This window comes from Trichosurus vulpecula, chromosome 8 (genome assembly GCF_011100635.1).
Source record: "Trichosurus vulpecula isolate mTriVul1 chromosome 8, mTriVul1.pri, whole genome shotgun sequence".
Lineage (NCBI taxonomy): Eukaryota > Metazoa > Chordata > Mammalia > Diprotodontia > Phalangeridae > Trichosurus > Trichosurus vulpecula.
Genome location: NC_050580.1, coordinates 157,784,899 through 157,929,077, shown reverse-complemented (window position 1 = coordinate 157,929,077; position 144,179 = coordinate 157,784,899). Strand labels below are relative to the sequence as shown.

At 38.7% G+C, this 144,179-nt stretch overlaps 1 protein-coding gene across 1 annotated transcript; it reads right to left on the bottom strand.

Moving 5' to 3' along the window:
* Positions 1-23,125: 23,125 nt before the first annotated feature.
* Positions 23,126-136,283, bottom strand: LOC118829652 (cytochrome b-c1 complex subunit Rieske, mitochondrial-like). The gene is made up of 3 exons (XM_036736585.1): positions 136,167-136,283; positions 134,890-135,084; positions 23,126-23,877 (listed from the first exon to the last, which is right to left on the bottom strand). The coding sequence occupies exons 1-3, from the start codon at positions 136,281-136,283 to the stop codon at positions 23,134-23,136; spliced, it is 1,056 nt and encodes a 351-aa protein (XP_036592480.1). The 3' UTR covers positions 23,126-23,133.
* Between the last annotated feature and the right edge of the window lie 7,896 nt (positions 136,284-144,179).

The window sequence follows — 144,179 nt, the reverse complement described above, 5'->3', positions numbered from 1 at the left end:
TATCATTATTTAAAATGCTTCCACAATACTCATGTTGTGAAAGACTATATTTTGCTCCTTCCTATCCTATCCCCCTTTGTTCAATTTTCTCCCTTGTCCCTGTCCCTTTTCAAAAGTGTTTGCTTTTGATTACCTCCTCCCGCTGTCTGCCCTCCCTTCTATTGTCCCCCCTGTTATCTCCTTCCTCCTTCTTTCCTGTGGGGTAAGATACCCAATTGAGTGTGTATGTTATTCCCTCCTCAGGTCAAATCTGATTAGAGCAAGATTCACTCATTCCTCCTCACCTGCCCCCCTCTTCCCTTCCTACAGAACTGCTTTTTCTTGCCACCTTCATGTGAGATAATTTACCCCACTCTATCTCTCCCTTTCTCCCTCTCTCAATATGCTCCTCTCTCATCCCTTAATTTGATTTTAGTTTTTAGATATCATCCCTTCATATTCAACTTACCCTGTGCCCTCTGTCTATATCTATATCTATCTATATGTATGTATGTATATTCCCTTCAGCTACCCTAATACTGAGGTCTCATGAATTATACACATCATCTTTCCATGTAGGAAGGTAAACAAAACAGTTCAACTTTAGTAACCCTTATGATTTCTCTTTCTTAATTACCTTTTCATGCTTTTCTTGTTTCTTGTGTTTGAAAGTCAAATTTTCTATTCAGCTCTGGTCTTTTCACTGAGAAAGCTTGAAAGTCCACTATTTTATTGAAAATCTACATTTTGCCTTGGAGCATGTTACTCAGTTTTGCTGGATAGGTGATTCTTGGTTTTAATCCTAGCTCCATTGACCTCTGGAATATCATATTCCAAGCTTTTTGGTCCCTTAATGTAGAAGCTGCTAGATCTTGTATTATCCTGATTGTGTTTCCACAACACTCAAATTGTTTCTTTCTGGCTGCTTGCAGTATTTTCTCCTTGATCTGGGAGCTCTGGAATTTGGTGACAATGTTCCTAGGAGTTTTCTTTTTGGGATCTTTTTGAGGAGGTGATCAGTGGATTCCTTCAATTTCTATTTTACCCTCTGGCTCTAGAATATCAGGACAATTCTCCTTGATAATTTCTTGAAAGATGATATCTAGGCTCTTTTTTTGATCATAGCTTTCAGGTAGTCCTATAATTTTTAAATTATCTCTCCTGGATCTATTTTTCAGGTCAGTGGTTTTTCCAATGAGATAGTTCACATTGTCTTTCATTTTTTTCATTCCTTTGGTTTGTTTTATAATATCTTGATTTTGCATAAAGTCACTAGCTTCCACTTGCTCCATTCTAATTTTTAAGGTAGCATTTTCTTCAGTGGTCTTTTCGACCTCCTTTTCCACTTGGCTAATTTTGCCTTTCAAGGCATTTTTCTCCTCATTGGCTTTTTGGAGCTCTTTTTGCCATTTGAGTTAATCTATCTTTTAAGGTCTTATTTTTTTCAGTATTTTTTTGGGTCTCCTTTAGCAAGTCATTGACTTGTTTTTCATGGTTTTCTTGCATCATTCTCATTTCTCACCCCAATTTTTCCTCTACTTCTCTAATTTGCTTTTCCAACTCCTTTTTGAGATCTTCCATGGACTGAGACCAGTTCATGTTTTTCTTGGAGGCTTTTGATGTAGGCTCTTTGACTTTGTTGACTTCTTCTGGCTGTATATTTTGGTCTTCTTTGTCACCAAAGCAAGATTCCAAAGTCTGAGTCTGAATCTGAGTCCATTTTCACTGCCTGGCCATATTCCCAGCCAACTATTTGACGCTTGAGTTTTTCAGCAGGGCATGACTGCTTGTAGAGTATAGAGTACTTTGTCCCAAGCTTGAGGGGCTGCACTGTTTTTTTTCAGAGCTTTTTCTACACAGCAAGCTGTGCCATACCAGTGCTCCTCCTCCCCCAAGAACCACCAACCTAGACTGCGACTCAGATCTGAGCAGGCTCTGCACTCCCGCTTGGATCCGCCACTTAATTCCTCCTACCAGGTAGGCCTGGGGCCGGAAGTAACTGCAGCTGTAGTTCTGCAGCTGCACCTCCCCCACTGCCCCTGGGGTGGTAGCCAAACCTTGAACTCTGTCCCCCACAGCTTCTCCCACTAACCTTCTCTGTTGTCTTTGGTGTTTGTGGGTTGAGAAGTCTGGTACTGCCACAGCTCACTGATTCAGGGTGCTAAGGTCTGTTCTGCCTGGCTCCCGATCTGGTTGGTCAGGCACAGCCCACACTGGGCTTTGCTCCGCTTCCAGCTCCGTGTGATAGACCTTACCCAGGGACCATCCAGGCTGTCCTGGGCTGGAGCCCTGCTTCCCTCTGCTGTTTCATGGGTTCTGCGGTTCTAGAATTTTTTCAGAGCCATTTTTACAGGTGTTTGGAGGGTCCTAGGGGAGATCTTCAGGCACGTCCCTACTTTCCAGCCCCATCTTGGCTCCACCCCTCGATACTTTCCACTTTCAAAGTTCATTGTTCATTTACTACACCAGATCTACTGAGACTTTCTCAGTTCTGATTCCTCTTGACCTCTCTGCACTATTGGGTTCTGTTGATCAGTATCTCCTACTTGAGTATCTCTCATCCTTTGGCTTCTCTGACACCATACCTCAGTTTTCCTACAACTTGTCTAGCAGCTATTCCAACTGGCTCTACTCCAGTTGTTCTCAAATAGTGTGCCACAACCCACTAATATGTCCTGAATTTTGCTATATATGCTACAAAATTTTGCTCCCTATATATCCATTTTAAAACTTACAAAATTAATAAACCACCCATTTGGTTTCCACCATAATTTAGCTCCTTTTGTCTTTACATGTTATGAACCATCAGAGCCAAAAACAAAAGACAATTTACTGCCTAATCTTCCCAGAATGGTATCACAGCATCTCTATGCAAGGAAGCACAAATTCACCATCTCAGATGCAAGACTTGAGGAAGAAAGAAGGAAGAGTATGTAAGGAAGGAGAAGCAGAGGAATCTAGAGACTTGAGTAATGGATCTGGAAGCCCAATGGCCCCAGAATCCTTCTTTGTTGGATACCTAAATGGTCACAGTGCCAAAATTCCTCATAAAAAGAATATTGTGCCTTGGGGGAAAAAAGTTGGAGAATCACTGCTCTTATTTTTTCTCCCAGCAGTAAAACAGGCCATTCCCCAAGTATTAGTCCTCAAGGCTCCTTCTTAACAGTCTAGCAGGAGGGGAGGTGGCATATCATTCAGCGGGCATGGCTTGGGAATAGTAAATTGACACAGGAATACATCTGTTGTCAATTTCACCCTGAAGGAACTGTGAACATAGGCTTTCTAAAGAAGACCCAGCAGCAGGAAATTGTTGGTGATTATGAAACTAGTTAGTCATTCTATAAGAGAGTGTGGATCCAAGTGTTATGAGAACAAAAAAGAAAGGCAAAAAAGCTTTCCCCAAAAATGCTGATGTAATTGATGTGGTCCTAGAGATTCCTGGATACCAGGGATGCCTCCCATCCTATGACTCCATAGTTCAACTAGAGACTCTGAAAATACATTTTTTTTCCAATAGAAATATATATATATGTATATATATACATACATACACATATATGTATACACATACACACACACACATATATATATGTGTGTGTGTGTATATATATATATATATATATATATATATATGTAGTAGGGGAGGGGTGTCATTGCTTGTCTATCCAAGGTTGCACAGAAAGTTGGCATATAGCCTAGGAGCATGGATATCCCACCAATGAGAAAGCATTGACTCCTAACTCATTCAAAGCACAGCTCAGATGATGCTGGAGAATGAAAACAGGGGAAGGGCACAAAGGGGAAAACAGAATTCCATTGGTATTAAACAAAAAGAAATAAAATAAGAAATAATTCATTCACTCAAACCCCTGTTCATTGGCTTCTACTCCATCTCAATCCTCAGTATTCTGCCTTAAAAGGTCATTTTTCATCTATTAATCACACAAGCCCCTACTTGAGCCTCTCCCACAAAATTAGCTTCTATTACTGGATTTATTTTTGTATGTATTTTGTATATGCTTATGTAGTGGAGGCTGAACTAGACTTTAGGGGCCATGCCATGGAGCAGGCTCAGAGTGGCCATTTCTGGCTTTGTTTGACATGGGAACTTTGAGACCTTCTTCTAGACATATATAACTCAGAACTTTCTGATTAAGTCTCTTGTTTAGCTGGATAACCAGAAGAGATAGTGACTCAGTAGGTGTTTAAAAGAAAGCAATGAAAATCAAGTAGGTACCAAGTATAAGACATACTAAGACTCATAAGACATACTAGCAGAGTGACAGAATAACAACTTAAAATTGTTGTTAACAAGATGTAAGGGAGCAAATACTTAAACCTCATCTGAACATAAAGTAGTTTATAGGAGTATTATTTAAAGATTTAATATTTCATCTTGTCTCTGTATTGTCTTAGTATGATAAAATACCCAAGTTTGAGCCAATTCTTGGCAGTGGCCATACTCTTTAAGAATCACAGAATCGTAAAATTTGGGAATTAGAAGGGACCTCAGTGGTCTAGTTCAACCCATGCATTAAAAGAATCCCTATAACATACATGGCAAGTAGTCACCCAGCTTCCATTTGAGTTGTATGGGATATTCAGGGAGAGCTAGCACCTCAGGTATGAGGACTTGCTGATCCCTTTTCAGGGCTGCTCATCCACTTTTGGTGTCAACTCTCACCTATGGTTCCACAAAACTCTAGCATATTCGGCAGCCATACCCTGGTAAACCATCCCCACAGACAGGCTAAACCAGGTTGAGGGCAATTGATGGGCCTCAAACCCATTGGGGAGAGGGAGATGTCTACCCCAAGCATGTGAAGACTTTCCCTGGTGGGATGGGAGGATGAGAATAATTTGTCCCAATGGTCATAAAGGTGGCTGAAGCAGGGCTGTGGAGCATTTAGAGTTTGGTCAGACATTGAAGAAGCCAACAACAACCACTGCACCCTGGGCCATCATGAGCCATTCTGATTTTTGTCCTGCTATTGGACTTCAATGACTCTGAAAGCCAGAGTGAGGGCGGAGACTTTGTGCACTCACTTAAGTCCAATTCACATGCCAGTCAAGACATCTCCCTGTGACATCATTGAACCTCTTTAAAAGGAAGGCAAACAACAAAAAAATATATCTACCAATAGATAATAAGCTTCTTGCTTATGAGGGTTATTTCATTTTTATCTCTGTGTCACCAACACCTGTTTATTATAGATAGGTGATCCTAGGCAAGTTACATCAACTCTCTTGGCCTCAGTCTTCCTGTATAATGCTCTATTTATTCCATCACTTAGCTGCCTGTACATCTCTCACATCTGACCCTCTCTCCATCACACAATCACCACCTTAGTCAAAGCCCTCATTATATCTCTTCTGGTCTATTGGCAATGGCTAACTAATTTATTTCCACTCCTCAAGTCCAATCCATTGACCAAAATGATTTTCACTAAGTACAGATCCAAACATGTCACTTTCTTTATCAAACTCTAATGACTATATATTTATTCTATGATCGAATATAAACTCATCTATTTGGCTGTAAAAACCCTTCTCAACGTGGCCTTAATTTATCTTTCCAGACTTATTATCTATGATTTCTCCTTCCATTATTCTACAGTCTCAATGAACAGGTCTTCTCTCTTTTCCTCACACAAAGTATTCCATCTTCAGTCTCTGTGCCTATGCACTGGCCATCTCCCATATCTGAAATGCATTCCTTCCTTACCTCTACTTTACAGGATGCATCACTTCCTTCCAAGTACACCTAAAGCACCATCATTTCAATGAAATCTTTCACGATCTCCCAACTATTACTGCCTTCTTCTTTAGCTACCTCGAGTTTATTTTGTATTTATTCAGGATACAGAATTGGGGGAGGGTTGTCTCTTCAATATAATACAAGCTAGAGAGCAGAAAGAGTTTTATTCTGTGCATCATGACCTCATAAATCTCACATGCTTGACACATTTTAAGTGCTTAATAAATACTAATTATTGATTGATAGATACATCAATCTATTGATAGATACAGGGTACAAGCAATATCTTTACATAATCGAAGAATTGCTTAACCTCAAAGCTGGAAGGGACCTGAGAGGTTGCACATTCCAAATCATATCTATGTGAGAAAACTCTCTACAATACCCCTAATAAGTGCTTATCTAGCCTTTGTATAAAGACCTGAAGTCAGGGGAGACCTAACAGAACCCAAGGCAACTCATCCCACAGTCCCATAGCACTAATTGTTAGAAAGTTCTTCTTTACAATGCTACTGCATCCAGACAAAGAACTATGGAGTCTGAATGCAGATCAAATCATACTATTTTCTCTCTCTTTTTTTTCTCTGTCATGGTTTTTCCCTTTTGTTCTGATTCTTCTTTCAGAACATGACTAATGTGGAAATATGTTTAATATGATTGTACATACATAGCCTATATCAGATTGCATGCCAACTTGGGGAGAGGGGAGGAAAGGGAAGAGAGGAAATTTGGACCTCAAAATCTCATAAAAGTGAATGTTGAAAACTAAAAATAAATTTAAAAAAAGAAAGTTCTTCTTTACACCGAAGTCAATGATCAGCATTTATGACAATGAGCTAAAATGTGCTAGGGTTACAAAGAAAGGCAAAAACAGACCCTGATGTCAAAGAGCTCAAAATCTAATGGAGAAGATGACATACAAACATGTATTATTCAATGGCTCTACAGGACCAAGCAGAACAAGTGATCTCTCTTTTTATGACATCACCTCAAGTATTTGAACACAGCTCTCTAACTCCACTATATCCTCCACTCCCATCAATTCTTCTCTTTCCAGGCTAAAAAACTCCATCTCCTTCAACTAATGTTCAAGTAGCCTGATCTCAAAGTTGTTCACCATCATGGAGAAATTCCTAAACTCATCAGTGTCCTCTTGAAATATACTGCCCCAAAATTAATATAGTATTTCAGATGTGTTCTGACTAGAAAGGACTCCAATCCTTTGGTATATATCTTCCATTCTACATGACCTTTTATAAAATTAAGGATGAGTAGCTGAACAATCCCACCTGCCAATTCTTTTGGTACCCTAAGATGTCATTCATCAGGACTTGGTAACAAGTTTATCAGGATCAGCCAGATCAGGGCTGTCCAAAATACAGCCCGTGGGCTCCGCAGTGCCATTTTATGGGTCCTGCCTGTGGGTTTTAATTTTCATGAGTGAAAAAATAAAATAATAATCTGCATGAATGCATATTAGATTTTTTAATGCCATCACTAATAAATAATCTCGTTGATGTTAATTTTCTTTGGTGTTTTTACGCAGTATTACAGATGGAACATAACACTTGGAATTTTCAATCGACCTGTGGGATGCGTTCCATCTGTATGATGCAGACTAGTCAGTATGCATCTACCTTTATACTGTTGTGTTGTCACTTTGTTGTTCTGTGTTTATCTCTGCATTTCATGCCTTTGCCTGTTGTATTGATGACGCTCATTCCCCCACTTTCTATTAGCATACTATATTTTCTATTCTGGGTTGCTCCCCTCGAATAATTATTTTATTTTAATGCAGCCCTAAGATAACCTAAGGTTGGACAGCCCTGATCTAGATAATATCTTACTAATATTTTATAACAACTCTCCATTAATAATTTTGGTTCCACCCTTTCCAGTTCTAAGATCATTTTTGTTGGCAGGAGAAAAAAAAGTAAAATACAAATTAATCAGATTTGTCTTCTCTCATTGAATCTCATCACCCCATTTACCTAAAGCATAATCCCATCCCTTTTTGATCCTCTTGTTTCCCTCAAAATATATTTTAAAATGGTGTTCATTTATCAGCATTCCTCATCACCCTGAGCTCATTCTGACCTGTGGCACTTTTCAAACTATTTTTTAACAGGATTGTGACATGTCTTCATGTTGGTTCCCTCTTATCTGTCCTTGCTTCCATTTTTTCTCTAAATATCTTTTTTTTAATCAACTAAGTTGGTGGGTAGTTCCCAGCCCATTGACATGGTCTTCATAGTCTGTGTAGATAAATCCCTTTTTCTCTCCTCATCAAAAATTTTTCTTTGTATTCTCAGCATTTCATTTTTTGAGAACAAGATAAGAATTAAAGAGCTTGGCCTTCTCTCTGTAGAATTTCAGGCCATCAGATCCCTTTCTGTCCTCATTCTAAAACTTTTGAAATTTGCTTTTGTAAAAATATACAGCATATTTCAGATTATTCTTAGCTTTCTTCTCTTACATCACAAATTCTAAGATGGAGCATTCACTTCTCCACAAGGTCATCATTTTCCACCCAGCAACCAGCTCCTGCTTATTAATCAGAATCAGATTGGGAATAGAAATTCACTTCACTGATTCTTCCTCCTTTGGAAGGATGAAATTATCAGTAAGATAAGTCAGGAAAATATCATTTGCCCTGTTTTTAATAGTCTCCATAAATGTCTGAGAATTAAAGCCGTTTCATAGCTTTATCATGCCCATACCCAGCTTGTGATTTCTTCCTTGAATTCTTCTATTTCCTCCTCTCCAGATAGTTTCTAGTGTACACCAATAACAACATCATTTGTGTTCCTGCCTCCCCATTTTGTGAGGATGACTCCATTTGTGAGGATGGATCTGTCCCCAACACCTTAACCTTAGAAGTGTTGACTTTCCACCAACCATTTCCAGAACACTAGAATCTCTTACCCTCAACGTAAGGTTTGCTGCCTAGTATAGGGATAGGGTCAAGGGATGAGCAGAAAGACATAGGCAAATCTAATTCCGCTCGCCAAGCGCAACAATCACAAACTCAAACATTAGAACTTGAAGGAACATCAAGGTAAAAGAATACAAACCTCATTTTAAAATTCCACAAGGATAAAGATGTTAAGTGATTTGCTAAGATCACACAACTAATTGGTGAGAGAGCCAGAACCAGAATACCAATTCCTCAATTTCTCATCCCATGTACTTTCCATTATTCTATTAGGTCTTCCTTAAAGGAACAGTGGAGATCATTGAATGCAAAAGAGCACGTGAGAACTTATGTGAGAGAAAAATAATAAGATCCGAGACATAGAGGTCATCTCACCCAACTACCTTATTTTCAAAGAAAAAATTCACTTAAATGAATAATTCAAATGAAGACTTTTAAATGAGGCCCATATAGGTGGAATACCTACATAAGATTGTGCAGGCAGTAAGTAGCAGAGCTGGGTTTTGAATTTAAGTCCTCTGACTCCAAGCAACCCCTCATTTTAGTGATAAGAAAACCAAGCCTCAGGGAGATGAAGCAAGTTGTCCAGCTTGCTACAGTGGAACACTGGCTTTCGAGTCAGAAGAACTGGGTTCTAATCCTATGTTTGATGCATATAACCTTATGCAAGTTACTTAGTTTTCCTGTGCCTCAGTTCCCTCATCTGCAAAATCAGAGGACTGAAAAAGGTTGTCTCAAGTCAGATTTCTGATTACCAATGTGGTAACTGGCAGAGCCAGAGGTCAGTGAGAAGAGCGCCTACTGGGTGAGATTCCCACATCTGAAAGTAGCTGTTAGAGCACCTCTAAAATGACTATCACTACACCTGTTTCCAATATACCAGGGTAAGGTGAAGGCAGAAGCTGACCCAGTATTTGCTTCCTGAGCAGAAGAAAAATGTGGTACAAGTTTGGCTAGTGTTTATAGGGTGATTTAGTAGAGCATTTGAAATGAACAAATAGTTTTTTTTTTTCTCTTACTATAGGGAAGTCCACATTTCCCTTTGCTCCTAGAATATGAGAGCTTCAAGTACCTTTGGAGCCAATGAGGTTTGGGAATGGGGGATTTTGTAGTATGGAGCATTGGAAACATATGTTTTCATCACCTTTGCTGAGCAGATGCAGTACCCAGCCCATCTGCAGCTGTTTTAAGCAAGGAACTGCAAGCTCATATTTTGGATATTATCTCAGGGTATACTCTTTGACCTTCCTTGAAACTGGATTCTATCCAGCATTCACGCAATGTTCTGAAAAGAGCTGGTACCCCAGTGATTTTGCAACTGATTATCACTGAAGAGCAGTTCCAGCAGATTTCAAGTAATTATTTTAATTCCCAGTGACTAATATACGGAATTTTTCCTTCTAAGTGTTCTCTCCAGGAAATGGAGTAAATTGTTGATGTGAATACTAGTACCCCACTTCATGACCTGCCCATGACCTCAAATCCTCTGACACTCAGAGGAAGAGCAGGGACCCACAGTATGTACCACACCAGGCACTATCAGTGTTTTTAAACCTCCCAGGTTTCCATATGTTAGTAGTCATTTTCATTTATTCAATCCTGTGCATGCCTAACATATGCGAGGCACTGTGTGTATGCTAGGTGCTGTGGAAAATACTAAGATGAAGAAGACACAGTCCCCACCCTCAGACTGCCTTCTAATCTCATTTACACATTGGTCAGAGCAGAGTTTGTTGATTTCCTTCATACCAATGACAAAACAAACAGGACCCCTGACATTTCCGAGTCACCATCAGCCAAAAAAGGGCCAAAATTTTCATTCTGATCCTATTCATCATTTTCCCCACAGACTTAGCTCTGATTAGTCGTTAGATGATCCATGAGACTAATGGACACAGACTCCAATCTTGCTCTAGGTAGGTCATTAAGCAGAGGAATTCAATCTAGATAAGTTCATTTAGATTATACTCATAGACTTCCCCTGTTGGAAAAGATTTCAGCAGCCAAATAGTACAACCCATATATGATCAAGAATTCTCCATGATGACATGACTAAGGAGTGGTCATCCATCCAATGTCTGAAGATCTCCAATGAGAGGGAACTTGCCACCTCATGAGACAATCCATTCCAAGTGTTGATAGTTTTCCTTGTTAGGTTTGAAAGGGATAGTCATAACATTTTCCCTTATCAATCAAGAATCGACAGGTGTTTGTTATTCACTTGCCAGCTGTGTGACCTTTGTCTATCTCAGTTTCCTCTTCTGTAAAATGGGGATAATAATAGCACCTACCTCTCCCTGCCACTGTAGAGATAAAATCTGTTAACATTGCTAAAGTGCTTTGCAAACTTCAGAGCACTATGTACCGTTAACTATTATTTAGAGCTTTCTTTGAGCCCAGAAGATTGAATACTGATTGTAATTTTAAAAAGCTCCAACTTGTCTCCATGACAATTGACAGGGCCTATAGGGTCATGACAATAACTTTCATTTAGAGAATGCTTTACATTTTGCATTTTGCCCTCTTTGCAATAAGACTATGAAACAGTTGGTGAAAGTAACATTATGCCCACTTTACAGATGAGAACATTCAGGCTTAGAGAGGTTAAGGGGTTTAAGCTCAGTTTTCTGACTCGCCCAATGGTCTTTCTATCCCACTGCACATAGTCTTTTTTTTTTCCAATATCCTTGCTCCAGTGATTTGGAGTATCTCATGAGGCCACCTCTAAAAGCAAAAAGGATCAGAAAGCATTTAATAAGTGCATTACTTCTTCCTTCAATGTCTCTCCTAGAAGATCTTGGAAGGAAAAGAAGAAAGGAACAGAAGCTTGACCAAGTGGATCATAGAATCTCAGAGGTTCCTGGGATCCTAGAGGGACCTTCAAAGTTATCTGGTCTTACCCCACTCATTTTACAGATAAGGAAACAGTGGCTCAATCAGGTTAAATGACTTGCCCCAAGTCACAAGGTGAGTAAGGGGAAGGGCCCAAGCCTGTAGACTCCAAACCCATCTCTCTTCCCTTGGAATCACCCTTTGATACCTGAAGAGGAATTTTGTCTACAACATCAATGACGGGTGTTCATCCCACCTCCCCTTGATGGGGAACTCACTATGCGACCGAGGCAACCCATTCTGCTTTTGACCAATCAGGCAGAGGCAGCACCATGTAAGAAGATATATAGAGGAAGAAAAAGAGGGGCAGGAAGACAAATCACCTAAGTCCTAGCTGGGCTCAGGAAATAGTGACTAACCAGAAGCCAATGCAGAGCATACTAAGTGTGAAAGCTGCCTTTAAATCATCCAACAGCCATCTTGGCTCCTTTGTTAGACAGATGGAAAGGAGATCAGCAAAGATAATATGAAGGACAATGACCATACGCTAGGGAAAGAGAGCTAAGAAAAGCAGGAGCTGAAAAATCTTTCTGTAGGCTCCACCTGGAACTCCTTAAACAAATTCCTTAAGGTGTCAGCCAGAAACATTTAAATACATTATGGGCCTGTTCACAAAACAGACGAGGAAATTTAAACAACTATGAAGCACTGAGGTTTTAAATGATCATCATTTTACAAGAATAATGTGTTTCTTTTTATAAATACTCTCTCTCTCCCCTCCCCCTTAGTCAGCTTTAAATTATTTTCTATCCCATATACAGCTGGCATGACACATGCACCTCATAGTCTCCTAAGGTAGCAAAAAGTGAGGAGACAGTGTGGGGACAATGTGGAAAGAGCCATGGATTTGAACTCGGAGAGCCACAGTTGAAATCCTGGCCCTGCAATTTATTATCTGTGAGACTTCTGTTAGAGTGGGAATTCCTTTTCAAGCATAGGTTCAAATAAATGGCTGCTGGAGCCCTCTGAGCAAACCATTAACCTTTCTGGGCCTTTGTTTTCTCATCTGTAAAGTGAAGGGGTTGGACCACATCACCTCTGAGGTCCCTTCAAACTCCAGATGTATGATCTCATTAAAATTTCAAAATTGGGTTCTTTTTTCCTGATATAACACTCAAGATAAGCAACTTGGTAAAGTGGATAGAAACCTGACAGGACGAGGGGGTGAGGTTTGAAAGGGGAGCTAGAGGACAAGGGTTCAAATCCCACCTTGGACACTATGAAGCTGTACAACTCTATGAAGCTGTACAACTCTGGATAAGTCACATGACCTCTCTAGTCCCCCATTTGCTCATCTGTAAAGTGGGGATAGTTATAGTGTAGCTATCATGTGTACATGACAATCATATGATCATCATGGGACTCGAATTTGAGAATGTATACAAAATGTTCGCAAACCTTTAAGCACTATATAAATGGTTGTTGTGATGCTGGGTGGTAGTGGTTGTTGGCTGTTGTTATATTGGCTTGTGAGTTCCCCAGAGGGACCGTCACCCCTCAGTGACCCAGGCAACTTTCTGATATCATAAACTGCCAAATGGTTGCAGATCTGCATTGATACAAGTCCTTTACTTACTGGGAGTTTCCTAGACCAATGAAGTCAGAGGTCCAAATCAGAACAAGGTCACACTTACACTGTAGAAACTCATGGCAAAGATCCCGTTTCCTCAACCATGAGTTGATTGAGAAAAATCAAAATTTAATCAGGTTGGAGCTCAAGTGGAAAAATAGATATATGACTTCCTAAGGGACACAAAATCACTGGATACAGCATTTCTGAATCAGATACAGACAGAAAGGGAGAGGCAGAGGGAGGGATGGGGAGAGAGACAGAGAGGAAGGAAAAGAGAGGGGTAAGGGGTAAAAAGGGGAGAGAGGAGGGGAGGGAGAAGAGGAGGGAGGAGAGAGAGAGGAGAGATAGGGGAGAGGAAGAAGGATAGAGGAGAAAGAAGGGGGAAAGAGGGAGAAAGAAAGAGAGAGAGAGAGAGAAAGAAGAAGGGAGGAGAGGGGGAAGAGGGAGAAAGGAGAGATGAGGGAGAAGGAGAGAGGGGAGAGACAGGCAGAGATAGAGGGAGAGGGAAAGAAAAGGGAGAAAATGGAGAGAAGATAAGTAATAAGTTTGAAGAAACAAGGAGGAAGCTTATTTGAGAAACAAAATTTAAATACAAGGAAGCTGGAAAAAAAATAGGAGAGAAGAAAAGATGGAATAAGGAAGGGCCCAGAAGCCTCTTTGACTTTCAGTGGCTCGGTTCAGGAAAGGAAAACTAGCTGTGGGAAATTTCTTTGGGGCCTCAGGAGTGGGAAGTTTTGCCTAGGTTTCAGAATTATACAGACAATAAATAGTTTAAATCTTGCAATGAGGTAGGGAATCTGGAAAACACGTGCACGCGCGCACACACACACACACACACACACACACACACACACACACAGATACCTTATTTCTACAGTGATCAACACAGGACTTTCCAATCTTAGACACCGGTGGAAGAGGCTGTTCTGAGTTATATGGGCATGTATGCATGTATCCATGCATACATACAAGTATGTATTGCATATTTATATATATATGCATGTGTATGCTTACATATATTTACCAAAATGCAGTGTTTTCATATATACACAGACATTTACAATCTTTAATTTATCCTACTACTCTAGTGCATTGTAAAAAAAAAGACTGATTGAAAATCTGCCTTTGGCACATACTGGCTGTGTAACTATGGAGAAATCCCTTAACCTCCCTATGTCCCAGGCAATTTTCTGAGACTATAAGTAACAGGCATTGGTAGAGTCTCCTACATCAATAAAATTTCAGATCTGGTTTCCTCCTAATCTGCCCCCTCCACCCTCCCCACCCCACCCCCTGCCAAAAAAAAAACCACCTTGTTTAGCTACCATCCAATTTGTTTCTTTCCTTTTTCCTTCCTTTCACTAAGAACCCCATGAAACTTGATCTTCATCTGTTATCTTCAAATCCTATCAACCAAATTCTTGTTGAGCATCTATCTATAAGCCAGGCACAGCAGAATTATCTAATGAGATTACTGATAATCTAACTGGAAAGATATGATAAACACATGAAAATTAATAACACAAGATTGTTTGTAGTTAGACTCAAAGTGAGTGGCATTGATTAAATACCACAAGTGTTCAAAAGATAAAATAGGTATCTCCACATTCCATTCTTAGCTCCCTGCAATCCAGCTTTCACTGTTAACATCATACTGAAAAGTGTTCTTTCATGTCATATTCAAAGGTTTTCCTCAAGGCTCCTTCTTGACTTCCCTGTGGACCTTCTACTCTTTTTTGAAAAGTTCTCCTGCTTTTCTTAGGCACAGATGTGGTTCTACCTCTCTAGTTTCCCTTTCTGTCTCTTTCGCCAGATCCTTATAATCTGTATTTGCCAAAATTGTGTTTATCACAAAAGACTCTGCCTCTTAGGCCCAATGAATTTCTCTTCCAATGTGCATTTTCTGTTTCTACTGCCACATCTTTGTAGACGGTTCCCAAATACATATGTCTAGCCTTTGCCTTTCTACCTGAATATCTGTGCCATAAATCTAGCTGCTTATAGACCACTTGCCCTTGGAGGCATCAATATAATCCTGAACCTCAAAATCATAACCACCATCATCAATGACAAATATTTATTTTTGTTCATTTCATTAAATATTTCCCAATTATGTGTAAAAAATTAACAACATCTTTTTTAATTTTAATTTTTTTAAATTTTGCCTAGCAAATTCTCTTTCTCCCTGCACACACCCCCTCCTTGAAAAGGCAAGCAATTTGACATCAATTATACAAGATGTCATGCAAAACATATTTCCATATTAGCCATGATGCAAAAAAAAAAACACAAACAAAACAATAAAATAAAGTTTTTTTTTTTTAAATGCTCCAATCTGCATTCAGAGTTCATCAGTTCTCTCTCTGAAGGTGGATAGTATTTTTCATCACAGGTCCTTTGGAATTGTCTTGGGTCGTTGTCTTGATCAGAGTAGGTAAATCTTTGACGTTTGATCAGCAATACAGTATTGCTGTTACTATGCACAATGTGCACTTTTTCACAAAGGGCCTTTCTCACAACAACTTTATGAGGCAGGAGGCTTTTTTTTTTCTTTTTCACTCAATTTTGTCTTTTGTTTTCACCTGGCTTTGCCACCACTCTGATTTGATTCCTCAATGCAATAAACAGTGCTACGAGGTGAATAAAGCAGGAAAGAGGACAAGAGCCTGTGACTTGGTGGCCTGAGACTATTGGGCTTGGATTCCCTGGCTCTGCTCACAGCCAGAAAAGTTCATTTTTACAAAAAAGAAGAAAGAAAATTTTTAAAAAACCACTAAACTTTATGGTTAAAAAACCAAAAACAACATAAGTCTACATCTTTTGCTTATAAGATCAGTTTTCTTTCCATTATTTTCATACCACCCACTTGTATCCTCTGTGCTAGTCAAAGCAATACTTTTATTGTTCTAGGGCAGGGGTGGGGAACCTTTGGCCTTAAGGCCGCATGTGGCCTTCAAGGTCCTTAAGTGGGGCCTTTTTTACTGAATCCAAATTTTATAGAACAAATCCTTCAGTCAAAAGTTAATTTCATCTTAAATGGCCACTATATCTCAGGCAGTGGGGGAGGGATCATGAGAGAGAAGTGGAGGAAGAAAAACACAGAGACATGAAACTGTATGATGTCTGGAGCGCCATAAAAAGTCTAAACTGAGTGGAGATGAATTGTTGCCCTTAGAAGAGGCAAATGGGGTTGGAAAGATAGAGATGGGCCAGATCTCTAAGGGACAGTGAGAACAGAGGAGTTTAAATTTAAGTTATGAAATGAGGATCCATTGAAGGTTTCTGAGTCAGTACAAAACCACAAAAGTGGAGTTTAAAGAAGACTAAAATGTCTGCGGTATATAGGATAGTTTGGTGAATGTCAAGACTGGAGTCACAGAGGTCAACTAAGAAGCATGAAGGGCTTTACTATGGTGTTAGTAACAGAAAGGAATAAATATGAAATATTTCTTAGGGAAAAGTGTCAGGACTCGGCGCCTGGATGTTACTTTGTTTAATAAATAGTGGTATTTGAACACATGGAGGAAAGGGGAGCCTTCAGGACTGTGAGAATCATCTTACACTTGACAAAAACAAGGAAATGAGGAGTAGAAGAGGGCTCATATAAGGACACTTTTCGTTCAGTTTCACCGAATGTGTTTAAGTTGGATATATTGTCCTTCAAGGGGAAATGTCCAATATGTCTTCTCCTTCCTTTATACTTCCCACCTCTCTTTGGCAGAGCTCTGGTGCATAGTAGGCACTTATTATTTGACCAGTGACTAATCTGTTGATGAACAGAGGGCACTGGCTTGAACTAGAATGGAGAAGGGAAAAGAAAAGGACTTTCTTCTAATGGAAGTGGAAAGATTAGTCAAATCTCTTTATAATCAATAACATTAAGGTTGTTTTTTTTCCATGTCAAAGCAAATAATGAGACAATATAACTTGGCAAGTGATATGAACCTCCGATTCATTGATATAGGAAATTGCCAGATAAGGAAACTACCTCTAGCAACACAAGTCAGCATCTTCTCTGAAACCTTCTTAGAGAGTTGCCTAGAGCACTGAGTCTTCATATGACCTATCCAGGGTCAAGCCAGGATGTCAGGGATAGGATTTGAACCTAGAATCTCCTGACTCTCAGGCCAGCACTCTACCTACTATATAACATGATGCCTCTCAAAATATCTATGTAGTTTTTGTACTTTAAATGTACTAGAGGAGACACTATGAAAGAGAGGATCTCCTAGATAAGTTTAAAGAGAAAGTATATGGACTAAAAATTCAACCTTTGTATTCAGCCCATAGTCTTCAGTGGGAATGGCAATAAAAATTTATCCAGGCATTGAAAATATTTTAGGGGTGGGGGTGGGGTGAGGGTGGGGAGGAAGCTTCCACTTGAGGGCTTTCCTGGGTTTAACGGTATTCTACCATTAGAATTACAGATTGGTGAATATTCCCCACAGAAAGAACTTTGATAACAAAAAGACTCCAAGTTAGCAGTAAAATGGAAACTCCTTAATTAACCATATTTCACCATAATCTGTCATTAGAATTCCAAATTGGTAAATATTCCCCACAGAATGAACTTTGATAACAAAAGGACTCCAAGTTAGCAGTAAAATGGAAACTCCTTAGTTAACTTCTGCAAAGTGGGACCAGAGACAGAATCCAGAGAGCTACTAGCTAGAAGCAAGGAGAGGGGAAACTATGACATCACACCAGGCCAAGCTAAGGAGGGCTGGGCACATCATTCGGCCAAGCAGACACCTTGGAGAGACTCCAGCCAAATGTGGCTAAATCCATCAAAATAAAGAATATGGGGAATGGAAGAGCCAGCTAATGGGCACCTGCCTGACCTTCTGCAGAAAGAGGCCGCCAGCATTCACCAGTAATGATCCCGAAATCCATCCCCATCTTAGGGGGCCAGCGGCTATCTTTCTTCTCATTTCCAAAGCTGCGTCCCTAAACTACTTTTCTAAAAAGATGTTTATGTCAGACAGACAGAAGTGCCACCTCTTTGGAGAAATCTTGGGGTTATTTAGAAGAAGGGTCTGGATAAATGCCTCTTCTTTAAAAAAAGAAATGAAGAAGGCGGCAACTGGTAATGAACGGCAAAAGCCCCAGAATAGATTACTTTATAGAATAACATAACTCAATTATTTTCAGAAGGAAGAAAGGGAAAATCCATTTCTCCCTACATTTAATTTTCTCACTCTCTTTTCTTTATCCTTCCCAAATCTCTGTCCCTGTATCTGGAATGTGATCCTGACGTGCACTCCCCATGCACTGCCAAAAAGGACTCCATTCACTGAATCCTGCCAAGACACTTAATCCAACCCCCACCCTTATTAAAAACTTGAGCAGCAAGAGAGAGAGAAAGAGAGACAGGGAATGGAGTAGGAGGGGTGGGGAGGGACTCCTGCTGATGCCTCAAATACTTTAGTCAAAATTTGGCCAAGTGCACAAATTGCTCTTTGCTGCTACAACCCGCACCCTCTAGGAAAAGCCCGGCTGCATGGAATCCCACTGGACCCAACACGCTGAAACACAAACTGAAGTCCATGTCAGTTCCCCACCCCGGGTCAGGGACCAGAGCCAAGGAAATACACTCAGACTGCCAACAGCGCAAACAGAGCGCGCTCAGACTGAAGCATCTCCAGATTGGGGGATGACAATAACTTCTTCACATGGTTTAAAATCAGCCACAGATCAGATGTCCTGCAATAAAATGTCTGTCTGTGTAGCTTTAAAACAAATCTAGTAAATGTTAGCAATGTGCTGTGTGTGTGTGTGTGTGTGTGTGTGTGTGTTTTAAGGCCATCTGTTTACATTTAGGGTCTCCATACCACTGGCTGAAAAGGCAAGGAAAGGGAGGGGGATTGCTGGAGGAGAAGGACAGCATTCCTTTGCCCTCCCTTTTCTCTTTCCCCACCTGCTTCTCAGTTAGGGAAGAGAGCACATCACGCCAGGGAAAGGGAGGAAGTGATAGCCCTTGGACAAAAGCCAGAAGTAGAAGGGCAGGTGTTTCAGAAGCTGCCTGGGATATGCAGCATTCCTCATTGATACACTCCCTGGGCCTCACCTGCATGGGAGCTGCCAACTTTTGTAATGTACAATGATACCTTGATTAACCAATCTTCAGAAAACAAAGCTCCCTTTAAAACTATATGCTTTTTTTTCTTCCCTTCCCCCCACCAGAAATTGCTACCTTTAGATACAAATAGTTGTGTGTATGTGTGTGTATCTGTGTATGTATGTGTAAAATTAGTCTATACATACTTTAATTCCATAAATTAAATATATATATATATATACACACATATGTATGTGTGAGTATATGCATATATGCACATGTACTTGGGGTGAGGGGGGATGGGGAAGAGGGAGCAGTATGGAACAAGTTCTATTCTCTGCTTCTTTTATCACTCATTCTAGTCTAAGGCTGACTCTGTGACTGTGTTTTGAATATAGTGTTCCTGAGGGCAGCTACAAGAACCATTCGTCTGAGGTAGAGAAAGTGTCACCTACATTTCAGTGACCAGACCACGCCCCACAAGATGGAAGCCCATGGCCCATATAAGGGCTGAGAGAACTTCCCCTGGAAAGGAAGGAAAGTGCCCCCAATGAAGCAAGGCAGTGACACATCCACACTGAGACCAAATCCCTGTTATCTTTGCTTCTTGTAATAATAAACTTTCCCTAAGGAAAGAAAGAGAGAGAGAGACAGAGAGACAGAGACAAACAGAGACAGACAAACACAGAGGGAGAGACAGAGAGAGACAGAGACAGAGATACATCAGTATTCACTCTCTTCATTACCTGGATTCCTATTATGTCTTCATGGGGGAATCAAATTCATTTTTCTACATCTACTAATAAAACAAAGATATGGGTCTTAAAGACCAGGATCCTATGTAGACTGTAAATATTCTGGTCCAATTTCCCTGCAGAACATCTTCTCCAGATTCAGCTCAAGCAAAGGGCAAGCATTGAAGCCAGGGAAACTATTAAAACAGAATAGGGCACAAGGCCTAGATAAAGTAGGAAGGGTGACAACTTCTCTGAACACCAGCAAAAGTTAGATGGGCAGCAAAATAACTCGTCTGAAATACCTTTCAGCCCAGGGATTTCAGTCTGGCCAAAGGAATTCACTGCCAGGACCAGAGGTTGATATGTGCTGGCAAGAGTAAAAACCCTGAAGAGTACCAGGTACCCGCTTGGTTCACAGAGGAAGCGAATAAAGCAAAGAGTATGAATTGGCGAGCTGGAGGATGCCTGGTCTGGAAGAGTTTACTGGGTTAAGTGAAAAAGGAGTTACTCTGTGGCTAGGATTCTGCAAATACTAACACCTCCCTCCAAATACACATGCACTTTATCCTTCGGGTCAGAAAGCAGGTAATTCCCATGATTTTACAACTTCTGCTAAAGCTTGGTTAGTCAAGAAAAAAGTTCGTCATAACCACATCTTAATCCCCTTCACACCCGCAAATGTAAAGCACAGACAGGGAGGTGCCTGAAGTAGGAATCTCTTCAGCCCTCTCCTTCTTACAGCCCTACTCTAAGCCACTGGCTTCACACCACATAAACCAGTAACACCTAGAGGCCCAAGAACTACAAGTCAACAATGGCCACACCCTACAAATAGCCCTGGGCACAGATAATGGTGATGGATTAAACAGGTGGAAGATCTAATAAACTTCTTATTTTTAGAATCAAAAAAAAAAAAAAAGGCCAGTTCTCAAAGATTTTTTCCCCTCCATTTCACTCAGTTGTTGGGGAAAAGAAATCCTGTTCCAAATATGGTAGAGTGCCTTTACAAGGCTGGTTGGAGGAGCCAGGATTAACACTCACCCACCCTTACAAGCAGGCTAGCCATGTCCTATCAGGCTTTTGATGCTTGAAGTTAGACTTCAGGAAACATTTTTTGACTTGAGGCATATATCCAAATTAGTGTAACATTGAGCAGTATTGTTACAACGGGGTTCAGTTGGACAAATACTGAGTAGCAGATGAATGCATAAAAGATGTTTAGATTTGGAAAAGGTTTGATGCTGGATTCATTTTCATATCAACTTGATGGTCATATAAAATCAGAGTACCAGTATGGCTTTTTTGTTTAGATTTGTTTGGGATCCTAGAGATTGTCTAGTGTAATGGCATCAGAGATGTAGAGCTGGAAGGAATCTCAGAAATGATCTGGGTGAACCCCCTCGTTTTACAGATAAGGAAACTGAGGCCTATAGAGGAACGAGTGACTTGCCCCAGTGCACACAAGGTACAAGTGACAGAGCTCAAATTCAGGAGCAGACTACTTTCTTTCTCTCATTTTACAGGTAAAGCCAAAGCCCAGAGAGGTCAAGTGACTTGCTCATGTCCATGCAGCTAACACATGGCATCTATCACAGATCTTCTGTGTTCGTGGTCCAAACCAAAAGGCTGTTAACTAGATATTATAAACCACAATGGCATCAAACATCTTTGGCAGATCCTCTTTTTTGCTGTACGTGGAATAAACAGAAAGTAATTTTGTTTCCACCATCTTTTTTTTTTACTGCAAGGTCTATTTTTATCTCACTGAAGAGTTCTTTTGTTTCGATTTTAACGTTCTGTCATTGATTTTTGTTTTAAGGTGTGGAAGGGAATAAAGAGGACGGGGAATCAAATCATGTTAGAGTTAGAAGGGATCTTAGGGGGGTAGTGCAATCCTTCATTTCCCTGGGTGAAGACACCTAGACCTAGAGTAATTAAGTGATCTGTTCAAAGTTACAGAGCCAAGTCTCTAAGACTTGGGTCTTGTCTTCTTTCCCATATATCGCAATGAAGGGAAAGCATCACTGAGTGACAGGACAAAAGGATCCCCACCAGGGGCACGCTGCTTTAAACTGGAAGTTCCAACAAGAAATATTAAGCAGACACCAACGTCACCCTGTGTCAGATGCTGGACAGCCTAACTCTGGGATATTTTTAGGAATGAGTAATTACAGCCAAAATTAGGGTGAGGATGGAACTCAGCTTAAACTAATGAAGCTCAAGTTAATGTACCCTTTCATTTCTGGCACTAACTCACATATTTTTCCAGTTTATGAAATTATAATGCTAGAAATACATCACTCCAGCTGTACCGTGCAAGGATACACTATAATGTGTTAGAATTAAATAGAGATTTAATTATCATGCTGCTCATGCTTCTTAAATAACAGGATGTCAGCACTTTCATAAACCTATTTGCATTAGGTTAAATTAATGGACTATAAACTTTTGCTCCTGCTTTATATGCACCATACAAAGCCCTGTCTCTCCTTCCTTCTCACAGTCTTACCAGAGAGCAGCCACATAGGAGTTCCCACCTTCCTCTTTCTATATACCATCTCTCTGCTTCTAGCAAAGCCTTTACTTCTTCAGCTACTGCTGCCATCCTGTTCCCAACACAGACAGATACAGAGTTTTAACTTTCACATTAAAAAAAAATAAGCCATCAGTGAGTATTTTTCCCTATCTCTGATCTATTTGTCTAATTCATTAGTCTGTGACTCAGGTGTGCATGTATCACTATCATGTATATTGATTGGTACATGAAAGGAAGGAGACAAAATGAGTAACATGTTTGAAAACAAAGGAGACCAAGGTTTGGGCAAGAAGCTTAAATCTAGTTGCTAGAGAAGGCCACCAAAAAAAAATGGTGTGGGCAAAACAAACAGCCCCTGTGCTTCGATGACCAGTTCTATGCAGACAATTCCCAAATCTATAATTCCAGCCCAATTATCTCTCTCTCTCTCTAGCCTATAGGACTATATCTCTTTTTTTTCCACAGGGTTTAATAATGGCTTTATTAAAAGCAAACACTTGAAAGTATTCAGTATTTAATTCAGATCAATGTGTTTCAATACATTATCAGAAATATTTAAATCTCTCACACTAACCAATTTGAAGTATATTAGAATGTTTCTCAAGAACTCTTCTGAATTTACATGAAACAAATCTGTAGGGATCCTGTGACTTGAGTTCAGTACTTTAACCAACTATGACTAGATCATCACTGGTGAATTCATACGCTGGAACCTCAAGGTTGAGTGGAGCAGGCCCTTTTCTGATTCTGCCAGATGCATCATAGTGTGACCCATGACAAGGACAGTAATAACAGTAATAACCAAAATCACCTGCATTTGCAATGGGTACACTACCAAGATGGGTGCAGACACCTATCAGTATGACCCATTCCGGCTTCTTTACGCGGTCTAAATCATGTTGTGGGTCTCTCAACTGTGACAAATCCACGGTGGATTCTTGATCTATTTCCTTCTGGGTTCTATGATGTACAAACAGAGGCTTTCCTCTCCATTTCAAAGCTATGTTCTTGCCTTCAGGAATATCTGACAGCTTGATTTGAATTTTTGACATGGCCAACACATCAGCAGAAGCACTCATGCTGGAGACAAACTGGGAGACGGCATTCTTGGCAGCATATGCAACACCTACAGTTGTAGTTGCAGTTATCAAATAGGAGAAGGCTTTTCTACTTTCACTGCTATCTTTTGAGGATTTTTTGCTATCTAACACATCTGCTCGACGATAGGCAGAGAAGTCAGGAACTTTGATGTCTGTATGGGAGTATCGAACAGAAGCAGGAGAGAAGAGGCTGACTCTGGTGACAAGCTGCCAGTGGGCAGCCTGCCCGGCCAGAGAATCCTGCCACAGGAGGGACCGCTTTACATCCAACACGGGAGGCTCCAGGGCGGGCACCACCAAGTCCTTGGCCTGGTATTCAAAACCTCCAATAATCTGGTTCTAATTTACCTTCTCAGGTGGCTAGTATGGTATTCAGAGTGCTGGGCTTGAAGTCAAGACCTGAGCTCAAACCCTGACTCAGGTGCTTACTTAGGTCTGTGACCTTGGGCAAGTCACTTAACTGCTATCTGCCTCAGTTTACTCATATGTAAAATGGCAATATAGCAGCACCTACATCCCAAGGCTACTGTTGTAAGGATAAAATGAGATAATATGTGTAAAGTGCTTCGCAAACCTTAAAGTGCTACATAAATGGCAAGCTTTGTTACCATCATCACCATTTCACATTCCTCTCTTTAGGTACTCTAGATTCTAGTCAAAATGAGGAATTGGTCTAGATGACATCTGAGGCCCCATTTAGCTCTAAATCTACTATTCTATGACCAGAATTAGGAGCAGTTTCCCAGTTTCATTCTTCATTCTCTCCGCTCCCTTCACACCAGCCCCTGTGCCAGGAACATATTCCCCTTTCATCTTTCCCTGTTAAAATCGTCTTTCAAGGCCTAACTGCAGTGCCACGTCCTCAATGAAGCCTTCTCTGATTGCTCAGCTTAAAGTGATCGCTTCTTCCTCAAACATTCCTAGGACATGTTTTCTAACTCTTTTTTTTTTTTTACTCTTCTCACATTCTAGCGTATATCACGCTATTCCTGTATTTCATCCCTTCTCGATCTGTCTGCCCCTCTCCTGTAGCACAAAGTATTTGGACTTTGATCACTAATGGAGACAGGGAAAAGATACGTTTCAGGGTAAAGTACTGAGACAAGGCAACCAGAGACAGGTCTCACCGGAAAGGTTAAGGATGTAGAGACCAAAAGAAGGGAGGTGTCTTTTAGCCATTGGAAATACAAAGTGAAGGCTTCAAGGTTAAAGACAGAAAGAAGAGAAAGTATGCAAGGAAATAAGGGTGAAGCATCACTCTATATGATGGCTTGGCCCCTGCCTATAGCCCTGCTCTATAAAAAATGAGCTAGCCATGGTGAGAATTAGTTGGAGGTCTCTGCTGATAAAAATATGGCAGATAGAAATTGACTGGCCCTAGCTAGATTTTAGTCTGTACAAGGTCCTGAACAGATGCTGAGGATGAAGAATATGAAGAAGTCAAGTTTTAGGTCCAGATTTCCTGAGTCTTCACCTGGTTGTGAGGTACAGGACACTGAATTACATATCAGGCAGACTTTGTATTGTATTGGCTATCTCTCTTTGCTGAATCATAGGAGGATCAGACCTGGAGATCGAAGCCAGCTAAACTATGCCTTTCCTCTAACTCCTGCGTTAGAAGCAACCTTTTTACTGTCTGGGGACTGCCTGATCTAAAAGTTGCATTCTCATAGCTGCAAGGTGGACATTTTATTACACATTGTTTATTGCTTTTATTGTTGCTATATGGGGAGTAAGACACTGTGTAGAGTTTAATACATTCTATCTGTTTTTCTGTAGGGAGGGATTCATTACACCATGGTCATGTGACTAGAGCTCAGTTAAATACTGCAGGTTCAGTTAAGAAGTAGCATTAGGCCAGTGAGATGAGGGCTCACAGACTTATTCTGAATGGGTAAGTTCACATTAAGCGTATCCCAAGACTGACAAATCTTTGAGGCTGCTCAGAGAGAAGTCATTCATTCTGTGAGAACCATATAGAACTTGGCACTTTGCCAAAACTTCTGCTCAGTGGCTTCATGGAAAATTTAACCTCTGGGATGAGTGTGGGACTCCCAGGTCCTAATCCTTTCTGTTGAATAGGATCAGGCTAGTGGCTAGCTAAGCCACTTGGTGGTTCAGTGTTTCATATGAGTTTGTGGAATTGTGTAGATCAGATGAGGATTCTTAATGATTCTTAATGACAGAGAATCTAGTTCTGGATATAACTTTGAAGTATCCCTATGAAAAATGTGTGACCTCCCAAAGGGAGGACTTTTGCAGAAACACACTCATTTGGATCTATAAATTCTTGTATGTTGGGGACAAAATAAATATTCCTATTTATACCATATGTAAATGTGTGTGTGGAAAGACAATATATATAAAAAGTTTGTATTTCTATCTATTGTTTGGGCTCTGTTGTTTCAGTGTGAATTAAAATAATAATAGTTTCTCTTTTGGCCAGAAACCCTGATGGTCTTCCCCTCCCAGTTTGATATTTATTTATTTACTTCCTTAACTCATTCATTCATTCATTTATTGGATTAAAGGGGCCATCCTTTGGCTCACTTCTTAAACAGCCCTAATCACTGAATGGGTGCTGCCTTTGGAAAGATCTTGGCTTAAAAAGGCTAATGTCTCCCACTACATCCTGGGCCATCTCCAGTCATCCTGATCTATATCTGGCCACTGGACCCAGATGGCTCCAGAGGAGAAAGTGAGGCTGGTGACTTTGCACAGCCCTCCCTGACTTAAATCCAATTCACTTACAAGTCACGGCATCATCTCTCTGATGTCATGGTCCTCTTTGAGAACAAAGGACAAATCACGACAAAAGACTAGAAGTGAAACTGCCACTTACAGAATTGGTTCCACTATTGACCAGCAGGGAAGCTTTGAGATGCCCTACTTCTTCTTATGTTTTTGGTTTTTGTTTATTTTATTTTGAATTTATGCTTCTAACCTGGGTCAGTTTACCTCTCCTTAGGCAGCTGGATGTTCCCTCTTTTCCTCCTTACCCTCTTTCCCCAGAGCCCCCCACATTAGTAACGGATTTATTGTAGACACCCAATCAGCTTAGCTGCACTAAGGGCTGTCCTTAGCTCAATGCAGTTCAGAAGTCCCCTGCTTTTCTTAGCCTTCCTCAAAACAGGTGCAGACATGAGACATCACACCCAGCTTTTCACCTTATATTTTGAGGTAGAAAAAGGAAATAAGAAAATTCTCATTACATGCTCTTATGTGCCCAGTATGGCATTCATTAGCCATTTTTTGAGGGGGATGATGGACGTGGGGAATCATCAATATATTTAAAGAAGTGGCAAATGAAATCAATAAACCATGGTCAGTAGTCTTTAAAAGACTATATAGAGTAGTTGAGGTAACACAGACCTCAAAGGGTCAAGACTGTTTCTTGCAGGAGAATTGTAGGAATAAGATGCAGACAACAAAATTACATTGGAGAATGTGTTAAGTGCTTTGATAGTGTAACATATTCAAGAATTGTCAAACTTAGAACAGTACATTGCACATAGTAGGCACTTACTGAATGTTTATCAATTGACTGATCAAGTAATATAACAAGAACTGGTCCCCATACACACACTTCATTCCCCTAATGAAATTTGTATTTGGGGGAAGGAAAAAAATAATGCAGGTGATTTCTGAAAATCATATGGTTATAGACTAGACTAAGAATAGATGATGAGTCCAAAAAAGTAAGAAAAGATTGCAAGTATGCTTATTTTAAACTGTATCATGACACGGGTGCTTACTCTTAAATACTTTGACCTTTGTGTATATAGTACCATCTTCATTTATTTATGGAATATCACTTCTTAAACATGTTATAATGGGAATTCCTTTCATGTGGGCATTGGACTAGATGGTCACTGAAGTTTCTTCTAAATTTCAGTTTCTGTGATGCTGTATACTATGTGCAAGATAACTCTCTTAATACCATAAGTTACAGATTCATTCCCAATGAGCATGAGTGCATAGAGTTTACATACTGAGAATTCCCAATACTGAAGAAATCACAGATCCATATTACCCTCTCCTTACTTAAAAAAAGTTCAAGCAAGTATATTACAACCTGCTTAAACTCTTCATATTATTCTTATTTCACTCAATGCTCTCTGGATGAACTACAATTTCAATTTTTGTGAAATCACAGCATTTGATGATTCACATCAATTAATCAATACACATTTATTAAGCACCTGCTATATGCTGGGCATTGTGGTAAGCTCCAAGTATACAGAAAGAGGCAAAAGACAGTCCTTGTCCTCAAGGACTATCTAATGGGAGATTCACATGTGGCAAATGGTCTAAAGAAGATTATCAAGGACTACATAGCCAGAAAAGCTGGAAGTGGAGGTGGGGGGAAGTTGGGGGAGCTGCTGATGGACCAGAGACAAGATATAACCATGGACAGCTCAAATGTTGCACTGGGATCATCAAAATATTAATCCAATCAGAGGACAGCCTGAAGTGCATTAGATAAATCCACCATGGAGGATGTTTATAAAGAGAATGAAGAGGGGATGGGTGTGATCTGAACTGTTGGAGGGAAGGACAATCATTGATGAGACCATGGAACCATCCAAATAAAGAGGCTTGAAGCACTCTACCAGAGGCAGGAGCATCTTCAATATAAACACCACATAAACAGATAATCTGAACTTTCGTTGCTGTTGTTCAGAATTCTCAGTCATATCTGGTTCTTCATAAACCCATTTGGGGTTTTCTTGGCAAAGGTATTGGAGTGATTTGCTGTTTCCTTGTTCACCTTATTTTACGGATAAGGAGACTGAGGCAAACAGGGCCGAGCGATTCGCCCAGGGTCTCACACTAAGTGCCTGAGGCCAGATTTAAACTCAGGAAGATGAGTCTCTCTGACTCCATTTCTGGCATCCTATCTACCGCACCACTCCACTACTCTTAACACTTGGTATGTTTCTGCCACCCACCAAGATGCTTGAAGGGCTTCCTCTAACTCATGACTTCATGAAAGCTGGGCAGAAGAAACATTTAGAATTTGCTGTATTTGACATATTTTCTGAATGTTCCTTTTATAATCTAAAAACAGGTAAACTCTTAGCAAGCAGGTGGGATGCCGTTTAATTGAAATTGCCCAGATTAGCACAGCAGTATATGAAGGTGGACACACACACACACACACACATATCCAAACTGGGTTACAGCTTGGCTCAGCCACATATTTCACCATGGATACCAAAATAACCCCACAAAATCAAGTCCAAGGCACCTTTCACACATTTCAGCATTCTTTCTAACCTACCACATACGGAACAAAAAGCATACCATCAAGAGTTTACAGCAGTGTATCCCTTAAGGAGCTTATGATCTTGTTGGGAAAGTCATGACTAACACAGATAGAATTGGAGAAATGAGAATTTAGTGACAAGAGTCACTAAATGCAACAGGACATGAAGAAATGTACTTCTGTCAATTTATCCCCTGACAAAATTCTCCCCATTTCGCCTTTTGGACTGCTCTTGCCATTTCTCCTGACATCAAGACTAAATTCGCCTCTTTACAACTTCTACCCACTGCTCCTAATTCTGCCCTTTGGGGACAAGCCAAGAATTCTACTCCCCCTTCTATCTGACAGCCCTTTCAATATTCAAAAATAGCTCTTCTGTCCTCCTGCCTAATTTTCTCTTCTATAATTCCTTCAGTTGAGCTTTGTAGGACATGACCTTAAGGACTGTGATCATCCTGGTTTCCCTCCACTAGATGTTCTCCTGTTTATTCATTCCAAAAAAAATCATTTCAAAATAAATATGAGATGTAGAGTTAGAAGGAGCCATATGAGCCTTTTAGTCTAAGGGCTTTTAACCTTATTTGTGTCAGGAATACTTTTAAGCAGTCTCGTGAGAGCCATGGACCACTTCCCAGAATTCAATCAGTCATTTTTCAGTTGTGTCTGACTCTTTGCGACCCCATTTGGGGTTTTCTTGGCAAAGATACTGCACTGGTTTGCCATTTCCTCCTCCAGTTCCTTTTACAGATGAGGAAACTGAGGCAAACAGGATGAAGTGACTTGCCCACGGTCACATAACTATTCTTGCCATGAGACCTCAGGGAAATATACAATATGATCACCATTTCTCCTAAGAACTTAAGGTTATTTCACCTCCTCTATACCGGTCTCTGGTAAGGACATTTAAAGCTGTCTTTTACTTCCTAACAATGGAGGCAGGGAGTCCTAGTACCAGAAGAGTCCCAGTGCACCCAAACAGCAAGGGAGCCCAGCCCAGAAGGGGAGTACGGCCCAGAGCGCGAGCACAGCCAGGAATATAATAACATGAAAGTTGCAACGATTCTGCTTTCTGGCCATGATGTATCTTACGTTCATCGAAAGCAAAGTTCCTCCCCTGTCATCTCTATCCAGACAATGCCCTAGGGAGAAGAGTAAAGGCAGAATGTCTCCCATTCTTTGGTTAGAAGGGGAAAAGAATGTGACTATCCCCTCGCTTGTACTCTCATCTCCCCTACCTCCTTCCTTCATATAGAAACAGGTCTCAGTGTTGGAACTGGATGGTACCTTCTTCTGGAGCTGATCTTTAAACATCTTAGCAGGTTCTGCGATATAGAATTCTTGTTATGTTCTAAATTCCTTCTGTGCTTAGACCCTTAGGCTTGAAGTCAGGAAACCTGAGTTTTCATCCTGGTTAGCTGTGTGACCAACCCCGGGCACGTCACTTGCCTGCTTTGAGCCTCAGTCTCCTCACCTGAACAATGAGGACAATGCAGGTGCTACCAAGTTCACAGGGTCATTGTGAGAAAGCCTCAAGACACTCTATAAATGTCAGCTATATTTTACCCACTTGAGTTTACTTATCGACTCAGCTATCAAACATAAGCATGTGAGACTGTAAACAAAGTATGACTGCTCCCTAAAAAGACTACAAGCTCTTTACAGGTAGCAAACACATCCTTTGTCTGCTTTCCTTTTAGCTCCAAGCAAAGCAGAGGGACTTTGTGGATGCTTGTCCAATGCATGTCATTGAAAAGTGCGTTGGACTTAGGAAGGAAGAGGTTATCTACCCTCAGAGAAACAGAGAACAAATAAGTATAGCACAGTTTTACGTAGGTGCGTGTGTATGTATGTATCTATATATGAGTGTGATTATAAATATCTAAGTATATGCATGTGTATGTAAGTGTGTGCATGTATGTGTATATGTATGTAGATATCTATATATGAGTGGGATTGTAGATATCTAAGTATACGTATGTGTATGTAAGTGGCTGCGTGTGTGTGCATATGTACGTATATATCTATATATGAGTGTGATAATAGATATCTAAGCATATGTATGTGTATATAAGTGTGTGCATGTATGTATATATGCATGTAGATATCTATATATGAGTGGGATTGTAGATATCTAAGCATATGTATGTGTATATAAGTGTGTGCATGTATGCATATATGTATATAAATATATGTGTGATTATAGATATCTAAGTATACGTATGTGTATGTGTGCATGTATGTGCATATGTACGTATATCTCTATATATGAGTGTGATTATAGATATCTAAGTATATGCATGTGTATGTGTGTGCATGTATGTGCCTATGCACATATATCTCCATATATGAGTGTGATTATAGATATCTAAGTATATGCATGTGTACGTGCATGTATGTGCCTATGTACGTATATATCTATATATGAGTGTGATTATAGATATCTAAGCATATGTATGTGTACATAAGTGTGTGCATGTATGTATATATGTATGTACATAAATATGAGTGTGATTATAGATATCTAAGTATATGTGTGTATAAGTGTGTGCATGTATATATGCATATATACATATATGTGTACATATCTATATGAGTATGATTATAGATATGTAAGTATATGTGTATGTGTGCGTATGTATGTATATATCTCTGTGTATATATGTATGCATGTGTGCGTGTATATATATATGTGTATATATATGCATGTTTGTATAAATATATCTGTGCTTAATTGTAGCCTTTTGGGGGGGTAAGGAAGAAGGGAGGAAAGAACAAAGTAAAAAGTACACAGCAGAGAATAAAGGAAAACTTACAAGGATGCGAAGAAGAGATGCACAGCTCTGGAGCCAATGCATAGTATTTATTATATAGGTTTTCTTGAAATGGAAATTTATTGCTGTCTATTTGGAATCCTCTCTTATATTCTGCTGTGCACATGGCAATGCTTTTTTTCCCCTTTTTTATTTTTTGTTCAAGTTTACAATATGTCTCTTTTCTTTTCTTATTGTACATTTAACTTCAAAATTTAATAAAAAAAGAAAGAGAGAAAAGCACCCTGGATTTGGAAGAAATCAAAGGAGCAACATTTGAATGCTGGCTCTGTCACTTAGTTGAGCAAATTATTTAAGTTCTGTGGGCCTCAGTTCCCTCATCTATAAAACAGGCCCTCCAAAGTCACTTTCTCCTCTAAAATATGCCCTCTTTCTGAAGAGATAGGTTTCACTTGTCCCGGGCCACAGAGCTTGTTAGTGTTGTGTAGGGATAAGGGATAGGGACTGGATACCTGTGAAACCATTGCTATAGAGAGCTCCCAGGTAAGGAAAGTCCCTTTATCATACAAGCTGGTGCCTTCTCTGAAACTTATCATCTTAGAGCAGGGGTTCTTCATCATTTTGATATCATGGATCCCTTTAAGAGTTTGATAAAGCCTATGGACCCCTTATCAGAATAATATTTTTAAACATACAAAATACATAGAATTACAAAGGAAATCAATTATATTCACATTAAGACGTAATTTTTCTTGCAAGTCTTTCCATGTTTTTTTAAATCATTGAGCTCATCATTTCTTACACCACAGTAGTATTTTATCACAATCATATATCACATGTTCAGCCATTCCCCAAATGACAGGAATCCTTGCAGTTTCCAGTTCTTTGCTACCACAAAGGGATCTGCTATAAACATTTTGGAACATCCAGATTCTTTTCCTTTTTTTCCCTAATCATCTTTGGAAATAGACCTGGGTCTATGTTCCTGGGTCAAAGAGTGTCCAGGGGTGGGGAACCTGCAGCCTCGAGGTCACATGTGATCCTCTAGGTTCTCAAGTCCTGAAATCAATCCAATCTAGGTCCTGAATCCAAACTTCACTGAACAAATCCCCTTAATAAAAGGATTTGTTCTGTAAACCTTGGGCTCAGTCAAAAGGCCACAACTATACTATAGTCAGTTTAATAAGAAGTTATACATACATTCTATGTTATGGAAATGCTTGTTTTATTCCATGCATTAAAAATAAAATAAATTTAAAAAATACTTGGCTCAGGAAAAAAAATGTATTTTTTTTCCCATCTAAGTTCAAAGACTCCTAAAATACAGGGGTAGGGAACCTTCAGCCTCAAGGCTACATGTGGCCTTCTAGGCCCTCAAGTGTGGCCCATTGACTGAATCCAAACTTCACAGAACAAATCACCTTAATAAAAGGATTTGTTCTGCTCAGGCAAAAGGCTGCACTCAAGGACCTAGAAGGCGATATGTCACTTCCAGGCTGCAGGTTCCCCACAGTCCTAAGAAGCAGGGATATGAAGAAATACAAAAGCCAGTCAGTCCCTGCTTTCAAAAGGCTCAGAGTCTATGGTTCCTGGGTTAAGGACATCTGTCCTAGGGAGTTTCCTAAACACTCAGAGGTTTAGTTGACTCATCCTAGGTCACATAACCAGTGTATGTCAAAGGTGGTACTTGAACTCAGGTCCTCCTGACTCAGAGGCTAGCTGTTTAGCCATTATAGCACACTGCTTCTGTGAAGAAGCCCCACCTCAACATGTGCTCACAAGACTCAGCCCAGAGCCCTAGTCTCTCAACTGAGCTGGCTTCCATTCTTCAGTCCCAAATTAGAAATATCATTCTCTTCCAATTCCCTTAAGAACCGCTGCAGCTACTGGGGTTTTTCCAAGGTTTCCCTGTTCTCCCAGCTTCACATTTCTCATGTTATTTCAAAAAGCTGTACATCTGTGCTCTTTTTCAACATTTGGTCACAGATTAACACAATCAAAAAAATGTAAGTTTCTCAGAAGCAAGAGTCGTACTGTAGCCCCTGATATTGGTGTGCTCAATGCATGTTAGTTTGCCCTATTCTCCGTTAACTGCATCTTAACCTCCCTGCTTCCCTCTCTTCTCCAAAGATACCATAAAAGGAGAAATCAGAGCAGCAGAGAAATTCACTATGGGGCAGATCAGCATATTAATTTGTAAGGGCTTGCATACCCTTAGCATTACTTCACAGGCAAGATTCTAGGACTCTGGACTGAGGAATTGCATACATCTCATGGATTGTTACAGCTGGAAATGGTCTCAGATTATACTCCAACATCTTAATTTTTTAAAATGATGAAAATTAAGCAGCAATGTGATTTAATGGATAGGGCACTGGATTTGGAATCTGTAAGACCTAGGTTCAAATCCCATCTCAGAAACTTACTGAGCTGTGTGACCCTGAACTTGACCTCTCTGTGTCTTGATTTCTTGGTTTCTTCATTAGTAAAACGAGAGAGTTGGCCTACATGGCCTCTTCCCAGCTTTAAATCTATGATCTTACGATCTGATGCTCAGAAAAGAGAGTATAACTTGCTGAGTGTCATAGAGGAAGATCGTCACAGATGCAGGACAAGAAGGTCTTTGTCTGAGAAAATTAATAGCTCAACATTAAATTCACTGTCTGACACATGAAGGTGACTTTATCCACAGCTCCACTGAAAAATCTTAGTTTTAACAAGCTCTCTTGAGGGCCCCAATAAATATGCCTAGTTACATAACTCTGAGTCCACATCTGGAATGCTTTCCTCTTTATCTCTATCCAGCATCTTTCAAAGCCTCGCTCAGGCTCCACCTCCAATATAAAGAAAGTTTTTCCTGATCCTCCAACTTCTTTTTCAACATTACATTGCATTATTTTGCATGTGGTTTGTACTTATGTAACACTTACCTTGTCCCTGCTAATGTGAGGTTCCCAGAAAAGTTCCCTCAGGGTCAAAGCTTTCTGTGGGTCAGCATTCACTCAAAACCATAGCTCGTGAGTCCCCATCAATGTATTTATTTTTACAATCCAATGAGACAACACACTTGTTCAAAGCAAAGGAGATTTTTCATAAAATAGAATGACGAAAAAGTGACTAGAAAAGTTCCTGCAAGCATACGGGAAATATAGGCTACCAAACCACCAATAGGGAAGAAGCAAATACAGAGAACACATGTAACCACAGAACACACATGGAGTTCACACACAATAATAACAGTTGGCATTTATGTAGATCTTCAGGGTTTACAAAGAGCTTTATAAATATTACATTATTTTATCTTCACCTTGGAGATCAATGCTATTTTTAATCACCATTTTACAGATGAGAAAATCTGTACAGCTGAGAGAGGAAGAATAACTTGCCCAGGGTCACACATCTAGTAAGTTTCTGAGATCCAATTTTAACTCGGTTGCCTTGATCACCAGTCCAGTGCTCTGTGTCACCTAGCAGACTAAAGATGTGGGCAGAGAACATGCATGAAGAGGTACATGCCCTCCACCCATGTAGTTAGGTCACACATGGAAGACAACATGGAGAATACATATGAAGACACCTGGGGCAATTCATCCTCTGATGCTACAGAGCTGTCAATCTGTTTACACCACTGGGCTCTTTTCTGTAAGGACTACCTATCACATTACAGGGCCTCTGCTGGGCATCTCTCCTGGTCTTATGGTCATACTAAAATACTAGAAAACTTGTCTTTAACAAGGGGAGGCTGATGCTTTTTTTAGTATATGACTAAGACTATAGGCCTCCATAGTCAGTCCAAAGGCCAAGAAAAGCAAGTAGAATGCCTCAAACTAAGATTACATCTATTCTTTTGACTCCTTTGCCTTGTGTGGACTTAAGTCCCTTGTTCCCATTCAATTATCTCCCTTGGAGTTAGAAAACTTCTCTTAACACTAAATCTCTAATCATGAACCTATGGGTTTAAAATCCTTTTTGAGGACTCTGCCTTAATCTACCAGTGTATATGAGTAGGAATTTGGAGACTTGTAATGGTAATTAGAGTGGGACTTTTTTTTACTGTTTTCCCTTTCGGAGCACTGAGGTAATCAAGTGCCTGTGATGAGTCTGGCCTCTGTTTTTTTGATTAAGAAATAAGAAAGCCTAGTTCACATAGGTTTGAGTCATATGATTATGATTCCCTTTGACCCTGAACAGGGCATATAAACTCATAGATTAGCGTTTTGTTTGGTGCTCTCACTCACTGGAAAAGTGTCCTGTGATTTGACCAGAGGAAACTGTTAAGGAGCCCACTGGCTTTGAAAACCCAGATGTTAGCGCCTTTCTCTCTGGTAACTATGTAATTCTTTGGTCAGACAGCTAGAGGCCTGTCTGTTGATAACAGACAGGTGTGTTTGCTCTATTTATATTGTCTCTATTTGTAATTTCTGTTTGTATTTGCTCTGAAGTTCAGGGTGCTGGCTTTTCACCCTGAACTAAGTGAATGATATATGATTAAAGTGAGATTGTTAACCCCTTAAAGTTGCTTTCCTTAGAAAAGCAAATCAAAGAACCTGTGCTAGCAGCCTTCCTGTGTGCTGGTGTTGTTGGTCTTACACAACCACAGTAGCTGCAAGCAGCATTGTTGTTACAGGACTTGAGCTTCAATGTCAAATTCCTCCCTGATCTGTGAATTAATAAAAATTAGGTCAGGGTAGGGAACCTGAGGCCTTGAGGCTGCATGTGGCCCTCTAGGTACTCAAGAGCGGCCCTTCGAATCTAAACTGATTTGTTCTGTGAAGTTTGGATTCGGTCAAAGGGCTGCACTTCAGGACCTAGAGGGCCACATGTGGCCTCAAGGCTGCAGGTCCCCCACCCCTGAGCTATGTGATAATGTCATGGGTTCAATTCCTGCTTTTATTAGGTCTATCTATCAGGAAGAGATGACTCCGGAGGAGAGAGTGAGGCTGACAACTTTGCACAGCTCTGCCTCACTTAAATCCAATTCACTTAAAAGTTGAGACATCACCCTCCAAACAACAATCTATCAGGAACATAATTACTGATCTTTTGGTACTATACTCTGGGTAACCCAAATCTCCTTTTTCTAGTATGATAGTTTTCAAACTTTATGGTATCAGGACCCTTCTATATTCTTAAAAAATTACTGAGGATCACCAAATTGCTTTTATTTGTATGGGTTACATCTATTTGTATTTAACTGTATTTGAAATTTAAATGTCTCAGTATTATTACAAAATTAGTTTTGATTTCATGAACCTTCTGAAAAAGTCTCAAAGAACCCCAAGGGCTCCTGGACTCCACTTCGAGAGCCTCCAGTCTAGAACATCTGCTTGTCTATGTATATGCTATCTACCTAAAAGAATGTAAGAACTTCGAGGGCTATACGCTGAACAGAAACTTCAAGTGTTGGGTTCAACGCACATCAGACAACAAAAGGAAAGTTAACTGGTTTATATATTTCAACAGAAGCCATGTTAATTTATCCTACAAATACAAATTATTGACTACCATTGGCAAATGGATCCTGTAAAAATACCTGAAGTGATTCTTCTTCATTGTCATCATTATCTCCTCAGAATTGAAGATGAAGACTATGGTTCATTATTCCCCCCCACAAACTGCATAGCTACATATCATAGAATGTTAAATCTGGAAGGAACATCAGAGATCATTCAGTCTAACCCAGGGGTGGAGAACCTGCAGCCTGGAGGCCACGTGTGGCCCTCTAGGTCATCAAGTGCAGCCCTTTGACTGAATCCAAACTTCAAAGGACAAATCTCCTTAACAAAAGGATTTGTTCTGTAAAACTTGGACTCAGTCAAAGGACCGAGAGGGCCACATGTGGCCTCCAGGCCACAGGTTCCCCACCACTGGCCTAACCCCTTCTATGTACTGAAGAAATTACTTTAAGGTAATGAAATAACTTTCCCAAGGCCTTACAATTAATTTCTATTCAATTAGACTTGATTCAACAATCCCTCATTAAGAACCAATAATGTGGCAGGCACTAGGAAACAACAATCATAACCACAAAATTAATAATAATAAGTGACTTTATATATTATTTTCCTCGTAAAAATCCTTGGAGGCAGATAGTATTATTACCCCCTTATAAATGAGAGAATTGAAGTTCAGAGAGGTTAAACGAACTTGCCCGTGGTCATACAGGTAGAAAGCATTTGAAGTGGGATTTGAGCCCATCTTCTCTACTCATGCAGTACTCCAACACCTTCACCCAAATACCAGAAACCAAAACAGCCTTTGCCTTCAAGGAGTTAATATTTGGAGGGGGTACAAAGTACTACTTGAAGTTAATGACTTGAAACTAGAACACAGATATTCCAACTCCCTATTCAGTTCCACCAGACTGTTGTTGTTCAGTCATTTCACTCATGTCTGTCTGACTCTTCATGAAAGCTTTTGGGGGTTTTCTTAGCAAAGATACTGGAGTGCTTTGTCACTTCCTTCTTCAGTTCATTTTACCTATAAGGAAACTGAGGCAAACAGGGTTAAGTGACTTGTCCAGGGTCACACAACCAATAAGTATCTGCGGCACATTTGAATTCAGGAAGATGAGTCTCCCTGATACAGGTGCAGGGCTCGATCCACTGTGCCACCTAGCTGCCCTTGCAATTCCCAAACAATAGGCTGAGAGACCCTTGGCTGGGGCACAGTGCAGTGGAGGAAGGTTTTTGCCAAAGGTTCAGGAATCCATGTGTGCACCAAACGTTATTATTTTCATCTTTCTTTGGCACGAAATATGTGGTGTCAATAATGAGCCCCTCAACCAAGGTAGGCCTGGATTAGACAGCCTTTTATGAAAGTTAATCATGAGCAACTCCCAGATCTGACATCAAAAGAGTAAGACAGCAGATCATGCTTTGAAATGATAATTCTTTAAAATGAACTTTCATACAAGAGCACCTGGCTGACTTCTGGACATAGACTGGTTCTGAGCTTCCCCTAGGAATCCTATACAACTGAAAGGCTCCTCAAGCTTTCTCTCATCACAGATGTTTATAAGAGTGGATTTTTACTTATTTGTTTGTCCTCGTTGCATTGAGATACAAATACTGAAACAAACGAGATGTGGAATCAGGTCCAAGGTTGACTGACACCTTCACCACTTCAACCAAATTTCCAGTTTCTGAAATCCACAAAACAGCATTAGGCATCTAATTAAATAACCCCATGTAGCAAGAAATGCAAGCATATTATCTGTACAGTGGAAATACACATGCATGCATACAGACACAGACACAGACACAGACACACACACAGACACAGACACACACACACACCCTTTTGCATTGCTATGTTTCAGATGCACATAAGGGGTTGTCCCAATGAATACGAAATCTTTTAACAGCATCACTGAACTCATAGTAGCCCGTTGTCATCATGGCTCCTTACTCTGTCATTTCTCACTGTGTAACTACTATGAGGTAAGGGAGGGGTGGGTGGTCCAAAAGATTTATGGTAAAAAAGAATGTTATCTTTCTTGCAGAGGCTGGAGAATCACTGCCTTTCCTCTTCAATGACCAGGTTACCCGCTGCCTTGATTTAAGCTACCTTTTCTCCCCCTTCTCTGCAGTGAAATCTATTTCCTTTCTATAAGCCTCTATCTAGTCACAGAGCTGTCAGGGACCTTAGAAAACACGGAGTCTAACTGTACTGAGGTACAGCAAGGTTAAATGACTTGCTAAGGGCCCTACAACTAGTAAATAGCTAGTAATTAGCAATATTTGAATCCAGGTGTTCTTAATTATAAGTCATCTATCCACCATACAAAGCATCCCACTTTGTAGCAATACTTCTTAGCAGAAATAAATTAATCATTGCAGGATTCATAAAACGAGGCTTCTCTACATTAATAATAGAGTAGAATTTACTGGATTTTAAAAAATATTATCTATGAAGTGGTTTCAAACTTGCTAATGGATAAGTAGGAAGATTTTGCTCCTAAAATTTTGGATGGCATCCTGCTTCAAGTACTGCACTCTCATTATGCCAGCCCCCTTTGGTTAATGTCAGAGGTCTTGGAAGATACATTAACTCCCTTAGGTAATTAGGGTGCTATTTACTTCCCCAAAATGGAATTCTTCCAACTGCTCAGTGGAACAAATTCCAGATGTATTGGGCTAGAGTCCTGTGGGACTCTACTTTACCAATGGGTTAAAACTTTAGGCGTTCCTGAGAAATTACTAGATTTTTTTGCACATTGATAGCTATATCAGGACATTACTCTATTTCTGAATCCATTTTTCTCTTCCAGAATTTGAATCTTCAACCCATGGCAGTACATTTGCTCTCAAGCACACTCAAGGACCTAACAGACCCTAAACCAGTGTACCTGTCTGTTGGTAGAAGACTTTATTGCAATGGCTCCACTGTGCTCTGGAGGAGGAATGAGAAGCTATTTCTACATATAGCTGAAATGTTTCATTGCCATTTTTGGTAACTCATTTTTTAATTCTTGAGAGAATCTGTCACAAAGTCTAATGACACAACTTAACAGACACACAGATAATAAGATATTTCTATGAAAAATCATAGGTTTAACTTCAGATACTTCCTAGCTATGTGACCCTGGGCAAGTCACTTAACCCTGTTTGCCTCTGTTCCCTCCTCCGTAAAAATGGAGATAATATTTGCACCTACTTCTCAGGGCTGTGGGGAGAATCAAAAGTGAGATAAAAATTGTCCAGTGCTTAGCACAATGCCTGGCACATGGTAAGTGCCACATAAATGCAAGCTATTAATATTGTCTAGTAAAGCTGCCTCATTTTGGAATTGAGGAAATGAACCCAAATATATAAATCAACTTCCCCAAGGTCAAAAAGACAGTAAATAGCATTGCTGGGATTCAAAATCACACCCTCCTCTCACTCCAAATCCAGAGCACTTTCTAATACACCATTTGTTGCTGTTCATTCATTTCAGTCATGTCCAACACTTCATGACTCCATCTGGAGTTTTCTTGGCAGAGATACTGGAGTGGTTTGCCATTTCCTTCTCCAGCTCATTTTACAGATAAGGAAACTGAGATAAACAGAGTTAAGTGACTTGCCTAGGGTCACACAACTAATAAATGTGTAAGGCCATATTTGACCTTAGGAAGATGAGTCTTCCTGACTCCATGCCTGATGCTGTCTCTACTGTGCCACCTTCTAATACACCATACTGTTTCCAAACTTGTTTTACTTTTTTTACATCAATAAAGAGAGATAATTTTCATGAAAGTATGAAAATTCCAGGGACACAACCCTTATTTGGTTTGGACGGTTTCCCATCTTGCTCAGGAGAGATAAACTGGGCTGAAAATTATATTCTTTCTCCTGGAAATGTTGATGAAACACCATTAAAAGAGAAGGAACAATTTATAGAAGGAAAAATGAGAATTTTCAAAGAGTGTAAATTATGAATCACTAGATTCAGCTTTTGATAGAATATGCGAAATGATCCTGTTTTGAAATATCTTAAGTCTCTTTTGTAATGTAACTCTAAGAGGGATCTCTCTTTTGAAACAGAGCACCAGAAAAAGCAAACTAGCTTAGAAATATGATCTGGGATCAAAGGTAACAGCAAGCCGACAAAATAAGCATCTATTGCGTCTTTTTTCAAAGCTGGTCACTGAAGATACAAAGATGAAAAACGACTTAGTTCCTTCCCTGCTAACAAATCTAACGAGGAGATCATATATTTGCACAATTAATAATACAAGTTATTAATAAAAGGGTTTAGGAGACCTCAGAGTGGCAAGAGAGATTTTGAGAAGAATCAGGGGCAAACTTCATGGAAAAAGAAGACATAAATTGGCCTTTGGAGGAAGTGAAAAATTTCAACATTTTGGAATAATGGTAAGAGAGAGAGAAAGTTGCAGATAAGAATGAGACAAATGCATAGATGCAGTTAAGGACAAGATGAAAAAGGGAGTGGGGTCCCAAATATGAAACATCTATTTAAGGAAAAGCAACTATATGTCTCAATTTTACTATGATTGATTACAAAATCAGACGTCTAGGCTAAATATTAAAAATCATGCACCACACCTCACGTAAGTGTAAAATGCACCAATTTTAATCTTTGGACATCCAAATGTTTGATCTCCAAAGAATTAAAACTGAGAATGATTGAAAGGGCAATGGAGAGGCACTAGAATCTAATTATTCTTGATTGTGATGTGTTAAAACAATAGTTTCCATTTCCAAAGCTGCTTTCAAGAGATCAAGGGTGTACATGACTGGCAAAGAAGTTAAGTTGTATCAGTTCAATAAAGTTTTCCCAGGTTTCTCTTAAACCTTTTCATTTGTCATTTCCTACATGTGGGAATTTGATTTGCTTGAGTCTATATTTGTCACAGGAGTTTTGTTTTTGATTTTCTTTTTTTTTCAATGTGGAGAGGGGCATGGGAGGATACAAAATAAATTCTTGTTGGTTTTTTAAAATAAAATCAAAGGCTGGCTGGGCACAAAATGAGAATGAAGGATGACAGATAGACAGAAATAAGTTTTACATTCATGAAATAAAGCACTTGAGGTGCCGGTTATTACCTGAACAGGGAACTCCTCAACAATATACCCAATGTTGACCTTCACTAAATGGAAGGACACTATTCAGGAATACACATAAGCAAGTGTACTCAGATCCCAAATATACATACAAACATACAGGCTGTTCCATTTTGGGATAGTTCTCATTATTATCAGGGCTAAATCTGTTTTTCTGCATCTCTACTCCTCCCTCAGGATCTATTGCTGGAAGGAAGAATGCAGCTTCAATTCCATTTTCTTTCTATCAATGTCTAAATTGTGTGAAATTCATATAATTTCTATGTGAATTTATAGAAACCAATCATAAAGAGAGCCTCAAAATATTATGAGTCTGAAGACCCAATTTCAAATACCAGCTCTGTTACTCTCCCTGTGTGACCTTAGACAAGTCACCTTATCTCTCTAGGTCTCATTTTCTTCATATATAAAATAGTGGAACAAGAAAGGTCTAAACTAGAGCCTTTGAACACACACTCTCTCTCTCCTGCCCTTCCTCTTCCAAACCTATAATCTTTGCTTTATTAATATGTGAATCATTCAAATGTTGCAGCTGGGAGTAAGGTTCTGCAATTCAAATAAATGATCTATGACCACAAAATTTTTTAAAACTATTACCCTAAGACCTTAGCTTATTAAACAGGCTGGGGAAGTTTCAATGTGGAGGATACAATAAAGTATAGCAATTCTCACTTTATTTCCCGCATCTAGTGGACTGAAATGCGAAACCTCAAACCATGATAATTTGGATTCTCCATGGTTAGGTTTGAGGATTTTGTATGAAATGTGTTTCTTAAGAGCCAGCCCACTACAGCTCAGCCCCCTGGGAAGAGGCAATCAACTTAAATGGGAAGCAACAGTTTCCAGCATCTGCTTTTGTGCTTGTTTTACTTTACAAATCCCAGGTCTTCAGGAAACCCCCTCCAGATGTTTGAGGAACCTTCAAATCAGTGACTTGTTGCTTAATGACAAACAGCCAGAAACTATAAAGACTACCTGGAGGCTACACACCAATTTAGAGGCTGCTGGTGTCAGCTGCCTGCCATGAGGCTATCATCAGAAATTAGCTTGTCACAAGCTAATGCAAGCGATCCTGATTCTTCATTCCTGCTTTTCAAGTCTGTTTAATGAATTACGAAGGATCTCAGGGTTAAGCACTGCATAAAAAGCCTGTCTTGAGGAAATACTGGGTGTAAAAGCATACATTATTCTGCTCTAGTTGTGAGTAAGCTACCTTGAGCACAGGAACAAAGGGTAGGCAGATGTGGAGGGAGCAACACAAACAGACAGGGAAACACATTTTGATGTGTAATCTAATGGATCTGTGATCTAATCAGTGTGGACATTACCTCCAACCAACATGGCAACTGATCCATGCCTGCTGCAACTGTATAACTCTTGTCCAGTATTCCCATGCATTCACCACAGTGGATTCACCCAATAAAGAAAATCTTTCTTTCTTTCTCTTGGCACCTCCTCCCTCCCATACCAATGGAACACACAGATGGTCCAATGATTACGCCTCACTCTTACCACATGCTCAGGTTATCACCTTTTTAGGTCATATATTTCTGTAATTGAATTCTTTATTCTAGCTCTTCTTCTAAATTTGTTTATGTAACATAGCCTGTTCAATATAAGTGACGTGGCGGTGACTTGGAGTTCCTAAAAACTAGGCCAAAACAAGAACACAAACTCTTACAGGTGTCACTATGGGGGAAAGGCTTTGAGCTCAGTTGCAGCAACAGAATGGGTCTATTTTCTGAGGACCAGACAAAATGGCTCATCACAAAGAGGCTGACCACATGACCAATTCTTTATGGCAACCCACAAAACAGAGAAAAGTATATAACGGCCTTCAGTCCTCTCTGGCTTCCTTCCACTTCTTTAGTATTGGGAGAAAAGAGGGCAAAATATGGCAGAAAATGTTTAAGTTCAGAGATGTTTTTGTTGTTGTTTTGCAGTCATGTCCAAGTCTTTGTGACCCCATTTGGGATTTTCTTGGCAGAGACACTGGTTTGCCATATTTTTCCTCCAGCTCCCTTTACAGATGACAAAACTGAGGCAAACAGGGTTAAGTGATTTGCACAGGGTCACAAAGCTATCAAGTGTCTGAGGCCAAATTTGAATCCAGGTCTTCGTGACTCCAGGCCTATTGCTATATCCACTGAACCACATAGCTGCTCTTCACAGTTTTTACATAAGTTATAAACTGTAATTAAGTATTAATATTCAAAACATGAAGTCTTTTTCCAAGAGAAAGGTAAAGAAAAGAGAATCAGTATTCATTAAGTGTCTAATCAGTGGCACAATGGACAGAGTGCTGGGCCTGAAGTCAGTTAAAATCTGGCCTCAGCCACTTCCTAGCTGTATATCCCTGGGCAAGTTGCTTAACACAGTTTGCCTCAGTTTCCTCATCTATAAAAGAAGGAAATGGCAAACCACTCCAGTATCTTTACCAAGAAAATCCCAAATGGGGTCACAAAAAGTCAGATATGACTGAAACAACTGAACAACATGTACTATGCACTGTAGTAAGTGCCTTGCAAATAATTATCTTGTTGGAAAATGCTAGCCACATCCAGAGAAAGAATTTGGGAGTCTGTATGCAGATGGAAGCATACTATTTGCTCTCCTTCTCTTTTGCTGTTTTGTTTTGCTTCCTCTTTCTCGTGGTTCCTCTCATTAGTTCTCATTCTTCTTCACATCATGACTAATGTCAAAATATGCTTAATATGAATTATAAGCAAAGCCTATATCAGATTGCACTCCATCTTGGGGAAGAAGGTGGAGAGGGGAGAAAATTTAAAACTCAAAATCTCATGGAAGTGAATGTGGAAAACTAAAAATAAATTAATTACTAAAAATCAAATACTACCTTATTTGATCCTTGTAACAACCCTGAGGATGGTACTGTTATCATCCTCACTTTACAGTTGAGAAAACCAAGGCAGACAAAAAATATATCATCTACTGCAAGTCACTCAGCTACTGTGAGGCTACATTTGAACTCTGGTCTTCCTGGCTCCAAGCCCAGCACTCTATCCATTTTATCTCCTAGATGCCCAGATCTAAGGACCATACAATTAGAAAAACTGAGTCATATCAATCTTGACATTTGAATGTCCTTTAGAAAAAAAAATAAGTGCCCTTTTTTAATGTTGAAAAGTTTTATTTTCCATGGCATATAGGTAACCTAGAGTGGACAGTAAAAGAGAGAAAATGCAGTTTTCTGGCCATCTGTAGGATACACAAATGCTTTTCCCTGAGTTTGATCCTAAGTAATTATTCTTGAATATAAGAGCTGACCACCACCTACCTCCCATCAAAAGATGCACAAAAGAGGTACATAGATCTTGCTTCCCTAATGTAACCCTAAAGGAAGGAAACAGAATAAAACCTCCCTTATCAGTTCAAATGTACTTCACAGATAGGTAGGCAGTTACAGAAAAACTGGCTTGGTAAGAGTCATCTACCATGACAATTACAGAAATAGCATGGAATAAACAAGAGATAGAAAAGTTCATAGTAGGTAAAATGGATAATTTTGGTTACATAAAATTAATTATTTTTTGTACGAACAAAACCAATGTAGCTAAAATGAAAAGAAAAGCAGGAAATTGGTGGGGAAGGGCAGACCTTTACAGCAAGTTTCTCTAATAAAGGTTTCATTTAAAGATAGATAGTGATCTGAGTCAAATTCACAAGAGCAATAGCCAATTACCAATGGAAAAAATGTTCCAGGGATATGAATATATGTATATACATGCATTAAACATGTGTGTAAACATATATAATGATATATTCAGTGTTCAATGGAAGAAATCAAAGCTATTAAGATTTTTAAAAAATGCTACGAGTCACTAATAATTGGAAATATTGAAATTAAAAGAACTTGAGGTACCACCTCATACCTATGAGATTTGCTAAGATGAAAAAAAAAGGCAAGTAACGAATGCTGGATGGGTTACAGGAAAGCAGGTACACTAACACACTGTTGATGGCACTGTGAACTAGTTCAACTATTCTGGAAAGCAATCTGGAACAATGCCCAAAGAGTATTCAACTGTGCATACCCTGTGACCAAACAAGAAAGAGAAAAATGACTCATATACACAAAAATATCTACAGCCTCCATTTTGTGGTGGCAAAGAATCAGAAATTGAGGGGATACCCATCAATTGGGAAATGGTTGAACAAAGTATGGAATATAATTCTGATGGAACACTATCATGCTGTAAGCAATAATGAAAGCAATGGTTTCAGAAAAACCTAGGAAGACTTGCATGAAATGATGCAAAGTGAAGCGAGCAGAGCCAGGAGAACAATCTACATAGTAACAGCAATATTGTAAAGATAATGAACTTTGAAAGGCTCAGTAAGTCTAATCAACACCATGACCAATCACAGCTTCAAAGAATAATGAAATATACTATCCACCTCCAGACAGATAACTAATAAACTTGGAATACAAAATGAAGTATATTTTCTCTTTTCTTCCTTTTTTGGATAAGGCTAATATAAGAATTTGTTTTGCATAGCTATACATATTTGTAATGGGTTTTGTTTTTCTTCTCCTTTCAATAAGTGGGAGAAGAAGAGGAAAGACAGAATTCAGAACTAAAAATAAAACTGAAATAAAAAAATAATGTGGTACAGAATGAAATGAGCAGAACCGGGAGAATAATTGATACAATAACAAAAATAGTGTAAGAAAAAATAGATTGGAAACATTTAAAAACTCTCATCAATGTAATGATAAATCCCAACTTGAAAATCATTGAAGCATTTAAATTAATTTAAACAAAGAAGAAAACAAAAAGAGGTTCTAAAGGAAACAGAAAAGCAGGGCAGCTTTGAAAGTAACATCTAGAATTTAATACATATCTTTAAGAAATTAAACTATATATAATAAAGATTCACAGATTTATGCAAAATCATCTTTTTCTGATCCACTGTGTATGTGGAAATTCTACATATTTCATGTTTTTTTAAGTGTAGAATAAAAAATTTCTAGCCTAAAAATAAAAAGAAATAGCAAAGTATTAGAGAGAGAATGTATGCATAGAGGGAGTAGCTCTGGACTAGGAACAAGGAAACCTAAGTTCTGGTCCAAGTTCTGACACTAGAGATTCAGAAGATAAAGGTAGTTTGGGGAAATGGACAGCTGGCTAAGATGATCATGTCTGACAATGGGATTTGAATTTCTGGAATCTAGCTCAAAATGTAGGAATGATGGGCTCTTAGCCAGGGATAGAGAGCACTAAAGGCTGATAAAAACATATTTGCCTGGAGTTGTGTGAATCTAATCAAGGGGGCTTTAAACTGAAAGGGGAAAAGGGGAGGGTGGAAATTCCCCACAAAGACCTGCCAAGTCTGATAGCATAAACAATGGCAGGTATAACATAGGATGAAGAATGTCAGGAGAAAGAATGGGTAATTTGTGGGAGATGATAGTCATGAAGACAGCAGCCATGAATAAAACCTCAGGACTCAGATTTTTATATACAAATGTACAAAGCATAGTTAATAGACAGTGTGACCTAGAGCTCCAAATGCAAGAGGACAAATACAACCTCAGACATCAAAAGCTGAAACTTGTGATGAATACTAAGGACAACCAAATATGGTTGTTTATTTTTAGCTATGTTGATCCCAGGAGGGAGATCTAAAAAGAGACCAAAGATTGGAAAAGGGTGGATAGGATGAAGGTGACACAGATGATGGTGAAAAGGAACAACTATCCAGCTTTTACTTTGCTCTTGTCCTCTTAGGAGAATGACCTTTGGACTGGAAACCATGGAATAAAAATCATCAAGGAGGGTGTGGAAACCCAAGACAAATAAGGAAATGGTAGGACAGCATCTAGCTGCCCTCAAAGAGTCAAAGTCATCAGTCTCAGACAAACTACACCCTAGAGTACCGAGAGAACCATATGATGAGACAACTGAGCAACGTGATGTAGAGGAAAGAACACTGAATTTGGAGTCAGGATATCTGGGTTTGACTCCTTCCTCTGCTATTTATACTTGTGTGACTTTTGTTAAGTTGCTTAACTCTTCTGGACCTTGATTTCCCCAAATGTAATGTGAGAAAGTAGGATTGGATGACCTCTGAGGTCATTTCCTACTCAAAATGTATTATCCTAAAAATGAGAGGGGTGTCACAGTACTGGAAAGGAGCAAATGTTCCAATTTCCAAAAAATGCAAAAGGGTAGAATCTGCAAACTATAGGCCAGTGAGATTCATTTCCTTTCCAGGAAAATTCTACATCATATTATTAAAGGGGTGGTTGTGAACATTTAGAAAACGAAGCTGTGATCATTAAGCAATAGCATATCTTTCATTTGTAATGGGGATAAGCTAGATGCATTCCCAATAAGATCCGGGGTGAAACAAGAATGTCCATTATCACCCCTACTATTCAATTTGGTACCAGAAATGTTAGCTGTAGCAATAAGAGAAGAAAAAGAAATTGAAGGAATTAGATTAGGAAAAGAGGAAACAAAATTGTCACTATTGCAGATGATATGATAATTTACTTAGAGAATCCTAGAGAATCAAGTAAAAAACTACTTGAAATAATAAACAACTTTAGCAAAGTTGCAGGATATAAAATGAACCCACATAAATCCTCAGCATTCCTATACATTACTGACAAAGCCAACAGCAAGAGATAGAAAGAGAAATCCCATTCAAAGTTACTGTAGACACTATAAAATATTTGGGAGTCTATTTCCCAAGACAAACCCAGGGCCTATATGAACATAACTATGAAATACTTTTCACGCGAATAAAGTCAGATCTGAATAAATGGAAAAATATCAGTTGCTCATGGTTAGGCCGAGCTAATATAATAAAAATATCAATTTTACCTAAATTAATCTATCTATTCAGTGCCATACCAATCGAACTACCAAAAAATTATTTTACTGAGCTGGACAAAATAATAACAAAATTCATCTGGAAAAACAAGAGGTCTAGAATATCTAGGGTATTAATGAAAAGACATGCTAGAAAAGGTGGCCTAGCCATACCAGATATTAAATTGTACTACAGAGCAGCAGTCATCAAAACTACCTGGTACTGGCTAAGAAACAGAGTTGTGGATCAGTGGAATAGGATAGGAATACAAGATGGAGAAGTCAACAACTATAGTAATCTAATCTTTGATAAACCCAAAGAGGCCAGCTTCTGGGCTAATAATTCACTATTTCACAAAAACTGCTGGGAAAATTGGAAAATGGTAGGACAGAAACTGGGCATAGATCAATATCTTACACCATATACCACAATAAAGTCAAAATGGGTTCATGATTTAGGAGTAAAGGCTGATACTATAAGTAATTTGGGAGAGCAAGGAATAGTTTACTTATCAGATTTATGGAAAAGAAAAGAATTCATGGCCCAACAAGAGACAGAGAGCATTACAAAATGCAAAATGGATAATTTTGATTATGTTAAATTGAAATGTTTTTGTACCAAAAAAGCCAATGCAACAAAAATTAGGAGGGAAGCAGAAAATTGGGAGAAAATCTTTACAACTAGTGTCTCTGATAAAGGCCTCATTTCTAAAATATACAGGGAACTGAGCCAAATATATAGGAATACAAACCATTCCCCAATTGAGAAATGGTCAAAGGATATGAACAGGCAGTTTTCAGAGGAAGAAATTAAAGCTATCTATAGGCATATGAAAAAATGCTCTAAATCACTACTGATTAGAGAAATGCAAATCAAAACAACTCTTAGATACCACATTTCTCCTGTCAGATTGGCTAAAACAGGAAAATGATAAATGCTGGAAAGGATGTGGGAAAATTGGAACATTGTTACATTGCTGGTGGAGTTGTGAGCTGATCCAGCCATTTTGGAGAGCAATTTGGAACTATGCCCAAAGGGCTATAAAAATCTTCATACCCTTTGACCCAGCAATATCACTTCTAGGGTTGTATGCCAAAGAAATCACACAATCGGGAAAAGGACCCATATGTACAAGGATATTTATAGCGGCTCTTTTTGTGGTAGCCAAGAATTGGAAATCAAAGGGATGCCCATCAATTGGGGAATGACTGAACAAGCTGTGGCATATGAAGGTAATGGAATACTATTGTGCCATAAGAAATGGGGATGAAACGGACTTCATAACAATCTGGAAAAACCTACACGACATAATGCTGAGTGAGCGGAGCAGAGCCAGGAGAACACTGTACAAAACCACAGATATATGGATTCCGTGAGGACCAACCCTGACAGATTTCGCTCCTCTCAGTAATACAAGGTGCAGGCACAACTACAAAGGACTCTCGATGGAGAATGCTATCTACATCCAGAGAAAGAACTATGAAGTTTGAGTGCAGATTGAGGCACACTTCATGCTCGCCTTTTTCTCTTCTCTTTTGTTTTTGTTTTTGGGTTGTTTTTTTTTTTTTGTTTGGTTCTGTTTCTTCTTTCTCATTATTCATTCCATTGGTCGTAATTCTTCTCCGCAACTTGAGTAGTGTATAAATTGATTCAATGCGAAGTCATTCGTGGTAGTTATATGAGATTCCATGCCGTCTTGGGGAAGGAGGGGGGAGGGAGGGGAGAAAATCTGGAACTCAAAATTATGTAGAACCGTCTGTTGTAAACTAAAAATAAAAATAAATTAAAAAAAAGAATAGATCATGATCTGCACATGTATAACCTACATCAAATTGCCTTCCTTCTCAATCAAGAGAGACGGGACAGAGGAAGTGAATTTGAAACAAAATTTTTAAAAATGAATGTTAAAAATTGGTTTTAACATTTAACTGCGGAAATATTTTTAAAATTGTTTTTACATGTAATTGGAAAAAATAAAATATTTGAAAAACAAAAGAATGGGTTTCAGTATGTTAACTTTTTTTTATTCTTTTTACAAAGTAACTACTCTAGTACAAAGGTGTCAAATGCTTAGCAAGTGGACCGCATGCAGCCCACAATACTCCCGAGTGTGGATAAACCAGATTAAAATGAAATTGGGAGATATTTAACAAAATAAATAAAAGTAGTACAGAATTCCATATGCTTCAGCACAGTGACCAGACCTCCAGGTGCTTCAGTGTAGCCCCAAGAAACGCAGAAACACACTACCTGCTTCGGCACACACCAGACACTACCACTAGGACCTCAGCTCAGCACCAGGTAAGCTGCCAGACCCCTACAGCCTCCAGCAATGCCAGCCATGCCTCCACCCCACCCCCTTAGCACAGCACCAACACGAGAGTCCCCTGGGGCCTCAGGGCAGCATCACTGCAGCACCAGGTAAACAGCTAAGGCTTGCAGCCTCTGGCACAAGAAGCCTGAGACAGTGCCCCTTCCACCCCAGGTGCAGAACTCAAATTTAAAAGAAAGGAAAAATCACCCACACCCCCAAAAAAAAGATGAGCAAAAAAACAACAAAAAGGAATCTGACCATAGAAAGTTATCATGGTAACAGGGAAGACCAAGACACAAACTCAGAAGAGTTCAATAATGTCAAAACATCTATGGACAAAACACCAAAGGAAAATGGCAAGTGGTCTCAAGCCCACAAAGAACTTACAGAAAAGTTCGAAAAAGGAGATTAAAAACCATATAAGGGAGGTAGGAGAAAAATGGTGAAAGAAATGAGTGATACAAGAGAATTACGAGGAAAGAGTAAACAGCTTGGAAACCTGCTTAAAAAATAGAATTGGCCAAATGGAAAAGGAGATACAAAAATCCACTAAATAACTGTTCTGGGACAAGTTTGGGTATGAGGGCAGCAGGGAAGAAATAAGCCAAAACATCTAACAAGAGTATCACTGAGAAGTGACAAACCATCACAGGTAGTTATTTCTCTAGTCTAAATCAGGAGTTATCAATTTCATTTCCAGAAGAAAAGTATTAATACAGCAGCTTAACGAATTTCAGCCAGATATATCCTCACAGCAGCAGATTTAGAGCTGGCCTGAGAGCCAGAATGATCTGGATACAGCTCCCGCTGCTGACATAAGCTAGCTATGTGACCCTGGGCAAGTCACCTAACCTTGGGGTGCTCTAGGCAGCTATCTAAGGCATGGAGAAGATACCATCCTGCCTGCCTTCTGGAGGGCTTTTCCTCACCAGGGAACTCCCTATCCCACTGACATCACAGGTCCAGTCATTATCCTACCACTTCTATCTGAAAGGGATCCTCTCTCCTGGAGTGTTTTTAAAATAGAAAACTTACCTATCTGAACTGTTGTACCAATTCAAATCCAGCCTCAGACATTTACTAGCTTTGTGATCCTAGACAAGTCATTTAACCTCTGTCTGACTCAGTTTCCTCTTCCATAAAATGGGGATAATAACAGCTTCTACCTAACAGGGTTGTTGTGAAGGTAAAATGAGATAATATTTATAAAGTGTTACTATATAAATATTACGCATGTATGTTGTATTTGTAATTGATAAAATGTTTTTAATTTATAAAGGCAAAATGCCAGGCACATAGTAGGGGCTTAATAAATGCTTCCTGTTTTTATGGTTGGGTTTTTGTGTATGTGCATTTGTGTGTGTTTCCATCTCTCCAATATAGCATTGTAATTTCATGATCAAAAACCCCCAAAACACAACTTCTACGGGTGACAGGGTGAGAGTAGGAAGGTGTTTCAGTGTGATCTTCTAGGATCAAATACCAGCTCCTGAGTTTAGCACTTAAAGTCCTTCTTCATCTGGCTCCAGTCTATCTTTCTAGGCTGATGACACATTACTCCCCCACCCCCTGGCATTCCATTCCCTAAACTCCAAGTCTTTGCACTGGCCGTCCTCCCCCATGCTTCTTAGAACCTCCAGCTTCCTTTAAGATGAAACTCAACCGGCGCTCACCGCAGAGGGCCTGTCCTTGATTCTCCTAATTGTTAAAGTCCTACTCCAATCACTGTGTGTGTGTATGTTTCTATATACATGCATACAGATAGAGAGAAAAGAGATCTAGCCTCTCTTTCCTGAGAGAGACGAGAGAGAGACGAGAGAGAGACGAGAGAGAGACGAGAGAGAGACGAGAGAGAGACGAGAGAGAGACGAGAGAGAGACGAGAGAGAGACGAGAGAGAGACGAGAGAGAGATCTGTCCTCCCCATAATATACAGTACGTCCCTTGTGGGCAGAGAGTGCCTTACTTTTGACTATGCATCCACAGAATCTAGTGCAAGGAATACAGGAAACACCTAATATGTGCCTGTTGATTGATTGATGAATCACATATTGATGCCCCGCCTACTGAGGCAATAGTCCAGAGAAAGCTCTCTTTCTGACACAGGAGGACTGCCACGAGAGACAACAGCACCCTCAATGCCAGGAGACTCTCCTAGAAATAATTCTATCTATATTTAGTACTTTTTAATTTTCAAATGTTTTCACATTCATTATCTCATGTAGTCAAGTGTATAAATCCTCGTTTTTTTCAGTAAATTAAACAATTGCTTTTCACCTTAATAATTCCTTAAGATAAACTATTCCCAAGTGCATAACATCAGAGAAGTCCATTTTATGGGCCTTGGTCTATGTGTGTGTGTGTGTGTGCGCGCGCGCACTCATGCAAACATGCGCAGGTAACATTTCTGCTATTATTCTCGCCAGCCTATACCATAGACAACCAAGATGTCCTAAAAAAAAAAAAAAAACTTCCCCTGAGCATAACAGTAAGTGTTCTCAGTCACTTTCTATTAGGCCTGTTTGATTCCCTTGCAAGGTCCTGACCTCATGTTCAATAGGGCATGCTGGTAGCTGCCAGGCAGCCAATCCCCTGCTCTTCCATCCATCCATGCCTGCCGACCTCTCTGGAAAGCTCGTCATATTTTTAGTTCCTGACTGACTTTTATCTGTCTGGCTTCAACCCTTAGGGCCAAGAGTTGTGTCCGGAAGAGAGCCAGAATTTCTATAACAACATTTTATAATGGAAGTTTATTATTCCTCAGACTCCCTGGCACCGACTTAAAATAAAATAAAAAAGCCAGCCAGCCAAGGAAAGGATGCTGGTCTCATACAATAGTCAATATACTAATCATCAGGTAATAACGTGACCAAAGAAACTTTCCAATTTGCTCTGGACTATGCTTTTTTTGGAAAGTACTACGTAACCTGTAAAGAACTAGGGAAATACGACCTATTATTGTGGTCATTATTTTTCTTCAGTAACTCAAGGATTATTGATCTCATCTGTGACGATAATCCCTCTCTCAGTGGTAATCACAGCCCTTCTACATTTTAGGAAGAAGGATCATAAATTTAGAGCTATAAGAGATCTTAGAGATTATCTAACCCAACCACTTCATTTAACAAATGAGGAAACTGAGGCCTACAGTGGTTAAATGACCAGTCCTTAAAATCATGGACCACCCCCTTAACAAAAACAAACAAAAGCCAAACAAAAAATATCCTGGTAGCAAAAATCCTTTAGTTATAAGGCTCTCCAAACATAACTAGGCTGGTCTATGAATGACAGTCGCTTGACTGATATTTGAAGGCCTCCTAGATCATAGGATCTGCCAGAATTTACATTCCACTGGCATAGCCAATGGGGCAGTGGCAAAAGTACTCCATTTAAAGTCAGAGGACCTGGGTTCAAATCCATGCTTTGCCTCTTATTACATAACTTTGAGCAAATCACTTCCTTTCTTTGAGCCTTAGTTTTGTCAGTTATAAGAGGAGTAAGTTGAGTTACCTGCTCCTAAGGTCCTAAACTGGTGATAAAAATGAAGAAGAAAACTGAAGATCATCATTATACCCAAATAAAATGTGAACAAATTTACCTTAAAGGAGTTGTATTACCTCACAGATCATAAAAATCAACTTTCTTTGATATTACACGTAATTCAATCTATAAAATCCCCAACCTTGGGTGCTTCAGAGGAAAAGAAACAAATATAAATAGATGAAGCTATAGTACATGCATGTTCTTTTTAAAAAATAATTTATTTATTCCCCAATTACATATAAAAAAGACCCCAATTTTTAATATTCCTTTTTTTTTATAAAGTTTTGAGTTCCAAATTCTATATTTCTTCCCTCCTTACCCGCCCTCCCTGCAATTCCTGATACAGGTTATACATGTGTTATTATTGTGCCCATGTTCCAAAGGAGTCAGGTTTTATATGTTTTTGACTCTTTTTTTTGTTTTCCAGAATTCAAAGCTTAATGAAATTCAAATGAACTATTCATGAGTTATCCATGTTAAACACGAATATAACTGAATTTCCTCTCAACCTTTGTCAGAGACCACAGAGAGCAGGATTTGAGAAGGGACACTGCCAAATAAGACCACTTACCCCTCTTCACCCCACTGCTATAACTGCCAACATGTGGGAATATGTATTTCTTTAGAAGTTTGAATTGGGAATAGATCAAATGACCCATCAACTACTATTAAAGGGAAATCTTGTCAAGCCCTTAATTGAATTACTGTCATTGACCATGACCTGCCTTAGCTTGGGGTAAATTTAAAATGAGAAAAAAAGAAAACCAGGTGACATTTCATCATCCATTTACAAGACCACATAGGAACGGTTCCTGACCAATTAGGAAGATAAATAGCTTTCTAATTTGTCAGGAAAAATTTCTTCTGTTGGGCCTCCTCAATGCCACTGAAATACCACCAACTGTGACTAAGCTGGTGTTGAAACCCAGACTCAAATTCTCCTCCTGCTCTTACTATTACTTTACTCACCTCCTCAGTAGCTGCCTTCCCCCTGGGGAGAAACCCTGGATCCCTGGGCTGGTGAGTCTCTAGCCCAGACTGCCATTTCCCATGGGGCCCCAGCATTGCACTCATCATTGGCAGCTCAACTTCCTTTGCAGAAGTCCTCCCCAGCCTCCTAGACCCCTACTTGGTGCCCATCTCAGAGCCTGTTCCAACTCCCATGTGTGAACTTTCTTCTCCATTAGAAGGTAAGCTCCTTGAGCATGTTCTCTGTCTTGTTTACTTGTATTTGCATACTGAGAGCCCAGCACAACACCTGGGTCATAGCATCTTCTTAATAATTGTTCTGTGACCAAAAACTCTTTCCAAATAATAATTTTCAATTATGTAACACTTTAAGATTCATATATTCTCTCTCTCCCTCTCCCTCTCTCTCTCTCTCTCTCTCTCTCTCTCTCACACTCACACACACACACACACACACACACACACACACACACACACAAAGAATCAGAGATTTAGAGCTAGAAGAGACCTAGCTGGGTCATCTAGTCCAACCCTGTCATTTTACAAATGAGGAAACTGAGGTTGAGAAAAGTTAAGTGACTTATTCAAGGTCACACAGATTATCTAGCCCTCTTTTCATTGTACCCTGCACCCTTAAGAAAAATCTAAAAAGTACTTTACTCACAATTCTGTAAAGTAGGTTGTGTTATTATATTCTTCATCCTCCCACCATGAGGTTCAGAGAATTGACTTGTCCAGAGTCCCGCAGCAAGTAACAGTGTGAATTGAAAACCAATTATCCTGACTCTTAAGTCCTCAAAGATGCCAAGGAAAATAACAGGTGACAGTTAAGTAGCCCTTGACCTACACTGTCAAATCTGATTCCTCCCAATAACCCTATGAAATACTTTGAATGTATCCCTTCCAGGATTGTAGGTGGAAACCCATCTCTTCCTGTCCACCCTCTGGGAATCTCATCCAGATTATCCTATTAATTCAACAAAGATAGTCCACACCAGTTGCTCTCAGGCTCAAATGAAAAGGGGCCACTAAACTGTACATAAGGATCCCTATGGGCCTCAGGACTTAGAACTTAGACTTAGAATACCACCTATTATCATTATTCAGTCGTTTTTCAGTGACGTCCGATGTTCTATGAACCCATTTGGCGTTTTCTTGGCAAAGAGACTGGAGTAGTTTGTCATTTCCTTCTCCAGCTCATTTACAGATGGGGAAACTGAGGCAAACATAGTTGAGTGGCTTGCCTAGGGTCTCACAGCTAGTAAGTTTCTGAGGCTAGATTTGAACCCAGGAAGATCAGTTTTCCTGATTTCAAGCCCAGTGCTCTATTCGCTGCACCACCTAGCTGCCCATGTGTTATCATTATCTATGTTTATTGTATTTTTATTCATTTTGTTAAATATTTCCCAATTACATTGTAATCTGGTTCAGGCCAAACTTGGGAAGTGCACAGTGGGGCACTGCCCTCCACATATTTGACATTTCTGACTCATACAATGTGCTGGGGGGATTCTTTGAGTCCTCCTGACATGGAAAAGATTTCAGCATCAAATCGAATAATGGAAGGGGAGTCTTAACTGTAACCAGCAACCACTATATAATTATACAATTTGGTTAATGTTTATAAAAAACAGACACACAATAACACGCCTGTTGTCATATGGATGACAATAGCCTTGAGTTTTTAACTCATATAAAGTATAAAAGACCCACGCCACATAAAATAAATTTAGTTGTTCATGCTGTTGCTGTTCAGGTCCAACTCTTGGTGACCCCATTAGGAGTTTTCTTGGAGTGGTAATCCAAGATACTGGGGAGGATTGCCATTTCCTTCTCCAGCTCATTTGCAGATGAGGAAACTGAGACAAACAGGGTTAAGTGACTTGCCCAGGGTCATAGAGCTAGTAGGTGTGTAAGGCTGGATTTGAACTTAGGGAGAAGAGCCTTCCTGATTCCAAGCCCATCTGCCCCTTAGTTGTACATTGACAAAACATAACACATTGAGAAAGAGAGACAAGGAAAGAACATGAAAAGGAGTATCAGGGCTGTCATCAGTTTTGGTGAGGGTCTTTTTGAGAAGCTTGAAATCAGGAAGGACGTGCATTCAAATCTTGTCTCATATTTGCTAGCTGTGCAACCACTGAATTTTACAGGTAGCCAAGTGGCACAATGGATAGTGCATTGGGCCTTCGAGTCAAGAGAACTGAGTTCAAATTTAGCTTTGGATACCTACTAGCTATGTGGGCAAGTTACTTAATCTCTGTCTGCCTCAGTTTTCTCAACTGTAAAATGGGAATGATTGCAGAACCAGGTTACCTTCCAGGGTTGTTGCGAGAATCAAATGAGATAATATTTGTAAAGCACTGGGTATATAGTAGGTGCTTAATAAATGTTTGTTCCTTTGCCCTTCTCCTTACTGAAGCCTCAGTTTCCTTATCTGTAAAGGGGGGGATAATAATTATCCTCTGGTATCTATCTCACAAGGCTGTTAAGAGGCTCAAATGAGAACAGAGGTATTTTGCAAATCTTAAAATTATTATACAAATGTTAGTAGGTCTGGGTTTAGTACAGTGCTGTGTTAGAGGAGAGAACAAAGAGTAAATCTTTACCTTTAAAGAGCTTACAACCTTGTTGAAAAAACAAGGTTTATGCACTAACCTGAGGGATCTGAGCAGCTTTTCTAGAGGAGTTGGCATTAGAACTGGTCTTTAAGGATAGATAAGAATTAAATACATTAAATTGGTAAAGCAAAGGAGAAGTGGTGAATTTCAAGAAGACCTTGAGCAAAGGAGTGGAGGTGGGAAAGTACAAGACAGATGACTGGAGCATAGAGTAAATGGAAGAGAACATTTAAAAGTATAGAGAGGTAGCATGGCACCAGATTGTAGAAGAACCTGACTGGTCCATATGTAAATACGTTGGAATTTTACCTAGCAGGAAAGAGAGGCCAACGAAACACTGGGAGCAGAGACATTTGTGACCATATCTAGTCACGAGGAAGATCCAAAGGACTAGAGTTGGGAGGAATGGCATTGAGGGTAGAAGGAAAGCTTGAGTTGTTCTCATGCCTAGTGAGGTGTAAGAGCACACACAGTACATGCTTGGGGATCAATAACTTGCCCAATCTGAATGAAATGCTGAGGAAAATTGTGTGAAACTAAGGCAGAAAAGTAGGGCATTGACAGACCAAGGAGGGCCTTGAATGCCATGTAAAGCAGTTTGAGTTATGAGAAGCACAAAGAAGGCACTGAAGAATCACAACCAGATCTACAAGCAAAAATAATAATAATAAATTACAATTATTCTGGCAGCAACATGAAGAATAGATTGGAGAAGGGAATGAGAGTAGAGATGGGGAGACCATGAGAATGGCACTGTAATAGTTCAATGAAGCAATGAGGACCCTTCTGAGGGCTATGGTAGTGAGGACAAAACAGTGGGGATGTTAGACTTATAATCAGTGGACAAAACCTGAGAATGGACTGGATATGAGAGGTGAGGGAGGGGAAGAGCCAAAGATGACCACAATGTTATGAGACAATAGGCAATGCCATGGGAAGACATGGTGAAGTCAAAAGGAGGAAGAAGCTTAGGGGAAAACATGGTGGGCTGAATTTTAAATTTATTGGGTTTGGGGTGATCATAGGATCAAAGATCTAGAGAGAGAAGGGACTAAAGAAGCCATATTAGGCCATGTCCTATTCATTGAACACATTGACCACCTCGCCACGCAGTTCAGAGATCGTGCCACTGAGGTTCTTAACCCTTTCACTTCTGGATCTCTGTTATCCCCACCCCACCTCTACTGACCTGATGGGTGACTGCCTCACTTGGTCCTACTTCCCAGTCATTTTCTTGACAGCCTTGCCAGCTTCCTCACCATCTTACATACCACCTGCAGAGCTGGAACCATGATCAAATCAGTTCTGTCATTGTTCCTAGAAGTGCTACATAAGTCTACTCTCTCTGGCCCCAGACATCATTCCTCTGAAACTACTGTCACTTCTTAGAATGTAAGTTGCTTGAGGACAGGGGTTATCTTTCATATGTATATGTACAGAGCTTGGCACATGGTAAATACTTAATGTTTTCTCATATATTAATTCATGTAGAGTAGGAATTATTAACCTTAACTTTAATAGATATTTTGATAACTGAATTTCATTATAATTGGTTTCCTTCATAATTCTATGTATTTTATTTTCTGCATTTAAAAACATTTCACATACACACGCACAAAAAGTTAAGAATCCCTGATCTAGGACATCTTTGTTTAAACAAAGGCAAGGAGTCCATTAAATGATTTGCTCAAGGTCACACAAGTAAAATGAATTGCAGCCGGAGTTTAAACCCAGGTCCTCTAATTCCTGGGCCAATGCTCTATATATGGTAGTATACAGGCTGCTCATGGGATATCCACATCTCCCTCTATCCTAAAATAACATCCTCTTGACCTTGCCACCCTCAAACTGTTCTTCTATCTCTTTTCTTCTCTACTGATAAATTTCCTAAATGAGTAGATGATCCTCATTGCTTCCTTTCCTTCACCACTCACTTGCTCCTTAGCCTCCTAGAATCAGGGTCCCCTCTTTACTACTCTGTCAAAAATTCCCCCTCCAAAGTTATCGGTGACCACTTACTTATCAAACCCAATGGCCTTCTCTTAGTCCCCATCCTTCTTGACCTTTCTGCTGCATTTGGCTCTGTTGACATGGGATAGTCTCTACTGATCTCTATCTCCAACCCCTCAGACACACCACATGCTCTTGGGGCTTTTCTTGCCAATTCTCTGATTGTTTTTTTCTCTATTTTGCTGGCTCCTTTTCCTCTTTCTAATGCGGATGTTCCCCCAAAGATCTGCCTCTGGCATGCTTTTCTTTTCTAGATACACTCTCTCCCTTGGCTCTCAACTCTTCTACTCTTAAAATTTCAATCATCACCTCTATGTAGATGATCCCCAAATTTATAGATACACCCAGTCCTAAGAAAATTATATCCAATATAAATATTACCATATCCTCAATAGAAATCTATCCAGTCTTTGTCTCTTCTATGGGCTCCAGTCCTATAATTTCTGGGCATCTCTAACACTTCAAATTCATGTTCTATCGGAATTTCAAATATAATTTGCTCAAATCTGATATCACCCCCACACCCTAACTCCACACCCAAAACCAAAAAAGTGCCCACGCACCAATTTCCCTATTCTTATTAATAGTATCACCAATCTCACCTTCTTGAAACCTAAGTCATCCTTCACTCTAGACTTTCCCTCACTCCCACATCAAATCAACTGCCAAGTGACATCTCTTCTCAATATGAAATATCTCTTGCATCTAAGTGTTCCTCTCCTCTCATCCTGCCACAACCTTATTTTATTCATCCATCATTTTTCATTTGGATGGTTGCAGGTGTATCCCAAATTGTCTTTCTCCTTTCTGTTTCTCCCCTGTCCAATCCATCCTTCCAAAAATAATCTTCCTAACGCACAGGGTTGAGCAGGTCACCCTTGCTTAAGAACCTTTGATAGCTCTCTGTTACCTATAAGATAAAACATCGCTACTTAATGTAGCATTTCTACACCTCCATATTGTGTCTCCTACCTACATTTCTAGCTATTTTCATATTATTCTTCCCTCATGCACTTTAAATTCCAGATAAACTGTTATCAGTAGCTGTTGCTCAATTTTACTCTGTCATGTCTTGTCTCCATCCATTCACAGAGGCTGTCCCTCATCCTTTGGCCACATTGCTCCTACTTCTCTGCCTTTTCAAATCCTTCTTTTCCTTCTGGGTCAAAGTCAGGTGCTATCTCCTTCCTAACTTACTCTTTTGTCCCCTCAGGGATAGCTGAAAGCAATCTCTCCCACCTCAATTTTGCTTAGAGCCCTTTTTCTCTATCTCTCCTTTGCCTTCACCTCACATTCTACCATACATCATATTTATTTGGGCCCAACAGGTTGTAAATTCCTTTAAGACAAAGCCTTTGTCTTTTTCACCTTAAGTATCAAATATAACATCCTTTATTAATTAATTAATTTTTATCAATTAATATTAATTACTTATTAATTATTAATCCCCTCCTTTGCACAAGGCATTATGAATACAAAGACAAAAATGAAATAATCTCTGTCCTCAAGGACCTCAAATTCTTTTTGAAATGAAAGGATGAGAGTTGAGGGTACAACTCTAATAAAAAAATTCTCTACTTAGCTATAAGGACGGAGACAAAGATTCAAACCGACTTAAGTAGAAACATTGATGAGCGACAGGGAGAAGGCAGATGCTTCTGTTAGATGGTAAATTCATTTACATCTTTATTCTAAAGATATCACATTTCTCATGCCTTTCTAATCTTCCCCCCTTCCCCCTCTGCTTCTCCCAGTAAGCAAATCCCCCTTAAATTATATCTACTATTCTCCTGCTCTGTTGGTCAGAGGTATGGGGAGATACTGAGTTCCCTGCTGGCAGTTACTGCAGAACAGAAACACGAAATTATTAAGCAGATGTTCTGTGAATAACTAGAGGCCTGTGCTGCTACTCTAATGAAACCTTTATTGCAAAGAAGGAAATTGTGAGAGAATTTGTCCTAATGTGTTTTACATGCACATCATTAGGATGATATCAGGCATAAGGGGGAAAAAGCATCTAGTAAAAATCTGAATTTCTTTCCAGGGAGCGTAGATGCCGTCATTGCACTCACATTGTTCTCCCTGACAAACTCGTCTGGATTCCTAGCGTCCTGTGTGTATAACTGGTATCAAACTCAGGAGCGAATCAGGCCCTAAGGTAGCATTCTTTTTTCTTGTGATTGTTCCACAGTCCTGGTTCTACTGTTTCACCAGCATCCTGGGTACAACTGTTGAGCCTCTCCCCTGAACCCAAATGGCTTGGAAATGGATGCCTTGGGATCATATGCGTGGGCACATGTTTCACCGAGGACTCAGGCAAGGCACACCGCACAATGAGTTTATATCTCATGGAGTCTGGATTTCCGATTGCAGTTGCTACGCTCAAGTTGACAAGTCAACAAGCAGATGTGAGAGCTGGCCCCTGTGCAATAGACATGAGCTAGCAAAGGATGAATCTGGGTACCAAAGAAGCCAATATCCATGACAGCAAGAAGCAGCTATCTATCTCAGAATGCTCTTCTAGCCCTGCCTTTATGAGTGACCGCTGCTTTATGGAATCCTGAAGTCAGAGGACAGACCGTATTGTCTAGCCTAGTCATTTACTAGATGAGAAAATGGAATCTTGAGAAGTAAAATGGTTCACCCAGGACAGGGTCCTACTCTGAGTTAGTAGCAAAGCTAGTTCTAGAACTTAGATTTACTGACTCCTAGACAAGGGCCATTAAGTTGTTTTTTTTTCCTTTTGATTCTATGATTTCCTAATCATGCAGAATACCCTATATGAAAACTCCCTCCTCAGCTGCAAACTGGTAACTCAACTACAATTTATAGCTTTGGAACATTGTATGGGACACTGCCATTCATGGCTGTACGACCAGGATGTGTCAGATGCAGAACTAGAAATCAGATTTTCCTAACTCCATGACCCTCCTTCTATTCTATTTGGGCCACTATGATAAAGTGGCCAAAACAAAATAAAAATTCTCCACATCTTTCATATCATCATTGCTAACTAAAGGCCATTGTGGAATAATGTAAATATAATTGGTTTTATTCATATATACATATATATATGTGTGTATATATATATATACATATATATAAAATTGGTTTTCAGATATGCTAATGTATATATAATGATCCCAAGTGAAGTCTTTGAGGAAAAGGTGCTCTCCCTGCAAATTAAGGCCAGACGGAGATGAATACACTAGGATGGGATCTAGTGGCTTTGAGAAAAATAAATAGCAAGTACTAATGAATAGAGGAAAGTGAAAGGAAATGGGAGAGGGAGAGGGTGGACAGAGAAGGGTTAGATACACTAATCTTGGAAAGCTGGAGGGTAGGAAAGAAGATATAGCTCAGAAGAAGGCAGAAGAGCCCCTCTTGGACCTTTTCCTTCACTATGTGCCAGGAAAGAGAAAGATTGTCGGTTCTGATATATTTCTGTCAGCTTGGGTTGGGGGAACTTTCACTCTATCACAGCAGAGTGAGAAGTTTCCACCTGAGACTGAGTGCTGAGTTGAAAGAACCCATATGGTACAATGAAAAGAACAGAATCTCTGGAATCAAAAGATCTAGGTTCAAATCTGGCTTTGGATGCTCACTCCATGTGTAATATCTGGCAAGTTACTGAACCTTGTAGAGCTGATTTCTGAAGCATAAAATGGGGGTGGGGAATTGGGAAAGAGTGTGGATCACAGGGCTTCTGAGGTCACTTCCAATTTTTGGTCTACTGTCCTATGTATGACCTTTCACACATAGGTTCTGTGCCTTCACTAGAAGGATGAGGGAATAATGCTAACCAATCACCACACAAAAAGAGGGCACTGCCGCCTCCAGTGGCAGACAGACTGCCAATCCCAGAAGCCTCATGATTTTCCTCTTCTATAGTATTTTCATGGCCTCGTTTCCTTCTCCCTACCTGATCTCCCCAACTTTTCTTGGCTTTGAGCGCTTTTCTCTGGGACTAGCCCACTGGAGCTGTCCCCTACTACCTGCTTGACCCGAAACAACTTATTTAACCTTACTACATCCAAATTTCCTCATTTGTAAAATGAATAGGTTGGACTACACTGGCCTCTATCTATGATCTGTTGGATTTAACCTCAAAATGGCTTACTGGATGTCCATCTAATAAACCTGGATATCTCCTGGCCTCAAAGTCTCCCTCTCTCTTCTTTATTCCCTCCAGGGAGGTTAACAGCCAATTATCTTGGCACCACCACCACCTCCTTCGCCCTAGACTTTTAAGAGCTGGATAACTGTTATCTGGTAAGGAGTTAAAGTATAGAATGAAACCATACAGATAGCATGTGCTTTTTAACACTTTTACTGTTCACTGCCCTTTTTCATTTGACAAGGCACAATAAAAATATATTTTCCACTCCTTGCTAATTTTATGCACTCATTCAGCGGTTTGTTTCTGTTACAGGGTTCACACAGTGGGCCCTGGTAAGTGACCCAGGAAAACAATCTAAGGGGGAGGAGGTAACCCTATCTGCTAAGTCATAGAAGGAGGAGAGGGTTCAAATCCAACCCACCCTCCATTTGTAAATCCAAAGAGTTTAACTACCACCATATGTGGTCCTCTAGGTCCTCAAGTGCAGAGCTTTGACTGAATCCAAACTTCACAGAATAAATCCCCTTAATCAAAGGATTTGTTCTGCAAAACTTGGACTGAGTTAAAAAGCCACACTCAAGGACCTAGAAGGCCACATGTGGCCTCCAAGTGGCAGGTTCCCCACCCCTGATACTAGCCCTTTCTTCTTTTTCCAGGAGTTCTTAACTGGGCATCCATGAACTTAAAATATATATATATATATATATATATATATATGCACACACACACACACACACACACACACACACACACATATATATATATATATATATATATATATATATATATATTACTACAATTAGTTTCCTAAGTAATTCTGTGTATTTCATCTTATGTATTTAAAAACAATATTATGAAAAGGAATCCATGGGCTATACCAGATTGCCAGGAGTATCCATGACAGCAAATCAAAAAGTATATATTAAACAATGGGCATACAAAGAAAGGCAAAAGAAGGGTTTCTGCCCTTGAGGAGCTCCCAGTCTAATGAGGGAGACAACCTGCAAACAAGCAAGTACAAACCAGCTATATGGAGAAGAAAGAAGTAATAAGAACTCCTATTCTAAACCACCTTCTCAGGCTGTTCTTTTGTGCCTTCTGTTTCTCTTCAAGGCTGTCCTCAGTGTGGAAGAGCAAACAGAAGATGACCAGACTCAATTGACTGTTCTAGACCTTCAAAACTAAAATCTTTAGTGAGGCTTCAGAATATTTGGATAATATAATGGATAATTTTGAAAATAATGATTCCAAAATTTGAATGTAATTGTAAAGTTAATGAAATTACTTTCCTTTGAATGCCTCTGCTTTCCATAGGCACAGCTCAGAAGAAGGGGCTGAAAGAAGGCATCCATTCATTGTTTTTATTATTTTAAAGAACTAGACCATTCAGGCCATTCTCCAAAAAGGTCTCCTAAATTTTAATAAGGCAAACAAAATTATCACTAAGAACAGCAACATAGGGAAGAAGTCCGGATTAGGAGTCAAGGTATTGGCTGGGTTAACTTTTGACTCTTCCCTAATCAATTGAACTGGGTCACTTTGGACAAACCACTTTGGTCCTAAATTTCTTACTCAGAATGAAAGAGGTGGATCAGACGTCTGCTGATACACTTGCCTATTCTGTGACTGACTCCAGTCTCTTGAGTCACTAATAGAGTTTCTCCCGGGTAGGTCCAGGATTGGTCTCAATTTCTGAGAACAAGGATGAACTCATATTTAGCAGTTAACTGGTGGTTAAAGTAGCGTCAGTTCCTGGGAGCAAAAAAAATCACAATCAATATTAAGGTGGGGGAAGACTGGAGGAGAACCTGTATGAAGGCTACCAGGAGGCAGAAAGGTTATGTCCTGGGGATTAACTCAATTCTTATGATTTCCTAGGTTCCTTTTGACTAGGTAAATTTTATAGTTGCGGCTACAGAGACTCAAACCCTAGAGTGAGGACCTAAGTACAGATTGCACAATAACCTAGCCCATCCTGAGGTCTGGATACATTCTTTCTTGCTCTGGAAACCAAAAGAATTAGACTCTATAAACCCTTTAATTTCCAAAGCTGCCAAATCTTTTTGCTTCAGACTCAGGCCTTGATTTAATTCTCAGTAGACATTTTATATTAGATTGATCTCGATGCTTAATGCTTCTCTGAATTAAAGGTTTTTTAAAAAAACATTTTTATACTTAGTACTTTTTTATAACTTTCTGAGTTTTACTATTACTATTCTAAAATTGCCTTTTTTATTCTAACATTCCTAGATTACTATTAACATTTTACAGTTGTTTACAGTAGTATTCAGTTGGGGTGGCCAGCTTTCTGTATTTTCAAAATTTTATTTTACTTTCAGCCTTATTAGAGAATATGAAGGTTGTTTTCAGTTTTGTTCACAGAGGCCCTCTAATTGTTTTAGCTGGTCTTAAGTTTAAGTTGTTTTAGCTCATTTGCAAGATTTTAAAGCTCTTTTGAAAATATTTTGTTTATGCATTCCCATGTGTTTTACTCTAAGGCTTTTACTGCATTTGGCTCTTCAGGTTTTCATATTTCAAATTGCCTCAAAACTTTTTTTTTAAAACTTTTCATCTGGCATTAGGATTTCATTAATTTCGAAAAAAAAAAGAAATAAGGACAGCCTTTGGAGATCACTTCTAGCATTATGATGCCAATTATACTACCTGAGATGGTTTTCATCTTATCTTTCCCTCTCTATGCTACTAATCGGTACCAATCCTTTTATTATTTATTATCTCACTAGGTCAGAGAGGAAAAAAAAAAGCCAGGAATCAGGAATGCAAAACTGTGATTATTACCCTCTGATCTCAAGTAGCCCAAACTGCTTTTCTCTAGTTTATTCTTTACTCAATGGTAATAGTCTTATCATACCAGCAAAAAATACATTTGACTCTTGATGCAAGAGATAATAATCTATAAGGCAGAAAAGAAGGAAATTCCTTAAGTATATAACTTCCCTTGATATCCAGCCCTAGACTCTGGAGAAATCTTAGCAAAACAGTTTAACTTGAAGATACCAAATACCAACCAAATGATTCTAGACATTGATTATGACTAGCTTGTCTCTTGGGCTGCTTGTCTCCTTTTCATCCATCGTCCCAACAACATGGCTTGTTGGAAGCAGAATTTAGAGCTGCTCCAATCACTCTCCAGTAAATACATGCTCCTTTTGATGATAATAAAACTAAACAAGACAGGGAAACAGAAGATCCTCAATCAATCAAGAAGCATTAGTTAAATACCTATTATGTGCATAGCACTGGGGATAGGGACAGAGACTGAAGCTGTGATTTTACTGGTACAATGAACTCCAAGATGAGACAACTCCTTCTAATGCTGTAGATCATGTACCTTCTTCATATCTTAGTCTTAGTCTTAGATGTCTAGAAAAGTTGAGTGATTTACTCAAGGTCACACAGCCAGTGTTATGTCAGAGAAGGGGTTTGAACTCAGCTCTTGGCTCCAAAGATAGCATTCTATTCACCAAGTCAAACTGCCACTCAGAGGAAAAAATTTACAGCATCCAAAATCCTTAGTCAGTTTCTTATCCAAGTATAACACCCTGGTACAATGATTTGTTCACTTTAAATGTAGAAGCAATATAATGGACCCTCAGTTCATGTGGTTTCCTCCTTTGCTTCTTTAGGTAGTTTATATTAAACTGAAAGTTGGGAATACAAACACAATTTCTCCAAGCCTCTGGTTAGGAAAATTCCTAACATTTGGGCAGAGATTTGAGGCTGTCCCTTAATTTACACTTATGTTTATCTATCACTAACTCCTGGCCTCTTTGTGGTTGAGCAAATTTCAGGTTACCAGAAATATTTGGATAAAAGTGCAGCAGAATATCTATTAATAGACAGTGTCCATTAATAAGATAAGCACCAGGAGTAGAAGTTGGGGAAAGAGTAAGTCTTTTCTTGAAATTCCTCTAGTTCCATGAGGAGGTAAGCACAACGGGTGGTATCAGCCCTGGACCTCTGCTCCAAGATGAACGTAGAGCCAGTGGTCCACCATGACCTTTCCCTTCTCTACTACAGTTTAATCCTACTTTCTCTGTTTCCTCAAACTCTCTGGTTCTCGTATAACTTGTATTTTGCTCAAAGGATAAGCGACTCCTTAACATAATTGAAACAGATTTTTTAGGGCACCTAACTGAACCCTCCGGCTGACTCTTGGGAGTGTACAGGCCTTCTCTTTATGTAGGGCTGATTAATTGATTCAATCAAGAAATGTTCTTAACAAAAGTACTTGGGGGGGGGGGGGATGTCAAAGTAATTAACAGATTCTTATCTTTACACGAGTATTAGCCATGACTAATCCTACTTAGCTTCAGAGATGAGATAAAATTAAGTGCATTTAGGGTGGTATGGCCTAAGATGATACCACTAGAAAACTGAAGTATAAATGTATGATGTAATATTGTTTGTCATACCTTGACCAGCCTCAAAAGTTCCTCCCACAGAGACTTTGGATAGAATTACTGTATCTTTAAGAGGATATTCAAATCCTTGTGTTATCTGTTGTTGCTATTAATTATATCCTTGGTGACACTGATATTTATCTAAGCCTGTGAGACTGGGATTTGATACTAAAAGATAAAGAAGTTTCTTTTTTCCCCCTAAACTAAGGTGGGGGCTCAGAGCTAATTAGTTAATGAGGAAGTTTTTACATTTCTATTAATTTATGCTAAAATCATGGAACATACCCTCTTTTCCTTAGAACCTGGAATGAGAATTAATAAAAAAGAAAAAATAAGCACCATAGTAACATTTAAAGAGAGGTGAGAGTTGGTATAGTTATTAATTAGTATATACCACACAATTTGCCACATCCCACTTAAGCTATACATAGCTATGGTCATGGTCCCTAAGTCCTATTTCATATATTTGTATATTATTGCTCCCCTCCCACTTAATGCTAAGCTCCATGAAGGCGACAACTGTGTGTTATCAAAACTCTGTCTCTGCCTCAGGACCTAGTACAGTATTCTGCACACAGTAAGTTCTTAGCAAACATTTGCAAAAAGAAAGAATGGATTCCTTAATCCATGATTTAATTGCACAGGAAGAACCTAAGGTTCACCAAATGGGGAAAATTATAAGTGAGCTGCCTGAAGAATCTTTTAATATGAGGTTAATTAACACCATCAAGACTTAATTTAGCAACATGTTTTGCAACAAATTTAAAGGAGAGTCTAAATATAATTCACATTCCCATGGAAATCTATCTGAAACGTAAATTTAAATAATGTTTCTATAAAAACCCAGTCTACCATGCCAATCTCACGAGAAGTTACCTCAGAACCTGGAAAGGATCTTTCCTGTAGAAAATATAATTATAGCCAGGTATCAAATAAGCCCTTCTCAGAAAGAATGGTTGGCCAGATGTTATCTAGAGACTCATATGAACTAGGCAGAGAAGTTAGAACCCATAAGTAACACTCCAGGCTCCATTCAGCATCTATCATTCATGGATGTTTTATAAAAATGTAGACATACTCAGGATAAGACCATCTATTTGGATTGATGATGAAAAATCCTATCCTGGAATCTCATGAGACGGTAAAAACAAATTTTTTGAAGCAAACATTTTTATCTTCTTTAGCACTATCATTTTTTTCATTTCCTGAGCAGTAAAAAAATCTGTTCTAAAAGAGAACAGGATTAATCACTATCAAATAAATTGATATGCATCAATGTTTAAATCCCCAAAACTATCTCTCAGCAATACAAAAGGAACTTTTGACATCTGTAGTGTTAGGAGTTCACAAAATAGGATCAGCAAAACACACATTATAGGATCATAGATTTAAAGCAGTAATGGACCTCAGAGGGCATCTAGCAGATGAAGAAACTAAGGTTAAGTGACTAGCATGAGGTCTCATAGTAAATATGAGAGGTAGGATTTGAGCCCAGGACCCATGGCTCTATTTTGTTCTCTAACCTTGAGAAAGGCTACTATTTCACAAAATCAACCAATCTTAGAGTCTTAAGAGATCTTAGGAGTCACCTAGCCAATGATTTATATATGAGGAAATAGAGGCCCCAAAGGTTTAATTGATAATCCTAAATTCCCAAGTAAGTGACATATGTCATTGGTATTCAAATCCAATATCCTGAATCTCAAGTCTGGCATTCTTTCCAGTACAGCATATTTGATACACAGATAACAGTAAATGTCTAGCACAATCTCTAAAGCATGATGCTCCGATCATAAGCCTAAAAAGTAACCCCAGATTTTCCAACAAAGCAATATTAGGAACTGTGTTTATACAGTTCACCACCATGGCCCTGCCATAGCAGCATCCAGTAGAAGTGTCTAGCTTTGATTCAAGCAAGTCAGTGAGAAGATCCAGGAAAGACTTAACTGAGAGCTGAGCTACCGGGAAAAGTAGACCCAGAGAGCCCAGCAAAGTGTCCTACCTAGAGGAGAATCTGTATCCAGGGTGAGCAGCAGGAGGACATCATGAGAAGAGAAAAACTTGCAGGACTTTGTATGTCATTTGTATGTGTGTAAATATGTGCCTCTCTACTGCTGTGCTCTTTGTGGGGTGTCCACTCTTCCTAATGTCACCATGCATACTTGTGTGAAAATGCCCCACAGATTTGTGAAAGAATGTTCTGTAGTCGCTTTTCTTACAATGTAATCACAGCTTTTTCTTTGAGCTAATTGTTTCAGGTGGAAAACTTTTTCTAAATAGATATTATTTTTATTCTTTTCTTCTATTGGCTCGTTCTTGGTGCAAATAAATTAACTGTTGTCTTAATTACAAAATAAAAAAAAGTGTTTCATATTTTCCTAGCTCATATTTCTTCCTCTCATTCAAATGGCTCAAGCAAAGTTTCTCTATACAAGCAACATTGTCTTAATTTTTCTTTACTCTTAACAGGTCTTAAGACACTGCTATCCAAACAATGACTCCCTTGAAGAGAGATCAGTAAATATTAATTATGCAAAAACTAGAGTAATGTTTCTTATAAAGAAATATAGTACCTTCACATGGATATCCTGATTATATGTTATACTGTTGTGTCTCAGGATTATCTGGGTTGCTGGAAAATGGTCAGTGTAGATTGTGTCCAGGGGTGGTATTAGGTAAGGGACATGAGAGATAATGCACTTGAAACAAAGGTCTGGTATTTCGTAGTAGCTGAGCACACTTTTATCTTTCTTTTATAGCAGAATGACTACAGGGAGTCCTCAACACATTAGGTGGATGGATAGATGGGTGGATGGATGGATGGATGGACGGATAGATGAATAGACAGACAGATAATGTCATGCCTGAATTTGTATTTGTCTTGTCTTGGGCCAGACTACCAGATGAAAAGGAGTATCCCTGTAGACGTGAGGAAATGGATCCATGAGACAAGTCTTCCTTCTTTATCACTCCTCTATCTGTTCTAGGTCCTCATATACCTCCCCCTTCCTCTTCTTTGAGTTTCCCCAGTGGTCCTTGCCTAAAAAACCCACTTCCTTCTCACCACCAGCCCACACAGCAAAAAACCGAAATAAACTAGAGCAGCACTGCTGACAATTCTGGAGGAAAGGTACTACAGTGATGTAAATAACTCTCACTTGTTTGTTGCCCAGGCCAAAAGAAGAAAATAGTCTTTCCTGGAAACACGTATTTGATAGCATCTGGATCTATTTAGTTAGCATATTTATTTCATAATAACATGAGATCATAGTGCCAGGATGATTAATGAGCCTTTAAATTTTACCACTCTTTTTGCATAAATCCACAAGTCTCTTTATAGAGATTAATAGTCTTAGGCTGGGTAAACACGTAGCTGAGCTGCTCTGCCATATTCAGGCCGAATTAGAAAGGATGGGCTATTGCCCTACCCAGGATAGAAACCCTTGAAGTATTCTTGAGGTTCCTTCAAAATGAATATAAACTGGAATGAATTCTCTCCAGTTTCAAGGCTCTTAGGTAGTCCTTTCCTGATCACCCTAAGGGAAAACATGGAGCCAGGTATCTACTTGGTGAATGAGGAAGGACATGAGCTAAGATTTCACTGATAACACTGAAAGGCACAGAGCCCAGCATGTTTCTCAACCCATGGGTTCATACCTAAATTACAAATAGGATATTATAACTTTGATGAGAGCTTATTTAGAATAAAGTAGAGCTTGGTGTTAAGTTGGTCTGCCCAGGATCCCATCTGCATAGGTTTAGTTATGCTGAAATACCAAAGGAACCCTAGCAAATCCCACCTCAAAGGATTACAGAAATAGGGCAGAAATGGACCCCCTAGTTCATCTTTCTTTATAAGTATTTTAAGTATTTATTTTATAAGTTGGAAACTGAGGCATAAGAGAGATTAAGTGAATTGACCAAGTTTTCTGGTAACCTAAAGTGAAATGGAATAGAAGGTTTGGGGTAGTGGGAGTAGCCAAGAATGGGGCACCACTTCCTACCAGATTTCCCAGGCCACTTCACTCCATGTTACTGACTCAGCCTATGCATTAGAATCTTGTTATAATTAAATCCTTTTGCCATAATGAAGTCCTAGTGCCTAGCAGACTGGCACATAGTAGGCCCTTAATAAATGCTTGATTAATTGATTTATGGAACTATCTATATAACCTTGGTCAATTTAATCTCTATTTTTGATCTGCTTTCAAAATGCAAGCACCTAGGTGGTGCAGTGGATAGAGTGCTGAGCCTAGAGTCAGGAGAACCTGAGTTCAAATCTGGCCTCAGACTAGCTCTGTGTCCCTAGGAAAGTCATTTAACCCTGTTTAACTCAGTTTCTTCATCTGTAAAATGAGCTGGAGAAGGAAATGGCAAATGATGGATTATTTTTGCCAAGAAAACCCCAAATGGGGTCACAAAGAGTCAGACATGACTGAAACAACTGAACAACAACAAAACCATAACACAAACACACACAGAACCCAAAACCCTTAACAGGTAGTATCTTTCACAGAGGCAAACATTTCATGTTGGCTGTCTTGACATGAAATTTTAATTTGCTAACTAGTTTATCTTGAATAAGTCTTTGAAATGTTAAGTCTCATGTATCATTTATCATCCTTCCATTCAAGCAAAGCATTCAGTTGATATTTCTTGGTTTTAGTCCTCCAGATTTCTGGTATCCATCCACCTAACTTTCACAGCTGCCCACTTAACATAATAATCCCCCATTTAAAAATTCAGCCCCCACTCAGACTCCAGGACCCCAATCCTAACCGCAGACATAGATATTCTAAGTCAATAATTCATAGCTTACCACCATGTCAACATTTGCTGCCATACTCCTCTGACTCCCTCAATGATAGCTTAGTTTCCCCAGTAAACAGGTTTTTTACCTTGGTCTCCAGCTCTTTAGTGACAGGGTTGAAACCTGGTCCAGTCCAGTTACGCTACTGACTTGATTCTTTACTTCATACTGAAACTTCTCAAGTGTGTTCTGAGTCAACAGATTGAAGAGTTATACCCTGGCTCACTGAGAGACAAGACAAACACATCCCTTACCTACTATCCTTCTTCTCCTTGGAACATACACAGACAGCTCCAATCCTTTGATGTCTGAATCTTACAGAAGGAAACACCAGGATGCTTGCTACACAATCTCACACAAGAGGAAACATCAAAGTAGAAACCCAAAACCACCACGAATGTAAGGACTTTCACGGTCCTGTACCATTTTCTTAATCTACTGCCCACATAATCCATTTTAACAGCCCTGCTGACTTGCAACAGAATCTCAAAAACAAAACAGCCAACCTCAAGATCAGTACATGTCCTGATGATGTCTTACACAAACAGCCAGGATATGACTAGAAGAAGTTGGGCCAAATTTGCTGGCTGAATTGTACACTGGATTTCTTCATCAACTAATCTCTCCATTGTCCTATTAAATTGTGGCATCATGACCACCTCTGACTCTCACAGAAGAGTCCCTGCCAATAAGTGTTCTTCAAACAACCATATCTATTATTTAATCCTGGTCGTCCCTGCCTTCTCTATCTGACTTGTTTAAGTCACTGACAAAAAGGACAGTGATTACCTGGATGGAACACTAGGCTTGAAGTCAGGAAGACCCAAGTTCAAATTCAGCCTCAGACACTCGCTAGCTGTGTGACCTGTGCAAGTCACTTAACCCTGTTTGCCTCAGTTTCCTCAATTTAAATTGGGGGGTCATAATAGTACCTATCGATAAGGTTGTGATGATAATCAAATGAAATAACATTTGCATAGCTCTTAGCATAGTGCCTAGTATATAATAGGCACTTAATAATTGTGCATTCCCTTCTCTTTGTTTGCTATTACATAACCAAAACAATAGAGTGACTGGAGTATTGGACCTAGAGTCAGGAAGACCTGAATTTGAATCCCTCCTTAGACATTTAATATCTATATGACCCTGGGCAAGTCACATCCTCTCTGAGGCTCAGTTTCCTCATCCTTAAAATGGATATAATATCATCTACCTCACAGGGCTACTCTGAGAATTAAATGAAATAATATATGCAAAGGACTTTGTAAACCTTAAAATACTATAAGACAGGGGGCGGAGCCAAGATGGCAGCTGGTAAGCACGGACTGGAGTGAGCTCTGTACCCGAGTCCCTCCAAAAACCTATAAAAATGGCTCTGAACCAATTCTAGAACGGCAGAACCCACAGAACAGCAGAGGGAAGCAGGGCTCCAGCCCAGGACAGCCTGGATGGTCTCTGAGTGAGGTCTATTCCACACGGAGCTGGGAGCTGGGAACGGAGTGGAGCAGAGCCCAGCCTGAGCGGCATGGACGATCCAGACCAGAAGCCAGGCGGAGGTGGCCCTAGCGCCCTGAATATGTGAGCTGTGGCAGTTAGCAGACCCTTCGACCCACAAACACCAAAGACTGCGGAGAAGGTTAGTGGGAAAAGCTGCGGGAGTGGAAGGAGTTCAGGGTTCGGCTTCCAGCCCCGGGGGCAGCGGAGGTGGGGCAGCTACAGTTGCTGCTGCTTCTGTCCCCAGGCCCACCTGGTGGGAGGAATTAAGTGGCGGATCAGAGCAGGAGTGCAACAGCCTGCTGAAGATCTAAGCCCAGTCTGGACTGGGGGTCCTTGGGGAAGGAGGAGTGCGGCTCTGACAGAGCTGGCACCTCCCCCCCAAACGTAGAACATAGAACTCTGTAGTCTACAAGCAGTCATACCCCACTGAAAAACTCAAGGGTCAAGTTAGTTGGTTGGGAATATGGCCAGGCAGCGAAAACGTGCCCAGATTCAGTCTCAGACTTTGGATTCTTTCTTTGGTGACAAAGAAGACCAAAACATACAGCCTAAAGAAGACAACAAAGTCATAGAGCACACAACAAAAGCCTCCAAGAAAAACATGAACTGGCCCCAGGCCATAGAAGAACTCAAAAAGGATTTGGAAAAGCAAGTTAGAGAAGTAGAGGAAAAATTGGGAAGAGAAATGAGAAGGATGAGAGAAAACCATGAAAAACAAGTCAATGACTTGCTAAAGGAGACCCAAAAAAATACTGAAAAATACACTGAAGAAAACAACACCTTAAAAAACAGACTAACTCAAATGCTAAAAGAGCTCCAAAAAGCCAATGAGGAGAAGAATGCCTTGAAAGGCAGAATTAGCCAAATGGAAAAGGAGGTCCAAAAGACCACTGAAGAAAATACTACTTTAAAAATTAGATTGGAGCAAGTGGAAGCTAGTGACTTTATGAGAAATCAGGATATTATAAAACAGAACCAAAGGAATGAAAAAATGGAAGACAATGTGAAATATCTCCTTGGAAAAACCACTGACCTGGAAAATAGATCCAGAAGAGATAATTTAAAAATTATTGGACTACCTGAAAGCCATGATCAAAAAAAGAGCCTAGATACCATCTTTCAGGAAATTATCAAGGAGAACTGCCCTGATATTCTAGAGCCACAGGGCAAAATAGAAATTGAAAGAATCCATCGATCGCCTCCTCAAATAGATCCCAAAAAGAAATCTCCTAGGAATATTGTTGCCAAATTCCAGAGCTCCCAGATCAAGGAGAAAATACTGCAAGCAGCCAGAAAGAAACAATTTGAGTATTGTGGAAACACAATCAGAATAACCCAAGATCTGGCAGCTTCTACATTAAGAGATCGAAGGGCTTGGAATGTGATATTCCGGAGGTCAATGGAGCTAGGATTAAAACCTAGAATCACCTACCCAGCAAAACTGAGTATCATGTTCCAAGGCAAAATATGGAGTTTCAATAAAATAGAGGACTGTCAAGCTTTCTCAGTGAAAAGACCAGAACTGAATAGAAAATTTGACTTTCAAACACAAGAATCAAGAGAAGCATGAAAAGGTAATCAAGAAACGGAAATTGCAAGGGACTTACTAAAGTTGAACTGTTTTGTTTGCATTCCTACATGGAAAGACGATGTGTATGATTCATGAGACCTCAGTATTAGGGTAGTTGAAGGGAATATGCATATATATATATATATATATATATATATATATATATATATGTGTGTGTGTGTGTGTGTGTGTGTGTGTGTGTGTGTATATATATGTTTATGTATATATATAAGTGAATGTGTATGTATGTATATATCTATGTGTATATGTATGTATGTGTATATATATATGTGTGTGTTTATATATATATATATATATATATATATATATATATATATATATATATATATATGTAAAAGAGAGAGAGCAGACACAGGGTGAGTTGAAGATGAAGGGAAGATATCTAAAAGAAATAAAATGAAATTAAGGGATGAGAGAGTAACATACTGAGAGAGGGAGATAGGGAGAGATAGAATGGGGTGGATTATCTCACATAAAGGTGGCAAGAGGAAGCAGTTCTATGGGAGGAAGGGAGAGGGCAGGTGAGGGGGGAATGAGTGAACCTTGCTCTCATCAGATTTGGCCTGAGGGGGAATACCATACATACTCAGTTGGGTATCTTGCCCCACAGGAAAGAAGAGGGAGGAAGATAAAAAAAAAAATAAAGGGGGGGGATGATGGAGGGGAGGGCAGATGGGGGTGGAGGTAATCAAAACAAACACTTTGGAAAGGGGACAGGGTCAAGGGAGAAAATTCAACAAAGCGGGATGGGTTGGGAAGGAGCAAAATGTAGTTAGCCTTTCACAACATGAGTATTGTGGAAGGGTTATACATAATAATACATGTGTGGCCTAGGTTGAATTGCTCAACTTCTTAGGGAGGGTGGGTGGGAAGGGAAGAGGGAAGAGAATTTGGAACTCAAAGTTTTAAAATCAGATGTTCAAAAACAAAAAAAGTTTTTGTATGCAACTAAAAAATAAGATACACAGGCAATGGGGCATAGAAATTTATCTTGCCCTACAAGAAAGGAAGAGAAAAGGGGATGAGAGGGAAGGGGGGGTGATAGAGGGGAGGGCTGACTGGGGAACAGGGCAACCAGAATTTAAGCCATCTTGGAGTGGGGGGGGAGGGTAGAAATGGGGAGAAAATTTGTAATTCAAAATGTTGTGAAAATCAATGCTGAAAACCAAATATGTTAAATAAATAAGTTGCATTTAAAAGAAAAAAAAAAGAAAAAATAAAAATAAATAAAAAAAAATACTATAAGACAGTTCAGTGAGTAGTAGAGTCTCAGATACACAGCAAAGGGACTTGAGGTGACAATAATGAGTTGAGTGATTACCCAGTCATCAGGTTTCTAATGAGAGATTGTCACTTGGGGGAAAAAATTTACTAAAGTGCTATTAGATTATTGTTCAGGATGTGTTCTTGGTTAATTGGTCTTTTGTTCATTTGTTTTGAAGGTTTTTCAGCCAAATTAGTTGGGGAGAGGCTATATATGTGAAATCAACACACTGTGACCCAGAGAAACCAACATGGTACTTCCACCAAGACCTAATGATGGAATGAGATGAGATAAGAAGGGAAAGACCAGGAAAATTAATAAGGATCAGGGTCTAGATAGGTCTTGAGATTCTACATGAGTATTGGTGAGAGGGAACAGGTGGTGAGTCAGGCAGAATTGGAAAGTCATTTGAATAACATTTAGGCTGAAAGAGGCTAGTTGAGCACAATGTTGCTCTAGGTAAACACATTCAGTTGAATATTCAGGGTTTGGGGTCAAGAACATTCTAAGCTCTTAGTTTAGGTTTTAGAACTGGCTGCACAAGTAAAGAGAAGAACTAGGATCTAAGGAAAGAAGCAAGAGCCACAGTCTAGAGTTTAGAAGACAGATGAAGAAATAGGCAGATGGAAGATGGCTCCATAGGTAGGATGAGTTCAGGGTTCTGATAAGGAGGAAATGAAGCAAACGGGCAGTAAGAATCCATGCATGGATACAGATGGAGAAGGAAAAAGCTTAGGCACAGAAGAGTGAAGTATTAGGATGATTGAGCTATCTATTGACTAGGCAGCAGACAGATAGTTCAAGCCCAAAGTGAATGGTGATTAAAGGTCAAGTCTTAGCCACTAGGCAACAGGGAACAGAAGCTGAGCAGGGAGTGATCAGATAGAAGATATAGTGGGGAATTAGCAAAATAGCAGACTGTGCTGAGCTGAGGTCTTCAGAAGCATATTGTTCCTTCTATGTTCCCTACTCAGAGTCAGAATGGAGCCCAAGGTGTGGATGGGACTGAGGGCACATGTTGGACCAAATAGGTATTTATAGGGCTAGAGCCAAATGTGAACAAAGTAGATGCAAAGCAGAGTTGAATAGCAATACCACTGGGATAAGCAGATTTCCTGTCTGCCATACCACAGACAGCAGGTAACTGAAGTAAGATAAACCATGCCAAGCTTCCAGATTGCCTTATTGCATCATTAGACAGACCCTGGAAAGGATTCATCCAATTACATGAATAATGTTTTGGAAAATTATGCTATCTCTGAACAAAAAGATTCTCTCCTCAAAAACAATGAAGATTTGTTCGTGGTTCCAGGAGACAGGATCCATTTCACTGGGCAGGGGATGTTTATTGTAGTAACTGGCTTTCTCTTTCTTCCACTGCATTCCAGCACAACCCATTTGTTTTATTATCTTGCCTGTAAATTTTCAATTTGGAACTTATCTGCACTCTCATGCACATGTCCCAAAGCCAGATGCTGTATCAGGGACTCAGAGAACACGACATCATCAAAGAGAACACACCAAACAAATCTGGATGTCTTTTCCTCCCTAGACTTTTTACCCTCTATAGTCACATCCTAGATAATACCGAGTTTAGCATGGGGCTTAGAAAAGGTTTATTGTGCTTAGAATACATATGAAGGGATTTCACGGAAAACTGGAAAAAAAAGGTAAAATGAAAATTGGCATTTCATCCAAAAGTGTTTACTAGGGACATACCCTAATAAGTTCAGTATTTAAACATCATTCCAGGCTTAGAGCCATCCCTATGTAGCTTTGAATGTCACTGCCAATCAATCAGGCCCTGTGGTTCAGAAAAGCCTAAGCTGTGAGCCAAAGATTTTTTTTCTGATCCCACTAAAGAAAACTAGCCATGTTATTTTGGGGGAGCATAAGGTTTATTCTAACATATCTAAGTAGGAAAAAGTATCCTGAGTAAGCTCTTAGTAAATTCAAAACAAAACAGAAAAAGAACTGACAAATAGAAGTATAAAATAATTTTACATATATATGCATATTTGCGTCTAATGGTAGCCATCTCTAGGGCAAGAAGAAGAAGGAAGAAAAAAAAAGAAATTTACATGATAACTTTGTTGTATATTTGAAGGGAATAGCAAGTTGTATGGTAGATTTGCAGTTTCATATGCAATCATCTTTTTTATTGTACTGTGTTATAGAAATGCTTGTTTTGTTCTGTGAATTAAAAATAAAATAATTTAAAAAAAACATACTGGAAAGTTGCATCTTCTAGGACAATATATAGAAGTCTTTTTTTCTTATAAAAATATTATCTTTTGACATGTTTCAGCACAGCTCCAGGCAAATGCCAGACCACCATGGGCTTCACTGTAGCCCCAGGGAAATGCAGAAACATACAACTTGCCTCAGCACATGTCAGATATCACCACTAGCACCCCAGGTCAGCACCAGGTAAGCTGCCAGACCCCTACAGCCTCCAGCAGCACCAGTCATGCCTCCACCCCACCCCTCAGCACAGCACCTAACACGAAGGTGCCCTGGGGGCCTCAGGGCAACATCAGTACAGCACCAGGTAAATGGCTAGGGCCTGCAGCCACTGGCACAAGAAGCCTGAGACAGTGCCCCTTCCACCCCAGGTACACAGCACAAATTTAAAAGTAAAGAAAAAGGTTCTCCCACCCTCACCCCAGCAACAACAACAACAAAAAAAGATGAGCAAAAAAACAACAAAAAAGGTATCTGACCATAGAAAGTTATTGTGGTGACAGAGAAGACCAAGACACAAACTCAGAAGAGGACAACAATGTCAAAACACTTATGGGCAAAACCCCAAAGAAAAATGGGAAGTGGTCTCAAGTCCAGAAAGAACTCAAGGAAGAGCTCAAAAAGGAGCTGAAAAATCATACAAGAGAGGCAGAAAAAAAAGTGGGGAAAAGAAGTGAGAGTGATGTAAGAGAATTATGAAAAAAGAGTCAACAGTAGAAAACTGGTTAAAAAGTAGAACTGGCCAAATGGAAAAGGAGCTACAAAATTCCTGAAGAAAATAACTGCTTAAAGAGTACAACTGGCCAAATGGAAAAGAAAGTATAAAAGCTAATTGAGGAAAACAACATCTTAAAAGTTAGAATTGGGCAAGTGGAAGCTAATGACTCAATGAGACTTCAAGAATCAATCAAACAAATTCAAAAGAATAAAAAAAAATGGAAGAAAATATAAAATACCTTATGGGAAAAACAAATAACCTGGAAAACAGATTGGACTACCTGAAAGCCATAATCAAATGATTCTGATATTGTTTCTCCTGGATCTATGTTCAACTATGTATGACTCAGCTCTTCTCAGCAACACAATGATCCAAGACAGGTACCAAGGACTCATGAAGGAAAATGCTATCCATATCCAGATAAAGAACTGATAGACTCTGAATGTAGACTGAAGCATATTTTTCTCACTTACTTTATTCTTTCTCATGTTTTCCTTCTTTTGAGATGCTTATTCTTTTACAATTGTGACTAATATGGAAATATGTTTTACATAATAACACACGTATAAAGGATCTCAAACTGTCTACCATTTTCAGAAAAGGAGTTGGGGAGGAGAGAGGGAGAAAAATTTTCAACTCAAAATCTTGTAAAAATGAATGCTAATTTTCTTGACATGTAACTGGGGAAAAAATAAAATACTATTTACAATAAATGCATATATACATACAAGTGCTAGAAATGTTAGCTTAAAATTTTTTAAATAAAAAATATTATCTTTTTACTTAAATCACACATTTGTGTATGTTATTGGGAAAACATTTTTTCAGGGGAAGGAGATCATGTATTTTAAGGGTCCTGGGTGGTACAGAGGTTACAACATTGGACCTGAAATCAGGAAGACTAAATTCAAATTCGGCCTCACACACTTACTAGTTTTGTGACCCAGAGCTCTGCCTCAGTGTTTCTTCTCTATAAAATAAAGATAATGATAGCACCTGCTTCCCAGGTCTGTTGAGAGAATCAAATGAAATAATATTTGTAATGCATTTTGCAAACCTTAAAGTGATATATAAATGCTAGTCCTCTTTACTACAAAGTCACTCCCAGATACCATTAAGTATCAAAGAGATGAAACTAAATTCTTAAAGGCTGTTTTAGCAAAATATAAACTCTTTCAAGGTCTACCAAGGAAATAGGATCACAGATTTTAAACAGAAAGGGACTATAGAGGCCATCTATAGAGGCCCTTGTTTTAAAAATGAGGCAAGTAAGGTCCACGGTGATTAAGTGACTGGTCCAGGCTAACAGAGCTTGGAAGCATCTGAAATAGGATTCAAAACCAGGTCTTCCTGATCCCTATCAAAAGACTGTCCTTTGAGAACCAGCCTAGCTAATTTTGGAGAACTTTGTAATCAAAGTATTAGCCATGAAGTCATTACTTATTTTAACCATAGATTCTCATAAAACCATCTAAAATAATTTTCCAAACTGTGGAGTCCATTTTGCCCTTGGGGAAGAACTTGAAGATGTGATTAAAATTACTTGATGGCTTCTAATACAAAAATACATCTACTTTTTTCAATTAAAAAAAGGTGAAAGCAAGATTTTATAGGGTGAATTCACTCCAACAGTTAGTGAATGTAGTACAGTGGTTATTTTATCGAGTCTATGCAAAATGATCACATTTGAATCATCCAATGACCAATATGGATGCAGACAACCATAAATTTTGCTATAATACTGCCTGCTGCATTTGAACACAAAATGCATGAATAGACTGTGTTGGGAAATTAAAAATACCATAATATCTGTTACATTTTTCAACATCATTCACTTGGGTAAGTACAATACAAAAAACTGGCTTCCACATTCCCCCTTACCCAGACACTTGCCAAACTGTAACCTCTTAAAAACTGTAATAATTTAACAAGTTATACTTCATTGTCTTTTATATTTTAACAATTAAATTTAATTCCATTAAAATGTTTATTACTTCCATTTTATAGTGAAATAATATCCCTTTGTGAGAAATAAATACATAACGGGTTTGCAGAGAAAAATCCACCAAAGAGGCTGAAATTAACAAAGCAAAAACAAAAGAGCTAGTTTAAATAGCAGGAATTCAGAAACACAATGTCAAAGCCCCAAACCAAGGAAATGCAATCACTGGAATTCCCAAGTACTGTTACTGGCATAGAGGAAAGCATTGCGTATGAATGTTTTAACTACAGACAACACCAAAACCATAAAGAGATACCTTAAAAATGTCATGCTGAATGTAGAACAAGAAATTTTTTTTTTTCTAGAGAAAATGAGATGACATTAGGAAGGAACACAATTTTCAAAAATCAAGTATGTGACATTAAAGTGATGATAACAGTGATGATAACTGACATTTATATAGGATTTTAAAGTTTGCCCATTACATTGATAAAGAAACTGAGAACCACTGAAGTGATCACATGGTCACACAGCTACTAAATGTCTGAGACAACATTTGAAACAAAGTCTTTTTACCTACAAATCCAGTGCTTTATCCATCTACTACACCAGCTAGCTTCATATAAGATTACTTACAGAATTGCTGTGCAAAAAGAAAAAAATCAGTAGAAGAAACACTAGTGCTCCTTGTAGCTATTAATATGATTGATGAGATATTTCACGAGTTATATGCAAAGCAGCTTCAAATGTTTCTGCTTGCAGATAATGGGGTAGAAAGGAGAATTTCCCATGTGTCTGCAGACCATTGCTAAAAATGGTCATTGGATTAATAGTACTAATAATGATAATAGCGAACATTTAAATAATGTTTTAAAGTTCACAAAGTACTTTACATTTACATATGATATGCTTCACAAAGTGATATCAGGGAAGATCTGTTTCAAACCAATTGATAATAGCATCTTGTCATGAGAATTTTTCATTATACCTAATGGCTCTTTTTAAAAAATGAAAATGAGATAATATAGGAGAATCACATTAGATTATACACATAAAGCTTAGTCAAAGTCAGAAAAAAACTACATTTTTACAAATGTTAGTTAAAAATGTGGGTTCTCCATGCTGTTGAGACACACTGCAAGCCTAACAAAAAATTACTTGTATTGAGAAACCTGAATAAGGACATATATTCAGTTTTCCCTAGTTGTCAAAAGAATAATCAACTTATTTTAAGCCTATGAAAAAGAAGAATCTTTGCATGATCATGTGACAGTATGGAAGAACAACATAAAGACGTTCTCTAGTATTGTAAAATACTGGATTTCCCCTGCTAAGGGACATCAAGAGGCATTTAAACTAAAAGAAACAGTCATTTCTCTAAGTGATAGTAATAAAGATGAAGCAAATTCATTTTGGAACCAAAAAAAATCCTACTGAAACCTGTATAGTTGGTGGTAATTTTTGGGAAAAAATGACTTCTTTAGGTTCTTAAATCATTAAAAGGTTCTCAAATTTATACTCTGATCCATAAAGATAATTTAACTGCATTTAGAAAGAGTTGGAGCTATGAATGGATTTAAAATAACATGAAAGCTTTCGCTCTTTTTCCCAATTTGAGAAACACCCACCCTTAAAACAAAATAGTAGTAAAGACCTGGTTATCAATCATTTTATTGACCAATAAACCAATCTTTGATTGGTCTACATAAGTAATTCTCATTTTAGTGGCTCGTATATTTCTAAATCTTATGAATATTCAGTCTTGCTCTATCTGAACATGATTTCAGTTAATAGACTTGTCTTGTTATTATAACTCATTGAAACAAGCATTGGAACTGGAGAATCATTATATAAGAAGTTTGGATACCACATGAAAGAAAAAAGAGTTCTTTAGTTTATCCCTTAAAAAGTGCATATTTTACTACTATTTATAACATCTTATTTGTGTGTCTTGGTTAGTAGTTGAAAAAGAAATTATAGATAAAATCTCATTAATTGTACAACATTTTTACAAAAAAAAACTTCTCATCAAAAACAAATCTAGCTGACACATTAAGAATCAATCAAATTTAGTTAATTATAAGAACCAATAAGCATTTATCAAATCTCTACTTGTGCTAGATATTGTGCGAGGTAGGAGAGATACACACATAGAAAGGAAGAGTCTCTTCCATTAAGGAGCTAACATTCTAACAGGAGACAGCACAAAGAGGCAGACACAAATCCAAATCAAAATAACATTGGTAGGGGTAAGCAATAGCATCATGGGGGAACCAGAAAAGTCCTAGTGCAGAAAGACTGACTCTTGAAAGAAACCAGAGTTCCCAGATGTGCAGAAGAAGTACATACCAAGAATGGGGGACACAGTGCAAAAGTACAGTGAGATGTTAATATGTATAGGAGATAATATGTATATGAGATGTTAATGTGGTTATTTTTATAAGGAATATGAAAATTAGAAGGATATAATCAGTCAATGAATCCATCAATAAATAAAAATATGCTGTTATTTCTATTACATGTGTTTAAGATTTGTTTAAATTATAGTAACATAGTTATTGAGATAAAATTGTTAATTGGAGAAATTTATTTGCACAAATTGTTTTTTTTAAAGAATGGGGGAGGAGTTTGAGATAATATTTGTCCACTATAAGAATAGTTATCTAAGTAATATAGCTAATAATATAAGTAATACAGTTAAAATAGTTTAAAAAGTAACACTTATTTACTGATTACTATGTGCCAGGCATTGTGCTAAGCATGGTACAATTATTACCTCATTTGATTTTCCCAATAATCCTGGGAGGTAGGTGCTTTTATTATCTCCACGTTATAGATGAATAAACTGAGGCAAAGAGAGGTTAAGTGGCTTGCCCAGGGTCACACAGCTAGTAAGTGTCTGATGCCAGGTTAGAACTCCGATCTTCCTGACTCAAGCTCTGGTGCTCCATCCAATGAGCCACCTCAATAATATTTACATAGTGCTGTGAGTTTTACAAAGCACTTTATAAACAGTGTCTTATTTTATCCTTGCAACAACACGGGGGGGGGGGGCAGTAAGTTTTATTTTTACCCTGATTGCAAAGAAGAGGAAACTGAGGCACAGAGAAACTATATGACTTGCTCAGTCACAGACCTAAGCAAGTATGAGACTGAATTTGAACTCAGAACCCACTGTACCACCAAGCTGTCTAGTGTGTTCCTGAAGAAGTTTGAATACCACTGTATTAAGCATACAGAGAAATCAAATTATAAAGCCAAGTTCTTATCCCTGATGAGACAGCACTGTTTGAACAGTCAATGAAATCCATACCTGGGTGAGAAGGATTATTTTGACTTTTATTGTCCTCAGATCCCGTGCCTTTGTAGGCTGCCAATGTTATCTGGGACAAGGCTGCAACCTGGACCCCATTGTCACAAGACACCTCTAAGGTTGTCAGCTGTTTCTCACTGCTTTGAGGTGATCAAACCATTCTACCCACATAAATTCAGAGATGGAAAAGACCTCTGAAATCCTGAAAGGGATTCCCCTCCACAGCATCCTTGATAAGTCTAACAACCTCTGCTTAAAGAATTCCAGAGATGGACAACTCACTACTTTCCAAACCATCCCTGGGCAGCCAAAACCAGCAATAACAACTACTTCCTAAATACCTACCCTGGGTATTTAGGGAAGGAAGCATAGCACAATGGTTAGAGGGTCAGGGAGACCTCTGCTCAAGTCGAGTTTGCCTCAGACACATCCTAACTATGTAACCATCACTCAGTGCCCCCAGGCAACTCATTAAAACCAGAAGTAAATTCAGTGAAGGGAGTTCCCATACCAGGAGTTCTCTACATGTATGAAATTACAGGTCCAGATTCTCACCACTACCAAAAAACATTTCTATGAAACAAATTACGTGTTGGGAATACAAAGATTAAAGTAAAATAATGTTGCTGTTGCTACTAATACCGCTGCTGTTGTTGTTTGGTTGTGTCTGACTCTTCATGACCCCATCTGGGGTTTTCTTGCCAAAGATACTGGAGTGATTTTCCATTTCTTTCTCCAGCTCATTTTACAGATGAGGAAACCGAGGCCAACAGGGTTAAGTGACTTGCCCAGGGTCACACTGCTAGTAAGTATCTGAGGCTGAATTTGAACTCATAAAGATGGGTCTTCCTGATTTCAGGCCCAGGAATCTATTCACTGAACCACCCAGCTGTCCTTTAAAATGAAATTGTACCTGGCTTTATGTGTACACAGATAAATAATATGAGATAGGGAATAATGGAGGAAAAGAGGAAATTCAAACAAAGCATTCTAGGAAAATTTAAAAAGACAGAAAAAAATGTACAGGGGTACATCAGAGATGTCTACTTAGAATAAATGGAGGAGTACTGTCTGAGCTGAACCTTGAAGGAAAGAAGGGATCTGGAAAGGTAGATGTGAAGAGGTACTGCGTTTTGGCATAGCAGTACGACCTGGGTGGAAGTAGAAGATGGCATGTCAAATTCAAGGATGGAGTCCAGTTTGGCTGGACTGCAGGATGTGCAGCCTCAGCCAAAATATTTGCCTTTCTGCAACCTCCATTCATTACTCCTAATTCTGCCCTCTGGGGCCAAGCAAAACAAGGGAAAGACTTCTTCCATATGACAGCCCTTCAAATACTTGGAAAGCTCTCCTTGACCCCTCCTGCCCACCTCCACTGCGCTCTTCTCTTCTCCAGCCTAAACATCTCTCAGGGCCTTCCTAGAACCAGACTCTGCAATTACTGCAACACAATTTCATGGAAGTAATATTACTACTTTTAACTGTTGACCCCACAGGATTGCTGTGAAGGAAACACTTGATAAAACATTATAGAACGTAGGTTGTTCTAATTACAAAGAGGACGGGGGTCACCCAGCATTCAGCTACCCTTGTCTTTCCCCCAGTATATTCTGACTCTCTGAATCTTATCCTTTCTTCAAGGTCCACCATAAATCTCATCTTTTCCATGAGGCCTTCCCTGACTATTTTAGGGCACACTGATCTCACCCTCTTTGAATTGCTTTTCATGAAATGTCTATACTACTCACCTCAGCATTTTAATGATACACATTCTTCCATCCAGGTTATAGCTTGCGCTCAAAGAAATATAATGCAAAATAGAGTGTGAGAGTGCATGAAAAGGGAGGAATAATGTGCTAGCAGAGATTACGGGAGGGAGAAAACACTTCTAGTTTCCAGGAGGGAGGGATTATGGAAACCTTTTCTCATCCTCCTTCTATTTACCTATTTTGCAGGTGAATGTCTATGTGTTTATATACATTTTTGCTGCATATATTTGTGTATGTATTTGCTGTCTCCTCCTGTAGAATGTAAGCTCATTGAGAGTAGAAGTAATTTCATTCTTCACATTTGTATCCCCAGTGTCTCGAATAGTGCCTGGCACATAATAGGTGATTAATACTTATATCCCCAGTGTCTTGAATAATGCCCGGCACATAGTAGGTGACTAATAAATACTTGTTGATTGATACAAGAAAGAGAATGACCAGATTTTATTTTACAGATTTCAGGTTGGTAGGGGGAGGGCATTTCTAACAAAAACAAAGAATAGAAGAATAGAGTATTTATATAATAAACCAGTTTGGCTGAATTTGAGGGCATATGATGGGGAGTAACAGGAGATAATACTGGAGAGAAGTTGGAGCCAGAATTGTGGAGGGCCTTGAATGCTAAACATATAACAGTACAGAATGATATACAGGAAGGCCATTTAAAAGAATAGATAATAAGTCCTATTTTTCCTAGCTTAAGGGATGCATTTGACTTAGAGATTCCCACATTCTACAAATCCCTGTCTAGACATCAGAGTCTATTTTATTCTAGTCCTTTTCATTGGTTCTCCGGGAAATCTAAAATCTAACTAGTTTTAAAGCTGTTTCTAGTGCTACCAAGGTCAAATTCCCATTCATAAATAGAAGTAGTTGCCTTCTTCTAATGTCCAATTCCTACCCATACCAGAATTCTTTTTTCCTTAGCTGTCTACACCAGGGCTTCTTAAACTATTTTTTCCACTCGCGACCCCTTCAGCACTCCTTAAATTGTGGGTTATAACCCCATTAAATGGTCATTAGTTTTTTGGTCTCCGGACAAATTTCTCAACTGCCATCAGTTTCTTCATCCATAAGATAGGAGAGCTGAACTAGATGGCCTCTGAGGTCCCTATGAGCCTGCCCTCTAGTGTCCCTTTTTCTTTAAGTCCTCTGACTCCCACCAGAACGCTAGAGTTAGTGTATTCCTTGAAGGCCCTGGGCTACCATATCTTTTTAAGGGACTGCAGAAAGTTCTTGCTTCATTGATAAAAAATTAACTCCCTAGCATTGACTGTAGTTATTATTGTATCTAAATAGTAATAGTTCACATTGATAAAGCCCTGTGAAATCTATAAAACACTTTCTTCACACCAACCTTGTAAAGCAGGTAGTAGTGCAAACAGTATTATCACCATGTTGCAAATGAGGAAGCTCAACAATCCTTTTTAAAAATACATTTCATGCTTATAACTAAAGTAATTATAAATGCAAAAAGACATTTAAAGGGGAAAAACCCTCTTGAAAATTCTTTTGTAGATACGGAGGTCTGCTTAGTCTCACTGAGCCTCCTTAGTCCATGAAAAGATAATCTAATTATATAGGATTGTTGTAAATCTAAACTAAGCACTGAGAAGAGACGAAAGCTCAAAAACTAATTGATAAGTATTTATTAACCTATTATGTTCTAGCCTTCATGCCAGATGCTGGGGATACAAAAGACAAAAATGGAATACATTATGCCTAGAAAACATCATTTACATAAATATCTACAAAGTAAAAATAAGGTATTTTGGGGGGCGATCCCCCTCAGCTTGGGGAGCTAACTCTCTGAAAACGGGTCTCTAGCAATGCCCAGATGGGAAAACAGGCCTTTTAGAGCAGGGAGAATAGTTACCTGGCAAAAATCCAAGCTCAGTTGATAAGAGAATGGAGGAGCTGAGGTAATCCATCTGCTAGTAAAGCATTATGAGCAAGAACATATGAGGGGGATTGGAGAAACAGGATCATGAAAGGCTCAAAGCTTGACAGCATTACCAAAGCAGAGAGACTAGTTTGAGACATTTCTGTGGGCAAAGTCCAGGGAAATGCCACTGAGTCAGGGTTTAGATGGCTATGAGAAGAAAGGGTTTGATATGATGCCAAAGAGTCAACCTGGGGCCCAAATGGAAAAGGACCTTGACTCCATAATGATCGATAGGATTGGAAAAAATAGCTCAACCGAAGACTTGGAAGTGTCAGGGTGAACCAGCAAGTCAGGACAGAGTGACCCCACTGGGAAGGGCCAGAGGAAGAAATAGTCAGCTTCTAGCTTGGGAAACAGGACGTGCCTTGTACATTGCAAGCATTTAACAAACGTCTATTGACTTGGGTTGAGTTGGAGAGCAACCAAAGCCAAATTAAGTTCACTGAGTCATGTGAAAATGTTTACCTTTAGCCCACCTATTCTATTATTGGAATTCTGAGATCAGCCCACAATGGAGTAAAATAATCTGTGCATTTTTAAATGACTGAATGTGTATGCTATATTTTGGTGGCAAGTTAGGTAACAAATGAAAAATGCTATGAATCCTACACTCTTTTTTTTTCTCCGTCTCACTCCCCACCCCCAGATTCCACACATAGTCTTCACAGTTTGGAAAAGTAATACCCAATCTCTCAGGTGTTAGCAGCTGAAAGTTGCCAAAGACAGCAAAGACAGAGCTTGCCCTCCATTTGGGGTTGGCCTGGGGACCTGTATTTTGTCAGAACACGTCTGTAAAAATTTATGATATAGTTTCGTTGTTGAAAAAAAGAAATTCATAGCAAAGGACCTTGTTGTTTTAGTAAAAACAAAACAATTCACCCTGTTACTTTTGGTGATAACAGTTGTTAATATAGTTTAGGTTTAAAAAAAACAACTAAAATATCCATGATTTGGCCTGCTAAATTGGCTATGGTTCCCCTTCCCCATGATTTCTACTGCTTTATTTAGCTCTGGTAAACAAAATAACCAAATGCATTTCCCACATGTTGGGTAAATGGGATGGATTCACCCTAATAAATTCAGGGGTGAGAAACAGACACTTGATTGAACAGGATGGGTAGAATATGTTTCCCACGGTAGCAAAGAAATTTCTTCTTTCTAGGGTTCAGCTATGGAATCCCACTTTTAAAAGAACAGAAGGGAGTAAATACATTAGAGCCATTCTGGCCATGGGCATAAAAAAGCTGGAAGAGTATCAATTGAGATTCCAGGTAATTCCATGGCGCTTCTGCTGTTTGATTTGGTCCCAGTTCTTAGAAAGGAGAAACCTCCAGAGCACTTCTATGGAAGGAAAACTGAAAAAATGACCCACAGTTCTGCTGGACTGAGGCACAGTGGTAAGATGGAGCAATGAATCATCTGCAGATGGAACACCAAACCACAGAAAAAGGAGCAAAGCAGAAACAATGGCAGCAAAAGCACTGAAGACCATGATGCCAGCTGGAGCAGAGGTTAGTGACTGTAGCAAAGCAATAACAGTAGACACTTGCCCATAATGAGCAGCAGAAGGGGTAACCTTCAACTCCTCCCTCATTGGAACTGCAACCACTGAGTCATGGGCATTGTGCCGGTCTCTAAGGTAGTGCACAAGGGAGGCATGTAGAAAGGGGGGAAAGCAGGCATCCTGACTCTCTAAGAGCTTGGCTGAGTCCTTTCTGTGTCCTTTACTATGGTAAACTAAACTTGGTCAGTGATTGATGCCTTGTGAACCTGAGTGCTTTTAAAGGGACTTGGTGCTACCCTTGAAGCAGGCTAGATGCTGATATCCCCAGATTTTACCAAGTTGGGAGCAATAAACCAGAAAACTTTAGTGGTCCCCAAATTTTGCTTAGACCTTGCATGTTAGAATGGAACCTCCAAAACAAGGTTCACACAAATCAGTTTTCTGATATAGCTCTAATAATAATATAACTAAACATATGTAGCTAAATATATTTTTATATGTATACATACATATGTAGGTGTATATACATATGGGCATACATACATACCCACAGTGTCTCAAAAGTCTTAGTATAGTTTTAAGCTTTAATCAAATCAATGAATATTTATCATTCAAATTGACACTGTACCTTCAAGACATTTAGGGCACACTACTGTTTTTAGCAGTTTTATAAGATAATGACTTCTTTTTTAAATTAAATGTGCCGGATACTATGTTATACTGTATCCTAGGGATACAAAAGGAGGCAAAAGATAGTCCCTGCCCTCGAGACACTTAGAATGTAAAGGAGGAGTTAAGTTTTAATAAGTCTGTACTAGTATTTTTATATATCAGTCACCACTTTGACATATTCTATTTATCTTTCAGAATAGAATGTTTATACATCCCTACATTGGGAAGAGTATGTATTGGACAAGTCACTTTATTCCTATGTGCCCAGACATTCTCATCTGTAAAATGAGGAAATTGATTAGCTGGCTCTGAAAGTCTTTTCCAGGTCTAACATTCCGTGACTCAGTCATCCTGCATACGAAAATTCTGACACAAAGTGCACCTTTTTGGCATGAAAACCTAACTAAATTGAGGCAATTAATTTAATTAATTTAAATTGTAGCTTTGAATAGATTTCATATGAGCTAAATGCACCCTAATTGGGGATCTGGATAATTCATTTTTTATTCCATTTATACAGATTGAAAATCATGCAAAAAAAAATTTTCCCCTAAGGCTGAGTAATCTCCCTATCCTAGTTCTCTGCTTCCTAATTCTCAAACACATAGGTTTATTCTTGTAAACTAAGGTCCCACATACAAGTTCTTCCCTTAAAAATGCCAGCAGAAGGATGGTGATAGGGACAGCAACCAATACATAGAATGAATAAAAAAATCCTCAACTTGGTGGGGAGGCTTCCATATTAGTATTCTTGTAAAATTTCCAGGATCCAACAAGTGGCTCTGCATGAACATTTCACTTTGTTAATTTTCTAAATAAATTAACTCCTGTGCCAAAACAGTTGCCAAAAAGACAACGACCAAAAATTTATCCATTAGAACCAACACTATACTACCTTCAAGACATCTAAATGCATGTCATTATTTTTAGCACTTTTACAGGGTTGTGTTTTTTTAAATTATATTTACAAAGTAGGGAACTTAAAAAAGATTAAGTACGGATTTCCTTGATCTTCTCAACCAAGCTATTTTACCAGCTGCTGGTGCCCTTCCCACTAAAATGTCTTCCACATATACTTTGTATATACTCCATGTACACTTTGTATAAGCTTATTAAAGTCCTCTCCTCAATAGAAAGTAATGACATCTGCTATCTTCCTCATGGGGTTGTTAAGAAAATGCTGCTTCTTTATTGGGAGGAAGTAAGAGACTGTATTATAAAGTAAAACATCCCAAGTGGTGTAGGAAAAATATTTATTTGGTCCCCTTCTCTCTAACACACATACCAGATGCACAAACGCACAGAAATGAAATGATTATTCTTCTATCCATAAGGCTAATTTTCTTGCCATCATAATCTTCATAAAACTAAAATCAATTTTTAAAAATTCAAGACTCCAAATGAGAAACTTTCAATTATGCTGGGTCTCAAAAAGCCAGAAGTAGGAAAGTATTTATTCTTATAACCTAATACAATAATGCTCACATTTTTACAGTACTTTAAAGTTCTCAGAGCATTTTCTTAAAACAAGCACATGAGTAAACAGCATAAGTATTATTATCCCCTTTTATGGATGAAGAAACTGAGGTATTGAGAGATAGACTGATACACCAATGGTCACACAGCTAGTAAAGCAGAGGCAAAATCTGAACTCGGGGCCCTTGACTCCAGGTAGAGTGCTCTTTTCATTATACTATGCTGTCTCCCATATAACATGATAAGACAGTACTAATTTTATTTCAATAGTCAAGGATGACTGGTAATATTAATGAAAGTCTATGGCAAAACCATCAGTGGAAATTATTTTCATTTTGCATAACTCTCTGCTGTGGAGAAGAACTTTTCTTCATTTTCTGCCCCCGATACCAAAGGCAGACATAGCTTTCAAATGGACTTTTTGTCACTGAGAAAGCCTTCCACACTATTATCCAGGCTTCTGTTTTCCTATTCATCTCTAAACGATAACAAAGAAAAACATATACACAGGTGAAGAGTTAAGGGGGATGAAGGAACTCATTCTTCTTGGAGAATTCACGTAATAAGAGCAAGTCCATTTGTGACCTATATAAAGTGAGTATGGAACACCTATGTGCAAAACCATCCCCTAATTCTCCCCATAAAAACACACAAACCTTTGAGTGAGGATTCCCCCTCAGCGCTTGAAGAAAATTCGGTTTCTTACATCCAATCTTTGCAGTACCTGTCCTATGGTATCCTAGGTTGTAATGGGAAGAGGACCAGTTTTTAAGTTGGAGGCATTGGGCTTGATGACAGCTCTGCTATTTTGGCTTCTCTGGTTCTCAGTTTCCTCATCTGTAAAATGAGGAATTTGTACTATATGGCCTCTAAGTTCCCTTTCGACTTCAAGCCCATAATTCAATGCTGTTATTACTTTAATAAATAGCAACCAATCTGTTCTGATATAGGTCAAATTAGTTAAAACTCAGAAAATAAAATGTGCAAACCAAATCTGATGCACATCTTAAGTAGAGAATCGAGACTCCAAGTCTTAGATCAGCTAAGCACCAGAAACATTTTTACTATTCATTTATGTTGATTTTTTTTTCTTTTGGCAAATTGCTTTGAAGGGAGAACTTAAGCCAAAAACAGCCTTTGTAATGACAGTTGGGGAGTACTAACTTAATATTTTACCCTTTGGCCAGAGGAATTCATTCTCCTCTTTTCAAACACTGGTAAATGGTTTAAGTGGGTTAGGAGTTTTTGCCTTAGCCTACATCAGTGACATTTTCTTTTGGCCAGGATATAGATGAAGAATTAAACTTATTCTGCTTGGCCCCAGAGGGCAAAACTAAGACCAAAGGGTTGAAGTTTCAGAGAGAAGAATTTTTGGCTCCATATAAAGAGGAACTACCTAAATAGTGAGAGCTGTCCAAAAATGCAATGGGTTTTTGCAAGAAACAGTGAGTTCCCAATCACTTGGGATAATAATAGAAAGGCTTGTACTAAATAACCTCAAGAGTCTATTCTAGCTCTTTGTTGTGTTTGTCCTTCGTTTTTGAAGAGGACCATGACATCAAGGAAATGATGATATGACTTGCAGTTGAGTTTGATTTGAGTGACAGAGGGCTGTGCATGGTCACCAGTGCGCTTTCTCCATTCTAGCTCTAAAATACAATTCTAAGATGAATGTAATTGGTAAGGTTTGGGCAGCAGCAGAAAAGGCCAGACCAGAGTTGTGTTCAAGGGTGGCAGACAAGGGTTAGGACTATGGTTGTTCGGTGAGGTTTGGTGGAGTTTTGTATTCTGGAAGGACAAAGAGCTGCACCTGAAGGATTGATAAATATCAGAAAGGATATGTAAGCCTTGTAGAGATCAGATCAAAGGGTTCAAGTAAAGAGACCAGGCTTTAACATAGGCCATTTCAGCCTCAAAAATATTAAAAATGTTTAGAGTTGGAAGGATCATTGAGCACCATCCTCTTGTTTTATTGAAGGGGAAACAGAGGCCCAGAGGGATGAAGTGATCACCAACAATATCGACATAGATACATCTGTGTATGTGTATATATATATGTACGTATGTATGTATATATACGTATATATAGTGAGAGAGCCAGCATGAGAATTCAGGTTTCCTTATTTGGAGATTTTAACTTGGAGTCTGTGAACTTTAAAAACATATGTTTGGGTAACTATTTCAATATAATTGGCTTCCTTTGTAATCATATGTATTTTGTTTTTAAAATATTATACTTAGAAGTGTTCCATAGGCATCACCAGACTGCCAAAGGGATCCATGGTACACAAAAAACTTTCAGAGACCCTACTGATTTCAAGTTCAGGGCACTTTCCACCATCTAGCAAGTTCTGGGAGTGACTGGGTTCAGTATCTAGGTATTCAGACTAGATGTGAGGGTGCAGACAAGAAGCACATCATAAATTAGCAGATCACATTTGGGGTTCAGGAGTTTGGGGCAGGTAGAAAGAAACAAGAGTTTTGCAGAGGTCTAACTAGGCAGGCCAAGTCAGAATCCAGGACATTAAGAGAACGAAAGGCTGGAACCTAGTGAACATAGGGCTGGGAATTCAGATACAGGGAAAATGGAGAGCACAAGTCACAAACTCAGTTCTGAGAGGCAGGAAAATAGGAACACAGATACAGAAGAAGAAAACAATAATGTCAGAGCACAGGCTAAGAGAAAGTGATGAATAGGAGGTGAGCTCATAGGCAGTATTATGTCCCAGCTACAGAATTTACTAGGCAATAGGAACAGACAACACCCCAAATTAGAAAAACTACCCTGACACTAACCTAAGGCCTTTTGGCTTGTCCTTTGCTTAGGGCTTCCTGAAGTCAGGAGACCCTAAATTTAAATTCTGCCCCAAACATTTATTAGCCATGTGACCTGGGCAAAATTACTGACCATCTTTGTGCCTTCATGACCTCATTTGTAAAATAATGATGACCCATAGCTCTAAATCTAAGATTCTATCATTCACTAGGCTGACTTGCTCTGCATTGCCAATATCATTCCTCTTCCTCACACCCACCCACCCACTCCTATTTCAGATAGGGAGCCCATCTGGTATTGTTAGACCTTAACCCATTCCTCCAGACTTGCTCTCAACCGCAAGCCTCTGAATCCAAATTGTGTATCAAGAACCTACTTCCTATCTGTACTCTTTTGCCTACAACAAAATTCTAGATGTTGAGCCCAGCCCACTTACCTAAGTCCTATGACTTGCCCAGAGCTGCTGGCTATGTCCCTTTTGATTCAAAAAACCTGCATTCCTGGCAAAAGCCCAGTTTTATACCCCAACCTTTATTCTTCATGCCTAGTCTGTCCCATCCCATTCTGTCACTGTCTAAGACCTGGCCATGATATGCACAGTATCAAGGGGGCTTTTGAAGAGTCGAAACATGATCTGATCTCTTCACCAGCTTACAAAGCCACAGATTTTTCAAAACTGTTCATCGTGGCAAATGATGCATCAAATACTGGGTTGGGCGTGGTGTTATTACAAGACCATGAGAATGTAAAACATCCTGTAATATATCGCAGGAGAAAAGCATTGCCAAGGGAAAGAAATCTGTCTTCTATCCAAAAGGAATGTTTGGTAATTGTTTGGGCCTTGGATAAACTCAGGCCATACATTTTTGGCCTAGAATTTACATTATGGACTGATCATCAAGGCCTGATGTGAACAAAGAAAATACAGAACACAAAGAGTAAGTTATAGTGATGATCACCCAAGTTTCAGGATTTCCAGATGAACGCTGAACACCTGCCAGAAATGGGAGAACATTTCTGGCGAATGAACCATCTTGGAAAAATAAAGGAAAATATAAACACCAAGCATCTCCTAGAGGAATCCCGTTGAGCTAATGCTGTGCTGCACCTTTAGCTAAAAGGAGAGCTTTGTTGCAAATAAATGATTAAAAATTATGAAGAAACACATTTAAATGTATTTAACCTCTATTGAATTTCATCATTTCAAATTGAACAAGGAGCTAAAGCCTTTAAGAAACCAGCTTTTACCTTGAGCTGGAAGACTAGAATGAGCAGAATTATGAACAGCTGGAGGCAGAGAGCGACTAAAGTGAATCTCAGTCGCTCAGAAAAGAGAGGAGAAAAAGAAATGTAAAAATCTTCACAGCAGGAGAGAACACTTGGGCTTCCAGGTGCTAAGAACAGTATGAAGGCATTAGTGTTAGAGAGGTATAAAAAGTAATTAACACCTGTAATGCTTGAGTTCACACTGGAACAAAATTGGCCAGAAGCCTGAAAAGGGGGAGTAAGTTGGGAGAAAGGTAAATAGCAAGAGGGTTATAGAGGGAGATTCTAACAGGTAAAGCTAATGGCACCTATGTATACCTAAGTGACATTTCTCTTACTCTTATTCAGTCATTTTTAGTCTTGTCTGATTCTTCATGACCCCATTTGGGGTTTTCTTGGCAAAGATACTGGAGTGGTTTGCTATCTCCTTGTCCAGATCATTTTACAGATGAGGAAACTGAGGTAAAGAGAGTTAAGTGACTTGCCCAGAGTCACACAACTAGTAAGTGTCTGAGGCCAGATTTAAACTCACAAAGATGAATCTTCCTGACTCCCCCAGTGCTCTATCCACTGTGTTATCTAGCCGCCTTTTCTCTTTTTAACATTTGTCAACTAATTGTGTTTCATGATTTATATACAGAAATTCAAGTCGACTAATTTAGGTATCACGTAAATCAGTGATGAATAGCAAACTGAAATAGAAACAGACCATTGGTTTGTACATAAGGATAATTATGGCTGCTTATTGACTTGGCTTTGAAATGTAATGCTATCTATGTTTTATTATAATTTTATTTTATTAAATATTTCCCAGATACATTTTCATCTGGTTCCAGGAGCACTCACAAGTGTTGGGCCTCAACTGTCTGACACCTCTGATCTAAATGAACAAAACTTTTATAAGAGCAAGCGAGCACATTAGATGCCTCCTCTCTGCTTCTCTCAGATATTTATTTCTGAAATGTCTCCCATGTTCCTGTATTGCATTCAACAGGTACCACAGACTACTTGGTGGCTCTTATCAGAAACAAGATGTACTGGGAGGAACTTGCACTTCAAAATGTGCATTTTAGCTCTGATTCCTCTCTTAAGCACTATTCCTTTCTCCAGGGGCCATCTCCAGTCGTCCTGATCTATATCTGGCCACTGGACCCATATGACTCCTGAGGGGAAAGTGAAGCTGGTCACTTTGCATGGCCCTCCCTCACTTAAATCTAATTCACCTGCAAGTCAGGGCATCACCTTCCTTATGCCATGGTTCCCTTCAAGACAAACAAGAACAACAATTCCTATCTCCTACTGCATATTGTACGTGCCTACTTGGAGTTCTCACTGTCACTGCAAAGACAACTTGTCTAAAATTGGTTTCTCTTTTTCAGCAAATCTATTTTCCTTCCTAATGTCATTACTTCTCTACGGCACCAAACCTTACAGTCATCTTACAAAGTTCCCTCTTCTATCCACCAAGTTCTCCTTTGTAGTGTTTCTCCCATTTGCTATATTCCCACAGCCACCACCATAGATCAGGTCCTTTTTACTTGCATTGGCCATATCATGGAAAGAATGAAGACTCAACTTCCTGAGTTCAAACCTGGCCTCTGATGCTTACTAGTTGTGTGATCCTGGGCAAGTCACTTTATCTCTATCTGCCTCAGTTTCTTCTTCTGTAAAATGAGCTGGAGAAGGCAATGGCAAACTACTCAAGGGTCTTACCAAGAAAACCCCACATGGGGTCACAAAGAGTCAACACAACTGAAATGACTCAACAACAACAACCTTTAGTCTAACCCATCACCTCTCTACCAAGAGGTACAAGATTTGTTTCATCAGAATACTTGTCGAATGGAATTGATGTTGCACCAAGGCTTTCTTCTTTCTTCTCCTTGGCCTATATGTTGAAGCAAGCAAGAGACTTGAAAATATTATTAGTTACCTTAAAAGTGTAGTTTTCTCCAAATGCAATGGACAACTTAACTTTTAATAAATGATACACAAAAGGAAACACAGAGAAATATCTCCATCTGTTGTCATCATATCCTAACAATATATGATATACAGAAAAGATGTGAGTTCAAATTCTAGTTTCGATAATTAATATCTTTGTCATGTTGGGCCAATTGTTTAGACTCTCTGAACTCTTACTCAGCCGTTAGTCAAATAAGAATTTGGACTAGATGGCTGCTAAGAACTTTTCCAGCTTGAGCATTATATTATTCTCGATTTTTAAAAAGAGTGGGGGAAAAAAACTAAACAGAGAAGGCCTATGTTTAGAAACTTGTTAAATCCACCAAATTCAATAACCTTCAGCAATAATCAAAATATTAATAATTTCTAAATGCAACTCAATTAGTTGTATACTGACCAAGAATGCCATTTAGCTCATTCATGTCCAGAGATGGAAAAACCCAAATAAAAAAAATACTACTTGTCTTCAAGAATCCACCTCAGAAGATTCATTATTCATACTAATGAGACCAAGCTACAGATTAAATTAAAAAAGAAACAGAAATGAGAAATAATTTAATTGAATGAAAATGTATTTACTACTATTTACAAGTCACTGTGCTAGGTACTAGAGACACTAAGACAAAAAATTAATAGTTTGTCCTCAAGCAGCTTCCAGTTTACTGGGGGTTGGGTAGTTTTACAGATGAATTCATACATGGCAATTTGAGGAGGGAGGGAAGACTAACAACTGAGGGATCTGAGTGGTACAAGTGGTCCAAACACAGTCCTCAAGTGCATGAACCCACAAGTAATCACTGAATAAAGTGAACTGGATTCAGAGTCTGAAGATCTAAGACCTAGAGTTGAAATATACTAGCTATGTGACCATTGGAAGGCCATCTAACCTCCGTTTCTTTATATATATATATATATATATATATATATACACATATTTATATATGTATACACACATATATACATATATACACACATACATATATATACATATATATGTATATAACCTCTATTATATATGACTGTCTCTATTTCTTCACCTAAAGATGATAATTAGAATGTAATAATTGTTCTATATTATTGTAGGGCAGCTAGGTGGTACAGTGGAGAGAATACTAGGCCTAGATTAGACCTGCACAACTTGGCAATAGGTGGGGGCCAAAATTTAAAAAGGCTAAATTTCTTGGGGGCTGCCCCACCCCCACAAATAGGTAAGACAAGAGATAGACCGACTACGGTTGGTTGCCTCGGGTCATGTGACAAACAGGAGAGTGCGCAATGGCAACCCTATATTTTTCACAGGTCACTTGAAATCTTTTGGCAGGCCTCAAAAGGTTCATGGCCCATATGTTGTGAAGGCCTGGTCTAAAGTCAGAAAGTTTCATCTTCTAGAGTTCAAATCTGGCCTCAGTCACTTACTAGCTATGTGACCCTGTGGAAGTCACTCACCCCTGTTCTGCCCCAGTTTCCTCACCTGTAAAAGGAGCTGGAGAAGGAAATGGCAAACCACTCCAGTATCTTTGCCAAGAAAACCCCAAATGGGGCCATGAAGAGTCAGACACCACTGAAACAACTGAACAAATATTATATGGCACACTGGTACTTATTCACAGGGTTATTGCAAGGAGAGCATTCTGAAAAGTACAATATAAATATGAGTTGTTATCAAAAGAATGAAAACAAATCCAAGGACTTAAAACTTTCAGAGAATTGCATTCATAAATTAGCAGATATTGGCTCCTGGGGAATTTCACCTATGCTGAAAGTTTCATATTCATTCCACAGCTACAAGAAAATTACTTCTTCACCCCAATAAGGATTTCTCTGTTCTTCCATGGTCCCTTAAGATATTATGTCACAGAGTACAGGTCCAATCTATTTTTACAGTTTGTTTCAATTTGATCCTAACATGGATGCAATTTGGGAGAGGTTGTATGGTGCTTCTGGTCTTACAGCCCTGCTCATGATTAGCTGTGTGAACTTCTGAAAGTTCAATAACTATTGTGAGCCTCAACCTCCTTATCTGAAAAAGTGAGGAGATTAATTTAACTAGCTTTAAGATATCTACCAGTTCTAAATTCTATGATTTATTCCCTAATAAAGAGAATCACATTGTATAGAGAATATCAGTATGGTAGCTATTCTTAGTTGTCATTAGCAGTAAGAAAGTTGGGGAGGGGCAGTGTTTAATGGCAAAAAAAAAATAATTTTCACTTTGCTTAATCTTTTCCCATACAGCTTCCTCATTAGGAAGTATGTTTTTAGCATCAACATGGGAAAGCAGCATTAACATGAATTTGAAATTAACACCTATATATTGTTGACACTAAGTTTAAGAGCCCCTATTACAGAGGTGTTAAATACATGGCCAGTCACGTGTGTCCCAAAACACTACCAAGTGTGGATTAAACCAGATTAAAATATAATTTGAAAACATTTATTAAAATAAATTAAAAAGGTAATAAAATATATAGATAATATTACATTTTAAATCTAAGTCATTATGTAGACCACAGAGATTCTTATGTATAGATTAGTGGCTCCATTTCTATTTGTTTGACATGTTTGTCCCATTAGATTTTAAAGTCCAGGTTTATGAATGTGATGGAACACTACTATGCTGTAAGAAATGATGAAGGGCACAGTTTCAGAAAAACCTGGAAAGAATTGTATGAACCAATGCAAAGTAAAATGAGCAGAGCTAGGAGAACAATATATCTAGTAATGGCAATATTGTAAAGATAATCAACTGTGAAAGACTTAAAAACTCTGTCAACTCAGTCACCAAACGCAACCCCAAAGGATTCAAAATGAAACAGGCTAGTCAGTGTGTATTGAAGCATGTTTTCTTCTCTTTCTTTTTCTTTCTTCTTTTTTATTTTTGGATCTGACTAATACAGGAATTTGTTTTGCATGACTATACATATTTGTAATGGGTTTTGTTTTTCTTGCCTTCTCAATGGGTGGAAGAGAGAATGGGGAGGGAAAGAATTCATAACTGAAAATAAAATTGAAGCTAAAAAAATTAATTCAGAGAATTACAGAATCTCTGATTTTGAAAAGAGGGGTCATCTAGTTCAAACCTTAAATGACTAAGACTTTTCCCCATTAAATCCCCAACAAGATGTAATCTAGTGTGCTTTCAAAGATTCTTAGTGAAGATGGATCTACTACCGTTCCACTTTTGGATAGCTCTCAAGGTTAGCAAGATTGTTTGTTTCCCGATATCAGGCTTAAGCCATGTGCTCAGCAACTTCCATCCATTTTTCCTGACTTTGCCAAATGAAGCCAATTAGGATATATAGAATCCATTTTCCATAAGACAGTCCTACAAATATTTACTTAAGAGAGTTTGTATTTTCCTCACTAAATCTTCTCTTCTCTAGGCTAAAAATCCCTAGTTCCTTCAACTGATTATTGGATGATGCGGCATTCGGGTCCATCACCTCTGAACTCTCTCCAATTTGTCAATGTCTTCCCTAAAATTTCGTGCCCAGCTCTGAACAGAAAACTCCAAGTGTAGTCTAATCTGGACAGGACATAGCAGGGCTGTCACCCATATTATTCTGGGCACTATGACTCTCTTAATGCAGCCTAACATCAAACTGTTTTCTGTTTTTGTTTTTCGATTTGAGGAAGGTATAAGAAGATTGAAAAGGTAGGAGGGGACAAGGTCATGAAGGGCATTGAATGCCAAATAGAGCATTTTTTATTTGATCCTAAAGACAATAGGGAGCCACTGGAGTTTTATTGGGGGGAGGGGAAGTGTGTAATATCATCTATCACCTATTTTTCCAGGGCATTTGCCTACATATTGCCAACCCTACATGTCATGACTATTGATTGACTGCCTCTCTTGCTGCCCATGACAGCCACTTCAAACAAGGATTACTTCACTACACCCATTCCTTGGCCCCAATTTCTCAGCTGTACTACAAGATTGAACGAAGGCAGATTCTGCCCCTTAGGAACCAGAGCTACAGACACCATTTGCCTCTTTCACAACCCTTCTTCTAGAAATGATAGACTGAGATCTTCCACCCCACCCCTGACTTAAAATCAGCACCTCCTTCCCTAGAGTGGTGAATGGAAGACGGAAAGATACAGCAAAGATAGAGCTGGGAATGGGCACTAAGTCCAAAGGCAAAGTCTGAAAATCATCATCCTGATTTGTTATTCCTCACCAGAGGCTTGCTTCCCCATGACGAGGACAATGCATTTGAACCTTGGGTGGTTGGCTACCTGTTTTACTCTACCTTGCATTCCAGCTCAGATGAAAAGGATTTTTTTTTTCTTTATAAAATATTTTATTCTTCCTTGTGTTTTTTGGTGTGGTTAACAACAGTACGAAGCTAGGTATCACAGTGGAGAGTGCTGGGCCTGGAATCAGGAAGACCTGAATTCAAATCCAGCCTCAGACAATTTTTGAAGATCCTGGGCTAGTCATAATCTCAGTCTACCTAAGTTTCCTTAACTGTAAAATGGGGATTATAATAGTACCTACCTCGAAGGTTTGTTGTCAGGATCAAAAGAGATATTATCTATAAAGTGCTTAACACAGTGTACATAGTAGGTATCTGATAAGTGCTTCTTCCCATTGATGGGGTTTAGACTGTGGGAACCCCCTTAAACTCTACCCTGAATCTTCCCACTTGATCTGGCTTTTCTTGCCCAAATAGCCTAGCCTAGCCTTCCACTGTCTGGTTACCCCTGGATTGCCTTCTGGCTGTTTCCCACCCTCGATCACATCAATATCTATACTCTAGCTCTGTTACCCTAGCCCTCTATTGTCTATCATCTCCATGTAGGCTTTGTCTATTTCCCACCCTGGAGTCTGACCTCACCTCAGTCATTCCAGTCTACCTTAAACCCCTCCTCCTACTACCCCAGACTACCCAACCACCCTAGATCCCTCCCACGATCTTTCTGTATGTAAGCTCCATTTGACTCCATGAAGGCGCTCAGATTCAATCTAGCTCAGCTCAGATTAATCTAGCCTGCTGGCATTAATGTCACAAATGTTCAGGCTTCTTAAAACAACCCAATATGGTGAATCTTTAATAAACTTTGTTTTTCTTTGGCTGAGAAGGCTTGAGTCAAATTCATTCGAGCAGGACCCAGCATGTTGGTATTTTGGGGTCTCGAGCACACCTCAACCCCAAACCTCAACCCCATCACCTATGTGAACACAATCCATTCAAAAATGGGTTCTTGGCCAATTAAGAGTTTTTGGTTTGTTTCTCTAAAAAATAAAATCAAATAAACTTCCTCTGTCTTAGAATCATTTTATGTTTTGTATGCTGCTTGTTACTTCTACAAAGGAATATTTGATAGGAACTCACCTTAAAGTATCTACAGCCAAATGAAATTTCAATTCAACAAACATGTAGTATGTTAAAAGATTGCTGCTAAGTGCTGGGGATAAAAAAACAAAACAAATAGAACCAAAAAAAAAAAAAAAGAAAAGAAAGGAAGAAAAAAAGGAATAAAAGGGAAGAAAGAAAAGGAAGAAAGAAAAAGAAAAGACACCCTGCTCTCAGGAAGCTTACCCTCTCCCAGACATTTAGTTTCCTATTTTGTTCAGGGCATTTGAACAGAACAGCACTCCCTGACTTTGGCATAGCAGGAGTTTCTTCCTAATTTTAGAAATTTGTCAAGCACTTTGTCACGGACATGTTTGACTCACCAAATTAACCACTCAAAATGTCTATCTGATTAAATACCTACAGCTGAGGCTGTTCCCAGGGACATTTTTCCCCCATTCTCACACACTGTTTGAATTTTGATTATTTTTTCGGGTGGTGCCTGGAATGACTTTGGGTAGAAAACATTCAACTTTAAAAATATCCTCATACATATCAAAGAAGAATGTAAGAACATTAATATTGCCCTGTAATGCTTATTACAGATATAGCAAAAGCTAAAAACTGAGATCCATACATTTACATTAAAACACTATGGGATAATAAGAATATTGTTTTCAGTTTTTCTTGGATACCTATCATTATTTCATAAATATTATTAACACAGAACTGTATAAGATGATGGAGCTTTTCCTCTAGTTTGCTTTTTGGGGAAGCCAGCTTCTAAAACTACCATGCACACCTATTCAAAAGCCAGTTTCTATATTACTTTTTCTTTCATATTCTTTTACTTTATCTTCTGATGCTTTTTCCTTGGCAGGCAGGGGACACAGGATTATATTTGTTCATTTTCACTCTCTAATGGCTTCCATAAGCATAGCTCTGACTATATATATATGTGTGTGTGTAAAATATGGTTTGCAGATCTCTACCTCTTCCCCCTTTACTCACATGCTCCTGGATTTGAATTTTTGTCTAGTGTGGACACTGTCCTATGCCTCCATTTTAAGAGGGAAATTACAGTACTGTAATCCTTTAATTGGACCAAAAATCCTAAAAACAGGCAAATTCCCACAGTAAGTTCATGGGCCGGTCCCTTTTCAGTCATATATAAAACATCTACAGAGAGCTTGTGAAGAAAGTCTTTCTCTTCAAATATTCCATTTGTCACACCTGACAATTAATTACCCTTTCTAAGGAGCTATTTAACTCTCCAGCAAGGACATGGAACATTAGCATAGGCAACCATAAGGCAGTGCATTTGACTAGAATTCAAGGTTCCTGAGAGAGATTTCTGCCCCGTCCTTTGCTTAAATACCCTTTTGGCATGTGAAGATGTTTCTAGGGTCTCCTTGAGCACTCCTCATCCCAGTACCCAATGGTGGTCCAGGGCCAGCTCTTACCAGCTCTTGAGAGCCAACTATTAACTTTTCCATGGGAGTCTTTACATGTAACTGAAAAAATAAAATACTATTTAAAAGAAAAAAGTCCATGTGAGCATTTATACCTCAGAAATCAGCAAATCTATGAATCAGGGCTTGATGAGAGGTGTCAGACCAGCTTCCTGTGGCCCACAGCACTTTTGAGTGATGCTGTACAAGATTAAAATGTATTTAGGAAATATTTAACAAAATAAATAATACAATAAAATACAGGCAATGTTGATGTGTAATTTTCTAAGTTAATGCGTGGCCTGCAGCGATCCTATTGTTTATAGGTTTAGTGGCCCATTTATATTTGAGTTTGACACCTGGTCCAGACCAATGAAAGTGATGGATAAAATGTGAATAATGCAGCAAACATAAGTGTCTTACATACAATGACTTTTTCTCCTGGAGAGCTGTTATTTACCAGTACTCCCCTGTTTGTATTCCTTTTACCCCCTACGCTGTCCCTCTCTGCTGATTTTCCTGATGCAGTTAATTCTAGGTTTGTACAATCAATAACATAGACTCGTTAACCTCTTTGATTTGAGGATCTTTCTAATCATTTCTTCCTTTTATTCCCAGGACTTAGCACGATACCTACAACATAGTAGGTACTTAATTCCTTTTAACAAGCCAAAAAAATCCGCCTTCCTGTAATTTCCATTCAGTGCTTAGTCCCTGGATGCAAATATAACAAATCTAATTCCTCTCGACCTTAACAGCTCTTTCATACTTACAGACTGCAAATGTTTCTCTTCTACAGACTAAGTATAATGCCTTAAATTAATCCTTAAATGGACAGGCTTAAAGTTACCTCAGTATTCTAATTGGCCCTTCCTAGAACACACTAATTTGTCAATGTCTATCCTAATATGTAGGAACTGAACCCAATACTCCAGTTGTGGTCTCTGCAGAATACAATGGAGCTATTGCTTCCTTTATTCTGAACATAAGGTTTTTATCAATGCAGCCAAAGATATTACGTTTTGGCATTGCTATATCACACTGTTCCACATGTTTCAATAAGATTTCAATCTAGAAGGGACATGAGAGATGAATCTGTCAGTCAATGAACATGTATTAAATGCCTATTATGTGGTGCTAAGTGCTGGGGAAAAAAAGAAAGGCAAAAGTTAGTCCCTGCCCTTGATCAGCTCAAGGAGATAACCGTGTATACAACTATGTACAAGCAAGTTATATACAGGATAAATTGGAGATCATCAACAGAGGGAAGGCATTTAAAATAAGGGGGCCTGGGAAAGCTTCCTGTAGATTGCCATCAAAATCATTGGTTTAAAAAAATGATAAGTTGAATAAGATCAAGGCCTGTGGCATACCACTAGAGACCTCACACTCATCACTATTCTTTGGACCCCTTTGTACAATCAATCAGAGATGAATCTACTTGGCAGTAGATTCAGCAGGAATCACGTGATTCAACCCTCATCCTTTATTATGATGCATGTTGTTTGAATGAATAAAAAACAAAGTATTATTAAGCATTCACCAAGGACTATGCTAAGCTACATGTTGAGCAGGTAGTCAGCTCAAACCAGTAGACTCCTTTACATGAACTACCATCAAACCAGATCTCTTCTATCCTATTATGTAGTTCTTGGTTACTGGAAAGAAGTACAGGAATTTATGTTAAATTTCATTTTATTGGATTCAACACGTTCTTCCGGATTATCAAGATCTTTAGGAATCCCATTTTTATCATGGAGTATGTTTGTGATCTTTCCCTACTTCATATTATCTGATGATCTGATAAGAATGCCATCAAAGACAACGTTTTTTTAAAAAAAAAAGTTAATAGGATAGGACCAAACTCTGTGGCATATCACTACAGACCCCACTCCAAGATGACATTGATCCTTATCTCCTTTCTTTGGGTCCTCTTGTACCATCAGCGATGAAATTACCTCAAAGTACTGTCATCTTGCCTGCATATCTATACCTTATCCACAAAGACATCATGAGATATTTTGTTTAATGCTTTGCTGAAATTCACATATTCACAACAACAATATCAGATATTTATATAAGATTTAAGATTTGCAAAGCACTTTACATAAAGTATCATCTCAATTACCCCCATAGATCCCTCTGGTTCTAAATCTATGATCCTATGAGCAATATGAAGAAAGTTCTATACAGAGGGTATCCCACAGTCTTAAAGCTTTAATAGCTTTAAACTGCACTGAGACTTTTGGGACATGCTGTATAGTATTATTCTACTATTAAAGATGAATAAAGTCAGAGAAGTTAAGGGATTTGTCCATAGTCACACAGCTAATAAATGTCAAACGTGGATTCAAATTTAGGTCTCTTTTTCCATAATTTTTCTTAAATATGCCCCTTTTTCTCTTCTGACACTGCCATGAACCTGATACAGGCCATCACAGATGAGTAATCTCTCCATTTCAAGTTTTTCCTCCCTCCAGTCCATCCAGTTTCAAGTGATCTTCCTAATTTGCAAGAATGCCAAGTCACTCCCCCTACTCTCTATCTTCAGGATCAAATATAAAATTCTCTGGATTTCAAAGCCCTTCACAACTTGACCCTTTCCTACCTTTCCAGTCTCCTTATACCTTACTTTCCTCCATGAACTCATCAGTCCAAAGACACTGGCCTTCTTGCTGTTCCTTAAACACAACATTCAGTGTCCCAGCTCCAACTTCGGGCATTTTTGCTTGTTTTCCCATACCAGGGAATTCTCTCCCTCCTTATTTCCATTTTTTGGATTCTTTGAAGTCTTAGCTAAAATCTCATCTTCTTCAAAAAGCCTTCCTAGTATTATTTAACCTTAATGCCTTCCCTCTGAGATTATCTCCATTTTATCCTATATATATATATATATATGTATATATATACATATATACATATATATATATGTGTGTAACAATTGCACATACTTGTTTGTATATTGGCTCCCTCATTAGACTGTGAACTTTTTAAGGGGAGCAATTGCTTTTCTTTGCCTTTCTTTGTATCCCTAGTACTTAGTACAGTGCCTGGAACATAGTAGGTGCTTAATAAATGCTTCTTGATTTAACTTCTAACTCCAGTGATCACCTGTTGCCTCTCAGAATTCGTCTCTCCACCACACTCTCATCATCTACTAGTCTTGTAACCGTATCAGATGAAAAAAAATAGGTTAGTCTGCTATGACTTTTTTTAGTGAGCATATGTATTAACCCTTAGTGATCATTGCTTCATCAAGTATTTGCAAGTCATCTGTTTAACAACTTCTTTTGAAGAGCTGAGTACACACAATCTATGATGCTAAGATCATGCAAAATCTAGCCTTATACACCTTCAAAATACAACTGCTTAACACATTCTTCTACCTCCTGTACCACTGTCTCCCCAAGCTAAGTTGATTTGAAACCTCTATGATTGAATCCAGGGCTTTATGCAGGTAGCTATGATAAAAATCAAATCCATCAATCCCTGTTCTGGTGAAGATGGAGAGATCACCCATCTGTGATGGCCTGGATCAGGTTCATGGCAGTGTCAAAAAGAAAAAGGGTGCGTATTTAAGAAAAATTATGAAAAAGAGACCTGAATTTGAATCCATTTGACATTTATTAGCTGTATGACGGTGGGCAAATTCCTTAACTTCTCTGACTTTATTCATCTTTAAAACTCCAGCTAGTGCCGTGATTATAATACTAAAGCAAGTGTGAAGAGTTCTTCCATAGCTGGGTATGTTCATAAAATGCTGTCCAGGTTCTATGAATATCTGCATGGGTCAGGATCAAAGTAAATAAATGCCATATTTGCTATGGAAAACAGAAACAAAGGAGAAAGCCCATTCTCTTGGTCAGGAAAAGAACAAAATGGGAATTATCATTTCACACATTAACCTTCTGTAGCAAGAAATGTAAAAGGGGAAGGGTTGCAGCAATCTAAATCTCAAGTCAACTCTAATTCACACATCCAGTCCTGAGTCAGTTTTAATTGGAAACAATTGGCTGCCAATTGAGTCAGAGCTGGATGAGCCAAAACGGGATGCTGAAAGTCTCCCAGAGGTCTGGACTTTCAAGCCAAAAAGGAACTGGGCATGTTAAAAAATGCCCATAAAGGCTGCCTGCATTGTACTCCGTCCTGCCTATGGGTGACTTGGAAACTTAAACAAAGCCTAATCACCTTTTCAAATGTCAGTGGCTAAAGTGCTACTCATTCCCATCTTAAGAAACTGCTGAAAGAGAATTTATTACCAAGTGTGGAGAGATCAAGGTGCCAAGGGTATTTATACAACCCACAATGTTGACTTAAGCAAGTAAGACATATGCCAGTAATACAAGGCATTAGTTGATGATCAACCAGGTCACATGAAGCAGCCAGTATCTATATACTAACTGTACAGAAGTCAGAGCTACTATTACAGAATATCATGATAAGTAGATACACAAGCTAAGGCACTCATGGAATCTAGTAAGTACATCTCACTTTCTTCATCTTTCTATTTTCACCATGAGTTGGAATATGTGACTAGGATCCAAAGGGCTGAAATTCTTCTTTATGGTGGCTCACCAGACAATCATGACAAATCAGAGATATCTTGTGAATTTCAGCTAAACTTTCTGAAATCAGAATCAAAGTGGATCCAAGCTGTAAGGAGGAAAATTTTAGTTCTGTGTATGGAAAAACTTCTTGACAATTGGAGCTAATCAAAACTGGGATGGGCCTCCTTGGGATATGGTGGGTTTTCCTTCCTTTGAGTGCTTCAGGTCAAGGATGGATGACCACTTGTTGTGTATGTCAAAGAGTGGAATTTTTCTTCAGGCAGAGGTTTCTGCAGAAGGTCTCAGAGAGGCCTGAGATGACTTCAAAGATTTTTATGAAGATATTCATTTATATAGTGCTATAGGGTCTACAAAACAATGACCCCAGGTATCTACTAATAGACAACCCATTGAAATTAGGCAGCCCATTACAGACCTGAACTTGCTAGGAAGATTTTTTTCTTATATTAGGCATCAACATCTACAGATTGCCACTTAGAAGTCTAAACCCTCTACCACAAGATAGCCTTTTTAAAAATACTAAAAACAACTAACATTCTACTCATCTCTGCCAAAAAAAAATCATCTCTTCTTCAGGTGAAATGATCCCAGTTTTCCCAACTGATCCTCACAAAGCATGATTTCAAATATCCGTATCATCTTGGTCACCCTCCATTAGAAACAATCTACTTTGTTAATGTCATTCCTAAAATGATACTACATCAAGAGTGTCCTACAGGAAACCAGCAGGCTGCAGTCACATTCCTGAATGGGACCTTAACCAGATTAAAATGTAATTAGGAAATATTTAACAAGATATATAAAATACAATAGAACATGGATAGTGTTAGTGGCCACATTTCTATTTGAGTTTAATAGGACTTCTCAGATGCAAGCTGACCAGGGGGCAGAGTACTGTTGTTAAATCAATCAGTTATGTCAGTGTCCCACTCCTCATGTCCCCATTTGGGGTTTTCTTGGCAAAGATACTGGAGTGGTTTGTCATTTCCTTCTCCAGCTCATTTTACAGATGAGGAAACTGAGGCACACAGGGTTAAGTGACTTGTCCAGGGTCACATAGTTAATAAATGTCTAAGGCCAAGTTTGAACTCAGATCTTCCTGATTCTAGGCCTGGAGCTCTCTCCTCTGAACCACCCAGCTGCCTCCTTAGGGGAAAAGATTAGTGGGATTATGTCCTCCCTCATCCTGGCCCTTCTGTTTCTCTTGATCTTGCCTGATGATCTTTCCCATGTCACACCTTGTTCACTCCTTCTAAGGTTTTTTTTCTTAAATTACATCTCATCGACCTCTACAGGTTGCCACACAGAAGAAGTCTAAACCCTCTACTGCAAGATAGCCTTTTTAAAAATATTAAATTGGACTTGTGCCACCCCATCCCCCCACCCCCCTCAGTTTATTCACAGAAACTTGCTTAGTCATGCTTCTTCTGTCCTATACTTCTAAAGCTTTTTATTGTATTCATCTATAGGATTTTATTAAATTCAGGTCATCATTCTCTACCAATTTAGGATGACATGGCTGTAGATTTAGAGACAGCCCCATTTTATGTTCTCCCTTCATTCTAAAGTTAGATGGTGCAGTGGAAAGAGTGCTGGGCTCAGAGTCAAGAAGACCTGAGTTCAAATCTGGACTCAGATGCTTACAAGCCATATGACCCTAGGTAAAATCTCCCTCAGTCTGCTCATCTGCAAAATGGGGATAATAACAAAACCTACCTCACAGGGTTACTGTGAAGGTCAGATGTAATTAAATAATATTTTTCATTTCAATGAAGAAAAAAGTATTTATTAGGTTCTTATTCTATACAGAGCACTATGTTGAGATGAAAATACAAATAGGAAAGAATCCAGGAGCTCACATTCTAATAAACACTACATATATATATATATGAAATCTGGGTATTTTATAGTCTATATATGTGTGCATTTCATTTCAGTTAAGTTACCAATTTTGTTGGTATATAGCTGGTAAAAAGGGTTCCTCTATTCCCTCATAATTCTACTTTTTCAGTTTTGACAATGGTCATTCGATTTTCCTTTGTACTTTTAAAACATCAATTAGCTGACGGTTTGTTTATTTAACAATTGTCCCACCAGAAACAGCTTCTAGTTTTATCAGTTCAATTCTTTTTTACTTTCAATTATGTAAAATCTTTTTTTGCTTTTTATAATTTCTCTTTTTGTGTTTAGTTGGATTTTTTGTGATTTGTTGCTTTTCTTTTTAGTTACACACTGAATTCATTGATCTATTCTTTCTCTTAATGAGAATATATTTAAAGATATAATTTTCCTGTTCAGGCAAGACTGATTTGGTTCACCCCAGAGTTTGGCACGTTGTCTTATTGTCTTTTTTTTTTTTTTACAAAATTATCTATTGTTTCTATGATTTATTCTTTGTCCTACCAATTCTTTAGCATTAAATTACTTAGTCTCCATTTAAGTTTGAATTCTTTTTTAAAAGATGCTTTATTACTTGTAATTTTACTGCATTTGTTTAATTTTTCTGCTTTTCTGCATTTGATTATTCAATTATGATCTGGCACATGATTGATTTTTGTAAAGATGCCATGCACTGCTGAGAAATACTTAAGTTTCTTTCTTCTCCTATTCGCTACTGTCCAGAGAGCTATCATATCTAACTTTTCTCAGATTCTATCCAGATTCAAACTTCTTTCCTATTTATAATTTTGTTAGATTTTTCTAGTTCTGCAAAGGTCCCCAACGAGAATGTTTTTGCTATTTCTCCACATGCTTTTCCGTTAAGTAACTGTATGTTATTTCACTCAGTGCATATACATTAAGCATTATTTTATTGACTATGGTGCTTTTAGGTATAACATGATCTCTCTACTCATCTCTTTTAACCAGGACTACTTTCATTCTTTCTTTGTGATCATGGTTGCTATAATTGCTACCCTCACTTTTTTGCAAGTTCAGATGAATCAATAAATTCTGCTCTACATCCTCATTTTAAACTTTGTGAATATATTTCAAGTGTGTTTCTTATAAGCAAAACACTGTGGATTTTACTTTCTAATCTAGTCTGCTGTTCTCTTCTGCTTTATTGGCAAGTTCATCTTATTCACATTTGCAGTTTTAATCATTAGTTGAGTATTTCCCTCTATTGCACCACTTATATATTTCCTTCTCCACCCCTCACAACCCTCCTCCTTACAAAAAACAAGGTGATGAAAGAGAAGAGATATGATTAACTCTAGTGATCTGTAATTAAGGTGATCTGCTTCCACTCCACTGCCACTCCTGTCTTTCCCTCTCCCATTGCCTAATCAACAGCTCTCATACTTTTATTCTTTCCTAGTAATCCTCCTTTTACAATTCACCCTTTGAAGTTGAAATTTGTTTTGCTTATGACTATTCCCTCCTAAACTTTACCCTCCTTCTTAAACCTGTTTTCCCTTTCCCTGTTCCTACCTCTTTCCTCTTGGAGTTTAATGTTTTACAGCATCAAACTCTTTGAATGTGTGTTAAATTTTTCTTTTTCCAATTCAAATAATAAGGGTTCATGTGATGCTCATTCCTCCTACTCTGACCTCTACTTTTGTATGCTCTTTACATGTACCCAAAATACGATAAAGCTCTACTCTCTTCTTCCTCAGTTTTCCTTTAGTAAATTCTTTTTTCTTTCTCTTTTATTTTCTCCCTTAAGATGATCAAAACAGAACAGAACCATCCCTAATTCTTTTTTGTCTTAATTACCTATACAATCCTATACAATCCCTATACAACATTAGGATTCTAAAGGGATGATTTTATATTCTGTCTTTGTTACAAAGTAAACACTTAAACAAAAAAGTAAACATCTTATATTCACTTAGTCTCTACCAACAGAGCTCAAATATATTTATTTACCTTTCTAGATTCCTCTTGATTTCTCTGTTCTCATTTCAAAATTTGTACTCAGTTCTGTTCTTTTAATCATGAATGCTTGAAAGTCCTTTATTGCATTAATGGTTTATTTTCCCCCAATTTCTTGTAGGGTAAGTCATTCTTGCTTGTAAATCTTTATCTTTTACCTTCTGGAATATTATATTCTGAGATTTTCTTATCTTTATAGGAGTAACTGTCAGATCTCATGTAATCTTGACCATATCTTGCTGGTATCGAACTCTTTCTTTCTGGCTGTTTGCAGTATTTTCTTTGACCTATAGTCTCTGTATTTTTTCTATGACTTTTCAGGGAGTTTTCATTTTGAAGTTTCCTTCAGGAAGTAACTAATAGATTCTGTTTTCTCTTTGCCCTCTAGTTGTAAATAAATCTAGGCAGTTTTCTCTTGTGATTTTTTTAAAAAAAATATAGTATATGGCCCTTTTGGTCATTAGAATCTAATGATTTTTAAAATTGTTACTCCTTGACTTGTTTTCCAAGTGAGTTGTTTTGGGGTTTGGTTTTTCTTTTAATGGTGGATACCTTATGGGTATTTTTTTCCTTTTTGTTTCTCTCCTTGGATTTTGTTTTCTGGAGTCATTGAGTTCTATTTGTTTTTTCAGTGAGTCCATTGCTTGGGTAATATTATCTGTCTTCTGTTCTAAGCTTTTTATCCTTCTAATTCTTTCCTCCAGAATTCTTTTTTGACTTACAATTTCATTTTTCATTATTTGCTTCATGGCTTCCAGGTACTCTTAAAAGCCCTTAGGCCAAACCGTTTTCTTCTATTATGCTGTGATTATAATTGCTGTGGGCAGAGTTACTCTTTGGTTCTGGGTCTTTCTCTTAAAATGATTCTTGACACATGGTATATTTTTTTCAGAGTATTTGGTGTCTTCTGTTTACTTATATCTCCAGCCTCAAACACTGTTTTGAAATTTTGTGCCAGGGCCAGGGTCTGCTTGCTCCTGTACCCACGGACAGGGTCAGTGGTCAAACTATATTTGATCTTGACCTTGCTTTCCTGAGATCCTCCTACCACTGCATTGCACTTCCCTTCCTATGTCTATGCTGAATGCTGGCATGCTCCAGTGTCTCTAGCAGAATTCTACGGTTTGCTTTCCCCAGTCTGGGTGCTATCATGTTGTTTCATTCCCACTGAGACTTCCCTTTATGAGCACTGCAAATCAAGTTTTTGAAAAGTGTCCAATATGGTAGGCAGGACCTTTGAAACTTAAGGGTATAAAAGCCACCAAAGGGCTATAAAAATGTGCATACCCTTTGACCTGATGAAGGCCTAGTCTCTGGGAACCCCTCCTAGGGCTATACCCCAGAAAGATCACATAAGTGGGAAAGGGACCTGTATGTACAAAAATATTTATAGCAGCTCTTTTTGTGGTAGCAAAGAATTGGAAATCAAGGCAACAAGTTGTGGTATATGAATGTAATGGAATACTGTTGTGCTATAAGAAATGGGGAAGATATGGACTTCATAATAACCTAGAAAGACCTACGTGACATAATGCCGAGTGAGAGGAGCAGAACCAGGAGAACATTATACACAGCCACAGACATATTGATTCTATGATGACTAACTTCGATAGACTTGGCTCTCCTCAGCAATACAAGGCTCAAAGACAGCACCAAAGGACTCAAGATGGAAAAAGCTAGCTAAATCCAGAGAAAGAACTGTGGAGGATAAATGCAGATTGAGGCAAACTATTTGCTCTCTCTTTTTCTTTCCTCTCCTTTTTTGGTTTTGTTTCTTCTCTCTCATGATTCATTCCATTGGTCATAATTCTTCTTTGCAACTTGACTATTGTGTAAATAAGTTTAATGCGAAGGTTTATATAGAATCTATATCAGACTGCATCCCCTCTTGGGGGAGGGGAGGGAGAGGGAGAAAATTTGAAACTCAAGAACATGTAGAACTAAGTGTTGTAAACTAAAAATAAAAAATCTAATAAAAAAAAAGAAAGGCACTTGGACATTTAAAAAAAAAAGGGTATAAAAGCCAGCTTCTCAAAGCCCTCCATTTACTGGCTACTGTCACTGTAGGTCACCACCCAGCATCCACATAAGATAATGTTTGTAAAAATACTTAGTACAGTTTCTGGCACATAGTAATAATAAATTATTATTAAAAAATACTTCTTCCCTTCCCCTAAAACAGACTTCGCTTTCATCTCCCTGAATATTTTGTGAATGATTCAAATTAAATCAAATAGCTTTCATGCTCACATCAATTAATTAAATATGCAAAGGTTCAATTTGCAAAGCAAATTCAATTAAGTTCTAGTATCCTTGCTCATCTGTTGTCTGTCTCTATCCTATTAATCTCTGACCTACCTTGGACCTACCCATTATCTTTAATTGCCCTACTAGTTACTTGCCCACTCTTTTTTTGGCTTCCAGGAGTCTGCTTAGAGTCCAAACACCCATGATGGCCCCATTCACAAACTGTTTGCACAGCTTTTCCTGACATACTGCCTGACCTGACCCTCAGCTAATGTCATCACAGGGGACCTAACAGTGAAATATGTGAACGCTCATAGTTTTGGCTTCCAACACCGATTGATATCCCATAGCTGATCATATTCCACACTGAAAAAGAGATCATGGTCTTTAAAAAGATGGAAGCAAACAAACAAACAAAATAAAAAAACCACCTAAGTACAAAGTTGTAGTACACTCATCCCTTGACATTCACAGGTTTTACATTTAGGTTTTAGTTATTTGTGGGTTGGCCATCCACAATTAAATGGGAATTTTTGGAGATCTGTGGGTCAATGCGGAAAATCGCACATGGTGGTACACAGGCAAAGAAAACAAAGAAAGATTAGTAAGCCATAAAAGTATAAATACTGCGTATTATTAATCTATTTTATAAGCATACATACATACATTTATTTTAGTTAAGTTTTGCCAAAGTTTCAGTGTGATAAAGAGCTACGGGCTATACACTCTTTAGGAAAGCCTCCTCTTTGTCTCTCTACCATCCAGACTTGCTCATGGGATTTTCTCTCTCAGTGATCCTTGCATCTTATACAGTGATCCTTGTATACTTTCCACAGAAGGAAATCTGTGAAGCAGTTTCTCCAGCTACACCAGTGATTGCGAAGTTGCTGCATAGTGTTGAGATACTAATCTCTCTCATGTAGAAACTCCACTTTTATTATGGGTACAGTATGTCATTTTACTTATTTTTGTGTTAAATATCATAAGAATTTTTAAAAATAAAGGTTTAGGGTGGGACCTAGAGTTATTCATAATTTTTCCTATTGGGGGTCCTGTGCCCCTAACCCTGGAGGGATGACAATTTCACTTGTTAGTGATTAGTTCTAAACAATTGTGGGTTACAAACTCTGTTATTTAACCCTGTAGCTTCAAATAAATGCATATTAGAGCTCGCTTAAATTTCAAAAGAATAAACTTCTGCTTGCTTCTAACAGCTGCATTGTTTTGTTTTTATCTTCTCTTAAAAAGTTTTCCTCCCTCTAAACTGGTAGGTGAGGGAACAGTCCATTGGACTATGCATGAACATGTGGTTTGTCTGTCCCTGAGGCCACCTCAGACTTTCACTAGTTTGTTTCCTATGATTTTTCAAAATCACAAGAACTGCTCATAAACAGAATATAGCCAGCTACTACCTAAGATTTGGCACAAGTGAAAATAAGGTTGGTTTTTTTCTTAGTATCTCTAAAATAATTTAGTATTTCTAAATTACCAGTATCTCTAAAATGTTTCAAGCCAAAAGGAAGTAGATGATTATCTGGTAAATGGATGAGCATAACATTTAAATAGAGGCAGAACTATTATCCAATTAGCCCACATAATTTTTGCAGGCCCATGAAAGGAGAAAACATCTATGATAGTACATAATAGGAATTTTTTTTTTTTAGAATGGTGGTCTGCAAGAAGCTTTCTTTAAAATAAATTGCTTGCCTTCTCAATGCAGGGGAAGGCATAGGGAGAGAATTTGGAACTCAAAATTTGAAAAAAAAAAAAGTTTAAAAAAATTTTACACGTAATTGGGAAAAAATAAAACATTAAATTGAAAATATATGCAAAAAAACTAAAATAAGGCTCAGAATTCAAATGTATGCCTCTACATCCACATAATTCAGGAAAATACATATTCTTCTCCTGGTATTCTAGCCCAGTGACATCAGTATTAAGAACACCAAAGTCATCAGTAGTAAGAACTCACACATCAGCCATCGCAGGCATTTGTATATCAGTATGCTCGCCAACAACTTTCTTTCAAAAAGAAATACCTTTGTGGCCAATAAGGCTGCACTCTGGACCTCCACTCCCAAGCTCTAGCTCTTTATCCTGAAGCCTCACTCCAGCACTAGCCTTCACACAAGAGAAGGCCCCTCCTCACCCCTCCCCTCTGACACGATGACTCTTCCCAGAACCCTCATTTAAGGAGAGCACCTAGGCCAGCCACATCTCATTACTCTGTACACCTTACTCCATACTTTATCATGCCAAGTACCTTTGTCCCTAGCCCTTGCTTAGCTTTCTTTTATGTATCATCTTCCTCCATTAGAATAGAAGCTCTTTGAGGGCAAGGATGGCCTTTTACTTGTATTTGTATTCAGCCTTCAGCACAGTCGGCAGTTAAGAAATGCTTGCTGACTGACTGTCTAATTCCATTATTTTTTAATGCCAGCATGATTCTTTGCTTCACTCAAATACTCAAATGCATCTGTGATCTCAATTTGTATGTTCCTTCCCATGATTCAAATCACAACTTAGCCACACACTAATCTTGTGCAACTTGTCCATGCCCTCCCATATGTTCACCACAAGGGGTCCACCTAAAATACTTAACAATGCAATAAAAATAACTCCTTATGTGTCCATAACTCTTTACAGCTGACAGGATTCTCGAACATTATCCATAATCACATAAGGTTGGCAATACAGGTATTCCTCTTCCCCCATTATGTGAGGAATCTAAGAGAGGTCCAGGGACCATCTAGGGTCGTACAGTTAGTTGAGTGGTAAAAAACAAAACTCAAACTAGATAGTCTGACTCCAGTCCAACATTCTCCACAATTATGAAAGTTCTCTGTAGGAAAGACAAAAGCAATTGGAGGACCTCAAACCATTTTATGTATAGTAATTGATTCATTAGCAAAGCTTCATAGACACATTGGGAAATTAGACAGAGATCATCTCTTGGAAGGAGAATAGAATTATTATGAACTTTAGATAACATATTCAGGTACTAGGTATATCAGTGAGCCTCAAAGGCCTATTGGGAAGACAATAGCTACCAGATGTCGGGTGGGAAGGGTCATTCAAGCAGAATCTCCAAGGCAATTGGAGGATTACTACTAATGTACTAGAACTTTATCCTACTGAGAAAGAGGTTCTCCTTCTTCTCTCAAAGCTACAAAACCAACTTCCAAACCCCTTTCCTACAAAATATTTCATTACTGAATTTCCATTAAAACAAAGAAATGCATCTCACCATCAGAAAAGATAGAATTTAAAAAAAAAAAAAGGGAAAAAAATTCCCAACTAAAAACAAAACTGAAACCACACAAGGGTGTGCTGAATGTGAAGAATTTATGATGCATTAAAACCAGGATAAATACATCAGTTTCTCACCAGAGGAAGCTGGGAAGGAGCCACCTTGATCCCAGAACATTAATACTCCAACTCTTCAGGAAAGGTGTGTCTTTAGTCAGGCATCCAGAGTTCACTGGATGTGGCTATAAGCCAAGAAATAATCCAAAAGGAGGGATGAAAAACATGTGAGAGAAGAGGGGAAATGGAAGGGAAAGCCAAAGACCCAAAAAGCATTCTGGACAGAGAAATCAAAATGGAAAAGAATAAGTCATAGAATCACTGAGCAGGAAAGGATCTCACAGATCATTCAGTCCTACCTCACCATTTTACCTCTGTGGCAACAGAAGCCTACAGAGGTTAAATGACTTGGACATGGCCACCTAGTTCATGATCAACAATGAAAGGGCTCTACCTTTGTGCATTTTTGCACAATGTCTTCATCTCAGGAAATGCATTCAGTTACTGTCTTTGAACAAATGGGATCCAATTTTATCCCAGCTAATCTTAAATTTACCCAAGAAAAAATCAAGAGAGAATCAAATGTGATACGTTAAGTCACCCAGATACAGTGTGATTTATTCAGTTAACAGATAATTGCCTCAAATTCTCCATTCTGCTTTGCCTGTACAGGCAAAGGTGCAACCTTTGAACAAGCATAATTTTTAAAATGTGGCTTTGTGAATAAAAAAATTAAGAAAATACATTTAAAAAACACACAACTTAGTAGTTTTCTAGAGACTGATCTTATTACCTGAGCAGATATGTGATATAGAGGGTAGGGTGCTAGACCTAGAGAAAGAAAGACTTAAGTTCAAATCTGGTCTTGGGCACTAACTAGCTGTGTGACCCTGGGTATGTCACTTAACTTCCTTCTGCCTCATTTTCCTCAGCTATAAAATGAGGAAAATAAAAGTAATTATCGTCCAGGATTATCAGGAGAATAAAATATCTGTAAAACTTTCTGAAAACCTGAAAACACAATACAAATGCTATCCCTATCACCGCGTTCTTTGTCCTTATCCCCATTATTTGCTTAAAGTCCTTGGTTTCAAAGGTTAGTCCAGAGAAATAAGGCATTTGGTCCACAATCCATTCATCTTCCCCCTTCTGTTACCTCTTGGATGGGGTTTAATACAATTGCTATCAACTACTATCGTCTTATTTTTCATTTTACACACTTTAAGTGGACATTTTTATCAAAACTTGATTACCACATTTAGTTACTCAGGTTTCCCATTCTTCCCATCGTTCTAAAGCAGTATCACTATACAAACACTTGAGTCTGGGTCCAGGGTGACCTCCAGCAACCTTGGTTATCTCATGAAATTCCCATCTCCACCTACTAAAGAACAATGAAAGCTCCTGTTACAATGCAACCAGGGGCAATGTCATCTGACATTTATATCTCTCTCTCTTTGAATTACAGTGGAGGTCCCATGTTTATAATGGCATGATTTGGGGAGAGAGGGGGGTGGGGCAGAAAGGAAGTGGTAGAAAAGTTATTTGAAAGGGAGTAAGCTTTACCTAGCTTTTAAGTTTCAGCTTTGATACCTGAGTACCTCTGGCCTCAGGGAAAGTACTGGTAACAGAGAAGTAACTACCACTGCCCACTGACTCAGTCTCCACTCAAGTCCAGAGTAATTGGAACCTCAACAAATATTTAACAGATAGTCCAGGGGAGGATAAAGAGAATGATAATAAAGAAGAGGACAAGTGAAAAAGTGTAAAGTGGTTCATAGTGACCACAGACATTCTACAGTCAACTCCTGTCACATTCAATCACAAATGACTTTTCCTTTCATTTAATCCTTTGTCTGCCTTGGAGAGGACAAAGAAAGTTCATGGATTCATAATACTTGAGCTGGAAGGGCCTCGGAAGCCCTTCTCCAAATGTACTCAGAAGTACATCCTTCTCATTTTACTGGTGAAGTAATGGAGGTTAAGTTCAACTTGCCCAAAATGATGCAGGTAATATGCGTCAGAAGTAGAATTTGAATCCAGGACCCCAGAGTCCATAGCTAGTGTTCTTGGTTTCCAGTATACCATGTTGAGTGGCTTTTACAATCCTAAGAACGTATTGATGGCATCCAGAGTTGTTACTTCAACACAGTATATGCAGAGAATCATGCATAGCAAAGAACTTTTTCTTGTAAAGCAGAAGGGGTTAAATATGTAAATAGTGAGGAGAATAAATGATTAAAACACCTATCAATTAATATCACTGAGAATCTATCATGGGCAAGGCACAGCAAACTACACGATTCTCCTCTGCCAGACTCCTGAGGTGCAACGATATACTCTCTACAGCACCTTTGGGACTTCTCTCCAACAATTTACAACAACCTGACCTCTGACCTGTAGGTCAGAGAATTGGACTATGGAGATTTATTTACAGCTCTCCCTGTAAATGGAAATGTGACCCTGAGTTTCCTGAAAAGGCCAGGACATAGTGGACTTAATACAAAAACAACAATGTTTTTTCTTGTTTGTTTTGAAAAGGAAATGAATCAGCCATGATTTGGGAAGTTTCGGGGGACACACTTAACTTTCTGGCAGCAGGCAGCTGTGCTTTGAGGATTTAGAGAAACTGAGCTGTGGAAGGAACCAAGCTCCTGGGAAGATAGAACAACAAGTATTTGTACTAATTATTCAATAATTTGTAAGGGATTTAGGACCTGGGCTTGGCTTTAAATCCTGTCAAATTACTTCCATTTAAGCTAATCGGTTTATTAGAAGTTGTCATTTCTCTGAGGGCATTTCTAGCCCTGATCTCCTGGGATGACATAGGTCTAAGCCCTCAGGAGAAATTTCCTTTAGTTCAGGGGTTCTTAACTTTTTTGTGTGTGTCCTAGATCCCTTGGGCAGACTTGGGAAGTCTATGGACCTTTTCTCAGAATAAGATTTTTAAATGCATAGGATTATAGAGGACACAAATTATAGTGAAATAAAGTTATCCAAAAAAAAATTAATTCACAAGCCCTAGGTTAAGAACCCCTGATTTCATGGGATCACCCACAGGCAACATTTTTTTTCTCCCTAATGTAATGTTCTGTATTCTAAAGACAAATACGAAATCTCTTTCTGCTTTTTGTTCTGCTTATTTCCCTCCCTTCAAACATGAGAGTCCCCAGCCTCCAAGTCTCTCCTTTGCTACACAGAATCTCCAGCTTCCCTCCAAATAGAATTCAGGTGCCACCTTCTGCAAAAAGCATTGCCTAACTGCCATCAGGCTCAGTTGTATTCTTCCCTTTAAAACTACCCCTCCCTAATTATTTTATATTCTTTCGGTTACAAAGCAGTTTGTCAGGAAAAAAAAACTGGGGATTTTAGCAATCTGCAACCTTTCATATGAATCAAGAAAGTGATGCGGCTAACTAGAGAGTTAATTTTAGGCTGCAATAAAAGAAGCACAGTGTCCAAGATCAGGGAGCCCTTTTCCTGGTCAGACCATATTCTGGAGTCCTAGGTTCAGTTCTGGTCTCACATTTTAAGGACCTTGATAAGCTGGAGAGCATGCAAGAGACTGTGGCCAGGATATTGATCAGCAGCCCCAAAGAAGAGTTCAGTGGGATCATGTGAGGAATCAGAGCAAAACTCAGGGACCCAGAGGAGCCTGGGAACAGGTACAGATCAGAACAATAGCATCAGTCATGTTGGAATAAAGATGCTCTGGGTAAACATTAAAGTAATTTTTCAAGATAGATCATCAATTGGCCCTTTGAACCATGAAAGCAACCAAATTCCACCTTGCCTTCTCAGAGATATCCCACCCCTTACCCTATAATAGAAAGTCAGTTCTGATTATAAACAAGATCCTAGAAGTCAGGAAATGTTTCTCCTCTGAATTTAAATCCCCATTGCCTGGCACATAGTAAATAATTAATAAATACTTAATCATTCATTCATTCATTTGCATGAATATGGAAGATTCATTCATCCTCCAATCTTGACCCCTTTCTTCCCACAGGCTCCTCTCCTTATGTTCACAAATATGGTCACCTTGAAAATAAAGAATAAAGCTTTCCTTTGATTCTTCTCTCCCTTTGATGTACAGCTCTCTCTCCTCTTTTCCTCTTTCTATCCCTAAACATTTCAAAAAGGAAGCCTTGAGCTACTACCTCCATTTTTTAACCCTTTATAATCTGGCTTCTACATCAATTGTCTTAGGCAAAAGAAAAAAAATTCTCTTCAAAAAATGATCTTTGAATTGTCAAATCCAATGTCCTGTTCTTAGCCGTTATTCTTCTTTGCTTCTGAAACATCTGACATCTTTTATTCCTTTACTCCCTTCTCGCAATTCCAACCTCCCCAGGGTTTCCAGCCAGTGCCATAGAACTAAAAAGGCAAAAGAGACCTCCAAGGTGAGGTCATCTAGTTTAACCTGTACCTGGGCAAACTGCCCACCCTCCCTCAAATATAACTGACAAGAAATAATCCAGGGTCTGTTTGAAAAGCTCCAGTGAGCAAGAACCTATTGAATCCCAAGAGAGCTTATTTCACTGCAGACAAGTGGAATAATTAAATTTATCCTTATTTCAAGCCAAAATATTCAACTTCTACCCAGGACTCTTAATTCTGCTTTCTGGAACCAAGCAGAATCTCTCTTCCACATAACAGCCCATCAAATGTTTAATTAAGTTTATTTTTAATAACCAGAAATCTATGTGTCTCTCCCTCCTACTCCCCAAACCATTGAGGAAAAAAAAAAAGGAAGAGAACAAGCAATTATTAAACACCTGTTATGTTCCAGGCACTGTGCTAAGAACTTTACAAATAAATCCTTGTAACAAATATGCATAGAAAACAAAACCAATTTCTTCATTGGCCGTGCCAAAAAATGTATGTTTCATTCTGTACCTTGAGTCCATCAGCAGGTGGATAGCATGCTTTATTATCAATTGCAGATAGTCACTGGTTTGTAAGCCACCATGCCCCATCCCCAAAGTCTTCTCTCCCCCGAGTTAACCATTCTGGCTTCTTCAACAATTCTCATAGTTCCCCCTTGTATGTGTATGCATGTATATATGTATATATACATATATTTACATATATAATATATGTGAATGTATATGTACACAATTTGTATATATATGGAGATTTATCATTCAGTTGTTTTTCTGTAGTGTCTGACTCTTCCTGACCCTATTTGGGGTTTCTTGGCAAAGATACTGGAGGGGGTTTGCCATTTCCTTCTTCAGCTCATTTTATAGCTGAGAAAACTGAGGCAAACAGGATTACACAGCTAATAAGTATCTGAGGTCAGATTTGAACTCAGGAAGATGAGTCTTCCTGAATGCAAGCCCAGCATTCCATCCACTGCACCACCTAGCTGCCCTGTATATGTACACACACACATATATATTGACTGAGGCATGTAGTAGGTACTTAATAAGTGATTATTAAGTGATATTGCATGGTCCATTCAATATCCTGGTTAGAATCTTTTGCATGTTCTCCAGCTTATCAAGGCTCTAGATATGGTCTGACCAGGAAAAGTTCTCCCACATCTTGAATACTATACTTCTTTTAGTATGACCTAAAATTGAATTAGCTCTCTCCTTTGCCACCTTACGCTGCTGATTCATATTAAAGGTTGAAGATCACTGAAAACCTTAGTGTTTTTTTTCTTAACAAACTACTTTATATCCACATTTCCCCTAAATCTTGTAACTATAAAGTTTTTTTTTTAATCCAATAAAAATATAAGGATAAAGAGACCCAGTCCTTGTTCTCAAGGAGTGTACACTCTAGTATGGAAAGACAAAACATAAAAAGGAGTTTAGAAGCAAGAGTTAGAAAGAAGAAAGAAAAGTAGGCAAGGTAGAAAAGCAGTCCTGAGAATCAAGAACTGAGCCAGACTAGAAGTGAACATGGTTGGTATAATTATTTCCTCAAGTGGAGATTCAGGGAGGAAATCACCAACTGGAGGAAGTTGCAGAGGTGGGGCCATTGCTTGCTCTCAAAGACCACTGAGACAAGATAGAAAGAGAAGGAGAGAGATTATCCTGGCCTATCAAAAGCTTTTTGAATCCTGATTCTGTTGTATATTATGTTAGCTATCCCTGACAGCTCTGTGATATCTAAAGCCTAGGTCAGGGCCGTCCAACCTTAGGTTTTTATTGAAACAACAGACAATATATTTTGATTTGCCATTTTAGGGAGAGCTCTGTGGTAGCTCAGCTTCCTTTACTAAAACATTTATGTAAATTTCTATGCCTGTAGGCGGGCCGCATAAATCTCACTGTGGCCACATGTGGCCAGCAGAAGCATTTTGGACAGCTCTGGTCTAGGTAAACTATAAAAATATATCATAGACTAAAATTGGGCAAATCTATGATACTCTTTTTTATCTACCAGGACAGAAACTTTTTCTTAAAAAAAAAAAAAAAAAGGAAATGAGTTGAATCTGGCAAGACTTGCACTTGATGAGCCAAGTCTGACTCTGTGGTCACCACTTTATTGTTTAGCTGTCCACTATCCCTTTAATAATAACACATTCTAGAATTGTGTCAGGAATCAAAGACAGGCTCCTTTCTCTTCCCTTCTCTGAATGTCATTGCAACATCTGCCCTTTCTCAGTCATGTGGTACCTCCTCTGCTATTCCCTGTGACCTTTCACAGATTACAGACAGTGACTCATCAATCCCATTTACCATTTCTTTTGGCACTTTGATATGTGGGTATTTTTTTCCCCTGGGTCTGGTAAAGTGATTTCATTGAGAGTAGTTGGATGCACTCATTGTCTCCCTACTTATTTGTGTATCAAATCGATCCAACACTAAACCCATCCCTCTTCTTTCACAACAACCAACATGAGCAGGGTGATAAATCAGAGTCCCTATTCGCTGCTACAGAGTTAAAGTCATCACACCCGTTATATGTACCAGACCAGATTCATGTACTTAAAGAAGTGGCAGATGTTACTGCTGAGCTGCTGGCCATTTTCTATTAGAGACTGGAAGAGAAGGCACAGGATTAGGAAAGGACAAATGTCTTCATTTCCAAAAAGGAAAGAGAATGAATTTTGCAGACTGTGAGCCAGCAACCTAGCCTTTGGTTTGTAATGAAATTCACAGGAGACAGAGATCCAAGAAAGGAGCCAGCAATAAAGCCCAAGATCTTAGATGGCCATACACACATGCAAAAATTATTGATAAGCTGTTGTTCGTTCTTCATTCTTGAAGAGGACCAATGATAACAAGCAAGGGGAAGTTGTTGGAAGGAGAGAAATGGGACTTCATAATTACCAATGAAACGTGATGAGATAAGACCAATAAATAGACAATATGGGTTAGAAGGCTATATACCTTATTCAAAGGGATAAGAAGAGATAAAAGAGATGAGAGGAGTTGGGAAAAGAAATTTACTCACATGGTGAAATCTAGGAACCAGGAAGAAGTGGCATGAGAGAGAGCATTTGGTTCAAGATCATCAGAAGTAGAAAGAGATGCAGTATTTCTGACTTTCTGGGAATACTGTTATTCTTATATTGTAGCTGCTGTCCACACTAGGTAACTTGATGGCTCCTTTTACTTCCAATTTAAATTAATTTTTTATTACATTTGCAAGGCTCCCAATGAATATATACATATATAAACATACACACACAGAGATATATATACACACATATATATGTACATATGTGTGTATCTTGTTAGATACATGCCATCCCTGTCCAGAAACCCATCAACCCTAGCTTTTAGTTATGTTGCAGAAATGCAAATGCTCTACTCTCATGTACTATCTTAACAGCTGTTCACTTCCCAAATCTGCCTCTCTCTTTTGAAGCCGTTGCTTTTGACAAGCAGTGATGAAAACACTACTTCTGCCCCTAATTTCAAGTATTGTTTTTGTTTCTTCTTTGCTCCAGATTTTGTAATGTCTAGTAATGCTTTCAAAATTCCTTCGAGCAGTATTGTGTGTGCCCAAATTAAATTCTTTTTAAAAAAGTGAAAGGTAATTATCCATTTTAACAAGTACCAGAAAATTCTGTTAGGTCCTGGACACATGCCCTGGGAAAAATGCAAACTTCTCTTTTATTATTAGGTCAACAAGCAGATGCCATAACATATCCCAGCAAGGAGTCACCAGCTACCACCGTTCTTCTCTTCTTCCTCTGACATTGCATTATCTCTCACCTCATAGCACCTGTGGATCCCTATCCTTGCCAATTAGAAGACAAGTAGCTGTTTCCTCCTCAGAGGGTCTGGGTCCCTCCTCTTCAGAAAGAACCTTCTATCTGTGACTTAGCTCTGAGCATTCAGAAATCTATTTCCCTTTCTCTTCTGTGTCCCTCTCACATCTTCCAACTTCCTGCCACAAGTTGGGATTCTCCTTTCCTTCTCATAGCTTTTGTCACCATTGTTTACACATTAAAGTCTTTCTTCCATATACTTAAGAAACACTCCATTCTCCTTGACAGCCAAGAGAGTGCAGAGGTAGTCCTCTAGTTAGCCCTTAAGAAGAGATACAAAACAGATTCCCTGTCTTTACAGGGCTTACATGTTGTACAGGTGGGATGTTATGGTCCATGGGGTCATGAAGAGTTGGACAAACTCAACTACTGAACAACAAATAGCAACAGGTAGCAAATAAGCAGATAAATAAAATAGAACATGGTAAGTATAATGAGGGTCAAAGTACTCCAAGAACAACAAGAAAAGATAAGCAGCTATTGATTATTGTATATCTCCTAAATAGTTTACAAGTCCTTTGAGGATAATTAATCAGTCAATAAGCATTTATTAAGCTCCTATAAATTACCAAACATTGAGCTAGATTTGGGGGATACAAAGACCAAAAATATCAAACAATTCTTATTCCCAGGGAACTTGCATTTAATTAAAAGAGGGACGACCACATCTTATACTTCTTTATGTCCCAAATGTTGAAATGACAGGGGAAGTAATAGAACTGACTGGCTTAGATGGGAAGGGGGCAAGTTCATCCATCCACTACATTGGGAAGTGCATTACTGGCCACAATCAATGCATTATTCTTAAGTGCTTAGAAGCAATACAATGATAGTGATGGTGCCCCTTAAACCAAACCTTAAAAGGCAAATCATTCAGTATGAACAAGACGTGTGTGTGTATACATATATATACATGTATATGTATATGTATATATATATATATATATATATGCATATATATATATTACAATAAGACAATATGGTTACAGGGTTAATTGGTACCTTCTGTATGTCTTTGTATTCTGCTTAACAGAGCCTGGATCAAAAGAAAAATGACTATTTTTATTATATTAATAACCAATTTTATTTACAAGACCCAAAGATTCTCTTTTTTGTTATTAATAACCAAATATTAGCAGGTTAATTATTAATAGAGTTTTTTTCTCTTTTTACTTCCTGGTGAAGTACAGGGTGGGACCCTACCCAACTAGGAGAGCTTATTTCTGTTTAAAGGGTAAAGAGAATCTAATCTAGGCCCATTGTATTCAATTTAAGGGCCTGGGTGGAGATGGATCTCTGTCTAGATTGTTCAAGGTCTGCCTTGAGAAGAGCCTTTTTGTCCAAGGCTGGTGACATGATCAAAGTCACTTTTACCCAGCCTTTCCTTAGAAAAGGCCCACCTCTCATTATAATATTCATTCTCTCATTAATTGGTAACCAATCAGAGTTGATTTCCACCCATCAGAGACAACCTCTATTCCAAAGGTATTTATACATTCAAGGGGCTTCCATTCAGAGTCTATGGTTTCCAAGACTCAATTTATTTTATCTTCTAGCCTAATTAATGAATTGATTATTAATTACCCAAAAAAACTGTCTCTTGGACTTTTCATTTGAGTTAATCAGTTGTGCCCCATTTGGGTCCCCTTGCTTTATCTTGTTTATCCATGTCCATGGATGGCCTATGGAGGTAATCAAGCATTTGGAACATGCACAAGGAAATCTTGGGTTAAAAACTGACTTCACAAATACAATATCACAAGATCAAATATTTAGAGTTGAAAGGTACTTTAAGACCATCTAGTCCAACTCCCTAATTTTACTTATGAATAACCAGAGCCCAAAGAGGTTAAAATATTGGAGGCTTGGTTAAACAGCTGTTTGACAGAAACAAGATCTTGGGGTTAAAGTGGACCACAAAATGAAATATGACAGCCAAAAAAGTTAATGAAATCATGTACTGAATTTAGAGACGCATTGCTTCCAAGAGGAGAAAGTTATGCTGTACTCATATCACATCTGGAGCCTTCTGTTCAGTTCACCACAGTTTAGGAAGGACATTAATACGTTAAAGAGTGTCCAGAGAAGGGAAATCAGGATAGTAGGGAACCTTAAATCCAAACTATATAAAGTTCAGTTGAAGGAACAAAGAATATTTAGCCTTAAAAAGAAAAGACTCAAGGGGAAAATGATCATTGTTTACAAGTACTTGAGGGAATATCATGGATAAGAGGGGTTCAACTGGTCCCTCTTTGGCCCTAGAGGGCAGCACTAGAGTCAGTGAGTGGAAAATGCAAAGAATCAAATTTAGACTTGAGGCAAGGACAAACTTTCTAACAGTCAGTCGTCCAAAAGTGGAATGCTTTCCCTAAGGAGGTGTTGGGTTCCAGCACAATACCCTTGCCTTCCAATCCATTTCCTACTTTAGACCACTGGAGCAAGATGAAAACTAGTCTAGAGAGGAGACAAATTATAATAGTTTATCAAAAGCTTTTTAAATCCTGACTCTCATTTAATTTGCTAGCTATGTCTGACAGCTCCATGGCAGCCAAAATCTAGGTAAACTATGAAAATATGCCATAAACTAAAATTTAGGCAAATCGATGACACTATTGATCCACCAGGCCAGAAACTTTTTCCAAGAGTTGAGTCTGGCAAGATTTGTTACTGATGAAACCACAGCTGACTCTGTGACCACCATGTCCTTATTTAGGTGTTTGCTGACCATTCTTTTAATAAGAATACATTCTAGAATTGTCAGGAATCAAAAACAGGCTCCCTAGCCTATAGTTTGCATTATACATGCTCTTCTCTTCTCTGAAAGTCAGTACAATATCTGCCCTTTCTCAGTCCTGTGGTGCCTCCTCTTCTGTTCCCAGTGACCTTTCACAGATTACAGATTACTCATTAATCCCATTTGCCATTTCCTTTGGGACTCTGATATTCCTCCCCTTCCACTCCTGGTAAAGTGATTTCATTGAGAATAGCTAGATGCATCTATCATTTTCCTACTTATTTTATGTATCAAAATGCATCCAAGTTCATCCGTTTTTCTTCCACAATACTGAAGACGAGCAGGGTAATAAATCTGGGAGCCCCTATTTGGATTTCTCTCCATTGTACAGGTAGAGGTAGGACTTGGTTCAAATTCCATTTCTGACACAAACTGTCTATGTGACCTTGGATAAGTCATATATCTTCTCTTTGGACCTCAGTTTCCTCATCTGCTAAATGAGAGCTTTGGATTAAATGACCTCTGAAGTCCTTTCCAGCTAAAGATCTATGATCCTTTATTAGAAATTTCAAGGAATCCTGGATGTGATCACTTGTTAGACATGTTGTAGAAGAGACCATAAGATCATCCACTGGGAAGTAGAAAGGACCTTACTGACCATGTACCTTGATCCCTTCCTTTTACAGACATGGTAACAAAGGTCCTAGAAGTTGAGGGGACTCGCCCACTGTTTTGTCCTGTTGTCTTTGTCTTCCTCTTCCCTTCTCCTCCTCCTTCTTCGTTGAAGCAGACAACTGCTGATGTCTCTTGCCAATTCTGAAATTGCCATGATTCTCAAAAATGTCTGAAGTCAATTTGTGCCAAAGGCTCAATAGTTGGTTTTACCTAATTCAGCTTTCCAGGGTGCGCTCATGATAGCTATCAGGGACCCTGAGCACATCACTGAGCATATAGCACACACTTCATAAATGTTTGACAACAAGACTGGTGGTATACAGACACAGACGCTACTTTCTACAGTATCAACCCCTAACCTTAAAGAGGTGCTAACAGGAAAGCAAAGCAGAAGTCTTCCTTTTTAACAGTCTATTTCAGCTCCACTGGAGCTGGCCTTTGCAAACAGTAAGACTAGTGCTGTGAGAAAAATTTCCCAGAGACCTTATCAAAAGAAAGGGTCACCATATCCAGGAAACAAGATTAAGTGCCTAAGAAGAACCATCTGGCCAAATGAATGGATTGGTGGGAGAATGTGTTTACTATTCTATATGGCACTGTGTTAAATGAGTGCAGCTGTTTGACCAACTAGACACATGTGAGCTGAAAAGGCATCCAAGCAAACCCAAGAACTCAGCATAAAAATCAGGCCATCAAATGCAAATGCCCACTGCAGGACCATTAGCCATCCTGGTCATCCTAGGAATTAGTGAAGAGGAAAGACAATTAAATCAAAGTAATCTCCATGGTGAACAAAGAAAGGCCAAGGGATTTTTGATTACAACGAAGAGAGAGTCTGTCTCAGTTACCAGCATTTATGATCCAAGAATTTAAAATGAAACATGTCAATACATTTTGCATGGAAAATTACAATTAAAATGGCACTTTGATGGATAATCTGTTTTCTTGCACAGACCTTTACTTCACTGAAAGTTGGGTTTATGGATGATAATTAATCTACAACAAAAACATCATGGCTGATTCACGCAGAAGCCAAGAGCCCTCAATCAAATGTTTATTAGCTACCTGTCACTGTTGAACGTTGGGTAAAGTGCCTCTGGGGTGCTGGCCAATTCACTATATGTATCTGAGCCTCAGGTTCTCATGTGTTAAACAGGTATGATAAGAGCACCTATCTTATTGTAAATTGCCTTGAAAACATCCAAGGGCTATATAAATGTGACCTATTGGTATCATAGTGCTATAGCTAGAAGGTCCACAGAGTACATTTAGTCCAACCCCTTCCTTTAACAGATAAGGAAACTGAGGTGCAAGTGTGACTTGATCCAAGTTACATGGGGAACAAGAATCAGAGAGACCTGAACCCAGTTCATCTGACTTCAGTGACAATGCATTGCCCCAGGTTGCCTTCACTATTATCGCCTCTTTGCCTCCGGACAAATATCAATATTAAAATACCAAAACAATTAGGAACATATGTAGAATATAAGCTCCTTGAGAACAGGGACTGTTTACATTTTTGTCTTTATAACCTAAGTGCTTAGCACATAACAGTCACTTTAAAAATGCACATTGAATGGACTTGAGTATCAACCAGACGTGCATATAAAATATTCACGTGATGTCAACACTTTGACTCAGGTATTCTTTTTTTTTTTTTTTCAGCCAAGGGAAAAGACAAAGTTTATTAAGGATTCACCATAATGGGTTGTCTTAGGAAATCCCACCCTTTGTGACTCCTGTTTTCACAAGCTGAGCTAGATTGAACCTGAGCCTCAGGTATTCTTTATGTTGTGAAAAGTACCTTAATTAAGAAGAATCCATTTTAGAGCTCAGTCTTAGTATCCGTATTCTAACCATTCTACTTTCAAACAAGGTCATCGAGACTCAGTGAAATTCTGTGACAACCTTAGGATCGCACAGCTAATCAGTGACAGAAGAATAATGGCTGTAACAGTTCTCTTAAGAGGTCATTTAGCACTCATTCCACTAAACTGTACTCCCAATTAGTTACAAAAACGCTTTCTAGATGAGCTGAGGATAATTAGAGGAGACCAAGTAGGAGTATTCCTAGCCCACCATAGCCAACTCCAGGCAGTTTCAGATAACAAAAGCTGGCAGACGGCCCCCAAAATCGTAAAACATAGCTGTTTGACAGCACAAGCCTAACTCATGGGGAAACGATTATGTGAGCAGATTCCTTGGTGGTGGGCACTGTTGATGGATTTTACTTTTCCTTCACTGATACTCCCTCCCAATAAAACAACTGCCAACCCATATATAGATATATAGGCAAATACTATAATTCTTAAATGTGAATACATTTGAACTAGCTTGTTTATGAAATACTTGGATCCTTGTCATGCAGTGAGTTCTTGCTAGTAGAACTCCTGCCCCCCCACACCCCTAACTACAACTGCACACACACTCATAGGCCCCCCAAAAAAGCTATCCCTGATTGGAGGTTATATAGAGGTCAGTATTCACTCAAAACCATCGCTTGCAAACTTACATTAATATATTTATTTTCTACCAGAGAAAATACTTGAGTGAAACAAAAAAAAACATTTAATCAAATAACATAGAACATTAAGTTAACAACAAAAAGATTGCCTCCGCGAATACGTAGAGTAACAATTCAACAACAGGGAAGAATAGAGGCTGAGAGAACAGATGTGATAAAGAAACGTGTGGCCAGGGGACACAGTTGGTGATGACAACTCACACTTCCAACTCTCCAGAGCAGACAACGGCCTCTGGTGATACAGTCATGTTGCCCCCTGCCAGGCACCATATCTGCACTGTCATGTTGTTTCTGCTTGGCATTTCCACTGATCTTCTGGTCACTGAGTAGTTCTCTACTGCCATCTACCTCAAATTGGTTCTTCAGGGCCAACTGTTGTCCTCTGCAACCATCCACCTAAGATGCAATAGCTAAAAAGCCCCTCCCTTGTTGGGGAGTTAGTACTGGCTAACTACACCCAGCCAGGCAGCCAATGTTTCAGGCAGCAGAACATACCCAGGCTAAGACTATATCTATCCTTTTGACTCTCTTTGTCTAGTGCTGATTTGAGGTCCGTGGCCCTAGACAACTATCTCACATGATTTGGAAAATTCCTCTTGACTCCTACTAAACCCCTGATTATGAGCCTGTATCCCTAATGCCTCCCCCAAAACCTGTTTTAAAGATTAATCTGTTTGTGGTCGCATACACATGTTCATACATAGAGTCCTCCAAGAAGCATTTCCTCAATGCTTATGTTCCAGGAATACACCCACACTTACCCACCCACTAAAGAACTAAATGAATAAATAGATAGGTGGATAGAAAAATAACTAAGCAAATAAATAATAAAAATAAAGATTTGGCTGGAGACATTCATTTTGTGATCAGAATACAAATGAAGTTGTAAGAAAGAAATGAAGTCCACCATTCTTGCCTTTATTATGCATATGCACCACCAACAAAAAGCATTAAGCCTCTTTTGTGTGTGTGTGCTACCTTCTGTGCTAGTTAGTAGCTGAGAGGACCTCCCTATATTAAAAATCCCTACCAATGTTGCATACTGCCCATCCCTTCTGTTGCCTAGCTTCTCATGCCTGCCTAATATTTACTCTGCTTTTAAGATAATTTCTTCCATTTGTTCTTTCCATTCTTGCTCTTACCTCATCACCTGCCATGATGCCCATTGACTTTAGCATCCATGATGACAGCCTATCTGATCCCCTGATCCTTTCTTTGTTGTTGTGTTTATTTGTTTGTAGTCATGTCTAACTCTTTGTGACCCCATTTGGGGTTTTCTCGGCAAAGACACTGTAGTGCTTTGCCATTTCCTTCTCTAGTGTGTCCCCATTTTACAGACGAAGAACTGAGGAAAATAGAGATTAAGTGACTTGCCCTCGGGTCATACTCTGAGGCCACATTTGAACTCAGATCTTTCTAACTCCAGGCCCTGACACTATCCACTGTGCCACCTACCTGTCCCTCAACCCTTTCCTTACCTCTGATAACATCCACTTCACATCAGCCACAAATAGTATGTCCAGAACCCTAGACAATGTCCATATCCAAATATTGAGTATGGAGCTGCCGCTCTCACTCACAAACTTCTTAGTCATTTCTCCCATTCTCCCAAACCAACTTAACCTGATCTTTACTCACCATAAGATCTCTATTTTATTTTCATTCAGTCCCTCACACTACCCCCAGTCCAACTGCTCATCCCTAACAGCTAGCTTTATAGCTAGCATTCATATAGTGCTTTAAGGTTTGCAAAGCACCTTGTAAATATTATTTCCTTCATCCTGACAACAACCCTGCATATAGGTACTGTTATTTTTATTTTATTTTATTTCATTTAGTGGGAAACTAGGCAGACAACGGCTAAGTAACTTGCCCAGGGTCACACAGCTAATATCTGAGGACAGATTTGAACTCAGATCTTCCTAACTCCAGGGCCAGAACTCTTATCTATTACATTATCTATGTGCCTCATCCAAGCTATTCCAAACTTGCTCTACTGGAAGAGTTTGCCATTTCCTTCTCCAGCTCATTTTAGAGATGAGGAAACTGAAGCAAACAGGGTTAAGTGAGTTGCCCAAACAGCTAGTAAGTGTCTGAGGCCAGATTTGAATTCATTAAGAAGAGTCTTCTTGGTTCCCAGCCCAGTGCTCTATCTGAGGCTCATAGATTGGACCACAATAGGTCCCTCCCCAAGCTCTACTTAATGGCAGTACTTTGGGCCCTCCTGGCTTAGAGTGAATGTCAATGGTAACTGTTTCTCTTTGGAAGCACAACCCCGAGAGTCTTTCTCTCCCAGTTTGATTTTTCTTTCTTTCTTATTAAAGGAGCCATGCCTTGACTCACTTCCTAAAGAGGTCTATTCACAGAATGGGAGTTATCTCACTCTAAGTAAGTACAAGGCTAAAAGGGCCAGGGTCTCCCAACGCATCCTAAGCCATCTCCAGACATCCTGATGAGTATCTGGTCACTGGATCCAGATGGTTCTGAAGGAGAAAGTGAGGCTGGTGACTTTTCAAAGCCCTCCCTCACTCAAATCAAAGGCAACTGCAAGTCATGTCATCATTTCCCTGATGCCATGGGCCTCTTAGAAAACAAAGAACAAACACACAACAAAACTTGCTTTACTTCCTGAACTTTGTAATTTGCCACTTGTGTGGCTTTGAGCAAGCCCCTTCCTTCCTCTTGAGGTTGAGTTTCCTCATCCATATGAGAGGAGGTTGCACAAGATGACCTCTAAGTCCCCTTCTAGGACCAAATCTGTGACCTTATGACTCCATGGGCAGTTATTTCACAAATGCCTTCAATATCAGATCTCCCATAAGACTCTGTCTCTCCTTTAATTTGCTTTTTAAAAATTTCCTTGATGTAGCTTTTCTCAATCTATCACAGTAAGTTCCCATCTCCCACTCTGCCAACGTTACTGTCAACAGATGATCTTACATACAACTTTACAAGAAGATAAAAGTCCCCTGATAAGAGCTAGCAACATCTATCAACCAACCCCACATCAATAAATCTGTCTCTATTTTCATCCTTAAATCCTCCAATTAAATTGCTTTAATTTTCTCTCTCATTTTCTGAACATGAGCATAACTATTTCCTAATACATTAAATGACATACTTAATGATTAAGAATACACATTCAAAAGATTGACCCTGTCTCCCTTTTAGCAATGGCATGGTACATACTTAAGGAATATCCCACCCCCCAAAAAAAATTCAAGGGAAGAAACAAATGAGAAAAACTAAACAGTTAAAAGTTTTAATTCCACAAATTCATCTCCCCCAAAAAATAATTGTTCTTGACAGAAAACAAAACAAGTTCAACAAGTCCATTTGTTTCTTAGTTCTAAAAACATATTGGAACTTTAAGTATCAACAAATAAAAGAAATCCCCAAGTACTCTGGTCACTGTCAACAAGCTGCACCAACATATAACACTAAATCATTTTTTAAAATGAAAAAGGCCTTAAGTGTTTCTTTTCTAGTCTGCTTCTCAAGGGTTAAATACAAGGACAACCCTTCTAACTCCAAGTCTTCAATGGTAAAAGCAATCATAAATAATATGCTACAACAGGGGTGAGGAACCTGTGGTCTCAAGGCCACATATCTCTAGGTCCTCAAGTGTGGCCCTTTGACTGAATCCAAACCTCACAGAACAAATCTGGTTCCCCACCCTTGCGCTAGACACCTATGACACATGTGAACCAATACATTCAAATTCAATAATCAAAAGAATCAGGAGAAATTTTGCAAATAATTACCATAAGTTATCTAGATATTCTCTTACCTTCTGCAAATGGTTCCCATTCATAAAATCGACCCATGAAAGGCTTGTTGTTATAGGATGCACACTGTACCTCCCGGATGTTTCTACTGTTCTCTGGACATTGCTATTAAAACAAATGTTAAAATACATAATTAGTGTCCAGGTCTGTTATTCATCCACAGTCTGACCTCAATCTCTTAGCCCACAATTACAACCTCTGATTAGACCACTCTCCTCCTTGTTCCTCTAGAACTGGTCAAATACACCTCCCCACAAACATCTAGTGCATTCTCATTGCCTTGCCTTTATTCAAGTTATTTCCTCTGCCTGAAATGTGTTCTTTATACTTTTTTTCTTGTCTTTCCTTTGTTTAATTTTTCCTTCAAAGTCTAGGTCTTGTCTTGCCTCCCCTAAGCACCAGAACCCAAACTGACCTCTCACTTCTTCACATGCAGCAAATTCCTATAGCATTTATCATTTATACCATTCAATTAATACTTTTTATACTAGGATCTCCTTAAACAAATGGCCTGTCCCCATAATCATGCTAGAAACTCCTGGAGGGCAGAAGACATATTTTATATTCAGCAGCAGCAGCAGCATCATTATCACTGGCATTTACATAACATGTTAAGACTTGCAAAACAATTTACATATTTATTTTATTTGATTCTTCAATCTTTCAGAGTTTGTCCCTTCCCAAGGCATGCTGGGACAAATTGGTCTAAACCCTGTTCCCAAATAAATGGATTTTTACTCATTCACTCAACAAATATTAAATAACCTAAGATCTTGGCAACTGATCCCTTTACTTCCTGGCAAATAGAGGGAGAAAAAAGGGAAGCAGTGTCAGATTTATATTCTTGGGCTCAAAGATCACTGCAAATGGCAACTGCAGCCATAAAATTAAAAGAAAATTGAAATTAACCCATAAAATGGAAGTGGATAGCAGAGTAGATAAAAAAACCAGAATTCTATAATACATTGTTTACAAGAAACACACCTGAAGCAGAGACACACAGAGTAAAGGTAAGGGACTGGAGTAGAATTTATTATGAATCAGCTGAAGTTGAAAAAAGAAAGCAGCTAGGGCAATCCTGATCTCAAAGTAAAAGCAAAAATAGATCTAATTAAAAGAGATAAGGAAGGAAACTACACTTTATTAAAAGGTACCTAGACAATGAAGCAATATCAGTACTAAACATTTATGCACCAAGTGGTATAGCATCAAAATTTGTAAAGGAGAAGATAAATGAATTACAGGAAGAAATAGACAGCAAAATTATACTAGTGATGGACCTCAACTGTTCCCTCTCAGAACTTGATAAATCCAACCAAAAGATAAACAAGAAACAAACTAAGGAGGTAAATAGAATATTAGAAAAGTTAGAGATAATGGATCTTTGGCATGATTTAGATATAAAGGGTGACACTATAAGCAAATTAGAAGAGCAAGGAAAAGTCTGATAGTCAGCCTACCTGTCCGACCTATGGATAGGGGAAAAATTCATGACGAAACAAGAGATAGAGAGCATTACAAGATGTAAAATAGATAATTTTGATTATATTAAATTAAAAACCAGTGAAACCAAGATTAGAAGCAGAAAGCAGGGAAACAATTTTAACAGTAAGTGTCTTTGATAAGGCCTCATTTCTCAAATATATACAAGAACCGAGTCAAATTTACAAGAACATAAGCCATTCTCAAAGTCATAAATGGTGAAAGGATACGAACAGGCAGTTTTCAGATGAAGAAATCAAAGCTATCTGTAGGTATATGAAGAAGTGCTCTAAATCACTTTTGATTAGAGAAATTCAAATTAAAACAATTCTGAGGTACCACCTCACACCTAGGACAATGGCTAATATGACAGAAAAGGAAAATGATAAATGCTGGATGGACTCTGAATGCAGATCAAAGAATATTTTTTCACTTTATTCTTTCTCATGCTTTTCCCCCCTCTTAATCAGTTTCTTCTTTCACAGCTATGACTAATATGAAAATATTTTACATGATAGCACATGTATACACCATATCAAACTACCTACCACTTTCACATGAGGGGAGGAGAAAAAGGGAGAAAAATTTGCAGCTCAAACTATTGTAAAAATGAATACTAAAAATTTTCTTGACATGTAACGGGGGGAGGGGAATAAAATACTATTTAATAAATAAAATTAAAATTACCTTAGAAGGAAAGTTATGACAAATCAGGACAGCATACTAAAAAGCCTGACATCACCTTGCTGACAAGGATCTGTATAGTCACAGCTATGGTTTTTCCAGTAGCAATGTACCACTGTGAGTTGGATTAGAAGGTAAGCTGAGCACTGCAGAATCAACGTTGTTGAGCTGTGGTGCTAGAGAAGACTTTTGAAATTCCCTTGGACAGCAAGGAGATTGAATCAGTCAATATCTAAAGAAATCAATCCTGGCTATTCACTGGAAAGTCAAAGCTGGAGCTTACTTTTGCCACATGATGAGAAGATGAGACTCCTTGAGAAAGACCTTGATGTTGGGAAAGATTGAAGGCAAAAGGAAAAAGGGATAGCAGAGGAAAAGATGGATAGATAGTGTCATGGACACACTTCAAGAGACAGTGGAAGACAGAAGGGCCTGGCATACTATGGTCACAAAAAGTCAGACACAACTGAACAACAAGAACACAACTATGCGTCCAGCCCTACGCTAGGAGATACAGAAGATAATAACAGTCCCTGACCTCAAGGAGAGTATTAGTTACTGAGTACAGCTGGGGCAAGTATTGTGCCCCTAACAAAGAATTTCTTATGTTCTCAGTTTAAAGAATCCATAGATCACAACACTATCTACACAGGCCAGCAGTTTGAAAAGGTAGATGAGTGGATGAAATGCAGGATTCAATTTGAGCCCAATAAAGTAAATATTGGGAGAATATAGTCAGTTTCCACTTTTTTTGGTCAGAATTCAGTTCTGGAAACTAAATCATAAAGCAGACGGTTGTAAATTGGATCATATTTTCCCATAGAAACAATGTTATAATTGAGGATGGTAATCCTGAAGACTCGGCAGCAAATAAATCATAGATATGACCAACAATTAGGACTGCCAACCCCCAGGCATTTGACTGGCTTGGATGGGGTTTCATCCCAGAAGCCAATTGCTTATTAATGCACCTTGCTATGGCCAGGTTTTTGTTTCTGTTGTTTGTTTTGGTTTTTTAGCTTTGACTTCAATAACCCTACCAACAATATGCCATTAAAGCAAAAATACAAGAGCTAGAAGCCTCTGTAACCATTTAAAATAATGAAATATGATCCAATTCTGATAAAAATAGTCATAAATATACGAACTGCTTTGATACAGTCAGCTCCACTGTGCTAAGGAGTAGACAATTACAAATCAATGGGGTCATCTATTGGGCCTGAAATTCATCTGCTATCTACTGAATATAAACATAAATTGCATATGCAAATAGCAGACATGTGGCTAACTTCCTAAAACATAGGATGGATCTTAAGGGGATTATTTGGATATCCCAGGAATTTTAGGAAAGCACTTCCAGAAAGTATGACTTGTTCTTTCAGTAATTTTTTCATATACTACAGCCACATTCAAATCCATTTCAGATCCATTTACTTGCCATTCTAAAATAGTGAGGAATAGTAGAATGGAAGGAACATTGGATATGGAAATAAGAGGCCTGGTTAGGAGTCCTAGTTCTGACACTTACTAGGTATGTGACCCTGGGAAGGCAAGTTATTCTCTTGGGTCTTAACACTGCACCCCATCCACCCAATATTATGAGAATAATACTATTTGAGGAGAAAAGTGCTTTGTAAACCTTACAGTATTGTCTCAATGTGAGTAATTATTTTATTCCTAATTCCAAATACTTCCCAGTCTTAAATAAATAACCCCTTTGCAAAATCTTTTTGTTTTTTGGTCAGATCCGTGGTTGTATTGGTATAGGGAAATGTCAATGAGGAAACGTGCCCTTACCAACACAAGTTGGTACTTTTTCTGCAACTTGCAATTTTAAAGAGTTGCCTGGGACATTATGAGATTAACTGGCTTGTCCAGTGTCACAGAGTCAGTACCCAACAGAGGCAGGACTTAGACCCAGCTCTTCTTGGTTGAGTTGGGTCTCTACCCTCTATACCTTCCTGCCTCTCAAGACTTTTAATGAATAAAATGCCTCACCTTCTAACACCATGGAAAGGTGTCTGTTGCACCCTGAATGTTAATGATCAGACAGTATCAATTAAAGAAAAATTCTCTATGTCAGTTGTAAAAACTGCCTGTTTGTCCCATCAAGGAATAATCTAAAATCATGAAAGAGATTATTTCAGAAAGACAGATCAATGAAATGAGAAATGAGTTATCACTGATAACCTAGCAGCAGACTCTAGTTCCCCAGGATAATAAAGGGTATTATATATAGTCTCTAACTAGGATGTTAGTAATGTCAATTATCTTAAGATAAGCATGGCTGCATCTGATGTCACTACCCCAGAGGCCGAGATTTCACATACTTTCCTTTTTCACAATTACTCTCAGTACCTCGAGAGATGTATCACATCATTTGAACTAAGGTCAGGGCCAAGGATATGAATCATAAAGTCTGCCTAGAACTGACATTCTTTTCCCGTTAATTACTCTGGACTCTATCAAAAGGATAGTTACAACTCCCTACGATTCATTCAGCTGTACTGAACATAGATCTGGAAGAAGGAGCCAAACCCCAACATTTCAGCCGATCTATCAGACCTAAATCCTCTGCCTTGCCAAAGTTCAAGGTTTCCAAGCTTGTAGAAGCCTGATTGGTAGCTAGGGTGGATGAAGAGCAATTTCAGCCAAATATCTAAGCTTCTTCCTTGACTCCTTCCAGAAGGTCTGCCAAGGGCTACTTTGGCCATTTTTGTTTTTTAGAAGTGAACAACATTTTTACCAGTGACTGCTACTTTTGTAAGTCAATCAAAAATAATTATCAAGTGCACATTTTGTTTCCTTCTCTGAGTTGGCCAAAACAAACTTAAGCTTGTAGAAACCCTGACACGAGTCTCCTAAAAACTCAAGCTACTGGGGTAATTGGCTTTTCCAAGAGAGGTTGATCAAGGTTTCTGATTCCAAAGACAGACCTCTTCTTCCTTCCCAATCCTCTCCTCTTAGGTATTGATAGACCTGGATCATTTTTTCAAAGTAAAATCCACAGACTCTCAGAGTTGGAAGAGACTTTCAGAGACTACCTAGTGTATCCCACTCCTGAACAATAATCCATTCTGATTTTTTTTGTTCTGAATTTGAATGCTCCCATAATGAACATCTCCATGTACATGGCAGAACACAGAAAAAGAGGATTGTATGCGAAATCATGACTCTCCATTTCAAAACACTTAGCTTTGTAAAAGTATATAATAGATTCTAAACCCTACTTTCAAAACTGTCCTGTATGTTTGTACTCCCTTTTGCCCTTCTGTTCTCTTCTATGCATTAAAAACGACAACAAAAAAAACATTTTCATGTCCCTCTTTTGGGGGGGGGCATCGCTTTTCCTAATCATCTCTCTCACCTCCCCTACCAATTAAAACCTAAGATGGAAAAAAGAGCCTTGTAACACATAAGTACAGCCAAGCAAAAACAAATTCACACAATGGCCATGTCTAAAAAAGTTTATTTCTTTATCTTGAGTTTATCACCACTCTGTCAGGAAGTAACATGCTTCATCACAGGTTCTCTGGA

Bases quoted from the DNA above. Each gene is read 5' to 3' on its own strand.
- LOC118829652 (XM_036736585.1), bottom strand. From the start codon at position 136,283: ATGACTAAGAAGTTTGTGAGTGAGAGCGGCAGCTCCATACTCAATATT. The intron at 135,085-136,166 runs GTAAGGAAAGGG...ATTGCATCTTAG, and splicing joins TGAAGTGGATGTTATCAGAG to GTGGATGGTTGCAGAGGACA. The intron at 23,878-134,889 runs GTGAGTTGTCAT...TTTGAATACCAG, and splicing joins TGCTCTGGAGAGTTGGAAGT to GCCAAGGACTTGGTGGTGCC.